Source organism: Bos indicus, chromosome 20 (genome assembly GCF_029378745.1).
Source record: "Bos indicus isolate NIAB-ARS_2022 breed Sahiwal x Tharparkar chromosome 20, NIAB-ARS_B.indTharparkar_mat_pri_1.0, whole genome shotgun sequence".
NCBI classification, from domain to species: domain Eukaryota; kingdom Metazoa; phylum Chordata; class Mammalia; order Artiodactyla; family Bovidae; genus Bos; species Bos indicus.
In genome coordinates this window covers 4309636-4452152 of record NC_091779.1, presented here as the reverse complement: position 1 = coordinate 4452152, position 142517 = coordinate 4309636, and the positions used below count along the sequence as shown (strand labels likewise).

The window sequence follows — 142517 nt, the reverse complement described above, 5'->3', positions numbered from 1 at the left end:
GGCAGCATCCCTGCAAAGTACGGGTTCAATGTTCCACTTTATAAATTAGCAAACTGAATCTCAGGTTGAATTGATCTGTCCAATATCAATCTGCTTAGTGGCGATGCTTTGCCTGGGTTTAAATCCCCGGATGTTTAAATCCACTGTGCCCACATTGCCTTCACGGACAGTATGTCTGTGATGACATGAGGTGATATTGACTGTACTGGACAGGACACATGTGACATTTCTTAGACACCTGGGGTTGGTTGGAGTCACTCTCCTGGGCTGTCAAATAACCAGCTGCCCTGTTCTCCAGACTCCATCAAGAATGCTGGTGGAAGGGTGTTTGTGCACTGCCAGGCGGGCATTTCCCGATCGGCCACCATCTGCCTCGCTTACCTCATGAGGACTAATCGAGTCAAGCTGGATGAGGCCTTTGAGTTTGTGAAGCAGAGGAGAAGCATCATCTCCCCCAACTTCAGCTTCATGGGCCAGCTGCTGCAGTTTGAGTCACAGGTCCTGGCCCCCCACTGCTCGGCAGAGGCGGGGAGCCCCGCCATGGCTGTGCTTGACTGCAGCACCTCCACCACCACCGTCTTCAACTTCCCGGTCTCCATTCCCGTCCACCCCACAAACAGTGCATTGAGCTACCTTCAGAGCCCTATCACGACCTCTCCCAGCTGCTGAAAAGCCACGGGAGGCGATCTTCACAACCCACCGGGATTCCAGGCTCCTGGAAAGTGGACATGCAATAACTCCAGGGAACGGGGCTCGTGAGGGCTGGTCCTTATTTATTTAATTTCACCCAAGTTCCACTGGGTTCCTGAGCAGTTGTAATGATGACTTCACGCCAAGATGTTTGCTGAACTCAGCACATTCTGGGACCAACATACAGTGGGTACATCAAGTCCCTTGGACAGAAAGGGGCAGAAGAGAGAGGACTCAAGTGTGAGAGCCGATTTCTTTGTTCTTGTCCCTGTTTCCTGAAGACACTTTTCATGCTTGACATACCTACCAGTATTACCATTCCCGACAACACGTACACATATGAGAATATACTTTGTTTTATTTATTTTTGTGTAGGCGGTTCACCTTCACAAATGTCAGTGTCTACTCCTAGAAGAACCAAATACCTCAATTTTTGTGTTTGAGTACTGTAATGTCCTGTAAATATATCCTAAGCAGGTTTGTTTTCAGCACTGGAAAGCACCAGTGTTGATTTTGTTTTGTTTTTTTAAGTTGCCAACAGTTGTATGTTTGCTAATTATTTATGACCTGAAATAATATATATCTTCTTCTAAGAAGACATTTTGTTACATAAGGATGACTTTTTTATACAACAGAATAAATTATGGCATTTCTATTGAAATCTCGATGCTTTTCTTGGTCAGCCCCTCTGATTCCTTTCCCGTAACTGAAACAGGGGAAAACAAGGTCCTTCAGAATGTGTTTTGACATCTGATCCCACACTCCTTGGTGGCCCCTCAGTCCCATGAGATGGCTGATTTGCCAGGGTGGTAGACAATGTGATCAACTCTAGAACTAAGCTCTTGGTAATGAATTCAAGTGTCTGCCTATGTTTTTCCCAACATGTCACACAAGGGAACCCAAGTGTACCCAGAGCGAAAGCTAGGAATAAGTGGCCATTTGCTTGGTTGCTTTTTTCATTTAATACCTTCCCCCAGGTTAATCTTAAAAAGCCTCCTTCCCTCCTCTGATCTCTACTAAAGAGATAAAGATAGTTTCCCAGTACATTTGCCACGAGTGTGTTTCTACTGTGTGCAAGGTGGGCTGTGCTTACCTCAGAAAAGATCTGCAAAGGATAGAGACCCAGCGTAGCTAAGTAACACAAGTGGGGGCACTGGGCCCTATGTCTGTTTCCTAATTTTATGGCTTTTTATTTTATCACTTGCTTCTCACGCGCTCTTTTTCTTTTGAAAAGACCTTTAGTTGTGAAAGGAATACTGAGCACAGTAAGCCAATACAATGCAGACAAGTCACCTGGAGCTCCCACCCCAGCCTGACCCTTATTCTTCTGGAGTCCATTCCCTGGGCATCTCCGCACCTGTACCCAGCATTTTTGGTGGCAGCCTCCTTCAGGTCACTTGCTGCCCTGATTTCATAATTTTGTTGAAGAAGATAGACAATTAAATCTGGCTTGCTCTAGGGCAATATTCTGGATTTTCACTATCTTGCCAAGCAGCCCCAAACAGAGAAGGTGTAATTGACTACCAACCGGTAGCCCAGTCTTTAATGTTGAATTAAACAACAGGGAAGCTTCTGGATTGCTGGCCCCTTAGCCTCTGCATTCCTTTGTTTCTGGATAAAGTGCTGTAGGAAGCCAGAAAGCAAACAGCTTACGTTAGTTTTCCAGGGGTTCCCAGGGTAGTGGTCTTGGTCCAGCCCCATTGTTCAAGGCCTTGACCTTTCTCCACTGGTTCACCATGCACCACTTGACTCCCAGGGGCTGAAAGATTCCTGTGTTCCCTGTTCTGAGAACTTACCCTGGGCCGGCAAGTTCATTTCCTTGACTGGGCTTCCGATTACAAGTGTGTTCACGCCTTTCAAAACAAACCATATCCAGTTTTGTTTTGTTTTGTTTTGTTTTGTTTTATCAAACCCTAGACATTTACTGTTGCAAATATCTCCCTTTGTGGAAACGTACCAGGGACTTCAAGTCCACGGCAGATGCCACGGCTGGCATCACTGTGGGCTTGGGCCATCACTTTCTGCTTGGCAGGCATCGGCTGAACCAGAATTAATCTCCAGTGTGATCCACACAGTGGAAAAATACAGTGGCTGCCTAAGGGAGCCGCCAGTGAAAACAATTCACTCACTTACCCCAGTGCAAGCTACTTAACCTCCCTCCAGCCAGGACAGCCAGCATTATAATAACCCCTCCTCTTTGTGTGTTCAATTCCTGGTCTTCAGGCCCTCCAGAAAATGTCACTTTGGGCCTGAGACTGCTTTTCTTAGGAAGGATGAAGTGAAGTGAAGTGAAGCGAAGTTGCTCAGTTCATGTCCGACTCTTTGTGACCATGGACTGTACCCTTCCAGGCCTCTGTCCATGGGATTTTCCAGGCAAGAATACTGGAGTATGTTGCCATTTCCTTCTCCAGGAGATCTTCCCAACCCAGGGATTGAACCAGGGTCTCCCGCATTGTAGGCAGATGTTTTACCGTCTGAGCCACCAGGGAAGTCAAGATAAAAATTACTTAAGATGAGAAGAAAGATGCTTAAGCTATTAAAATGTTGCTCAGCTGGGAGACTGACATAGGGACATCTCATTTAATACTGATAAATGTAATAACAGCTGTCAGTTTTAGAACTGGTGTCCTGTGCTAGCCACTGTACTGCTTTCCATAGGATTGAATTTAACCTTTAAAGCAAAATCCATTTTACAGAGGCGGAAACAGAGGCTCAGAGAGGTGAAGGGACAGCCCTCTGATTGTAGCTCAAGGTCATAGAGCAAATAAATGGCCTTGCAGAGATGGAAACGTGGGTGTGTAAAAAGACTAGGGAAGGAAGCTCCAGTTCAGTCCAAAAGACAGCTCATGGGAGTGAGGAAAAGATGAGTTTTATAGCCAACCAGGCGTCACCATGGTTTTACCCCCATGATATTGAGGTGGAAAAACCATTTATCCTTTTGGGCCTCAGTTTCCTCATCTGTAAAATGAAGATAAAACCTATTGGACTTCACCTGGGAGGGAGAGATAGGCTCTTGAATGCAGAAGTGCCTGGCAGGTTGTGGGCCCTGGGAAAACGTCAGATTCCTTTCCCCTCTCCTGATGACCACTAGCGGTTCTTGGGGCCCAGTTTTCCCACCCAGAAAATGACCAGTTTGCACTGGATCTAATGGGTAAGCTTCCTCCCAGCCCTCTAATTCTAGGACGTAGAATATGCATCAGTGCATACTTTATGCTTTCCTGTGGTTTCCAGGCATCCATTATTCCATTAGGAGACTACCAACCCCAGATGCTTCCACCATATCCTCGCCTTTCTTTGGAATTTTGCAAATCGCAGCTAATTTGCTTTAGACTTGCAGCCTCTGGCCTCGGTTTCCCTCCCTCCCCTGGCTCCTGGCAGATGACATCATGGTGTGTACACCTTTAAGATTATATAAATCTGTGATCACACAGTAGCCTCCGTCCCCATGGAAACACGGAGGAGTTTCCCTTTTGTGAGGAAAGCTGTCATGTCACTTCCTGCTGCTGACAAATCAGTTTAGGAGATTAAAATAAAGGGGGGCGGGGAGGGCGAGAGGTGGCCTCTGAGAACTGCTGGCTCGGTGGTTTCTGGTTGCCATACACAGAGGCAAACAAAGCCGAAGCCGTGTGGGGTGGCCCCGCCCAGCGCCAGCCCCGGCTCAGGTTTCCCACACCTCGCCGGGTGGATCCAGGTCACCCGGGGCTGTTTTTCTCCGCAGGTTGCGTTCTGAGGAGCAGGTGGGAGGGCTGCCCACTTCTGGGGACTTTCCTGGGGCTCTGCAGGGCGAACTTGTTGGAGAAGAGCCTCGGGGTCCACACAAGCCTCTGCTCCCCTTTATGGGCTCAGGAGGTGTCTTCATCTTCCAAACAAAGGGTGTGGCTAGCTCCACCGTGCGCACAGCTGTGCCCGCCAAGGGAAATAGGGTAGAATCACCTTCTTTTTGTGGCTTTTTAGGTTAAGCAGTAGTCCATTCGTTCCTTGTTCGTTCATTCATTTTTTTATTCATTCATTCAACAAATATTTATTGACTCTCTACAAGCCCAGGGATGCTTTAGTGCTAGGTAAAGTTCCTGCTCTCACGTAGCTAACAATGGTGGTGTTGGGGTGTATAAATAATTAGGACATAAGAAGGATGAAGGCTCTGAAGGTGACATATTAAGAGAGGGGATCCTTTAGATTTTGCTGATCAGGGAGGCCTCTCTGATGGGGTGACTGGTGAACCTAAGACCTGAGTGATATAACCTATTTGAGAGGTAAGGTGGGAAGAGGATTCCAAGCCAGGAGGGCAGTAAAGACCTGAGGTTTGAGAGGGATTTTTGTGGACGGTAGATAAAGCATTTGACTTGGAGTCAGCTAGACCTGAGTTCAAGACCTGCTTCTGCCACTTGTTAGTTTTGTGACTTACTTACTGTGGGTAAATTACCAAACTCTTTAAGCCTCAGTTTCCCCATCTGTAATATGGACCAACAACCTCTGACCTTCAAAGGCTTTTTAAGGATTAAATGAAAGGTGGTCACATCTGGGTTCATCAGAGAGGCTTAGGAGAGACTCACTGTCCTCTGGTGACACAGCTAGTTCCCATTCTGGCCCCATTCTGTCACTTGCCCAGAAGCACCCTTCCCCAGGGAAACGGCAGCGCACTCCAGTGGGATTCTGGAGAATCCCATGGACAGAGGAGCCTGGAGGGCTACGGTCTATGGGGTTGTAAAGAATCGGACATGACTTAGCAACTGAACAACAACAACCCTTCCCTAGAGTCTCCTGGTGAAGGAAAACAGGGAGAAGTGAGTTGTCTTGCCCCATGTCTGGGCCCCAGGACTTACTCTAAGGGTTAGGGAGAAGCAGGTACTTATACATGTTTTCTGAATGATGGAGTGAGTGACCATCCCCTAGAAAGTGCTCAGTAGTTTGGTATCCCCCAAATTCTGAGACTTAGTTTCATATGCCTGAACAACAACTAATAGCTGTATGACCTTGGATTACTTCTCCACTCCACTTTCATCTCTCTAAAGGAGTCATGGAAGTATTTGCTTTACATGGTAGTTGTTAATATTAAACGAAATAATGTATATAAAATATTTTGCACGGTACGCAACACACAATAAACAATAAGTGCTAGCCATTTTAACCATAATTATTATCAACACTACCACCCCCACCTCCATGTCAGGAAAAAATTTAAAAAGGAAACAAATTTTAATATTTAGCCCGGGCCTCTCTCCTAACTGCAGACTCCAACAACCTCCTTGACATATCCATTTCTTTGTTAAGGAGACTTCCAAATTTGGCAATTCCAAAAACAAACCTTTGAATTACCCCCAAACCAGCGCCATCTGTGCCCTTCCCATCTTGGTTACTGGCAACTTCATTCTTCCATTAGCTCAGGTCAGAAACTTTGGAGACATCCTTGACTCCTCTCATTTTCTCATAGCATGTGTTTGATTCATCAGTAAATTAAGAAACAGGTCCATTTTTAAACCAAAACAATTTTCAAAATAGACCCGCTTCTCATCACTTCCAAAAACCAGCCCTCTGGTCCAGGTGCCCTCACAAGTTGCCTGCATTGCCACAGTGGCCCCACGGCTGTTCTCCCCTTTTCTGCGCTGCCCCTCTCTGCCTGCCACCAGAGGCTGAAGCTATCCTTCTAGGCTTGCCTATACATAGGACACGTCTCTGACAACAAATTCAGTTTTTGCTTCCCTACAGAACTCGAATTTTCAGTCTTATTTCTTTAACCATTTTGAAGGCATATTCCATCATCTTCTGAGTTTTGTTGTCTTTTGGGAAGTCAGCTTACTAACTTAGTGTTGTCCCTCTGAGGGTAACTGGTCTTTTTTCCTCTGGTTGCTTCAGCTTTCTCTCTCTGTTTACAAGCAGTTCTTGTTACAATGTCTCTATAGTTTTCTTCCTATTTACCTTGCTTATGATGTATAGTTTTTTTCAAATCTGTGGCTTGATGTCTTTCATTAGTCTTGGAAGATTCTGTTACCCTCCACTTTGGTATTTTCACATGTAAACAGCTATTTTAACGTCTGTGACTAATAACTCTATGGGTTCTCTTGTGTTGCCTACTGTTTCTTCTGTATTTGTAAAATCGTGTTTTATTCCCACATATGCCTGGTTATTTTTGATTGTCAGGCTCTGTGTATGAAAAATTTTAGAGATTATTTAAGGCAGTGTTACTTTCTTTTCAAGAGGATTTACTTTGTTGTAGGTGGCTTGGAGGCCTAGGAATCTGAGAAAGAGACAGATGGCTTGAGAGGACCTGAAGCTGGACTTTAGACCCTGTGAGGACTGAAATCTTCTTCTAAAGCTGTATTCTTTAGTAGTTCCAGGGCTTCCCTGGTGGCTCAAATGGTAAAGCATCTGCCTGCAATGCAGGAGACCCAGGTTCAATCCCCGGGTCAGGAAGATCCCCTGGAGAAGGGCATGACAACCCACTCCAATGTTCTTGCCTGGAGAATTCCATGGACCATGGAGCCTGGTGGGCTACAGTTCGTGGGGTCTCAAAGAGTGAGACACGACTGAGTGATGAACACTTTCTTAGTAGTTTCAACTAAAAGTTTGGGGAAGTTCCAAGCCCCCTGAGCCCATATTACTTTTTGGGGTAATATATAAGAAAGCCTAGGAGTGGACCAGATTCCTTCCTGGTATGCCCTCAACTTTAATATTTGTCCCATTATACTCATGAGTCTTTTAAAATCTCTGCTCACATTGTTAGTCTTTCAGCCTTCCACTTCAGAACTGGCAGATAACCCTTTGGGGAAAGGAGACACCCAAATCCTATTCTCGTCCCTCAGGGTTTGCCTCTTGATCCCACAATTCCTCACTGCCCTTTTAGTGCTTGGATGTCTTCAATCTGAAATGCTTAAAAATATTTTGTTCAGCTTTCCTAGTCCTCAGCAAAAGAGGGATGTGGTCTGTCCAGGAAAGGAGTTAGACTTTTAAAACCCCTCCACAGCACCCATCTCCTTCATAATAAAGGGCAAGTCTTTACAAAGGCTACAAGACTTGACATGACTTGTCTGGCTGATACATCTCTGACCACATCTTCTGCTCCTCTTCCCTTTCAATTATTTCTTCAAGACAAGGTGGCCTCGTTGATCTTCCTCACACACGCAAAGTTCACTCTTGCTTCAGGGACTCATTCTCTTCCTTCCACCAAACAGACCTCCCTTGAGATCCCTGCAAGGCTGGCTCCCTCACTTCCTTCAGCTCACTTCTTTAATGGGCCATTTCCTGACCTCCACTCCATTTAAACTTAGCAACCACCCTGCCCCACGGCCACCCCATGTACCTTTTTCTGTTTTGTTTCCCCATGTAGCACTTATTACCACCTAACACTGACTTCTTTGTGTATGGTCTCTCTGCTGGAATGGAAGGCCTTGAGAGCAAGGATCTTGTCTGTCTCGTTCACTGTGGGGTCTTCTGCCCTTACAACAGAGCCTGGCATGTAGTGGGCACTCAGTCAATACACGTGATGAATAAATGAGAGAACTTGGACGGCTCCAGACAATCCCTCTCCTTTCTGGGTGGGTCTTGGGCTCAAGCTAGGGGGAAGTGGTTCTTTTCTGCTCAACCGACTTCTTTCCCTTCCACATGAGGCAATTTCCCTTGGAGAATTTCCAGTAACACAACATTGGTGTGCAACTGATATAAAGCCTATAAAAGCATTTGGTAATCAGGAAATAACGTGAGGGTCCTGGCTCACCCTGGGGCTTCGTTCTCGGGATCAGGGCTGAGACTCTGGCAGGACAGCAATGGGGAGAGCTGCTCAGGGTCTCCATTCTGAGCCCCAACCTCCCACACTTTCCCCCACATTTCCTCCCTCCCATCCAAAGGAGAATTCCCCGCGGTGGGTGCCTCTAATGCGGAGATGGGGCAGTGGGTGATTCATGGGGAAGTCTGTAGCACTGCTTGGGGTGCTTATGACTCACAGCTTCTCATCTAATAAGAGGATTAGATCTCCATACTGAGTCTTCTGGAAATGTCCCTTGTCAAGGTCTCAAGTGACTATTGGGGATTCTCCCCCACAGAGCTCTCAGCAGCACCTTCCCGGCACGCCTCAGTCTGTTCGGCTGTCTGTCTGTTGCTCATTAAGTGCGTATGGAAGGAGGGAAGGCAGGGAGCGGAGGGGAGGAGGGGAGGTGGGGGAGAGGACATCTGACTCTCGCCAGATTATGAGCCACCGAGGGCAGGATCATGCCTTTCTCATTTCTGTGTCCCAACATGAGGCTGGGCTTATAGTTGGGGAAACAAGTGGTTGGGGAAATGAAGGGATATTGGGGGATCTTGAGGGACCTCATTCTAGGATATTGCCAGCCTCCTGCTAGAGCTGCATGCAGTGACAGGCAGGTGGATGTCAGTGCCAGTCAGACTAGGGTTTGGTATTTATTGTGATGACACTGGAGAGTCTAGGGCAGATGGTCCTGGTCGAGATAAGTACCTTAGCCCACAATCCAGGCATGAAAGCTAGAGTTCTGACTGGTACCAGGGCCTCCACTGGACACTGGACGCACAGGAATGGAGAGGACACGGTCCCTGACCTTGGGTTCTCAAACAGCAAGTGGCAGAGACTGATGGGCTGACCCAGGATTTTAGTGTAACGGTCTGAGAGCTGGTGGTGAGGTGTGGAAAGGACAAGAAAGTGGGGAGACGCAGGGAGGAAAGGGTGGAGGGCAGAAGAAGAAGAAAAGGCTTTCTGCAGGGGATGACCCTTGAGCCCTAGAAGTCTAGGGACATGGCACAGAAACGAAGCCTGTCCTCGGGGGTATAAGCAGTGGTCTGAAGCCAATTTATTGTTGTTTAACAGATTTTATAGGAGGAAGAAGGGCCCTAGGACTTGTCGCAGGCCGAAACTGCTTGTTCTAGAAGTGAATTCCCAGGAGCATCACGGGAGTCCCTGCACCTGTTCTGTTCTTACACAAAATGGACCAGAGCCCTGTGCCCCACACAGTGGGCATCTCAAATTGTGGGCACTGTGGGGCCCTAAGTGAGGCCAAGGGCATGGCCCTCAGGGAAGAAAGACTGAAAGGCATTAGCTGGGAGCCTGGCCCCAGCTTCCTCTCCGTATTTTAATTGAATGAATTCGTTAGGCTCTTCTCATCAGGGACCTAAAAACTGCGGCGAGTACAGTATTTCATGAAGATGAGACAATATGATTATGACTGCCTTGCCCCCATGGCCCAGAGTCAGCCCTTTGGGTTCCCATTCACATTGATTTGAATGTGACAGGACACAGCATTCAAGCCCAGTTATTGTACTATGAGCTGCTTCTCTGGTGTCAAGGGCCCTGCAGCCTTGAAGAGTCAAGACCTGGGTTCCACTCAGGCCATTGCTCATCCTGGGTACAACTTTATCTCTGATATCTCTGGCCGGAGCTGCAGCTGCTGCTGCTGCCGCCGCCAAGTCACTTCAGTCGTGTCCGACTCTGCGACCGCATAGACGGCAGCCCCTCAGGCTCCCCCGCCCCTGGGATTCTCCAGGCAAGGACACTGGAGGGGGTTGCCATTTCCTTCTCCAAAGCATGAAAGTGAAAAGTGAAAGTGAAGTTGCTCAGTCGTGTCTGACTCTTCGCAACCCCATGGACTGCAGCCTACCAGGCTCCGTCCATGGGATTGTCCAGGCAAGAGTACTGGAGTGGGGTGCCACTGCCTTCTCCGCTGGCCAGAGCTCGTGTCCAATATAGCCATGATAGCTCAGGGTCAGAAAAGAAAGATAAGGGAACTCTCATTTATTGAGCACCTCCTGTGACTATTGCTTTCCATATGTGATTGATTCAGTGCTCCCATCTAGCCTCTTCATCAGGGTTTATGATTAGTGCCATGTCATAGATCAGATCAGATCAGTCGCTCAGTCATGTCCGACTCTTTGCAACCCCATGAATCGCAGCACACCAGGCCTCCCTGTCCATCACCAACTCCCAGAGTTCACTCAGACTCATAACCATCGAGTCAGTGATGCCATCCAGCCATCTCATCCTCTGTCGTCCCCTTCTCCTCCTGCCCCCAATCCCTCCCAGCATCAGAGTCTTTTCCAATGAGTCAACTCTTCACATGAGGTGGCCAAAGTACTGGAGTTTCAGCTTTAGCATCATTCCTTCCAAAGAAATCCCAGGGCTGATCTCCTTCACAATGGACTGGTTGGATCTCCTTGCAGTCCAAGGGACTCTCAAGAGTCTTCTCCAACACCACACTTCAAAAGCATCAATTCTTCGGCGCTCAGCCTTCTTCACAGTCCAACTCTCACATCCATACATGACCACAGGAAAAACCATAGCCTTGACTAGACGAACCTTTGTTGGCAAAGTAATGTCTCTGCTTTTCAGTATGCTATCTAGGTTGGTCATAACTTTCCTTCCAAGGAGTAAGCGTCTTTTAATTTCATGGCTGCAGTCACCATCTGTAGTGATTTTGGAGCCCAGAAAAATAAAGTCTGACACTGTTTCCACTGTTTCCCCATCTCACAAAGGGTAGTAAAAAGTAGAGGGGCCTGAAAAGGCAGAGGATTCACTGAGAGTCACAAGTTGGGCTGAATTCAGCGTGAGGCCCAAGGCCCAACTTTGGCAGGGCCTTTCCACTGCACCAAGCAAGACAGGGGTGAGTCCTGCCCTCAGTCTGGGTGCCATCACTCAAAGACTGGGGAAGGTGGGAAGTACTGATGAGGCTTTCACACTCCCAGGGCTCCCGGGAAGTGGGTTGATGTATCCTTGTATTCTCAGCATTTTCAGTAAATTAACAGACCATGATTAAACTGATGAGGGCAGAGATGGCTAATGGCCACTAGTATCTGTTCTCCCTTTTTTCTTTAGTAATAGATTTTTACCCAGGTACACATCTTACATTTGCCATCTCTCCTGTAGCCAGGTGCGTCTATTTTAATAAGTCAGGCCTAATGTGTGTGCAACTTCCAGAGAGTATCCTTCAAGATTGTCCTTAAAGACTGCTTTTCTTCCCCTTTTCTTTCTTCTTGTCTGGAATACTGATGTGATGACTGGAGCTGAGGCAGCCAGTTAAAACCATGAAGCATAATGGGAATGATTCGTGCAGAGCATGAATATCTTGCAGAGCAGCAAGATAGGAGTCTGGGTCTCTGAGGACTGTCAGGAGATAATTCTCCATGGAATTTTTATACCTTCTGTGACATGGTTTATACAGAGTCACATCTTTTTGAGAATTTTTAAATGGCAAATAGCCTGAGGGAACGAAGATAGTGTCTTCTTTTGGAACAGAGAACAGATTTGTTCTGAACAGGATAAAGAACAAATGCTGGCTAGATTTTTTAGCAGCCTCCTAGAAGATAATGATTTTCCTAAAGTCAGTGTGTCTCAGCTCTGATACAAACCCATAGCATCCATCTGGGATTACTGCACTGGTCCCATGGAACTTGGGCGGCAAGAGGACCCAACGCAAACAAGAACCTCATGCTGCCCACTGTGCTGTGAGAAATAAACTCCCTTGTCTCTGACCCAGGAGTCCTGTGTCTTCTGTAAGCATCTGTAAAACTTTGGTTGGCTCACTTGTTAGTTTGCAAGTAAGAAAGAATCTCATTGAGCAGAGCAAAATCATTAGCCCTAGTGGGATTTTTTTTTTTCTTTCCTTTTTTCTAATTTCATTGAGATAAATTTTACCTCAATAAATTATATAGATTTGACAAATTATATAGATTTGTCAAAAATCACTACACCATAAGATTTATTAATAAATCTTATGGTGTAGTGATTTTTGACAAATCTATATAATTTTATATATATTTTAATTTTAACAAATGTATACAGAATACCCACTAACACATCCAACATCTAGAGCATATCCATCATCAAAAACTCCCCCATGCCTCTGCCCAATCAATCCCTACCCCAGCCATCTAAGGGTATATCTTTTGTCACCATAAATTAAAATTGTAATCTTAGGGTTTCCTCTAAATGGAATCACACAGTATTCTTTCTGTTGTGTCTGCATTTTTTCAATCAGCATGCTTTTTTTTCTTTTAGCATAGTCCATTTTGTTGTCTGTATCAGTAATTAAAATTTTTTTATTAGATTTTATTTTTTAGAGCAGTTTTAAATTCACAGAAAATTGAGTGGGAAGCACAGAGAGTTCCCATGTACCTTCTTCGCATACAGGCCCCAGACTTCCTGCCTGTCAACATACAGCCCCAGAGTAGGATGTTGTTACAATGATGATACATCGTTACCCAATATCCACAGTTCACATTGGGGATCACTCTTGGCCTTGTACATTCTACAGGTTTGGATAAATATATAATGATGTATCCACCATCACAGTATCTTACAGAGTAGTTTCACTCCCTTAAAAATCCTGTGATCAGGACTTCCCTGTCCGTCCAGTGGTTAAGGCTCCATGCTTCCACGGCAGGGGGCACTCGTTTGATCCCGTCAGGGAACTAAGACTCCCTCATGCTACATGCAACAGCAAAAAAAAAAAAAAAAAATCCTGTGCTTTACCTATTCAGTCCTTCCCCTACCTGGAACCCTCGGAAACCACCAATCCTTTTACTGTCTCTGAGGTTTAATCTCTTCCAGAATGTCACTCCCCCTTCATGGATTACAACCTGGCTATGGTGAAGGGGCTTGCATAACTCAAAGAGCCATGCCCTGCAGGGCCACCCAAGACGGACGGATCATAGTGAAGGGTTCTGACAAAACGTGGTCCACTGAAGAAGAAAATGGCAACCCACTCCAGTATTCTCGCCTGGAGAATCCCTTGAACAGAGGAGCCTCGCAGGCTATGGTCCATAGGGCTGCAAAGAGTCAGACACGACCGAAGCAACTTAGCACACAGCACCAGGAGACGACGGAGGACAGCGGAGTCTGGTGTGTTACAGTCCACGGAGTCCTAGAGTCAGACACAACTCATCGACTGAACAACAATAACAACAACAATGTCATTTATGATTATACAGTATGCAGCTCTTTCAAACTGACTTCTTTCACTTACTAAGACACATTAAAGTTTTCTGCATGTCTTTTCATGGTTTAATAGCTGAATCATATTCCATTGTCTGGTGTATGACCATTTATTTATCCTTTCACCTACTCAAGGACATCTTGGTTGCTTCCAAGTTTTGGCAATTATGAATACATAATTATAGATATAATTCATAAATAACTATTATAAATAATCATGAATAAAGCTGCTCTGGGTTTCATGGACATAAGCATTCAGCTTCTTTAGGTGCGTAACATGGAGAATGACTGCTGGATTGTGTTGAAAGAGCATGTTTAGTTTTCTAAGAAACTGACGAATTGTCTTCCAAAGTGGCTGCACCCATTGCCGTCCCACCAGCAATGAATGAGAGTTCCTGTTGCTTCACATCCTTGCCAGCATTTGGTATTGTTCGTGTTTTGGATTTTGGCCATTTTAATGGGTGTGTAGTGGTATTTTTGTTTTTGTTTTTAATTAACTATGGTTCTTGTACAGTATTACATAAGTTACAGGTGTACAATACAGTGAATCACAATTTTTAGAGGTTAGACTCCATTTTTGGTTATTTAAAAATATCAACTATATTCCCTGTGTTGTACAATATATCCTTGTATCTTATTTTGATATCTTGTTTTAACTTGTGATTCCCTAGAGACATATGTTGGAGAAGGCAATGGCACCCCACTCCAGTATTCTTGCCTGGAAAATCCCATGGACGGAGGAGCCTGGTGGGCTGAAGTCCATGGGGTCGCTAAGAGTCGGATACAACTGAGCGATTTCACTTTCACTTCTCACTTTCCTGCATTGGAGACGGAAATGGCAACCCACTCCAGTGTTCTTGCCTGGAGAATCCCAGGGACGGGGGACCCTGGTGGGCTACCATCTATGGGGTCGCACAGAGTCAGACACGACTGAAGTGACTTAGCAGTGACATATGTTGGGTATCTTTCCATATGCTTATTTGCCATACTTATATCTTCTTTGGTAAGCTGTCTGTTCATATCTTTTGCTCATTAAAAAAAAAAAATCAGGTTGTGGGAGTTCCCTGGTGGTTCAGTGGATAGGATTCTGCATCTCCACTATAAGGGGGCCCAGGTTCTAATCCTGGTCAGGGAACTAAGATCCCACATGTCAGGCAGCACAATAAAAAAAAAGAAAAAAAAAAATCAGGTTGTTTTCTTACCATTGAGTTTTAAGATGTTTGTATGTGTATTTTGGATAACAGCCTTTTATCTCCCAGCCTGTGGCTTGTCTTCTCTTTCTCTGGAATCTGGTGAGGGTTTTTGTGTGTGAGAAAACTCTATTCTATATTCCTGTTGTTCAAACCACTGTTATACTGGACTTTTCTTGCTGCTGCTGCTAAGTTGCTTCAGTCGTGTCCGACTCTGTGTGACCCACCAGGCAGCCCACCAGGCTCCCCCGTCCCTGGGATTCTCCAAGCAAGAACACTGGATTGGGTTGCCATTTCCTTCTCCAATGCATGAAAGTGAAAAGTGAAAGGGAAGTCACTCAGTCGTGTCTGACTCTTAGCGATCCCATGGACTGCAGCCTACCAGGCTCTTCCATCCATGGGATTTTCCAGGCAAGAGTACTGGAAGGTGCCACTGCCTTCCCTGGGACTTTTCTTGCACCTGACCCTGACTGTGACTAACGCCTGAAGTCACACTTCTGCTTAGAACCTTGCAGTGACTTCCAATCATACCCAGAATAAAAGCCCAGATCTTTCCCTGGCTTCCATGGACTCAGTTAGCCTGGTCCCTGGCAGAACAGTTAAAAGAGAGGTCCCTGAAGCCAGTGTTCAAATTCTGTCATCTTGGGGAAGTTATTTACCTTTTTGGTGCCTCAGTTTCTTCATCTGTATAACAGATTAATAATAGGAATACTTCCTCAAGTTGTGGGGCTCAGCGAGTTCCTATGTAACATGGTGTCTGGCACATGACGAGTGCCCCATACGTATTGCTACTGGCAGAACCCCTCTTCCCCACACCACCTCCACTTTCTTTCTGAATCTCCTCTATTCTCTTTCATTTACTTCAATAAACAGATTGTGTTTTCCCACTGCAGAACATTTGTGCCCTTCCCTCTACCTGGAACTCAAACCTGCACACCCAACACACACTCACACCCACACTCACACACCCACACACACTCACCTGCAGTCACACACCCACACAGACTCAAACATGCACACATATCCACACTCAAATACATATGCTCTCACATACTCACACTCACATGCATTCACGAACACTCACACATTCACACACACCACTGCACACTCCCCTTTGTAAGGCTGGTTTCTCCCTTTCTCAGAGAGGTCCTGCCTGAATACCTTCACGCCAGAGGCCCCTCCCTCCACTTCCACACCCCCGCACCTTGCTACCTGACTACAGACCACTCCTGGCAACTCATATCAGGCGGCGAGATGCACCAGGCAGGCCCAGGCCTAGCTTCTGGTCTAGACTGACAGTGTATATTTCTGCTCCTCTGTCTGCACTGTAAGCCCTCGTCATTTGCTGGGCAGGGCCCTTATCAATCTCTTTCACAGTTGCATTCCCAGCCCTAGACCAGGTCTGGAATATAGTAGGTGCTCAAGAAATACTTGGGGAAGTGAATGAATGCACGAGTGGGAAGGACCACAGGTTGTCTGAAACCCCTGTCAGTGGCAGCTGAGGCTGAGTGAGGGGCAAGGACCTGGCCTGGCCAGAGCAGGAACGGGGTGGGGATGCCTGAGTGGAATTCAGCTTCCTTCCTCGGCATTCACTTGGGGCTTGTCAATCCTGGCAGGCCGCTCTCTTTCCTCTGCTTTTCCACAGGACGAGGATGTGGCCTCCACTCCATGGAGGGTTGCTTCCGGAACACATTCCTTCTTCTGCTTCTGCTTTCCTCCCAGAAAGAAGGCAGACAGGCCAGGGTGGGGTTTGGGCAACAGCAGAGACAGCACCCAGAGTGAAAGCCCAACTATTTCCGTGTCTTCCATGGACTCAGTCTGGTCTGCTGAGGTGCTGTGGAGGCCTGGCGTGCTGCGGTCCATGGGGTCGTGAAGAGTCAGACGCGACTGGGCGACTGAACAACAACAAACAACAGGGAGCACGGAGACGTCACTTTGCCGACAAAGGTTCATCTAGCCAAAGTCACGGTTTTTCCAGTAGTCATGTATGGGTGTGAGAGTTGGACCATAAAGAAGGCTGAGTGCTGAAGAATTGATGCTTTTGAATCGTGGTGTTGGAGAAAATTCTTGAGAGTCTCTTGGACAGCAAGGAGAGCAAATCAGTCCATCCTAAAGGAAATCAATCCTGAATGTTCATTGGAAGGACTGTTGCTGAAGCTGAAGCTCCAATACTTTGGCCACCTGATGTGAAGAGCTGACTCACTGGGAAGGACCCTGATGCCAGGAAAGACTGAAGGCAGGAGGAGAAGGTGATGGCAGAGGACAAGATGGTTAGATGGTATCACAGACTCAATGGACATGAGTTTGAGCAAGCCACGGAGATAATGAAGGACAGGGAAGCCTGGTGTGCTGCAGTCCATGAGGTCACAGAGTCGGACACGACACAGCGACTGAACAACACAGGGAGCACAGGCTGTGTCTGCTCCAGCACTCGGGGTTGCCCCAGGAGTACCGCCCCCAGGCCCGGCCCCTCTCCTGGCAGAGCGCCTTTCTGCCCCTCTCCCACCTCACACCAGGACTGTGAGCCTCAGGCTGGGAGACTCGGTGGGGACCTGGAGCCCCCAAAAGTGCCCCCAGCCACCCTCTCTCTGTCGGTCTTGGACTTCACTGATGTGAAGGGAGGGAGGTAGGGGACAGATATGAGATCTTGGGAATCATAGATATTGACTAGCTTGAAAATGCATATTCATCCTTTTTTTTAATTCTTCTTTTTTTTAACCCTGGGTACCAATAGCAAAAAGTGAATTTCTTAGCATTTGCAAGGTGGAGGGGTTGCAGAGGAATCGAGGCAAAGGTATTAAAGATTTGGAAACAGTGCTTTAATTAAGAAGGCAGAGACAACTGAGTAGTTGGAAATAGATACTAGAAACTAGAAAAGAGATACTTGGTGTGTGCGAGCGTGTCACTGCTTTGCAGGTGCTGAACTGCGCATGGGGTAGGTGGTCAGGGAGGGGGCCTGTGTCCTTGCTTGTGTGAGCACCGCGGAGGCCTTTGTGTGACTGTCCAGGTGTCAACTCGGGCAATGTGCCGTCTTGTCGGGATGGAGGGGAAGGACATGCCATGGGGTAGAGGAACGATCATCTCTGGGTGGCAGGCCAGAGTGGTCCTGACCTGACAGCTGGCCTGAGGAAGCTGAGGCGGAGCCAGGCTTTTCTGTGTCCGCTGCCCTTGGTCGGCAGGACTAGCAGAGCTCATGGTCATTTAAGGTGCTGGCTGGGTCAGACAGCTGGCTGGGTGGCAGGCCACCCGGGGCCAAGATGGTGCAAGCCTTCCAGGGGGCCATGGGAGCTATTTTTAGTGGCCTGGGCTGATTCCCAAAGCCTGCTGACTATTTCTGGCATCAGAAGATTGCCCTGAAGGATGTGGAAAATTTTTATGTTGAGAATGTCTGGCTTCCCTTTGGCTATGCAAGGGCAGAGGATGGAGACCAGGACAAAGGGCTTGAGGCCTGAGGGCTTCTGGGAAAATTCACCTGCAGTGAGAGCACGGGATGGCTGTCCTCCACCTTTTGGAGATTAGCATGGACTGTTAAAAACACCAGCATCATGATGGGTGACCATCCCTGCTGGCTTGCCCACAGTATCCTGGTTTTAGCATTGGCCACTGGGACAGTCAGTCGCCTGAGTTCCATTTCAGCCCCATTTAGCTCCAGAAATGAATCAATACGAATAAGAAGGAACCACCTGTGTCATCTTCCAGAATGTTCACCATCATCCTACACAGCAGGTACTGCTATTGTCTTCATTTTACATGGAGAAGGAAATGGCAACCCACTCCAGTATTCTTGCCTGGAGAATCCCATGGACAGAAGAGCCTGGAGGGCTACAGTTCATAGGGTGGCAAAGAGTCGGATACAACTGAAGGCCTGAGCACACCATTTTACAGAGGCACTGAGGGATGAAGCAAACTTGCCCACTGCAGAACAGCGAGCTGAGTTAATGGTGCCAAGATCTAGATTCTGCTATTCTGGGGCCACAGTACCCCAGTTATGCCAGGAAAAAGGATGACTTTGGACTTAAGAAAACCCAGGTTCAGTCACTTCCTAGCCAAACACTCAACCTGGGAAAAAGAGTATCTATTTGGTAAGGCTGTCATGAGGATCGAGGAATGTCATTACAGGAAGCCTGACCTCAGTAGGGGCTCAGGAAGTGACGGCTCCTTTCCCCACTGCTTGTCCCTTTTGAGGTGGCAAGACCTGGTCACATAAATCCACTGTCTCAGTGGTCCCACGGACACCCCTGCTGGCTGCACGGCGGGGCACCTGGGTACCGAAGCCTCCTGCCAGGCCCTCCTCTCTCCTGCTCCCTCCCCAGCAGTGAAGTGGGGAAAACGTGCCCTGTAGGTAAAAAAACACGGCCGCCAGCCCTGAGCCCTGGTTCTGCCCTTTTGACCTGGGCATCCTAGCTGCCTCTGGCCTCCACTTTGTTCAGCTGTTCAATGGGTGACTGAGCCATTGGGGCGGGAAGTTTCAGGGAGATTGCGGGCATCTGGTCCCCGACCCCCAGACTCCCCAGAAGCCCCCTCCCAGGGCAGGTGGGGAGCAGGGCCGCGGCCGCGGGGCGCTGGCACGCCGCTGGAGGTGCGGACGTGCGTGTGGCCGGGCGGGGCAGCAAAGGAATGTGGGGGCCCGAGACGTGCTGTTCCTTCCGCAGGCCTCACGTCAGCGCTGGCAGGAAGGGCCCCACAGGCCACCCCCTCCGGGCTGGGGAAGTGGTTGAACAATAGGGCCTCCCGGAGGGATAGTGCTGGGAGTGTGTGTGTGTGTGTATACACACTGGGGTGTATGTGTACACTGGGGTGTGTGTGTATGTGTGTGTATCCTGAAGGGGGAATGCTGGAAGAACAGGGCCTTGTGTGTATATGTGTGTGTGTGTGTGCACATTGGGTTGTGTGTGTACACCAGGCTGTGTGTGTACCTGTGTGTTTCCCGAAGGGGGAATGCTGGGAGAAAGACCAGGGACCTGTACTGGGTTTCTCTGGAGGTCAGGCCCCTGCTGTACTATCTCACGGAATTCCCACAGCAGGCATGCAGAGGGTCATCCACCGCAAACCGGGTTTGTGCATGGCTAAAGGAAGGCCATGCACAAATGCCTTGCACGTGCACATGGGCTTCCCTGGTGGCTCAGACAGTAAAGAATCTGCCTGCAATGTGGGAGACCTGGGTTCAGTCCCTGGGTTGGGAAGATCCCCTGGAGAAGGAAATGGCAACCCACTCCAGCATTCTTGCCTGGAGAATTCCAAGGACACTACAGTCCATCAGGTCTCAAAGAGTCGGACAGGACTGAGTGACTGACATTTTCACTTTTGAGGGAAGGCCTGTTGGCTTCTGCCATCTTCCAGCAGTGGGGTTTGGGATGGAGGCTGGGTGAGGGGTGGGAAGAGGCCAAAAAACCCTGCTGCATGCCTGGTTCTGCAGTTCATGGAAAGTCAGCCTGAAAGAGAGGGCTGAGCACACAGGCCAGAACAGGTCTGTAGTAGACCAGCACCCCATTTTATAGGTGGGACATCAGAGGTTCGGAGAGATGTGCCTGCCAGCACACATTTACTGTACCAAAAGGGATTTAAGCTGCTGAAGAAAGAGAAAGCATCATGAGTAAGTCTACCTTTTTGTTTAGAGAAATAGAAACTTGCTTTAAGCTTTAAACTTGCTATGCCTGCTTTAAAATGTAGCAAAAATGATCAAATTAGACACTCATCATCGTGTCACCCCGAATGGATGAACTGGCAGCTACGGCTGCTCACAGCACAAAAAGGCAGTGTGACCTCCTGATGCAAAACACGCTGCACCCAGGAAGTAGTCTCGCCCTGAACTCAAACCTGAATTTGATCAAACCCCTAGATCTGAACAATTTACAGGAACTACAGGGGACAGACGGAGAAGGCAGTGGCACCCTACTCCAGTACTCTTGCCTGGAAAATCCCATGGACGGAGCCTGATAGGCTGCAGTCCATGGGGTCTCAAAGAGTCAGACACAACTGAGTGACTTCACTTTCACTTTTCACTTTCATGCATTGGAGAAGGAAACGGCAACCCACTCCCGTGTTCTTGCCTGGAGAATCCCAGGGACGGGGGAGCCTGGTGGGCTGCCGTCTATGGGGTCGCACAGAGTTGGACACGACTGAAGCGACTTAGCAGCAGCAGCAACAGGGGGCAGAGGAACATGATAAGTGGCACCTTGAAGATGCAGTCAGCCAATGTCAGATGTGGGCAGCTCTGTAGATACACAGATGGTTTCTTCTGTAGATAAATTGCAAGGAGAGAGACGGAGGGAGGGAGAGGAATAATAAGCATGAAAGTAGTAATAAATGGAGAGGAAATCAGTAGAGTACAGGAGATTCGGAACCATAGCAACCAATCGCCAGGTGCACATATCATTTGGGATTCCGACCTGAACAAATTATAAAACAAACAAACAAAACCCCCAAACAGATGAAAGCCATTTGAGAAATAAGAAACCTGACTGGAGGCTAGTGATCTGTTTTGAACCAATGACCCTAGATGGGATTGTTGAGATCAAGCAGCTTTGAGATTCCTGACTCAGGGTGAAATGGGAACTGCCCTGGGTCACTGCTTCCCCGCTGGGCACCCCTGGCAGATAGGCACTCACTGGAGTTTGCAGAAGGACGGAGAGAGGAAGGAGTAGGGAGAGATCATTTCCTCTCTCCTGTCCTCGGCACTCAGGGTCATCTTTTTAAAGGGCATGCATCTTGGAGGGAGCCAGGATCTGACCTTTCTGTTCTGTCTGCCCAGAACCCAGAGTTTAAAATTAGACCCTTTGAGCCAGAGGCTACTGTGATCCTGCTCCCTGGGATCTGGTGTAAGCAACAAGCTCCAATTGCTAGGACCTAGAACTCATGCCCAAATTAGGGGTGGCCCTCAATGGTGACATCCCACACCTGGGCGGACAGCCCTGCTGAAATCCAGCAGTGGCCCTCAGTCCTGGATCACAGCAGTAGGCCCTGGGACGTGAGAACAGAAATCCGGTCTCTTCCCCTGATCGTCCTTCCATTTTAAAGATGAGGAAATGGGGTCACTATGAGCTTTGCACAAGGTCGAATAACATTATTATTATTATTAATTCATACATATCAGCCTCAAAACCTTATTTAAAATGGTTTGCTTTCATTTTAAAAGTTCATGTCCATGGCAAAATATTATAAGTATCCACTAATCTGATTAGTAATAAGTGACTTCTTTACACACCTACCCGTAGTCTCCTGATTCCTCATTTCAGGAATTGCATTATCAGTTTCTCAGAGACCATCTGGTTGGCCTTTCTCAGTGGGGGTTCCTTAATGGCTCACAGGATCACTGTGTGTAAGGAATTAGCTTCTTTCCTCTGCGTCCTGAGCGGTACTAGTGATGAACAATCCTAGGGTGAACCGGGGACGTTTCCTCATGTCATTTTCCATGTTCTGTGTCAGATCCGGACCCCCAGCTGAGTCATTAAACATACTGTTCCATACCTTTCTTTTTCCCTTGCTTTATCTCAGAAATGGCATATTGTTAGTAAGCAGAGAGCTGCCTCTTTGCTATGGCTATGTGGCACCCATGGTATGCTACTGCTACTGCTAAGTCGCTTCAGCCGTGTCCGACTCTGTGCGACCCCGTGGACTGCAGCCCACCAGGCTCCCCCGTCCCTGGGATTCTCCAGGCAAGAACACTGGAGTGGGGTGCCATTGCCTTCTCCGACCCATGGTATAGATGCATGTAACTCACTAATCTATCTCTTCTGATGGGCATGGAGTTCATTTCCAGCCTTTTGCCCCTATACGTGAAGGGTTGGTGTATAGTCTCATGCACACATATGAGGGAATCTGTGAGAGAAATTCCCAAAGGAACAAGGCCTTACTGATTTGTTTCAAACTGGTCCTAGTGACTAGTTTGGAACAAAAAGGCTTTATATTCAGTCTGGGAGGAACTCGGCCTGGACGTGCAAACAGTCTGGAAGTTTGAGGAGCAGGGCAAGAATTCCAGATGTCCAAGGAAGGGAAGGAATGGCAGTCCCGTGAAGTGGATATTTCTGTTTCACTGCAGAAGCTCAAAGAGGTTGGGTCATTTGCCCAGGGGCACACGGTGAATAAGTGGCAAAGCTGGGATTTGAACTCAAGTGAGTGAATCCAAAGCCTGTGCCCTTTCTGTTCCACTATCTGATGGGCTGCCCCTGTTTCCAGGACGGCCAGGAGCCCGGCTGGCATGTTGCCCGCCTTGGAGGGCATCACTCACATCACTGTCTGTTTGCTTGGCATCCCTGGCCTTGGGCAGTGCACAGTCTGTGAGACTGGGATGTCCGTGCTCTCTCTACTTTCAACAGCATAACTAAACACAATTGCTGCCTTCAAGAATGTGGGATGGCAAGCCAGCTGATTCATAAATTCTTTCACGTGTTCATTTAGTTATTGGTAGACACTAATGACATCAAAGCTGAGAGGAGAGGCTGTTTTCTACCTTCAGGAGCTCTCAGTCATTGTGATTTAGAAGCACCTCATGATGAAAGAGGAGGAATGGACTGAGCCTGTCAGGCTGAGGATCAGGGAAGCTTTCTTGGAGGAGAAGGAGGCAGTTGACTGGGCCCTGAAGTATGAGTAGGAGTTTGCTAGGTGGGAAAGGAGTAAAGGAGGCATCAAGGGTAGGGGAAGGGGATTTCAGCCAAGGGAACAGTCAGCAGAAGGCCCAGGTTTGAGATAAGCAGGCCGGTCAGGAACTGCAAGTTCTTGGGTACAGGGAGTGTCAGAGGAAGTGGAGAGCAGGTTGGGGGCCCTTGAAGGGGATTAAAACCCACAGACAAATACACATGTTTGTGCAGTGGACAAACAAGGGACCCTGGAGCCCCTGACTTGGCTTTAACTCCTGATCCTCACTGTATGACCTTGGGCAAAGCCCTTCCCGACTCGGCGCCTGGTCTGCTTGTTGAGGGAGCGGAAGGCTTGAGGGAAGGTTCATCAAGGGGGTCCTTGGTTAGGGCTGTGTGCCGAGCCCTCAGCACATGGGTCACTAAGCCATTCCTCTGCACTGTGTATGCATTTCATTTACCGTGACCTTCCCTCCTGGGGTCAGTCCCAGCCAGTCAACCCGGGAACTCCTGGGGTGTGGATTGGGGCATGGTGGGGCAAGAGAAGGATAGGCTTGCTCAGCTGGTCTGGGTACTGGCTGGGCTGGGCTGGGCATGCAGACAGCTAGGAAACTCCTTCTGACCATCCTTGGGATGGTTCAGTAGATACTGTTTGTTTGGCCTATACTGTATGAAACAGTATTCTAAGTACTTCTTACATATGTAGTTCTCATAACAACCTCATGAGGTTGGGTTGTTATTATCCCCACTTCACTGAAGAGGAAACTGAGGCTCAGAGAGGGTAAGTAACCAGCTCAAGACCACAGAGCCAACAAGTAGAGTAGACAGGGCCTGTTGAATGCTTGAGTCTCCAGTCCTAACTTACATGACACTGTTTCTCAAACCAGCATGAGATGATTTGAGCTAGTACTTGGATTAGTTTTTTTTTTTTTTTTTTAATTTTTTTATTTTTTGGATTAGCTTTTTAATTCAATAACCAAGTATTTATTTTAGAGTGTGTTAGAAAAGAAATAACTAGTGTATCAAACTCATATGTTTCTGGTGAACTATTAGTCTTGTAATTTCACTAATCATCGTTAGTCTTAAGACTATATTCACTTGTTCATTTCAAACCATTTAATGGTTGTGTTTTTGTGTTAATTATGTTAATGGGTATTAGAAAGAAAAATGGAAGTCATGCATTAGACTCGTGATTTTTGGAAGTGATATTATTTCCTCTTAAAAAACAAGTAAAAATAGCAATTAATTTAAGGGAAAATTTCAAGTAAAAACAGGAAAGGTATAGGAAAAAAAACTACTGCAGTGATACTAGAATAGGAGTGGGATGGGGCCCTGGTGGCCTCCTGGACACAGTGGACAAAGTCGAGGGCAGAGGGAGCCTGACCCCTAAGGTACTGAAGCCTGGCCCCAGGTTTCCCCTTACCCACCGCCAATGTGAATCCCTCCAATGGCTTCCCGTTGCATTTAAAGACAACAAACTCTTCCCCCAGGTGCAGAAGGCCCTATATAATCCAGCCTGTACCAACCTATTTTCTGCCCTCCCTCACTGGCTGAGAGTTCTGATCGTGGTGGACTCATTGCCATTACTGCCTCAGGGCCTTTGCACGTCCGTCCTTCCAGTGAATATTCTGGGTTGACTTCCTTTAGGACTGACTGGTTTGATCTCTGAGCAATCCAAGGGACTCTCAAGAATCTTCTCTAGCACCACAATTTGAAGGCATCAGTTCTTCGGTGCTCAGCCTTCTTTATGGTCCAACTCTCATATCCGTACATGACTACTGGAAAAACCATAGCTTTGACTATATGGATCTTTGTAGGCAAAGTGATATCTCTGCTTTTTAATACACTGTCTAGGTCTGTCATGGCTTTTCTTCCAAGGAGCAAACGTCTTTTAATTTCATGATTGCTTTCCTCTGCTTAGACTAGCCTTTTTCTGGATCTTCATATACACACTTCTTTATCACGCTTCTTCTCCCCAGAGAAGCGGCTTGCTACCACTCCCCCCACAGCTAGATGTAGTGACTTCTAAGTTCCACCATCACCTCATGCTGGCTTATGAACAGCACTTCTAACACCATCTAGATTTTTTTTCCTTTAAAAAAAAATCACTGTATTTTGTGTCGTTCCATTAGAGCAAGAGTTCTGTCTTGTCATCGATGTGTCCCCAGATTCGTGTCTGGCACATCGTCGGTGCTCAGGAAATACTTGCTGGGCACATACATGTGTGAGTGGTCGCCGAGCGGGCTGGAGAATGGGTTTAATTAAGCTCGTGCTGCCTCATCTGGAAGGCAAGCTTCTCCAGAAACAGCTGAGAGGTTTGAGGTCCTCCAGATGAGCAGTCCAGGCAGCTGAAACCAAAAATACAGATGGGATTAGTCACCCTCAGAGCCTGGTAACGCTGGCCCCAAACTCACTCCTCATCCAAACACATCACAACACTGCAGGCCCCTGCGTCGTCAGGGCTCCAGGTGGCAGCTCTGGCATTTGAGAGCTGGTGGCAGCTGAGCAGTGTGGGCACGGGGGAGGGGGGGCTGGGGAGGGGTGCGGAGCAAACTAGGTCAAGGGCCACGGACTGGGTGCCTGGCCTGGGGACAGAGCAGTGGTGGAAGGCAGAGAGCTTCTGAGCACAGAGCTTGAGAAAAAACGCCTTGAAGAATGAACTCAAAGCTGTTGAAAAAGAAAAATTCCACTCCTAAACTGAAGCAGACCACTTGGCTGTGAAATCCATCCCCACAACACTTTGCCTGCTTGAAAGAGGAAATTCTCTGCTTTCTTTCTTTTTTTGCTTTTATAACAGCTTTATTGAAATATAATTCACATGTATAATTCACCCATTTAAAATATACAATTCAGCGGATTTGGGTATATTCAGAATTTTTCCAGCCTTACCACAATCTCTTTCAGAACATTTTTATCACTCCCCAAAAGAACCCCTTTTCATGGCCCCGTTTCATGGCCAGTGCTAAGAACCATGAATCTGCTTCCCTAGGCAACCACGATTCTACTCTGGTTTCTATAGATTCATCTCTCTGGACACTTACTATAAATGGAATTATATGGGCTCTTCTGTGACTGGCTTCTTCCATGTAGCACGAGTGTTCCCAGGTCCATCCGTGTTATAGGATGTATTAGTGCTTCATTGTTTTCTATATGGCCAAATAATGTTCCATGGTATGGATAAGCCATGTTTACTTTATTCGCTCGTTGGTTTATGGACATCTGGGGTGTTTCCATTTGGGGAGTATAATGAATGGTGCTGATGTGCACATTCAACAAGTTTTACGTAGACATATGTTTTCATTTCCCTTGGGTATCTATCTAGGAGTGGAATCTACTTTCTTCTAAAAGGAAAAAATATCCCCCAAGTCAGCATATGTGTAGGGAGAGTGGATTTAAAATATCGCTTGTAGCTGTGACAGAGCAAGTGAGCTTCATGAGTCTGGGGGATACAACTGTGCCAGGCACATACTAGAAGCTCGTGAACACTTTCGAATGCATGTTTAAAGACGTACTCATTCTGATATCCTCAGGGACAGGGCCCAGGGTGGAAATGCAGCAAAAATGGATCTCTGTCCATCCGTTCATTCCTTTGTTCTTTCAATGAATACAGTAGCGCAGAGCAGTTCATTCAGTGTCACTTGATTTAATCAACTGTTGAGCATCTCTTGCACAATGCTGGAGAAGTCCTTACCCCTGTGTGTGCGGAACTCAGTCGAGATGGGAAAACAGACCAGTCACCCACACTGTGACACAGGAAGGGAAACAGGACACTTTCTGGCCCCTCTCATTTTTGATGTTTCCTTTTTGAGCCAACAGTGCTTCCCTTAAGTTCTTGGGTTGGGGTTCCTCTTGTCCCCAGGGCAGAAGCCGCAGTGGGAAAAGGAGCTGCATCTGGAGGCGGAGCTGGGTCCGCCCTTAAGGATCCATCCCTGGTGCCCTTATACCTTTTGTCTGAAATCAAGGACCTACCTTAACTCGTTTACAGAGTCAGCCTCATCTTGTCTGTTGCCTTTTTCTGACTGCTCACCTGTTTCTGCTGGACTCCTGAGAGGAGCCTAAGCTGCGTGGGCACCCTGGCTTCAGAGCTGTGCAAAGACAGTCCTTGTCTATGGATCTGCAAGACTGATGGGCAGGACACAGGGTCCACAAGCAGCCCAGCGGGACAAGGGGACTTAGATGGGGACACGGGTGTTGGAGCTGCCGCTGGGGATCCTGTCTGAAAACATACAACCTTCTGTGTTTTATTGACTTGTCGGACACATTCTTACATCAGTTCCTGGTACACTTAGAGCTTCTGTGTGTATCTTTTTTTAAAAGGAGATATTGATTTGTTCATTCGTGAGCATTTATTGAGTACCTACTATGTACAAGCCCTCAGAGGGACAGAAAGATAAGTAAAACTGTCCCTTGAATCTTGAATGCCTCAGAGTCCAGCAAGAGATAAAGACAAGTAAACCACAGGGAGCCCTGAGTATGTGCTGTACTGGGAGATATACAGGAGATACAGTATTTTATTCTATCTCACATGTAATTTTCTCATTTAGAATATATTATTGCTACCACATTTATCATATATTATTTTAGTCACATATCTTAAATATATTCTGTTCTCATCTGGTTTATATGTTAATTATTTATATTATCTTTGCTTTAAATGTTATAATTTTGCATCTCTTCTCAAAATATATTTTATAGCTTTTTACTGTATCTCTGGGTTTCATCTTTTTAACAATTTGATCTTTTTAAAAAGATGCTTTCTCCTTGTGATTTTAATGATGATGTATTTTCAATGGAAAAAAATTTAGAAAATATAGAAGAAATAAATACATAAATAAAAATAGCTCAAAAAGGAGGGGATCTTGTATATGTATAGCTGATTCACTTTGCTGTATAGCAGAAACTAGCACAAATTTGTAAAGCCACTATACTCCAATAAAAATTGATTAAAAGAATAGCTCCTAATCTCTTACCATCCAAAGACAGAAATTGTCTCCCCCTACTGTCTTTCCTTCTAGTCTTTCTTCTAGGCAGTATGCAATGTTACATATATTCTTATTAAGACTCATGGTATTTAATTTTAATGATACTGGTAGATGATGCAGATGTCTCAGAGGATGAAGCAACTTTCATTCCCAAAGAAGGTCTTGCTTTTCTTCTTCTCTGGATCGCCAGTCACCCTATCCTGGCTACTAAATTGAGCCGCCCCAGGCATAAGCAGCCAACATGGCAGTTCATGGCAGTGAGGGTTTCTGGAAGGCCTGGGACTAGAGTTCTGAGGCTGTGCTCAAAGCTAGGGAGTCAGCCTGGCTCCAGAGCCCAAGCCCTTGTTTACCCTGGGGTGGGGGTGGAGGTGAGGGGAGAGTGGTTGGGGGAGTGTGTCAGCTCCCCCCCTCCCCCCAACCCGAACAGCAAAGGTTCTAAATAAGGCCCTGGAATCTGCTGTGTCAAGAGACAGCTGGGAATCCGTGTGGCCCTGTGTCCTCTGCACCAGCCCCAGCGGGACATGTGTCGGGCAGGGGGCACTGGGAAGCCAAGAGCCACCACCCAACATTTGGCCATTCTCAGAGAATGGTGCATGACAGACATGGAATACTGAACCCAGGCTTGGAAGTGGAAGTTCCGGTTCTATTTGTTGACTGTTGGTAGCCAGTTTTCACAGAGCTAGAAAAGAAAGAACACCCACTGGCAGTTTGGGGCTGTGGACGGCCTCATAGGACCCTTGTGATGGTGCTAGGAGGTGGGTGTCTCTGCCCCCTTTACAGCGAGGTGGAAGCTGAGGCTGGGAGAGGTAGGGGAGCTGTCTGAGGTTACCCTAAAACAGGCACTGTCGACGCCTATGCTCCCCTGCCCTTAACCCAGGCATTTGGGGCCATGTCTGGGCTCTCTTCTCTCCAGGGGCTGAGCCCTCCACAGGGCGAATTTCCCAGCCTGGGCCCCCACCTCGCTCCCCTCCTCCCTCCGTCCCTGTGCGGGCAGGAAATACAGGCTCCATGTCTCTGCTTCTCAGCAGCCCCTAGCCTCGGCCTTCACATATAAATATTTATCTAGTGAATTAAACACAGAGAGAGGAGCCTGCAGATAAACCCAGACTGGAGAATAATCCTCCACTCAGGTTCTCCTGGAGGTCTCTACGTGCATAGCTGCACAGTGACATGTGTGTGGAGGAGGGGGTGGCGTGGAGTGGGTTGGCGTGGGGAAGTGGTGATAGAAGAGTCAGGTAATGGAGGGCAGTGGCTTCACACCCAGACTCTGGAGCCAGGCTGCCTGCGTCTGAATCCCAGCTGTGTGATCTTGGACAAGCGACCACCCTCTTTGTGCCTATTTCCTCCTCTAAGAAACAGTGCCGTAGCCAATGGTCTGCACCTCCTAATTCATGCAGTGGCACTGGCACCAGAGTCAGCACAGTGCCTAACACATAGTAAAAGCTTTTATTTCAGTTTTGAAAATATTTATTTATGCATTTGGCTGCACCGAGTCTTAGTTGCGGCATGTGAACTCTTAGTTACAGCATGTGGGATCTGGTTCCCCGGCCAGGGATGGAACCCGGGCCCCCGGCACTGGGACCCTGGAGTCTCAGCCACTGGACCACCCAGGAAGTCCCAGTAAAAGCTTTTAGAGTGAAACAAGATATTGGAGAAACTGAGTCAAGATTCTGAAATGAAGTAACTTAACAAGAGAGGCTACTTGCACCAGGAAGCTCCCCAGTGGAGATAACATCTAGAATGTTCTGGAATTCTGCCTGAAACCCACTAGTGGCTCCTCTGCTGTCCTCAGGACCAACGCAGAGCAGGTTTGTTTATTGTTTCCATGGCTCCCAAGGCTCCACGCTGTCTGGAACCCAAACTAACCTCCTGATTTTGCCCCCACAAACACACTCGGCTTGCATCTTCCCCATCCCATTCCCCTCCCCGCAGCAGCGGCTCTGCCTGCAGCCCCAGAGCTGTTTTTGACTTGGCCTCCCCTCTCTCATACCCTGTCCCTCTAACAGGTATTCTGAAACTGTTGCAGGAGGGAGGACCCCTTCCAGGGCCTGAGAGTGTGCGTCATCCGAGGAGATGCATGTGCTGACAAAGCAAGAGACTTCATTGCTTTGAAGGGAAGGGGCCCCTCTGGGTGGGGAGAAGGTGAGAAGACCCAGGAGGCCTGCTCTGCCACGTGGCTCAGTCTCGGGTTCTATGTGACTGGCTTAGCTTCTGAGTTGTCTCTGGCCGATCACTCCAACTCCGGGTCGTTCCCGGTGGCAAGTGCATCATTAAGCCAAGATGGGTCCCAGCAAGGTGGGTCCTGGGAGATTGGTGGGACACATGAAGTGGTGTCTCCTTCTGACCTTTGCCAGCTCCCTCCGGTTGGTGGTACCTTGTTGGTTCTGCGTTCCTTACCAAGACCTCCTGTCTATAGCTCATGCAAGTGGCTGCTATCTGGCCTGGCCAGGGCCGTTCAGGCAGTGTTGTCCCTGAGAAAACCAACCACCTCTCCCGAGGGCCACCAGCACTAGCCCCTCAGGCCTGACCCGTGTCCCGCCTGGATGCAGCAGGAGCCTCCTTCTGCCCGATGTTTGCTTCCACCGTTGACCCACGGGCAGCCAGAAAGCCTTTTAAGGCCCAGCCCCGATGCTGCTGTCTCTGCATTCCGCTCCCTGGAGCTTCTCGGCATGTGGAAGAAAACCCCAGATCCTCCTGCAGCTCAGCAACCCCTGGACCCCAAGGCGCAGCTCTCTGCCTCTGCTCCCGTGCCTCTCACTGTGGAACCACACAGCCTCCTTGCTGTCTCCCTCGCAGCCTGTGGGCTGCCCTTCCCTCCCCTGAGGTGTGTCTTTCTCAGTCTCCTGTGTCCCCTCCAGGTCTCCGCCCAAATACCACTTCCATGGGGCCTCCCCCGACCCCCGGCTTCAGTGCCCCCAACTCTCTCCCACACGTACACCCTTATCTCCTCTTCATCTCTTTGCTGCCTGCATTTTTCTTCAAAGTGCTCATCATCTCTACCTGAAGTTATATTACAGGGTAATTTTATTTATAAAATGTATAAATCAATTTTACAACTCTCTCTCGAGCACACAAAGCCCTGGGAGAGCATGAATGTTTCCTGAGGGAAAGAGGGCAGGGAGAAGGGATGCAGGCAGGCAGGAGGGAGGGAGGAAATAGAGCTTGTCTGATCTGATCCCATCCAGCTGGGAGGACACAGGAAGGAGGGGAGAGGTGAACCCCAGGTGCAAGGATATTTGGGGGCTGGCTGGTCTGGCTCGCAAGGCACTGTGGAATATGAGGCTAGGGAAGATTTTAGGACAGAATTTATGGAGTTTGAAATACCTGGAAAGGGAACCAAGAAACAGAATTCAGTACTGACCCTAAAATGTCTTCCTTTTCACTGGAAGGCAAGTTAACATCTGGAAAGGACAATGAGGATCAAATCGTATAAATCATATTCCAGCCTTGGTTTGAGCTGCTCTCCTGACGGTCCCTCGGCTCAGCAGCTGGGGAGGGTGTGGACGCGGGGTCTGGGGCCAAGGAGGAACTCGGAGCGGCGTCACACCCTCTGGAATGCTGTGGCGGCTATGAACTCGCTCCAGATTTGCACAGTTCCCGTCAGAACATGAAACCAGAGGAAAAACCCCACGAGGTCCAGACCGATCAGCACAGATCTTAGCAACAGCACAACAAGCTGGAGTCAGCCCACTTCCACAGCCGAGGTGCTTTCCGCCAGGCCCAGGGCTTGGGGACTCGCTGCCTCTGTGGGCCGGGGGCCCAGAGGCTCACTCCATGGCCGTGGGAGGTGGGGGTGTTGTGGAGCGGGGCTGGAGCCGGGATCACGAGGGCTCCAGGAAAGGCTTCAGATCCCGGCATTCCCCGTGCGCTCTGGGGTCTGAGGATGGAATGTGATGGGTGACCCCTCACCCCTCGGGCACCCTGGTTCACCCTGCTATTTGAGGGGCTCACCCTGTGCACACCCTTGCCAGAAGTTGGCAAGGGGAGAGGGGACTTCAGAGTTTCAGAAACATCCAGAAGATCCCCGCATTTCTCAGTGAGTCACAGCCTCCTGTCTTCACCATCACAGCTGGATGATGCGGAGCTTGGCCAGCTTCTGGCCCCGTTTCTCAGACCTCCTCCTGCCTTCCATGCTAGTGTGGTTGTATCAGAAAATAGCTCAAGCATTCGGCAAAGTTCAGAAAACCGTATTGCAATCAAGCACCCCCTCACTCCTGTTTAACCCTTAACCATCTGCCTTATTTGCTTCATTTTCTCTCCTAATAAATAAGGTACATAAGGGCTGTGTGAGCATGGCCATGGTAGGCGGTGGTGAGGGGGCCCCAGGCCTGTCTAGGGAGATAAGCAGACCAGCAGATCATCCATCCTGCTGAAGAGAGGGTGCCTAGCCAATTCCTGAAGACAGGATGGCACAGAGTGCTCAGGAAATAGTGGTTTTCCTGATAATATGGCATCTCACCCACCTACGGCCTCTGAGGTGGGCAGTCTGCAAATAGGGCTCAGGGTCACTCAGCCAGGAAGGGGACTGGGGCTGTGAGCCTTGTTGGGAGCTGAGAGAGGACAGCCACTAGTCGCCCAGGGCCATCCCTTCCTGAGGGTGCAGGGTGGAGTCCCTCCAAGAGGGGCTGATGGCAAGAACCTGCCAGAGAACAGGGAAATGAGAGAAGTGCCTGGATTTTCTTGAAGCAGCCATTCGGGGACTTTAAGGCAGGGTCAGGGCTTTCTTCAGGGAAGGGGGTCTCATCAGGAGATGCCCTCTGCAGCAGCGACAGCCCAGCCTTGCTGAACCTGCTCACGGCCTTGATGCCATGGCAAGGAGCTGGGGCAGACTCATTGCAGCTGGGGGTCCACAGGTAGGGTGGGTGAGAGGCTCCGGAGCCCAGGGACACAGCGACGCCCACACCTGTTGGCTTGAGTCATGGATTTGGTGACTGTGACACTCACCGAGGACTGAGCACCCTGTCCTGCCGTCCGAGAGCCCCATCTCTGGCTCCCTCTCAGAGCCGAGGAGTGGGGGAGGTCACTCAGAAGCTCTAAGCTCCCAGGGTGGGGCTCCTGCCCCAGCACGGAATGGCTGTGTGGACTGTGCTGGCCATCTCTGCCCACCGAGTCTCAGGGCTTCGTCATCTTTGAGCTGCAAGGATCAAGCGACCAGTGTGGCAGCCCTTCTTCCAGCAAATACTCAGGCACTCCACACTGCTGTGCTGTTCTAAAGCAGCAGCTCTCAGCACGGGACGCCGTACCGCCAGCAGCACCTGGGAACTGGTTGGAAATGAAAATTCCCAGGCCCCACCCCAGACCTAGGGAATCAGAAGCTTGGGGGTGGGGCCCAGTTGTCTAAGAAGCCCTCTGGTGCCCACGCATGCTTGGGCACCACTCTTTCAGGGCATTGACCTGATTGTGTCACTCTCAAGCTCTACATCTTTCCATGCCTCCCCATGGCCTTCTGGATAAGGCTCAAGGGCTCTAACCAGCATCTGAAGCCCTTCCCTGGTGGCCCTGACTGATGTGAGGTGCCAGACCTGTTTCCCCGGTCAGATGAGAGACTGTGGAGGGGCCATGCCCGTGACTCAGGCCTCCATCTGGTGTGCCCTGCCCCAGCCAGGCTGGCTGACCTCGCAGAGGGCAGGAGAGGACGGTGGCATGTGTTGATCGCGTGCGTGGCTCTGAGTGGTGGTCTGACATTTGGAGGTTGGCTGTCATACGTGAACCCGGCCAGCTGCTGCAGTTTGGAGCCTCAGTGACCTCTTCTATCCAATGAACTTAATAATAAAGTGGCTGCATAGGTTACTGTCAGGATCAAATATGGGCAGAGCGCTCAGTCTAGTGCCTGGAAAAATAGCAAGAGCCTTAGGGTATCAGCGGTTCACAATCCCTTATCCCAAATTGCTGGGGTTAGAGGTTTCAGAACTCTGAGCTTTTCAGATTTAAAAAAGGGAAATATACCTTGTATTTACACAACACATCCAGTGGGAGGGTTCTTCTAGAAACAAACACACTGATGTTTCTACACCAAAATGTATGGATACGCAAAGAAAGTGCAAATAGTGAAGACAGTCTGTAAATAGCCTCCTATCAGTTCAGATCACTCCAAAGCCGTTGGACTTTCCCAGAAGACAATGGCGAACCATGGAAGGATTTAGAGCCGAGAGGTGACACAGGTTGATGCTCTGAAACAGCAGTGCCCACACAAGAGCGAGCCTCAGAATCCCCTAAGCGGCTCGGTGAACGCAGATCCCTGGCTCCCCACACACGGTCACTCTGGCTTCGTGGCTGCCGGTGAGGAAGGCATGGTTACTCTCCCATTTTTACAGAACACTGAGGCCAGGGAGAGGAAATCACTGCCCAGGGCCTCACATGCTGGGCGCAGTGAGAGGTCTGTGGCTGGGAGAAGACGCAGGCTCTGGGACTCAGACTGGCTCTGCCATTTCTTGGTTGTGTCACCTGGGCTCGCTGAGCCCAAGTTCCCCCATCTGCAAGTCAGGATTGGCAGTCCTTCTTTGCGGGGTGGAGGGAGGGCGTGCTGAGACAAAGGGGTGCTGGACTCCTGGTGGGCGCTCAGGAGGAGCAGGTATGCTCTCTGCTGGGATGTCGGGCTGAGCCTCAGAATCCCCCAGGCCCCACCCCTGGCCCATGCCCCGGCGCGCCTGGGCCTGGGCTCCGCAATGAGGAGGAGCCCTTCCAGCCCGTGTTACCCAAATATTGCCAAGACCTGGTGGGGTGTCTCCACAGTGACGGCACCCTGAGTGGGATGGAGGTGAGGAAACCACCCGTGTGCCCGGCTCCCAGGTGCTGTCCCTATGCCTAGGGCACTGCAGGAAGCAGGCTGGCTCACACAGGCTGGCACGGCCAGTGCCATCCCAGTGAAACTACAAGGGCAGCTAGGCCTGGGCGATGAGCCTTCTGGGAAATTCAGCAATTTGGGAAGCCCAAATCTGGGTGCTCCAACGCTAGGAAGTGCTGGTCACTCAGTTGTGTCTGACTCTTTACAACCCTATAGACTATTGGCTCCTCTGTCCAAGGAATTCTCCAGGCAGGAATACTGGAGTGGGTTGCCATTCCCATCTCCAGGGCCAATCCTAGAAGGCATCACATTTCCAACCCAGGCACTGACTATCGATCTCTTTCTTTTGAAAACTCTTTCATCATAAAGTTCACTGTTTGCTGAACACCACAGAGGGTTAGGGAGTGCAGAGTCTCCAAAGCCAGAGGCCAGGATTCAAATTCCAGCCCAGGCCGGGAGCTCAGGAAGGTTACCTCCTCACTGCACCTTCCTTTCCTCATTTTTAAAGGAGTTGGCACGTCCATCCTTCCAGGGGCTCCGATCCAAACTTCAGAGACAGGCTTGACTCTTCTCTCCCCCTCACCCCCACATCTGACCGTCGGGGAATCCGGTTGACTCTACCTTCAGATTTACTTGGAATCCAATCATGTCTCCCTCCCCACCCGCCCTCTGCTCAGAGGCAGCACTGTCCGTCACTTCCCTGCTCTTTCTGCGTCCACACGGGCTCCAGACAGCTTATTTCCAGTGCCCTTCGCATGCCTCCCCGTCTCAATCAGTGGGAAAACTCAAGGTCTCGGTGGCCCACTGGCCCTGCCATATGGCCTCCCCACACCTCGAAGGCTTGTCTCTTGCCACCCTCCCTTCGCTCAGTCTGCAGACACCAAGGAAAGACCTGCTCTGGTGCATTTCCCTGGCTGTTCTCTCCGGCTAGAATGTTCTTTCCCAGATGCGAGCCTGCCTCGCTTTCTGACCTTCCTCCGGTCCCTGCTTAAATGTCATCTGACTCCAACATTTAAAGGACAACCCCCATCTACCTAAGCCTTCGCTTTCTCCCTGCTTGCTTTATTTTCCCACGTGGCTCTAATCACTGTTCAATAACCCTGAATATTACTTTAATATAAGCATGTATGTGCCCAGTTGCTTCAGTTGGGTCTGAGTCTGTGCAACGCTATGGACTGCATGCAGCCTGCTGGGCTCCTCCGTCCATGGGGATTCTCCAGGCACGAATACTGGAGTGGGTTCTTGTGCCCTCCTTCAGTATTTAATTAAACATTCATATATTTAACCACATATTATATATAAAACTGTACATTATGTTATATATAAAAATATTTCTTTATTTGGCTCACCAAGTCTGAGTCGCAGCCTGAGACCTCTGGCCCTCGTTGCGGCACACAGGAGATTTAGTCGCAGCATGCAAACTCTCGGTTTTGGCACGTGGGATCCAGTTCCTTGACCAAGGATTGAATCGGGCCCCCTGCATTGGGAGCATGGAGCTTCAGCCACTGGGCCATCAGGGAGGTCCCATAATCCTATATTTTATTTTAGTTGCCCAGAATGTAGCCTGCAGAGGGCAGGGAATTTTGTGAGATCTGTCCTTTGCTGTGTCCCCAGCACCTAGAACAGCATGGTCCACAATAAAGACATAACTATTTCACCTGATGCAAAGAGCTGACTCACTGGAAAAGACCCTGATGCTGGGAAAGATTGAGGGCAGGAGGAGAAGGGGACGACAGAGGATGAGATGCTGGATGGCATCACCAACTCAATGGACGTGAGTTTGAGTGAACTCCGGGAGTTGGTGATGGACAGGGAGGCCCAGCATGCTGCAGTCCACAGGGTTGCAAAGAGTCAGACACGAGCGAGCGACTGAACAACAAATTCTCTGAATGAATGAATGAGTGACTAGTGCCTACTGTGAGCTTGTTGTGAGGATCAAATGAGTTAGTGCAAAGCACTCAGAACACGCAGAGCTCTTGGGAAGCTCAACATAGGTTTGTTACTGCCATCGGGCTGGGGTGTACAGAGATGTATGGAGCACAGCGATGGGAGAGGCTGGTTCTGCCCCTGCCAGGAGGATGTCCTGAACAAGACTCAGCTCAGGCAGACCCCTGGGGCTGAGAAACGGCCCAGTACCCTGGGATGCTGAGCAGCCAGGTGAGCTGGGCTGGGGTGGAGGATCAGGAAGCACCTGGAATGCCAGGTGAGGGGCTGTGCTCACTCTGGGGGCAGTGGGGACTTCAGGATGGCTCTGCGTGGGTGTGAGGGTTGGGGCGGGGATTGGGGAAAAGGGTTAATGACTCCGAGAATCAGGGCCTGTGCCTTTCGAGGTCTTAGCAGGGAGGGTTACGACCTTGAACTGGAAGCTTTGTTGCAGCAGCAGGGGACTGAGGACCCGTCCTAAAGAAACAGTTTCCCTTCCAGCCCTGCCATGGCTGAGAGGAGCCCTTCTAGTGTGCAGCAGGGCCCCACAGGGAGCCTCCCCATCCTGTGCCGTGCCCAGGGTTGGGGAAGGCAGTTGCCCATCTCTGGCAGTGTCCCAGCAGAATTCCCAGGACAGTGGGGAGAAAGAAAGGGGCAGCCGGACTGTGTGGCCCCCTGATGGGTAAGACGGGCTCAGGTGGCTCCTCGGTGAGGGGCAGTGAGGCGGGCTCTGCAGGCTGGAGGCTTCCGGGGAGGGTCTCTTCATTAACCCTCTAGCACATGCTCAGCGAGCACCCACCGTGGGCCGGGTGCTGGGTGTGCGGAGGGACACAGCCCAGGCAGGGTCCCTGCCCTTCTGGGGCGGACAGTCCAGGGTAGGAGGCAGGAAACTCACCAAGGAGCAAACAATTACAAATATGAGAAGTTCTGTGAACCAAACATGCCTTCCGTGGCAGAGACCGTTGCATCGCGGGGGATCGGGGGAAGGCCTCTCACAGAGGAGGACATTTGAGCCAATATCTGAAGGCTTAGCTGGGGGTCTTCATGCAAACAGTGAGGGGAAGAGCGTGGCGGGCAGAAGCCACAGCGGGAGCCTGGCTCAGAGCCCGCTCCCAGTCTTGAGCTGTTCAGCATGATGCTGGGTTTTCCAGGGCTGGTCGCAATCAGCATTTGGGAAATCCACTTAAAAAACATTGTTTTACTTTAAAATTTATTTGTTTATTTGGCTATGCCGGGTGTTTGCCGCAGCACATGGAATCTTTAGCTGTGGCGTGTGGAGTCTAGTCCCCTGACCAGAGGGCAAGCCTGAGCCCCCTGCACTGGGATGACAGAATCGTAACTGCTGGGCCACCAGGAAGTCCTGGGAACCCACTTTTAAGAGCAAAACTATTCTGGGAATTCCCTGGTGCTCCAGTGCTTAGGAATTGCCATTTTCACTGCTGAGCACCTGGGTTTGAGAAGGTAAGGGAATTTCAGAAAAACACGTATCTCTGTTTCATCGACTATGCTAAAGCCGTTGACTGTGTGGATCATGACAAACTGTGGAAAGCTCTTAAAGAGATGGGAATACCAGACCATCTTACCTGTCTGCTGAGAAACCTGTATGTGGGCCAAGAAGGAAGAGTCAAAACCGTGTATGGAACAACTGACCGGTTCAAGATCAAGAAAGGAGTACAACAGGGCTGTCTGCCGCCACCGTGTTTGTTTAACACATACGCTGAGCACATCATGAGAAATGCTGGGCTGGATGAGCTACAAGCTGGAATCAAGACAGGCAACAACCTCAGGTATGCGGATGATACCACTCTAACGGCAGAAAGCGAAGAGGAACTATAGAACCTCTTGATGAGGTAGGAGCAGAGTGAAAGAGCTGGCTTAAGACTAAGTATTGGAAAAACTAAGATCATGGCATCCGGCCCCATTACTCCATGGCAAATAGAAGAGGAAAAGGTGGAAGTAGTGACAGATATCCTCTTCTTGGGCTCCAAAATCACTGTGGACAGTGACTGCAGCCATGAAATCAGAAAACGATTGTTTCTGGTCAGGAAAGCGATGACAACCCTAGACTGTGTGGAAAGGAGACGTTACTCTTCCAGCAAAGGAAGAGTGGTCTTCCCAGTGGCCACAGACAGTTGAGAGCTGGACCATAAAGAAGATACAACGCCAAAGAGTTGATGCCTTCCGACTGTGGTGCTGGAGAAGACTCCTGAGAGTCCCCTGGACACCCGAGAGATCAAAGCAGTCCATCTTAAGGGAGATCAACCCTGACTATTCACTGGAAGAACTGATGCTGGAGCTGAAACTCCAGTATTTTGGTAATCTGATGTGAATAGATGACTCATTGGAAAAGTCCCTGATGCTGGGAAAGATTGAGGGCAGAAGGAGAAGAGGGCATCAGAGGACGAGATGGCTGGACGGCCTCACGGATGCAATGAACATGAACTTGGGCAGACTCCGGGAGATGGTGAGGGGCAGGGAGGACTGGTGTGCTGCAGTCCATGGGGTCGCAAAGAGTCGGACATGACTGGGTGACTGAAAACAGCAGCAGAGAATTGAAAAGTGAAAGTGTGAGTCGTCCAGTGGTGTCCGACTCTACGCGATCCCGTGGGCTGTGGCCTGCCACGCTTCTCTGTCCATGGGATTTTCCAGGCAAGAGTACTGGAATAGGTTGCCATTTCCTCCTTCAGGGGGTCTTCCCGACCCAGGGATCAGATCTGAGTCTCCCGAATTGTAGGTATATTCTTTACCATCTGAGCCACCAGCGTCAGGGAACTAAGATTTCACAAACCATGCAGCGTAGCCAAGAAAAAAAAAAAGCAAAACTTCCCTAAGGGAAGTCAATATCAGGCTTAATATGATCTCCCCTGCTCTTCAAAAATAAAAATTTTTTAAGATCATCTTTCCCACTCTAGGATAAGAAAAAAGAGTTTGGTAAAGTAAAGATTTGAAAGTAAGAGAAGTGGAGTCAGGACTTTTCCTTTTGGAGGTGGGAACAACCCTAACACAGAACAGAAGGGTGATGAATTAAAGTATTTCATTCTTTCAAGTATTTATTGAGTACTTACTGTATGCCAGGCCTTGTTCTAGAGAATGTATAGCTGTGAACAGGATGAAGTCCCCACCTTCAAGAAGTTTACTGTCTAGCAAGAGAGGCAGTGAACAAGCAAGCAAGTAAAAGTATCATTTCAGAAGTGAAACAGTGCCTGCTATGAAGGAAATAAGGTCCAGGTAGAACAGCTCAGGGGGTTCCCCGGTGGCTCAGATGGTCAACAATCTGCCTGCAATGCAGGAGACCCGGGTTCAATCCCTGAGTGGGGAAGATGCCCTGGAGAAGGGAATGGCAGCCCACTCCAGTATTCTTGCCTGTAGAATTCCATGGACAGAGGAGCCTGACGGGCTACAGTCCATGGACTCCCAAAGAGTCGGACACAACTGAGTGACTAACACTTTCACTTTCGCATTTTAGGACTGGGGTTGGGGTTCAGGAAGGGTCTCCCTCAGAGGGTGCAATTGGAGCTGAATCAAGTCAGGAAGGAAGACTGAGAGGATACGAGGTAAAACACTCCAGACAGAGCGAAGGTCCTGGGGCTGGGGGACTGCTTTAATTGGTTTGAGGAGCAGCGAGCAGGCCAGTGTGGCTGCGGTGATGTGAGGGAGCAGAGTGGGAGGTGGGGTGGTAGGGTAGAGAAGTGCTGAGAGCTGGTTCGGGCAGGGCTGTCAGAGGCCTTGAAATTTGATAATGCCATCTTCAGGCCTCCGGGACTGCCACAGATGGCCCGGAAAGGCTGGATTCAAGTCCATGTTCTCAGACATGGACCACATGAGATACCAGTTCCGTGCAGTGGCTGTGGTCCCACACCCCACCATCCCTTCCTCTTCTTTCTTGTCCAAGGCTCTCTTTCTGGAATGTTCCATTAGTCCAGTTTGAGGAGGCAATGGGGGCTGCAGGAGTGAAGGGCTGTAGCCAGGGAGCTTGCTGTCTTTAGGGGATTGCAGGCTGGAGGCCCGAGGTCCTCCCTTCTCGGGCATGGCTCTTCTTGCCCCGTTCAATATACTGGCTGTATCAGCTTCCTTTCCCTGCTGCCTGCTCCAGATCCCCCCTTGCCTGGCCCCATCAAAAGTCCTGACACTCCACGCTGGGCCCACTGGCAACTCCAGGCCACGTGCTGGTCCCTGCCCAGCCTTGGCTCAGACACCTTCCTGCTTCTCTGTGAGCACCCCGCCTGCCGCCAACCCTCTGTGCTTAGGGTCTGGGCTTCCATGCTCTGCTTCACCTCAGCTGACTCTTGGCTCTGGCCTCCTTAGCTGGGGGCACGCATGCCCAATCTGATGGCCAATCAGTGGATTCCCAGACAGAATATGGTGTTGTGAATTTGCCCAGGTTGACACATGATCACTGTGGCAAGGTCCTCTGTGGGGCAGTGAAGAAGATATCTGCCACCAAGGAGCTCACAGGCAACAGGGACCATGGAGCTCTAACAACTTGGCCAGAGGAGTAAATGCCCCTCCGTCTACACACCCCCGACCCCCCGTGGCTCACCTGGTAAAGAACCGCCTGCCACGGCAGGAGATACAGGAATGTGGGTTCCATCCCTGGCTCAGGAAGATCCCCTGGAGGAGGGCATGGCCACCCACTCCAGCGTTCTTGCCTGGAGAATCCCATGGACAGAGGAGCCAGGCAGGCTACTGTCCAAAGGGTCGCAAAGAGTTGGACATGACTGAGGGATTAAGCACACACACTCTACACTGCCGCCAGCCCCCATGGCCACTTTCTTTTACCAAAGACTGTTGTATCCGGCTCTCCAAGAATTTAGTCGTTCTTTCTCCACTTTCACCATATCCTGAAAGGAGTTCTGGGCAGAGACCAGGAATTCTCTGTGCTCTGGAGAAAATGGCAGAACAGGCCTTTACCCAGTTATATATTTTCAGGAGAAAATTTTATGAACCCAATTTCTTGCATCTCTCCATACTTAGGAAAGTACTAAAATCATTAACTGGGCTATTTATTCCTTGAGACTAGCAGCAACCCTACTGGGAGATTTGCATGATTACATGTACCCCTTCTCCAAAATTGCATACCTGCTCACCTGCCCTCACCTTGGAGCAGTTCCTCGGAACTATCTGAAAGTCGGTCTCCTATGGTCCACAGTGAGTCTCCAGATAAAACTGGAACTCACAGCTCTCACGTTGTTCATTTTTATTTCAGCCAACACTTTGACATGTGGTCTGTTGCTTTAAACATTTTTATTTGGGAAATGTTCAAATCCTCAAAGTGGTAAGAATGCATCAATAAACGCCTCTCGGCCCTTCACCTGGAGCAGCGGTTCTCAGTCGGGGGTGGTTTTGCCTTTCAGGGAACAGGTCTAGAACCACTGTCTGGAGATATTTTTGCTTGTTACTGGCACCCAGTGGGTAAAGGCCAAGGATGCTGCTCAACACTGCTACAATGCTACTACATGTGTAGTATGTTGTGACTGCCCCTCTCAACAAGGTTTTAATCACAAGGAAAAAAAATTTAACTGTGTGAGGTGACGGAGGGTAAGATGGTTGTCAGCTTCCCTAGTGCCCGTATACATGGTAAAGAATCTGCACGCAATGTGGGAGACCAGTTTTGTTCCCTGGGTCTGGAAGATCTCTTGGAGAAAGGAATGGCTATCCACTCCACTATTCTTACCTGAAAAATCCCATGGACTGAGGAGCCTGGTGGGCTGTAGTTCACGGGGTCGCAAGGAGTCAGAGACGACTGAGCGAATGTTTCCGTTTCATACACACACACACACACACACACACACACTCTCATACCAGAGAGACGGAGGGGGTTCCCTCTAGGACAAAGTACTAAATCTCATGGCATTTGGGTGGTTGACCTCTAATCAACCTAGCTATTACATTGCTAATGTCCAGCCAACTCTTACAACCAAATGATGAAATTGCCGTGCATAACTCTTAAAAAAAAAAAGAAGAAAGAATTTTCTGGTTGATGATGTCGATAAGGACAAATTTAAGGGCTTCCCCGGTGGTCCAGCTGTTAAGAATCCACCTGCCAGTGATCCCACATGCCACTGCTACTGACGCCTGCAGCCCCTAGAGCCCACGCTCCACAAGAGAAACCACCGCAGCGAGAAGCAGGCACACAGCAACAAGACCCAGCACAGCCAAAAGTAAACAGATCTTTAAAAAAACGGCTAAGATGAGAGACTCCCCGTCTACAAAATAAGGACAAGGTTGAGAAATCCTGCTCTAAATCAACCAATTCAGGTGCTTTCATCTCTTTTGCTCTATGAATCTATACACCTTCTCCCCCCACCCCTCCTTCCTTGTTTAACCCTTTCAAAGTATGTTGTAGCCGTCATGACTTTTTACCCCTACACGCTTCCTTACCCCCCGCATAATCACAACATTCATTTGACACACACGATGATCTTATATACAGTTTATATTCAGATGTTGCCAATTGTCCCAGCAATACTCCTGATAGCATTTCTTTTTCCCACCTGCAGCCCAGCCCAGGATGAGGTCTGTATTCTGTATCCTGCCTCTTTTCTCTCCTTCAATCGGAAACATTTAGTCCCTCGGTCCTCTGCGCCTTTCATGGCCTTGACATTTCTGCAAATCCAGGGCCGTTACTGAGCAGAGCGTCCTCGTCCTGTGGTGTTGGCCTGTCAGCTGGCTTGCTCAGGACCAGGCCCGGGCCCCGCACCTTGGCAGGGCTTCCCCAGCACTGCTGCCCGGTCCTCCACGTGGTACATCGAAGGCACGTGAGGTCCAATGGTCCCAAAGGAGCTCTGGGCTAAGGTGGGCTCTGCCAGATTTCTCTGCACCAAAGGTCCACTTTTCTCTTGTAGGATTAGCAAGTAATACGGAGGCTGAGCTTTGAGACCGTGTATACACCCTGCCTACCCCGCACAAGCTTCCCCGCACTGATGACTCTTACTTAAATCAGTTTATGGATCCAAATGGTTTTCTAATTCCATCATTCCTTGATGATTCTGCCCTGATGACTCTCCAGCATCCACTGATGACAAAAGAATTAGTTTTTTTTTACTGCAAATGGTTGTCAAATGATGTTACGAACCTGTCATTTCCTCTTCATTCATTAGTTGGCATTCTTCTCCAAGGACGAGCTTCCCTCAAACCCCCTCCCTCTGCCCCCATTTCCTTCCTCCCTCTTTCCTTTCCCTTTTCCTTTCTTTCTTTTTTCTTTATTTTATATTTATCAGGGGGAATTTGTGGGTTCTTTTTTTAATTCAGCATGGTACAATCCATTGCCATCATTATTCAATGCTCGATTGTCCCCTCCAAGTCAATACTTAAATTGTTCCACAGTTGTCAACAGTGATCTCCTGGAGCTGGCTCCTGTGTCCTTTTGATGTATCATTCTTTGGTCACTTCCTTATTTTCTGCCGAAACCTGCTTTTCCAGGCTCATCTTGTATTTTTCTTGTTCCCAAACTTGGGATTGTCCATTTTCCCAGATGGCCCTGGTTCCTTGTATTGGGAATGATATTAAAAACCAAGATCTGGTGGGCTCGTTTTTATTAGAGTGTCATTGATCCCAATCCTCTGAGCAGACAGAGCTGGAAATCAACATTCATTTGCGTTTAAATACATTTACAGGGGATCAAACTAGTCAATCCTAAAGGAAATCAACCCTGAATATTCACTGAAAAGACTGATGCTGAAGCTGAAGCTCCAATACTTTGGTCACCTGATGCGAAGAGCAGACTCATTGGAAAAGACCCTGATGCTGGGAAAGATTGAGGGCAGGGGCAGAAGCGGGAGACAGAGGATAAGATGGTTGGATGGCATCACTGACTCAATGGACATGAGTTTCAGCAAACTCTGGGAGACAGTTAAGGACAGGGAAGCCTGGCGTGCTGCAGTGCATGGGGTTGCAGAGTTGGACATGACTGAGAGAGAGAACAACAACAACAACATTTACAGCATGAGGTCATACTTTCCCCTCAAATTCCAGTTCAACACCACAGGAATTTTCTCCCTCCCATATTTGTATGTCCCTTGCTGAAAACCCTGACTTCCAAAAACATCAGTGTGTTTGCTCATGGGCTCAGTGCTGCAATAACCACAATGCAGTTTCAGACCTGGTGAGCCACAGCCAACCTATTGTATAAAGCTTGGTCTTTCCTTCCACTTCTGTTGCCTTTAGCTCAAGGGCAGCACGGTGCTTTGGCTGTGTTAAGAGGTGTCTTGGATTTGTTCTTTTTTCCTTCTCCGTGGTCTTAAGATACCACAATGATAGATCAATTTGCTATACAGTTAGATTAATTTGATTTTATTTGTTTAATTTTAGAATTTCACCCATTCTTCTGCTTCCTCTCTGGCTCTGTCTCCTACAGTTTCAGACAGTCTTCTGAGCTAAAAATGCCAGAGTGGTGCTGGCGATGCTGCTGGGAGCTCCTTCTGCTCCAGGTTCCCGAAGTACGGGCTGCACCCTACCGGCTCGAGCAGAGACCATTGTCCAGACTTGGCATGAAATAACAGTAGACCACACCACGAGAAACCCGTTTTTTTCCAATTCCCCTTCCATCAGCAGATTATTTCAGAAAGCTTCAGGCTGGTGCTACTGTGGCTTTAATGCCTCTTTAGCGATTGCTGATCTCTATAACAAAGAAAGAGGCTTCAGGCACAGAACCTGAAGAAGGCGATACTGTCTAGACAGAAGACAAGACATCGTTTTATCTGTTTGTTTCTTAGAGCCAGGCTGCCTGGCTTCCGATGGTAACCTTGCTGCTTCCTAGCTGTGACATTGGGTGGGGTTCTGTGCCTCAGTTTCCCCATCTCTGTACCTGAGACATAATGGGGCCTCATCCTAAGGTTGCCCTGGGGCTGAACGAGTTAACGGGAGTTGACAGTGATGTGCCTAGCAGAGTACCTGGCACATGGTAAGCACCAGTTCTATTCATTTTTGTGAAAACTTTTCGTTGATGGGAAGTGATTCTAGCTTCCGTTCAGGATAGTGATGCAGCATTTCCTTTTAAGATTCATTTGATTCAGTGAACCAATTAAAAACAAAGATTAAGGTTAAAAACAATGGTCTGCAGATTTAGCAAAAATCATCAAAGCCCTATGGTATGAGGTGTGGCCCCTTCCCTGCGGGTTTCCTCGCTGCCCAAATTTTTCAATACAATAATGTAGAGGAAAGAACGCCTGGGCTCTTCCTCTCGCCCTTCCTCGCCCTCCTTCCCCGTTCTCCGTCTTGCCCTCCTCCCCTCTCTCTCATCCTTACTCCTGCCCTGCCTTGCTCCTTCCTGTCCTTCCCTCCCTCCTTCCAGCCAGGAGCTGTGCCACGTACAGCAGCTCCAGAGGTAAGTCGTGATGCCCATCCTCTTGCAATTCACAGTCTAGTCGGAGAGGCAGACTAGCAACCAGCTGATTGCTGCTCTAGGATAATTGCACTGACGTCAGAGCTCAGCATAGCATGTGACTGGAGCGGAGAGCAGTGGGCTTGCCTCACCCAGCCTAGGTGTGGGTGGTTGGGTCATAGATGGTGGCTGAAGGCAAAGCTACACCTTAAAGACCATGTAGGAACTATTGGGGTTAAGAAGACCGGGAAGGTGGCCCTGACACAGAGCTTGGCCTATGTAAAGGAGTTCAGCCTTTGAGAGCACGCACTGTTTGTTCAGGAAAACATAAGCACTCAGGGTGGCGGAGTGCGGGGAGCTGAAGCAGGAAGCTGGAGGGGTCTACAGGGGGTCAGGGATGAAAGAGCTAGAAGGTCAAGTCCAAAGCTAGGGTTTCATCCTGTAGCACTGGAGAGCTGAGGAGTTCAGAGAATAGCAGGACACGGTCACAGTGCATTTGGGAAGATTATCTGGGTGCTGGGCCAGCTGGGGGGGGCAGGCCTGGAGACTGCATGTGGGAACGCTCTTAAGCCTGGCCCCACATCTGAGCTACCTGTGCGTCCGGCTCCCACGAAAGAGAGGCCAGGTGCATTCTCAGCAAGGACCAGATCGCCTTCATCTGGCGGTCCTGAACAAGTCACTTCCCCTTCAGGAGCCTCAGTGTCTTCATCTGCATGATGGGCAGAATCTCACCTTCTCAGGGACCACAGTGATGCTCAGTCATGGCACCACAAGCAAGAGTCCTTTGTGCCAGTACAAGACTGTGTCCATGCGTGGGGTGGGTATTTGTGCTCAGTTTCCAAACTCCCATAGTGCCTGAGTCAAAGCCTGACATGCTTCACTGCTGCCAGCCCCGGTACTCCACCCACTCCTGTCCTTTCCAGGAGATGCTCCAGGTCATGTCTTGGGGTTCACGCGTCATAACTCTGTGCACATAAGAGGTTGCCAGCACCCAGTGATGGTCTGCCCCCAGCGCTGACACCTGCTTCTGAATCTAGATCTGAATCCTATCTGGAGGACCGCTTACTTGGCTCCCTGCTGCCATCTATGCTCTGACCTCCTTCCTGGGAGCCAGGGGTACAACACATGCTCAAATAGTTTTTCACCCATCCATTCATCCATTTGTCCACCCATCCATTCATTCATCCATTCATCCACCTTCATTCGGCCTCATCCATCCATCCATCTGTTCATCTCCATTCTGCCTCATCCATCCATCCATTTATCCACCTTCATTCCGCCTCATCCATCCGTTTGTTCATCTTCATTCCGCCTCATCCATCCATCCATTTATCCACCTTCATTCAGCCTCCATCCATTCATCCATTTGTTCATCTTCATTCCACCTCATCCATTCATCCATTTATCCACCTTCATTCTGCCTCATCCATTCATCCATTTGTTCATCTTCATTCCGCCTCATCCATCCATCCATTTATCCACCTTCATTCTGCCTCATCCATTCATCCATTTGTTCATCTTCATTCCGCCTCATCCATCCATCCATTTATCCACCTTCATTCAGCCTCCATCCATTCATCCATTTGTTCATCTCCATTCAGCCTCCATCCATTCATCCATTTATCCACCTTCATTCTGCCTCATCCATCCATCCGTTTGTTCATCTCCATTCCGCCTCATCCATCCATCCATTTATCCACCTTCATTCAGCCTCCATCCATTCATCCATTTGTTCATCTTCATTCGGCCTCATCCATTCATCTGTTTGTTCATCTCCATTCAGCATCATCCATCCATTTGTTCATCTCCATTCTGCCTCATCCATCCATCCATTTATCCACCTTCATTCTGCCTCATCCATCCATCCGTTTGTTCATCTCCATTCCGCCTCATCCATCCATCCATTTATCCACCTTCATTCAGCCTCCATCCATTCATCCATTTGTTCATCTCCATTCAGCCTCCATCCATCCACCCATTTATCCACCTTCATTCTGCCTCATCCATCCGCACACCTTCACGGAGCCTGCTCTCTGAGCCAGGTGCAGTGCTAAGCTTTGAGGAAGGAGGGATGAGTGAGATGGACTCGTGTCTGCTTTCACACATGGTGCATTTGTTCAGGAAAATATGTGTGTCAGGGTGGTGGAGTCCAGAACACAGGGTTTAGGGGGTTGAGAAATGAGGCTGGAGAGGTCTGCGGGATTTAGGGAATAGTCAGATGGGGGAGATGACTGGACAGAGGTGAACTAGAGCATCTTAGACTGTCACAGTGTTACGAAGGAAGGAAACAGGGCCCAGCCATTCAGGGAGAGATGATGGGATGTGCTGGAATACTGGCAGTGGGGGAGAGAGGGGACCTCCTGGTTGTATGGACTGGACAAGCTGATGGGCAGGATCAAAGGATCCTTGAGGAGCGGCAGCCAGGGTACCTGTAGGGTCTGAGGAAGAATGGCCTCTGGGGGCTCTGAGGCTTCAGGGACACAGGGAACCCCCTGCCTCAATGAGGAAGACCCAGGTTCAAGTCTTGGGTCTGCTACTCCCTGACTACGGCCTCAAGGAAATTAAGTCTCCTCTTGGATGCTCAGTTTCACGATCTCTAGGATGGGCATCACAATGGTACTGTCCTCTGGAGTAAGGATGACGACAGACTCAACATCAAGCAGCCCAGCAGGGTGCCTGGTACCCAGAGGTGCTAAATACGCGTTAAATTTGCCCTCCTTTCTCTCTTCCTTCTCACCAGTGGCCCCTGAGGTTTCCAGGAGCCCTGAAGACCCTGCCTTGGCTGTGGCTCCTCCTTCAGTTTCCCCATCTGTAAAGTGGGCTGAGACTGGGCCTGGCACCTGGAGAGTGCTGTCAGTGTCCGAGGCGGTTGTGGTTGCTGCAGCCTTGCAGACCCCCTTGTAGTCTGGCCGAGCCTGGCATTTTGGGCCCCTTGTCTGTTGCTGACCTCACAGTTACCTGTTGCCTCTTCCCCAATACATGACGGACTTGAGTGCTTCAGAGCCTTCCCACAGGTTGTTTGCTCTGGCAGGCTCACCCTCCCCCCAGCTGCCCACTGCCCTCTTACCTCTCTGCTTGGGCGCTGAATCCCATCACTTGGTTTTTTTCTTTTCCTGATACTTGCCAGGATCTGGAAGGATCTTTCTTGTTTCTTCAGTTTATCTGTTTATTTTGTGTCTCTCTGTTAGTTTGGAGGCTCCAGAAGGCACAGGCTTGGTCTGGCTCCCTGCTGCGTTCTCAGCTCATAGTACAGAGCATGTAGTAGGTACATGGTGCATATTTGTTGAGAGAAGGAAGAAAGGAAGGGAAGGAGGAAGGAATAGAAGAGATGAAGGAGAGAAGAGGGCAGTGGAGGCTGGGGAGCCCCAAACCTCCTCTGCTTCTCTCCACCGTCCTTCAGATTTCAGTGATGGTTTTCACCTGAACTTTCTTTCTTCCTTGTTTTTTTTTTTTTTTTCCAAACTATTTTCTTGTGGTATGAACACTTAAGATGACACTTAAGTCAGACCAAGAAAGACAAATAACGTATGATACCACTTATATGTGGAATCTAAAAAAGGATACTAATGAACTTATTTATGAAACAGACATAGACTTGCAAATTTAGAAAGGGGCTGGGGGAGGGGGATGCACTGGGAGTATGGGACTAACACATACAAACGATACACAAAACAGATAATCAGCAAGAACTCACTGTGCAGCACAGGGAGCCTCCTCAATAACCTGTAATAACCTCGAAAGGAAACAGGGGTGAGATGGTTGGATGGCATCACCAACTCAATGGACACGCATCTGAGCAAACTCCAGGAGCCAGTGAAGGGCAGGGAAGCCTGGTGAGCTGCAGTCTGTGGGTCCCAAAGAGTCAGACATCAGTGAGCAACTGAACAACACAATATGGGAAAAGACTGAAAAAATATGTATAAGTAATGCATTTTGCTTATACAAGTAATTCATGGAACAACAGACTGGTTCCAAATAGGAAAAGGAGTACGTCAAGGCTGTATATTGTCACCCTGCTTATTTAACTTCTATGCAGAGTACATCATGAGAAACGCTGGGCTGGAAGAAGCACAAGCTGGAATCAAGATTGCCGGGAGAAATATCAATAACCTCAGATATGCAGATGACACCACCCTTATGGCAGAAAGTGAAGAGGAACTCAAAAGCCTCTTGATGAAAGTGAAAGTGGAGAGTGAAAAAGTTGGCTTAAAGCTCAACATTCAGAAAACGAAGATCATGGCATCCGGTCCCATCACTTCGTGGGAAATAGATGGGGAAACAGTGGAAACAGTGTCAGACTTTACTTTTGGGGCTCCAAAATCACTGCAGATGGTGACTGCAGCCATGAAATTAAAAGACGCTTACTCCTTGGAAGGAAAGTTATGACCAACCTAGACAGCATATTCAAAAGCAGAGACATTACTTTGCCAACAAAGGTCCGTCTAGTCAGGCTATGGTTTTTCCAGTGGTCATGTATGGATGTGAGAGTTGGACTGTGAAGAAAGCTGAGTGCCGAAGAATTGATGCTTTTGAACTGTGGTGTTGGAGAAGACTCTTGAGAGTTCCTTGGACTGCAAGGAGATCCAACCAGTCCATTCTGAAGGAGATCAGCCCTGGGATTTCTTTGGGAGGAATGATGCTAAAGCTGAAACTCCAGTACTTTGGCCACCTCATGCGAAGAGTTGACTCACTGGAAAAGACTCTGATGCTGGGAGGGATTGGGGGTAGGAGGAGAAGGGGACAACAGAGGATGAGATGGCTGGATGGCATCACTGACTCGATGGGTGTGAGTCTCAGTGAACTCTGGGAGTTGGTGATGGACAGGGAGGCCTGGCGTGCTGCAATTCATGGGGTCGCAAAGAGTCAGACATGACTGAGCGACTGAACTGAACTGAAAAGAATACACTGTTAATCAACTATACTCCAATATAGAAAAAAATTTGAAAAAAAAAACAAAACACTTGAGATCTACTGTCCTCAGAGATTTTGAAGTGCACAGTGCACTAAGCAGTGTCAGCTGCACACACAGGCTGTACACAGACCCCTAGAACTCACTCATCCTGAAACGTGGTATGCTGCTGCTACTGCTAAGTCGCTTCAGTCGTGTCCGACTCTGTGCGACCCCATAGACAGCAGCTCATCAGGGTAGATACCTTGATTAGCAACTCTTCTTGCCCTGGTCCTCAGGCCCTGGCACCCACCCTTCTACTCTCTGTTTCTGAGAATCTGACTCCCCTAAGGACCTCACACGAGTGGACTCATGCGGTATTTGTCCTCCTGTGGTTGGCTTATTTCACTTGGCACAGTGTCCTCCAGGTTCATCCAAGGCGTTGCAGATTGCAAGATTTCCTTCTTCCCCAAGGCTGAGTGAGGCCTCACTGTATGTACGCACCACATCTTCTTTCTCCGTTCTTCTGTCCGTGGACACTTAGGTTGCTTCCACACCTTGGCTACTGTGTATAGTGCTACAGTGATCATCAGACTAAACATTTCTGTAAAGCAAAGGACACAATGAACTGAACGAGAAGGCATCCTACAGAATGGGAGAGAATATTTACAAACCACTGATCTGATAAAGGATATATCTGAAAGACATAAGAAACTTCTAGAACTCAAACTACTAATCCAGTTTAAAAATGGGCTAAGGAATTGAACGCACATTTCTCCAAAGAAGACTTACGAATGGCCAACTGGTATAGGAAAAGATGCTCAGTATCACTAAATCATCAGAACCTCACACCTGTCAGGATGGCTATTATTAACAAAACAAAACAAATGCAAAAAGAAAACGCGTGCTGGTGAGAATGAGCAGAAACGGGAACCTCTGTGCATTGTTTGTAGGAATGCAAAATGGTGTAGCTATTGTTGAAAACCGGACTGAGAAACGCTGGGCTGGATGAAGCACAAGCTGGAATCAAGATTGCCGGGAGAAATATCAATAACCTCAGATATGCAGATGATACCACTCTAATGGCAGAAAGCGAAGAAAAACTAAAGAGCCTCTTGATGAAAGTGAAAGAGGAGAGTGAAAAAGCTGTTTAAAATTCAACATTCAAAAAACTAAGATCATGGCATCTGGTCCCATCACTTCATGGCAAATAGATGGGGAAACAGTGGAAACAGTGGCAGACTTTATTTTGGGGGCTCCAAAATCACTGCAGATGGTGACTGCAGCCATGAAATTAAAAGATGCTTGCTCCTTGGAAGAAAAGCCATGACCAACCTAGATAGCATGTTAAAAAGCAGGGACATTACTTTGCCAACAAAGGTCCATCTGATCAAAGTTATGGTTTTTCCAGTAGCCATGTATGGATGTGAGAGATGGACCATAAAGAAAGCTGAGCACTAAAGAACTGATGCTTTTGAACTGGAGAAGACTCTTGAGAGGCCCTTGGACAGTAAGGAGATCCAACAAGTCCATCCTAAAGGAAATCAGTCCTGAATATTCATTGTAAAGACTGCTGCTAAAGCTGAAACTCCAATATTTTGGCCACCTGATGCGAAAAGCTGACTCATTTGAAAAGACCCTGATGCTGGGAAAGATTGGAGGCGGAAAGAGAAGGGGTGACAGGGGATGAGATGGTTGGATGGCATCACCGACTCAATGGACATGAGTTTGAGTAAACTCTGGGAGTTGGTGATGGACAGGGAGGCCTGGCGTGCTGCAGTCCATGGGATTGCAAAGAGTTGGACACGACTGAGCAACTGAACTGAACTGAACTCAACTGTTGAAAACAGTATGGAGAGGCCTTAAGAAATTAAACATAGGGACTTGCTTGGAAGTCCAGACTCCTTGCTTCCGATACAGGGGGCATGGGTTCAGTTTCTGGCGGGAACCAAGATCCCACATGACACAGGCATGGCAAAAGAAAAAAAAGAGAGAAGAAATTAAAAATAGAATTACCACGTGATCCCACCATCCCACTTCTGGGTATATATGCAAAATTGAAACCAAGCTTTCTTTCTAAGTGGTCAGTACTCTCCTTCCCGACCTATCCACTGGCCAGAAGTCCCTGCCCTTCCCCTCTATTCCTACTGCCCCTGGGCCTGGGTGCTTTGCTGGGGTGCTCAGGAATCAACTGCTGATGGTATTACCAGTCCTGAACAGTCAGAGAGCTGTCATTCACCAGGGATTTCAATTAACAAGGAGTCTCTGCCGCCACCTACTGGGCATCTGGGGAAAGGGTTTCACAGACACCCAGCGAGCTCTTCCTGTTGTCTGGACTCTAACGAAAACATACCAAGAGCAGTATCAACAGCTATGATCTTATCAAATGACTACTCTACGTCAGACATTGCACCAGGTACTATCAAAACATCATGTCTTAATATCCAACAATCTTGAAATGAGGCTGGTGTTATGTTGATGTATTTATACAGAAAAAGAAAGAGACTCAGAGAAAGGAAAAACGGTCAGCTAGTAACGGCCAAGTCTGGACTCTCTCCCAGGTTCCCTGGCCCTATGGTGGGGCTGAGCAGTGTCCTGGAGAAAGGCAGAGAGGCCGTGTGAGGGTGGGCAGGCAAGGCAGAAGAACAGAGTGGAGGGCGGTAGAAGGTTCTGGAAACTACTCCTTGTGCCCTTCCCAGGGAAGTTCACTCCTGGTTTCTCATGCTGTCCCAAGACCTTGCTCTGAGGCCTCCTCAGACATCTCCCAGTGCTCCTGGGTGTGCACTCTTTCACTCCCATCACTCGGGGGTGGAGAGCCTGAGCCCTTGTGCTCCAGGGAGCGTGGGGCAGGGGTGAGCCTGCTGCTCAGGGAGACACGGGCGATCACCCGGGGAAGGGTGGGCAGACCTGCACACAGGTTTGGATGGTCCGGGCCACCTCCTCACATTCTGGGGGCCTGCAGGTCTGAATGGGTGGGAGACCCTCTGTGGGGCAGATTGCCCATCGTGCTCTGGGATGATGGCCGTGCCATGGTCAAAGGGGTGTGTTGCTGATGTTGGGGATACACAGTGCTCTTTTTCTGGCTCTGCCACTGTCTAACTCTGTGAGTTTGGGCAGCTTCCTTCACCTCTCTGAGCCTCACTTTGCTGTGGCTTTTGTTTAGTCAGTAAGTCGTGTCTGACTCTATGCAACACCATCGACTATATGTAGCCCCACCAGGCTCCTCTGTCCATGGGATTTCCCGGACAAGAATACTGCAGTGGGTTGACATTTCCTTCTCCAGGGGATCTTCCTGACCTGGGATTGAACCCACATCTCCTGCACTGCAGGCAGGAGACCCCAGTTCAGTTCCTGGTTTGGGAAGTTCCCCTGGAGAAGGGATAGGCTACCCACTCCAGTGTTCTTGGGCTTCCCTGGTGGCTCAGATGGTCTCCCACAGTGCAGGATACCTGGGTTTGATCCCCAGTTTGGGAAGATCCCCTGGAGGAAGGCATGGAGTATTCAGTATTCTTGTCTGGAGAATCCCCATGGACAGAGGAGCCTGGTCATCTACAGTCCATGGAGTCGTAAAGACTCAGACACGACTGCGCGACCAAGCACAACTCGGCTCCTGCGGTGGCAGGCAGGTTCTGTACCACTGAGCCACCAGGGAAGCTTCAGTTTACCCTTTTGTAAAATGGAAGCAATCCCAGTCTCTATCTCTTAGGACTAAATTTGAAATCGATTGAAAACATGTAAATCTCTGAGGGCATGGCAAGTGCTTGATAGATGACATTATGAAGGACCCCCACAGATGGACACATATCAGCCATGCCTCACTGCCTTTGCACGGCTGAGAAGAGGTATATTATGTCTCTGCAGAGCTGGGGAAACTGAGTCACTGGGCCAGGAAGTGCCTGGGTCAGGCTTCAGCCTGAGTCACAGGCCTGATGCTGGGAAAACTCCCTTGCAGCCACCTCCAGAAATGCTTTGGGCCACAGTCTGCTGGCTTCAGGGCCTCCTTTCCTACCCCCACCATCAGCCACGTCAGGCTTCAGCCAGGAGACTTCAGTCTCCAAGTCATGTCCAACTCTCTGCAACCCCATGGACTGCAACATGCCAATCTTCCCTGACCTTCACCATCTCCCAGTTCGCTCAAACTCATGTCCAGTGAGTCCATGATGCCATCCAACCATCTCATCCTCTGTCGCCCTCTTCTTCTCCTGCCCTCAATCTTTCCCAGCATCAAGGTCCTTTCCAATGAGTTGGTTCTTCTCCTCAGGTGGCCAAAGTACTGGAGCTTCAACTTCAGCATCAGTCCTTCCAGGTCAGGCTGGGTCCCCTAATATGTGTCCCAGGAGTGAAGGAGGCTTTGCAATGGACACTTATAGACCTTTATACCTAGGGAAGCTGAGCCTGAGAGGAGGAGGTGATTTCCTTGCACCATGCAGCTGTGTGGGGGTAGGACCCTGACTTGCCTACAGGGGCGTCCATCAGAAAAAAAACCTGCTGTTGTGGCTGGACTCCCTCTGGGCTGGCTCACATCTCCAGTGCAGCCATGGGATCAAAGGCGAAGCTGCAGGAAGCCCTTCCCATCCCGACTTCCCTAGAACTAGGACACGCTTTGACGTCAGCACATCCACATTCCTGCCCTCCAGCCCCAGGGTTGGGGCACTGATTTCCTCCCACCAGCCTTGGCATCACAAACAGGAAGCTGGGTCATGTGGGTGGACCGGGCCAGGGCACAGGGAGGAAAGGGGCGGGAGTCCAATCTAGGCATCGGCTCCCAGCCTGGCACCCAAGGAGGGCCAGGGAGTCCTGTTACACTGTGTCCTCCGGGCCACGCTGTTCCTCAGGCATTCACAAGGGCCTTCAGTGACTTCGTCCTTTTTGGTCTTCACAAACTCCTGCATTCATTGATTATGACTCTTTCCTTGTTCAGATACTAAGTCGTGTTTGATTCATGGTAACCCCATGGTTATGCCAGCCTTCCCTGTCCTTCACCATTTCCCAGAGTTTGCTCAAATTCATGTCCATTGAGTTGGTGATACCATCCAACTATCCCGTCCTCTGTCTTCCCCTTCTCCTCCCACTTTGAGTCTTTCCCAGCATCAGGGTCTTTTCCAATGAGTCAGGTCTTTGCATCAGGTGGCCAAAGTGTTTGAGCTTCAGTTTCAGCATCAGTCTTTCCAGTGAATATTCAGGGTTGACTTCCTTTAGGATTGACTGGTTGGATCTTGAAGTCCAAGGCCCCAGTGAAGCCACTGACATGAGTGAGGGAGGGCTGTGGAGAACACCTTTCAGTTTTACCTCCATCAATAAAGTGGCCTTTCTGAATGAAAACAGAAAAAGTCTTCCCTGGCACCACAATTTAAAAGCATAAAATTTCCAGCACTGAGCCTTCCTTACGGTCCAACTCTCACATCCATACATGACTACTGGAAAAACCATAGCTTTGACTAGACAGACCTTTGTTGGTAAAGTGATGTCTCTGGTTTTTAATATGCTGTCTAGGCTGGTCATAGTTTCTCTTCCAAGGAGCCAGTGTCCTTTAATTTTGTGGCCGCAGTGATTTTGGAATCCAAGAAAATAAAATCTGTCACTGTTTCCACTTTTCCCCCATCTATTTGCCATGAAGTGATGGTGTCAGATGCCATGATCTTAGTTTTTTGAATGTTGAGCTTTAAGCCAACTTTTTCACTCTCTTCTTTCACCTTTATCAAGAGGCTCTTTAGTTTTTCTTCGCTTTCTGCCATCAGAGTGGTTTCATCTACATATCTGAGGTTGTTGATATTTCTCCCAACAATCTTGATTCCAGCTTTTGCTTCATCCAGCCCGGCATCTCACATGATGTACTCTGCATAAAATGACGGTTTTTACTGATGAAGAGTTATGGCCACCCTGGGTTAAGCACTTACTCTGGCCTTGTGCTTTGTCTCTCATTTAATTCTCATAATCCTCTTATTTTCATTTAACAGGTGAGGAAACTAAGGCATTGGCAGGGTGAGTTAAGTGGGTCTGCAGCAGTGGGGAGTGGGCAGAGCAGGCATGTGGACCCTGGGTGTGTGGCCTGGAGCTGGTCCCAGGAGCCCTGGTGGATGCAGCCTCCTCCCCGTCTCAGCCTCTGCCAGCACCACGCTGGCAAATGCAAATTCGATCGTGTGTCTCCTGGGCTAATCCCTTTCATGGCTCCCCTTTACCCCAGGGACAAAAATCCATGCTGTGAGGATGACATGCTGCCCTTTCCTCCTGCTGCCCCGCCGCCCCAGCCAGCTTTGCTGCTTTGAGCGTCCGGAGCCACCCTTGGTATACTGAAACTGCTCTCTCGTTTTCACCACGACCGCAATTTATACAGGAGGAGTCCGCAGATGGAAGAGGAGATGGAGTGTCGGTCATATCACAGCACCAGTGAGGGGCACAGGCCTGGTGGGTCCAAAACTTTCCATGCCAGAGATGCCCAGGCCACAGGACAGAGAAATGACCTGAGGCCTCTTCCCAAGGCAGCTTCCTGGGCCCAAGCTGCAAATGCAGGACAGCGGCATGGTAGTCGTGCCTAGCGATTTCCCTGGGGCATCTGAGCACCTCCTTCCCAGCCCTCCACAGCCCCCAGGGCTGTCGGAGTGGTCCCAGTGGTCACAGAAGCTGTAAGACCTGCTGCGGCGGGGAGGTTTCCAGCTGGTGGGTCCTGCCCCCTCAGGGTTCCTGGCAGCCAGGCGCCGCCTCGACTTCCTGCTCCTCTCTCCTGGGGTCCCAAAGCGGCCCCTCCGCGCTTCCTTCCTCAGGGTCCTTCCCTCCCTTCAAAGGAGGGAACAAAACAAAGTAGATAAACAAAACAGGTTTGTTGCCCACGCCTGAGGCCAGGCTGCAGCAGCCTGGAGGTCTCACCCCAGAGGGCATTCAGACCCCGTGGCCAGGCCCAGCCCCAGTCTCTGGTCGGGAGTTCCAGGTGGGACCTCAAAACATGCATTTTTGCTTGTTTGTTTTTGGCCTTTTTTGTGTGTGTGTCAAGCCGTCTCATTTTCTCCATAATTCCTTCAACTCAAAGTACAAATTCTCCAGATTCCTAAAAGGGGAACTTTAGGCTTATTGTGTGAGCTCCTGGTGGCTCAGACAGTAAAGAGTCTGCCCGCAGTGCGGGAGACCTAGGTTCGATCCCTGTGTCTGGAAGATCCTCTGGAGAAGGAAATGGCAACCCACTCCAGTATTCTTGCCTGGAGAATCCCACGGTCATGGGATCGCAAAGAGTCGGGGGCTTATTGTGTACCTTTAGCCACACCTGATCACTGATTTTATGGAGGAAGAATATTATCCCTATGGCACAAAGGGAAGTCATTGTGGGTCATTCAAGGTTAACCTTAATATAGGACTTTCAGTTCAGTTCAGTCGCTTGGTCGTTTCCGGCTCTTTGCAACCCCATGAATTGCAGCACTCCCAGAGTTTACCCAAACTCATGTCCATCGAGTTGGTGATGCCATCCAGCCATCTCATCCTCTGTTGTCCCCTTCTCCTCCTGCCCCCAATCCCTCCCAGCATCAGAGTCTTTTCCAATGAGTCAACTCTTCGCATGAGGTGGCCAAAGTACTGGAGCTTCAGCTTCAGCATCAGTCCTTCCAATGAACACCCAAGACTGATCTCCTTTAGGATGGACTGGTTGGATCTCCTTACTGTCCAAGGGACTCTCAAGAGTCTTCTCCAACACCACAGTTCAAAAGCATCAATTCTTCGGCACTCAGCTTTCTTCACAGTCCAACTCTCACATCCATACCAGTGGAAAAACTATAGCCTTGACTAGACAGACCTTTGTTGGCAAAGTAATATGTCTGCTTTTGAATATGCTGTCTAGGTTGGTCATAACTTTTCTTCCAAGGAGTAAGCATCTTTTAATTTCATGGCTGCAGTCACCATCTGTAGTGATTTTGGAGCCCCAAAAGTAAAGTCTGACACTGTTTCCACTGTTTCCCCATCTATTTCCCATGAAGTGATGGGACCGGATGCCATGATCTTCGTTTTCTGAATGTTGAGCTTTAAGCCAACCTTTTCACTCTCCTCTTTCACTTTCATCAAGAGGCTTTTGAGTTCCTCTTCACTTTCTGCCATAAGGGTGGTGTCATCTGCATATCTGAGGTTATTGATATTTCTCCCGGCAATCTTGATTCCAGCTTGTGCTTCTTCCAGCTGAGCGTTTCTCAGGCTAGGTTAAAAATCTCATTTGGGAAAGGGGACAGGATCTGAATAGAAATTTTTTTCCAATAAAAGCATACAGATGGCCAATAGGCACACGAAAAGATGTTCAACATCACTAAATAGGAGAAAAGTGGTAATAAAAAGTACAATGAAGTACCACCTCATGACTATCAGAATGGCTGTCATCAAAAAGGCAAGCAACAGTAAGTGCTGGAGAGAATGTGAAGAAAAGGAAACGCTCCTATAAGTTGGTGGGAGTGAAAATTGGTGCAGCCACCATGGAAAACAGTGTGGAGATTCCTCATAAAGCTAAACATAAAACTACCATATGATCCAGCAATCCCACTTCTGGGTGTCCATCTGAAGAGTAGGAAAACCCTGCTTCAAAAAGATACATGCATTCTCACATTCACAGCCACATTATTTCCAATAACCAAATATGAAAATAACCTGAATGCCTGTTGATAGATGAATAGTTCAAGAAGTGTGTGTGTACACAACATAATATTATTTCATCATAAAAAGAGGAAATCTTGCTATTTGGAGTAACGTGGACGGATCTTGTGGGTATTATGCTAAGTGATATGTCAAATGGAGGAACACAAACACAAATACAAATCAAGAGAAACAAAATAAGCAAGCCAAGCCAAACAAAGAGTCCCTCGGACGGCAAGGAGACCAAACCAGTCTCTAAAGGAAATCAGTCCTAAAGGAAATCAATATTCATTGGAAGGACTGATGCTGAAGCTGAAATTCCAATCCTTTGGCCACCTGATGCGAAGAACTGACTCATTTGAAAAGACCCTGATGTTGGGAAAGACTGAAGGCAGGAGGAGAAGGGGAAGACAGAGGATGGGATGGTTGGATAGCATCACTGACTCCATGCACATGAGTCTGAGCAGGCTCCAAGAGTTGGTGACGGATGGGGAGGCCTGGCGTGCTGCAGTCCATGGGGTCACAAAGAGTCGGACATGACTGAACTGAACTGAACTGCACTGCACTGAACTGAACTGAAACCAAACACTAGAGAGAACAGAGCAGTAGTTACCAGAGGGGAAAGGGAAGGGGCTGAGGGCAAAGTGAGTGAATGCTGGAAAGTACATTTTTGGTGACAAGTATGCTATAGTGTATACAGAAGCTGAACTAGGATGTTGTACACGTGAACCTTATATAATCGCGTCAACTACAAATTGGCACTTACCAAGAGCATCACCAATGACTGAATAACAAAGGTATTTGTCATCTGCCTCTATGGAGAATGAACAGCTGTAGCTGTTGACCTTCAGCAGCCCCTGAGGGAGTTCAGGGCGGAGTGAGGCAGTCTGCTCCAGGGAATCTGGTGGGACAGGTCTTTAGATAGTTGGATGTTTTTAGGAATAGATTTTATGACATCCATCCAAAGATAATGGCATCCGGTCCTATCACTTCATGGCAAATAGATGGGGAAACAGTGGAAACAGTGGCAGACTATTTTTTGGGGCTCCAAAATCACTGCAGATGGTGACTGCAGCCATGAAATTAAAAGACGCTTATTCCTTGAAAGAAAAGTTATGACCAACCTAGACAGCATATTGAAAAGCAAAGACATTACTTTGCCAACAAAGGTCTGTCTAGTCAAGGCTAGGTTTTTCCAGCGGTCATGTATGGATATGAGAGTTGGACTATAAAGAAAGCTGCGTGCTGAAGAATTGATGCTTTTGAACTGTGATGTTGGAGAAGACTCTTGAGAGTACCTTGGACTGCAAGGAGATCCAACCAGTCCATTCTAAAGGAAATCAGTCCTGAATGTTCATTGGAAGGACTGATGCTGAAGCTGAAACTCCAATCTTTTGGCCACCTGATGCGAAGAACTGACTCATTTGAAAAGACCCTGATGCTGGGAAAGATTGAAGGCGGGAGGAGAAGGGATGACAGAGGATGAGATGGCTGGATGGCATCACTGACTCAATGGACATGAGTTTGAGTAAACTCCGGGAGTTGGTGATAGACAGGGAGGCCTGGTGTGCTGCAGTCCATAGGGTCGCAAGGAGTCGGACAAGACTGAGCGACTGAACTGAACTGATCCTTGCATCTCCTCATATCTAGAGAAGCACTAAATCCCTTCACAGTGACATCAGATCCTAATGAAAAAACCTTTTGTAAAATGAGTACTTCATGGTATTGAACTCCCCTTTCACCAAAACCGTATGACCTTCCCCCACTGCTGCTTTGGAGCAGTCTCTCAGAGCTGAGGTGCTGCCTCCCGGGCAGCAGTCCTCATTTTGCCCCAAATAAAACTTAACTTGCAACTCTCAAGTTATGCATCTTTTTTAGTTGGCAAATGTTATTAACCAATGTTATCTCAAAAAATAATAATAATTCACCTGGTATCATGCTGTATCTCAGAAGACCTACATGATAGCTATTTGTTGACTTAAAAAATATTCACAGTCTAAAAGTTGAGAGTTATGTTTTATCCAGTGTGAATTTTGAGGACTTCAAGTCCAGAGACAGCATCTCAAGTCACCCTGAGAGAACTGCTCTGGAGGAGGCGAGGGGAGGAGCCGGGTTATATAGAAGTTTTGCAACAAAGGGCAGGTAGTCTGAATATCAAAAGATTAGTGTTGAAGAAAACCAGATATCCCAAGTTAAGGAGTTTAGAGCTTTTCTATGTATGGGAAAATGCAAGAGTCTGGGCTCACTGAAATCATTCTTTTCATATGCACCTCCGCTCCCCTGGGCCAGTATCCTACTGTTCACGTCCTGAGCGCCCCTGGGGAGTGGCTTGCAGTCCTGATGGCTGTCAGAGTCCTGATGGCTGTCGGATATTCTTCTCCCGCCGGAGTGTCCTTGTGGCTCAGAAACTCATTTTGAGGCAAGTGCTCAGTCTTGCCTGCCATTCCTCTGTATGTGGAATTTTCCAGGCAAGAACAGGAGCTCACATTAGAGGGCTGATGACCGTGACATACTTGTTTACTGATTTGGCAGGAAACACTCCATTTTTCACTAGCAATCACTGAGCATATCCCTAAGACAGTTTGGGAAGATGGATAGTCCCGGGGGTGCTGTATGGCTGTGGTCAGAGAGTGTGGATTTCTAACATGTGCTCCGGCCATGCAGCTGGCCATGCGGCATTCTCACTTTGAGAAGAGCTCGTGTACAAGAGGCCCGCTGGAGGGGCGGTCGGCTGGCAGGCAGGGGGTGAGCAGGGGCTCACCACACCTCACCAGGTACAGCTGTGCCTGATTCCTTTTCCATCAAGAACAGGGAACGACGATAGGTACATCTTCGAGTCTGAGTGACACAGGAGAGGAAGGGACCAGAATTGTTCCCAGGTGGTGCAGTGGTAAAGAATCCACCTGCCACTCCAGGAGTCGCTGGAGATGAGCGTTCGGTCCCTGGGTCAGGAAGATCCCCTTGGAGTAGGAAATGGCTACCCACTCCAGTGTTCTTGCTTGGAACGCTTCTTGCCCGGAGGAGCCTGCTGGGCTGCAGTCCATGGGGCCGGGAAGAAAGAGTTGGACAGGACTGAGTATGCACACATTCATTTTTCTTGTCCACTCAGTAGTCCTTTTTCAGGCTGGCCCCTTCCACAGATGTTTCGGGGCAAATACATCTGTTTTCCCCCTTGAGGCTCTTAGGCACTGGTTTCCACAAGGACAGCGAGGACTTTTGCCATCACCCTGAGGTCTGTGAGAGGGAAGTACCAGCTCCGTGGGGCAGGCGCTGCTGATTCTCCAACTCCACTTGACAGATTGGGACACCGGGGCTGAACGCCCACTGCTCACACCGCGGGGAAGCGGCAGAGAAGGGAGTCAAGCCGGGTCTGAGATTCCTGCTGCCCCGAGTGCTTCTGCGGGAGGCCACCGTTCTCCCCGCGGGGACCGGAGGCCGCTGGGCGGTTTCTCGGGGGGACGGCGCCCTCTAGTGGTCCGCGTGCAAAAGCGAGACAGCCTGGCATCCCCTCTCGGCCAGCCTTCTTTTCTTTCTTCTTCCCTGCCTACCACAGACATTTTCCGAGCGCCTACTGCGTGCTCGCCGGGACACGCTAGGACTAACAGAGACACGGTGGCTGCTTTGGCCGCAGTTACAGTCCATCTGGGAGAACAGAAGTTACATACCCACGCGGATGCATTCGGTTGGCCAAAGAGGTCGTCTGGGTTTTTACACGGAATAGTGTTGGAAACGTCCAACCAACTTTTGGCTAACTCAGTTTGGGCTTCCCTTGTGGCTCAGCTGGTAAAGAATCCACCTGCAATGCAGGAGACCTGGATTGGGAAGATCCCCTGGAGAAGGGAAAGGCTACCCACTCCAATATTCTGGCCTGGAGAATTCCGTGGACTTTATAGTCCATGGGGTCGCCGAGAGTCGGACAGGACTGAGTGGCTTTCACTTTCATAGAAATACAGCTTGTGTTAAAAATTCATGGAGGAACCATTCCAGGAATGCGAACCTGTGCCTGAGGCGCTGGCCTGTGGCTGAGTCAGCCAAGGCCTATCTGGGATGAGAGGTTTGTTGTTCAGTCACGAAGTTGTTTCGGACTCTCTGGGACCCCATGGACTGCAGCACGCCAGGCTTCCCTGACCTTCACTATCTCCTAGAGCTTGCTCAAACTCATGTCTGTTGAACTGGTGATGTCATCCAACCATCTCATCCTCTTCTCCTCCTGCCCTCAAATATTTTCCAGCATCAGGGTCTTTCCCAGTGAGTGGGTTCTTCGCATCAGATGGCCAAAGTATTGAGAGGCTTGACTAGGAGTTAAGTGGGAGAAGGGGGCGGAGGGGGAGTGAGCATCAGTGGGGAGATTTGGGCAGAAGACACAACACCTGTGAAGGCTCTGAGCTGGGGATGCCTGGGGAGCCACGGGCTGGAGGAGTCCAGCCAAGCCGGACAGCTGGGAGGAGAGCTGGGACAGCGGGGGGGAATCTCAAAGAGCTTTCTGAGCCCCAGCCAGCAGGTCTCTTGGGTGCTAGGTACATTAGCATGGTGTCAAGACTAAAGGTGTGTGGGCTGTGGCTCCAAGTTGCCCGAGTCTGAATCCTCTCTCTGCTTTTGCCAGCCGGGTGGCCTTTGGCAGGTTGCTGACGCTCTCTGTGCTGCCGTCTCCTCCCTTGAATGATTGGGATGAGCACGCAGCCCTTGCAGGGCTCCTGGGAAGGGCAGGAGCATCTGTGCAGGGGACACACCTGGAGCAGTGCGGGGCCCCTGAGTGCTGGCCAATACTGTCGGATTTGTCATTGTCACGGGAGGATTCTGGGGTGGCATGGCAGGATCAGAAGCTCAGTGAGGGGGACTCCAGCCTCTGATGAAGATGGCTTGTAGGGGGTGGAAGCAGGGAGACGAGGGAGGGGGAGCTGTTGCAGCCCTCCCGAGGGGGGATGATGGCCACGTGAGCTGGGAAGCTCTGGGGGAGGACTGCCACTGCTGCTGCTAAGTCACTTCAGTCGTGTCCGACTCTGTGCGACCCCATAGATGGCAGCCCACCAGGCTCCCCCGTCCCCGGGATTCTCCAGGCGAGAACACTGGAGTGGGGTGCCATTTCCTTCTCCAGTGCAGGGAAATGAAGAGTGAAAGTGAAGTTGCTTAGTTGTGACCGACTCTTGGCGACCCCATGGACTGCAGCCCACCAGGCTCCTCCGTCCATGGGATTTTCCGGGCAGGAGTACTGGAGTGGGGTGCCATCGCCTTCTCCGGGGCGGGGGTGGGGAGGACTAGACAAGACAAGCCGCCAGGGTACTTAGGAAGTGAGGTCAACCCCGCTTGGTTGACGGATTGGAGATGGGTGTGCAGGGTGTCAACTTGAAAACAGAAACAGCCTAAAAGTTGTGAGTTGTTTTACTCAGGGGGAATTTTTAGGACTGCAAGCCTGGGAGACATCATCTCAGGCGACCCTGAGGAACTGTTCCGAGAAGGTGTGGGGAGGAGTCGGGTTACTTAGGAGCTTCTCAACAAGAGCAGGTAGTCTGAACGTCAGATTATTTGTTAATTCAAGTTACGGAATTTAGTGTTTTTCTGTGTATGGGAGGATGCAAGCGTCTGGGCTCACTGAAATCATTCCTTTCATATGCATTTCAGCTATCTGGGGCCAGTATCCTGTGTTTTTCGCATCCTGAGTTCCTCTGGACTCCCTGTAGGGTGTGGCTGCAGCCTGACTGATTACAGGGCTTCTCCTTCCTGACTGCCCTGGAGGACTGGAATCGCTGATGACTCTGACATTCTTGTTTATTGATCTGGCAGGAAATATTCCAATTCTCAAGGGTGAAAGAGAAAGGGTCCAACATGATTCCCATGATCTGGGACTTCACAACTGGCTAGAATAGGAGATGAGGCCCAGGGAGTTGCTGTTTGATTGATTGATAGATTGAGTCATGGGGAGGGTGCTGGACTATCCAGGATCAGATTGTGGTTCCTGAGCGTGGACCGGAGGAGCTGGCCAGGAGATGGTGTCTGCAGGGTCCAGAGCTCGGAGAGTGGCCCGGGCTAGAAAAGGTTTCAGGATCACCCTCAGAAGGGACCTTATTAAAGCTGGGGTGAGGATGTGGGGTGGGGTGCCCACACAGGAACAGATGGAAAGGGCCCTGGGGCTAGAGTCTCTGGATCTGTCAGCCCCTGGCCCGGAAAGTTGTATCTGTCTGCTGGACTCAAGCGCTCCTCCCTCCATGGTACCGCTTGGCCTCAGTCCACTATGGGCTTTCCCCCTGTTTCTTTTAGATGCTGCTCCCCTGACGCCCCTGCCATCACATGGTCATCCCAGTAACGTTTGCTTCCTCCCCTGGCCCTCCGGTTCCAGGCCCTTCCTCTGTGTGCCCTGCTCAGCTGACACCCCTGGCAACTCTACATGCTTTTCATCCTTCCAGCCCCCAACCCCTTTCCCCGCAGAGGCCTCTTCCCTGAGGTCTCTCAAATGGGAGTGTTTGTTTTTTTAATTTATTTTTGGCTACACTGGTCTCTGTTGTTGTGCGTGGGCTTTCTCTAGTTGCAGCGAGCGGGGGCTACACCCTCGTTGTGGAGCTCAGGCTGCTCACCGCGGGGCCGTCTCTTGTTGTGGAGCTTGGGTTCTAAGCACATGAGCTCAGGAGTTTCAGGCTTAGTTGTCCAGAGCAGGTGGAATCTTCCTGGACCAGGGATTGAAGGCCTGTCCCCTGCATTGGCAGGCAGCGTCTTAACCCTGGGCCAACAGGGAAGTCCAATGGGAGTGGTTTGATTTTGTAAATCTCACGGATCCTGGGGTAAGTCAGCGGAGTGGATGTCTTCCTTGTTTCCTCGAGCCTCTTCAAGGCCTTCTACTTCCTTGCAAAACGCCTGGCTTGTTTGAGGTCTCGGTGTTCAGCCGCCTCCCCCTGTCCCTTTGCTCGTCTACGTCCTTGGCATCAGCGTCCTGGACCAACCTTCCATCCCACCCCTTCTCTGAAACTTCGTGGAGAGCTTCACACCCTAGCGTCTTCCTGCTCACCTGGAGCCTCGCCGTCTGCTGGCCACCGGGCCGGTCCATCGCCTTGGCTGTTCCTCCTCCTCCCTGTGTCCCTGGATTTGACATTTCTCTCAGTTCTGTCAACTTTTACCTTATGTATCACGTCATTAAGAACGTGAAGGCCTGGAACTATTAAGCTTCCTAATAGACTGAACCTTTAATCATTATGAAACCACTCTCTCTCTCGTAATCTTTGTGTTAAGGTCTACTTTTGGGGGATATTAGTACATCTACACTTCTGACTCTTGTTTGCACGATGCTTCTCTTTCCATATTTTTATTTTCCACATTTCTTAACCTTACTTTTTTTTTTTAGTTAGTGTTTTTTTTTTTTGATGGGGACCATTTTAAAGCCTTTACTGAATTTCTTATGGTATTGCCTCTCTTTTTTTTTATGTTTTGATTTTTTGGCTGCAAAGCACGTGGGCTCTCAGCTCCTCAACCAGAGATCAAACTGGCACCCCCTGCATTGGAAGGCAAAGTCTTAACCACTGGACTGCCTGGGAAGTCTCATCTTAGCCTTACATTTAAATTGTTGAAAAAAATTTTTTTTCCTATCTAATATTCTTTGTGTTGATTGTATAACTTGAGCTGAGTTTATGTCTGCCGCAGTAGTGTGTGGCTTTCATTTTTTCCACCTATTCTATGTTTCTTCTTTTTGTTTGTTTTGCCTTTGTTTTCTAGGGCAGCCATGACTAAGTGCCACAGACTGAATGGCTTAAAACAATAGAGATCTATTCTCTCAGAGTTCAGGAAGCCTTCTGAAAAAGCAGGGTGTCAACAGCATCATTGTTTCCTGCAGGAGGTGCTAAAGGAGGCCCCCTCCCCCATGCCTCTCTCCTAGCTTCCGGTAATGGCCAGCAAGGCTTCGCACCGCTTGACTTGTAAACGTCCTTCCAGTCTGCCTTCGTACTCATCTGGTGTTTTTCTGGGTCTCCGTGTCTTTATGTTGTTGTTGTGCAGCCGCTAAGCTGTGTCTGACTCTTTGTGACCCCGTGGACTGCAGCACGCCCGGCTCCTCTGTCCTTCCCACCTCCTGGGGTTTGCTCAGATTCCTGTCCAGTGAACTGGCTGGTGATGCTATCTAACCATCTCATCCTCTGCTGCTCCCTTCGTCTTTTGCTTTCAATCATTTCCAGCATCAAGGTCTTTTCCAGTTTCTTGGTTCTTTGCATCAGGTGGCCCAAGCATTGGAGCTTCAGCTTCAACAGCAGTCCTTCCAATGAATTTTAAGGGTTGATTTCCTTTAGGACTGACTGGTTTGCTACGTGGTCATCTTCTTATAAAGACACCAGTCTTATTGGATTAAGGGCCCATTCTACTCCAGTCTGTCTTACCTACTAATTGCATCAGCAAAGACTGTTTTCAAACAAAGTCAAACTCTGAGCCACTGAGAGTTAGACTCAACATATTATTTTTGGAGGGCATAATAATCTTCTCTTGAATTAAATATTTTTGGGGAGGGGGCTGATGCAGGGTGTAGCATGTTGGATCTCAGTTCACCAACCAAGGATCGAACCTGTACCCCCTGCATCGGAAGAGGATAATCTTAACCACTGGACCACCAGGGAAGTCCCCTGAATTAAATACTTCTTATTACTCCATTGTGTGTCTGATAATCTCTTAGTAATATTTTATTACTATGTTTTTGGTGATTATCATAATGATTGCAATATGTATCATACTTAATCAAGTCTAATATTAATTAGTGTTTTTGCCACCTTGGACAATGCAAAGACTTTGGAGCTCTGTAACTGCATTTTCTGTCATGCTTTGTATGCTATTGTTGTCAGAGATATCTTAACTCTACATATATTAAAAATTCCATGAAACATCATTCTTGTTGTATATAACCTATCTTTATTTACATAAAGCCTATAATTACCTTTTCCATGTGTTTTTTTCTTCCTCTGATACTTCTGTCTGAACTTATCTTCTTTCTGCCTGAAGAAATTCCTTTAATAATTCCTTCACTTGCCTGGCTGCCCAGTGGTTAAAACTCTGTGTTTCCACTGCAGGGGGCATGGGTTCAATCCTTGGTCAGGTAACTAAGATCCTGCATGCTGCAAAGCATGGCCAAAAAAGGGGGGAAATCCTTTACTGGGGGTCTACTGGTGAAAATTAGTAGTTTGGTCTCCTCTCCAAAGTGTTGTCTTCATTTTGGAAGGTAATAACCATAGCGTGTCAAATCCCAAGCTGCAGCTTTTTAAAAACAGTTCACCTCTCTTAAGACATTTCATTGTCTTCTATTTCTATCATGACTCTTGAGAAGTTAGCTGTCAACTGAATACTCTTTTGACACAAACATATCTTTCTTCCCTCTCGTTACTTATAAGAGGCCCTCTTTGATTTTCAGTCATTTTTCTGTGACTTGCCTCATTGAGTTTGTATTTGTTTTGCTTGGAGGTTCTTGGCATTTCTTGAAACTTTGGCTTGAGGTCTTTCATAATGCCTGTAAAGTTTCAGCTACTATTTCTCTGAAAATTGCTTCCACTAACCCCAGGTATTCAATATGAATGTGACTGAATTTGGAGGGAGGGCCTTTAAAGAAGACATTAAGGGAAAACACAATCAGTAAATGAAGATTCTGTCTTATAGGAGCTCCCAGGAAGTTTCCAAGACAACTACTGTGCATAGGCAAGAATGAAGCCGGCACATAGCAGCTGCTCGGCAAACGGTTATTGGACAAGTGATTGAAGGCAGCAAAGAAGTAGGGGGGATGTGAAAAATCACTCTGAAGGGCAAAGTTACGGATTTCCCTGGTGGTCCAGTGGTTAAGAATCTGCCTTCCAATGCAGGGGACACAGGTTCAATCCCTGGTCAGGGAACTAGGATCCCACATGCCATGGGGAAGCAACGCCTGTGCGCCACAGCTACTGAGCCCACGTGCCCCAACTTGAGAAGCCACATGCTATACCGCAAGATCCCTCATGCTGCAACTAAGACCCAATGCATCCAAAAACAAAGAAGAAAAGAGAAGAAAGGTAAAGTCAGATTTGTACTTCAACAGTTAAAGCAAAATAAATTCTAGATGATTCAATTATCTAAATGTTGTTGTTGCTAAGTTGCGTCAGTCGTGTCTGACTCTGTGTGACACCATAGACGGCAGCCCACCAGGCTCCCCCGTCCCTGGGATTCTCCAGGTAAGAACACTGGAGTGGGTTGCCATTTCCTTCTACAATGCGTGAAAGTGAAAAGTGAAAGCGAAGTCACTCAGTCGTGTCCAACTCTTCGTGACCCCATGGACTGCAGCCCACCAGGCTCCTCCGTCCATGTGATTTTCCAGGCAAGAGTACTGGAGTGGGGTGCCATTGCCTTACAGTATAAATGTACTAGAAGATAATGTACTAGGTGATATTTACATAATTTTTGAGTTGGAAAGCTAAAGCTTCATACCAAAGGCAAAAAACATAAAGGAAAAGATTGATAGCTTTGACTACATCAATTAGATTTTTTCTTCTATTAAAAACCACCAAAAAGGTTTTTAATTCAAAGTCAAATAATCAAGGAGAAGCGTTTTCAACATATACAACCAGCAAAGGACTGTTATTTTACTAGCATTCTTACCTAACCAATAACACTTTGCCAAAAAATCCCCAAAGGATAAGGAAAAGCAATTCATGATAAGAGTGCCCATACTCAAATAATAAAATGTGTGTGCTTGCCAATAAAGAAATAACAGCATATTGCAACAGTAGTGAAATGCCATATATTTAAAGATCTAATTAATCAAAGATGAAAAATACTCAGAGTTACTGAGGTTACGAGGAAGTGTATATTCCCATAGGGCTGCTGAAGTTGTAAACTGTTTCAGTCTTTTCAGAAAGCATTTTGGCAGCACAGATCCAATGACTTAGATCTTTACATACTTTTTGACCGAACAATTCCTCTTCAAGGAACTTATCCTGTGGAAGCGGTTGTGAGATGAGTGAAAGGCTTCAAGGACCTACATGACAGTGCTGTTAATAATGGAAAAATTGCATAAAATCAAAATGCTCATTTACAGGGAGTGATGAATAAGTCATCTAATCAATGGAATCAAGAGAAAGACTTGATGATAAAGACATTCAGTAGTGATTTTGACAATGCGAACACAGGGCATGGGAGCCTGAGGAGCAGTTGCCGTAGAAACCACCGCTCATTGGGGTCATAGGAGTTGAGCAGGGTGAGACATCCCCTCCAACCCAGACCCTCAGGAGGACCCCTCCCACCTCAGCCATCCCAGACCTTCCCTCAGCCCTGTCCCGCCCTGTTCAGCCCCTCAGCTGACCCGACCCTGTCCATCTGCCCTCTTCCCCGTCCCGCCTCCTCCCTTCCTCCCCACCCCATACAGTAAGCAAACCAACCCTCTCTCCCGTTTACACACACCTACACACATCCACACTCACAGGCCTTCCCATACACGCACCTTCACCCCACACTCACCACCCACACATTCACACACACACACACACTTTCACTGCACCCCCCCACACACACTCACACTGAATACATCCACACTCACCCTCTCACACCCATACGTGTTCACTTTCACATTCATCCAGACTCCACACCCCTCCCCCCACACAAATATACAGCCATGCTCACATATACACCCTCATCCATGAACATTCATTCACACACATTCACCCCCTGATGCTCACACAAGCATCTGTGCTCACACACACACTCACACCCAACACCATCCACCCTCGACACATTCACATGCATGCTTACCACCCACGATCACTCACTCACATTCACTGACACAAGCAGACACGTAAGCTCACGCACTCCCCGCACCCTGCCCCATCTCCTGTTCTCTCTGAGGTCCGGGAGCCTGCCTCTGCACCCAGCTGGCTGGCAGCTGCTCTGAGCTGTCCCTTCCCTCCTGCCTGCCGGGACGAGGTACCCTCTAGCACCTCAGGTGGAACATGTTTCCACCGCACGCCAGTGCTGCCCAGGAGCCCGGGGGTGGATTCATATACTCCTGACTCCTCCTCCTCCATGGAGACTCTGCCACCTGACCCTGTCATCCTCTCCTGCCTCAGGGTTGCCTTCGCCAGTCCCCTGGACGCCCCTAATTCACAATGACTGAGGTCACTTGAAGGGACTCTGATGCTCATGGGAGTGGGTGACCCTTCCAGACCCCAGGCTCTGCATGCTCACCCCTCCAAGTCCGGTGAACTTCCCATCCCTGCACCTCAGCCACCTACCCCACTGCAGCCCTGGACTCTGGTTTCAGAAACCGCGGCTCCATTGATCCCTCAGGTCCAAATGCCCAGCTCCCGGACACCAGCTTACGCACCCAAGAACCCCTGTCAGTTCTCACTTTCACCCTCCCCATTGCTCCTTCCTCCTCCCCCAGCTTAGATTTCAGGGCCCATCATTAACTCACTTAGAAACGCCCCCCTCCTCTCCAGCTTGCTTGCCTGGCAAAACCCTGACCCTGATGAACCCAACACTTGGCTTCTGCAGACCCATCCCTGAGCAGTGGATCGGTCCCAATGCCCAGCTCACTGAGGCCACTTTCAGTTCAGCTTTATGATCCAAGCAGTCAGGAGGTCCTTCCCTGCTACACCACCGTGGTTCTGTAGAAGTTTCCGTCTCCATCCCAAAAGCGCAGTTTTCCTGGGTCTCTTTCCTCAAAGCCCTGACATCTCCCACACGCTCAGCTGGTGACCTCAGCTCGTTTCGCAGAGTAACAGGTGTCTCTTGGGGCAGACCTCACACTGCCCCCATCACACCTCCCACCCCCTTGCATCTGACCCACAGCAGCAAAAGTTCTCCCCACCATCCCAACCACACCTTTTGGGTTCTAAATCCCCTCCATCTTTTTCAGGAGACTTACTTGGCTTTTTCTTTCATCAGCACCACAGATGCCTTCTTTAACTGGTCCCCACCAGCATGCAGCCATGCCAGGGCAGGGATCCACAAACCCCAGCTCCAGGGCCAAGCTTGGTCTGCTAACTGCACTTGCAAATAAGGTTTTATTGGCATAGTCAGACCTATCTGTTCGGTACATCAATGGCTGCTCCTGCACTAGAGCAGCCGAGTTTAAAAGTTGTGACAGAGACCTGATGGCCTGTAATGCTGAAAAATTCTACTATCTGGCCCTTCATGGATCCAAGTTGCCTACCTCTGTGCTACAGCACTGGCTCCTGGCTGTGTTTTGGTGTGACAATTACACACGAGGGGGCTTTTGGAAATGAAAGGGGTGGTTTTTGTTGTCACCTTGAGGGGCTCTACTGGTCCGTACTGGGAGGAGCCAAGGACATTAACATTTGGCAGTGCACAGACTAGTCCTGGGTCACAAAAAACTCTCAACTGCCAATCTCTCCTATGATTAAAACAAATCAATCCATCCCACAGTCAACAGTTCAGACACCGTACGTGCCCAGCTACTCCATTTCTCTACTCACCTTTACGACCAAACTTGCAGAAAGATTGGTTGCATGGTTTCATCTTCCCTTCCCCGGTCACTTTCCACGACACTGTCATCAGACGTCTGTGTCCACCATTCCATAGAAATCGTTCTTCCCGAGTTCCTTAGGCCCATCCCCACCCTTCCCTGTTCTCACCATCAGAAACTTCTAGTAGCATTGTGGCAGTTCATGTTTCTCCTTGAGAAGTTCCGCTCAGCTCAGGACACCACACCAGCCTGGTTCTCCACTGGCTGCTGCTCTCAGATCTTGGGGATCCCCAAGTGTGGTGCTGAGCTCCCTCTTTCTCTCCAGCTGAGCCCATACAATCTCATGATTTTAAGCACCTTCTGTTTATATTTCAAATCTAGACTGTTGCCCCAGCTCTGGCTGGATTCATACATCCATCTGCCTGGGCCACACCTCCTCTTGAATGTGTCACAGACAGCTCATAATGTATACATCTCAAACATAAAGCGTAGGCTCCCTGCTAAAACTTGCCCTCTCAGCCCACATTTACCAGCACCACCATCAATACAACTGTTCCAGTTGGAAACTTAGGAATCATTCTTGATTCCCTCCTTCTATCTATCCTGATAGATTTCCCCAATCTATCAGCACATTCTGTTATCTCTGCCCCTAAAACACACCCTCCCCCTGTCCATTTGTGTCTGCTGGCCCCAAGTCCCCTGAGTGCAGACCACCTGCCTCCCCTGGACCCCTGAGGGAGCCCCTCACCTCTGTCTGCCTGGCTCTTCCTCAGATCAGGTCACTGTCAAGAGCCCTCTTCCCAGACTGACTGAACACCTACCATGAGCCAGGTGCCAGGGGAACAAAGTGAATGAGACAGAGTATCTCTGCTTCCCTCACCTTCAATAGGGTGAGGGAGAGACAGTGAACGGACGAAACGTGATAAATGCTATGGAAATACACAAAAATCCACATAGCGTGGTCATGAGGGGTATTCAGAGTAAATGATGTTCAGGCTGAAACTTTGACTTGGCAAAGCCTTGTAGGCCGCCTCTAAGGGGCTTTGGGCTTTCTAGGAGACTCTTGAAGGATTTTAAGCAGAGGAATTATATAATCTGGTTTATGTTTTAAGAAAAATCCCTCCAACTGCTGTGTGGACAGTGAATCTTGTGGGGCGAGGTTAGAGGAGGTGGAAGGCACTCGTGGGCCAGGCCGTGTGCACGGCTCTCAGCCGCAGCATGGAGATCAGCCAGCTGGATCCACGCAGATGGGGTGGGGTAGGGTGGGGTAGGGTGGGGTCAGGTGGGTGGCTCCCCTGGGGAAGGCTGAGGCTGTTTCCAACATAAACGGAAAGAAGCCTGGCCAGGGAAATAGGGTCAGAGCTGCCCACGTCGAGGACCAAGGGAAGTGCATCAGAGGCAGCATTCTGCAGATGCAGAGCCTGAGAAAGTAAAGGGCCTTCCGCAGCTGGGATATATGGGGGCTCAAGAAAGCTGGGAAAGACTGAGGGCAGGAGAAGGGGGCGACAGGGGGTGAGATGGTTGCACGGCATCACCGACTCAGTGGACGTGAATCTGAGCAAGCTCCAGGAGATGGTGAAGGACAGGGAAGCCTGGTGTGCTGCAGTCCATGGGGTCGAAAAGAGTCAGACACGACTGAGCGACTGAGCAACAGCAAGAAAACTTGATTGAATGGAAAGCTAACGCAGACCTAAAACATGAAGGGCTGTGCAGACCAGGAAAGAGAATCTTCCTTCTCTTCTGCTGATTTGGGAGGAGAGTGAGGGAAGGGGCGAGAGCTCTCTGCGGTGGTTCCTCAAGGATGTCTTGCCTACAGAGCTGTGGCCCACCTGGCCCAGCCTGAGAAAACTGCTGTGAGATCAAGACCAGAGTCCAATAAACAGAAAAAGCAGTGTCAACGCAGTGTGATTCCTCCACTTGTATCTCCCAGGCACCATCAAAAGGACTAACTTCCTGCCTTCCTCTCCCATCCATAGTGCTCCCGCCCTGTCTCCCAAATTCCACCGTCCTCCCTGCATGCCTCTGGTGCTTACCTGACTCTGCCTTTCTGTGGAGAATCTTCCCAGAAAGGAGGCAGGGGAAAAGTGGGACCCATTGAGCGGGTAGGAGGCAAGAAAGTTTCAGAAAGCATTCCCAGAGGAGCCACGGTGCCCCAGGCATGGCCTGACCTCCCCCAGGCCGGCCTTCCTCTCCCGCCAAGCAGTCTTTTGTTAGAGTGAAGAAGCGTCTGTGGGGCGTCTATCAGGAGCTGGGCGCTGTTCTGAGCATCCTGGGGAAAAGATGAACTAGAGGGGCTTCCCTGGTGGTCCAGTGGTTAAGAATACACCTGCCAACTCAGGGGACACAGGTTCTATCCCTGGTCTGGGAGGATCCCACGTACCAGGGAGCAGCTAAACCCGTGAGCCACAACTACTGAGCCTGTGCGCCTGGAGCCCGTGCTCTGCCGCGAGAGAAGCCGCTGCAGTGAGAAGCCTGCTTGCCACAACTGGGAAAAGAGTTACCCCCGCTCGCACAGCTAGAGAGAGCCCACCCGCAGCCATGGAGAGTCAGTGCAGTCAAAAATACACAAATTAAATGCTTAAAGAAATGAACTAGATATTTCCCCTGCCCTTGAGAAGCTAAGGGTTTACTGAAGGTGATGGAGAAGTAAGCAAATTACCGCAGATCAACCCAATCCGGTGGTGTGGGAGTAAGGGGTGGGATCTGCCTGGAAAGGGTTTCTGAAGGAGAGCAGATGGAAACTGTGAGGTTTGAATGGAGAGCAGGTGAGTAGGCGTGATCCAGGCAAACCGTGTGTGTGTGTGTGAGAGAGAGACAGAGTGTATGTGTGTGTGTGTGAGACAGAAAGAGTGTGTGTGTGTTTGTGTGTGTGTATGGGTGTGAGAGAGTGTGTGTGTGTGTGTTTGTGTGAGTATCTGCACTTGGTATGTGGGTGGGGGAACATTCCAGACAGACCGAGAAGCATGTGGACAATGGGAATGACTCTCACTGCATTAACCCAGGCATGCATGAACTTCATTTTTATTTCGAGACCCCATTCCGCTGGGGTTCTCTCTCTTCCCGCAGGGTCATGGCCAGGCTCCAGGGGTTTGTGCCATGCCAAGATGTTGCTGGGGAGTAGGCGTGGGACACAGAGCTGATTCTCAACTCCAGCTGCCCTTATGGCAGCAGAAGAGTCCTAGGCCATCTGTGTGCACTGCTTCCTTGCACCCTGGCTGCTCCCTGCCCTGTGGGAGGGAGGAGAGAGAGACCCCAGGTACGGGAGGGAAGTGCGGGGCTCAGGGAGACTCAGGTAACATTTAACAAGTAGGAGCCCTCTGCATTTGTAAGGCAGTGTGCTCTGGCTAGTGTGTAGCAAAGTGGAAGCTGGTGGGGGTGGAGGAACAAGGGGAGGTGGACCCCACACATCCTCTGTCCTTCATCCATGAAGAAGGGGGTAGCCAGGACTCGACAGTTGTCACTGCTCTCTCCAGAGGACGTGGGTGGGCTTTTCGAGGCATCTGGGGTCTCACAACCTCACTCTAACCAAATCATGCAATAGGAGGTCTTCTAGGTTCTTTGGGGGCTCTCATGTATCTATCCTGTCATCGGAGAAACTGAGGGTAACAGGTGCCGATGAGTCGTCCACCTCTCACCCCCAACCCAGGGCACCACGTCTTCCCTGGCAGACAAGTAGGGAATGATACACAGCCCTGGAGAAGGAGACTCCTGCTTCTGATTTAATTGAACTTACCTTCTTAGCATTAGCTGGGCAATTTGCAATTTAACAAGGAAACCACAACTCTGGGGAGAGGCTTAACAAGTGAATTAGAGCTTAAGTGTTTGCTGTTCTATGTGAAGTAGAAAACAAAAGTGAAGGGAAAATAAAAGGGACTATTCCAAAAGCTATCCTCAAAAGTGGAGTATATCACCCTCTCCTAACTGGTTCCTATGTGATAAATTTTTGATGGTGTTGTTTGTTTTTTGGCCATACCACATGGCTTGCGGGAGTCTCTGACCAGGAACTGAACCTGGGGCACAGCAGTGAAAGCACCAAATCCTAACCAGTAGACCACCGGGGAGCCCTGGTTTTGTTTGTTTGTTACTGGCCCGATGAGCCACCAAGGCTGGAAGGAAGCTGCCTCGGGGCCTCTGCACGGACGTTTCTTCTGCCTGGAAACCCTCCCTCTTCTGTACCTGGAAACCACCTGTCCCCCTTCAAGATGCTCCTCAAGAGTTCCCTCCTCCTGGAAGCCTCGCCTACCGTCTCAGCCGTGATGAGCGCGCCCACATTCTCCTGGGCTTACCCCAGCTGTGGCGCGGGCCGCTCTTGCACCGTCTGCCTCCGTGTCTGCCCCTGCCCTCTGACGGTGAGGCTGGTGTGGACAGGGCCTGTGTGTATAGATGCATCAGCCTGCTCACAGGGCCGCACTTTGCCCGCTCTCTCCTCCTGCCAGTTCTCTTCGTAGGCCTTTCTTGCCTTAAATAACTGTAATAGTAGTTTTCTTGTTCTAATGGTGATGTATATTCCTGATAGAACTTTTTTTTTTACATGCAGAGAAGCAAAAGAAAATCAAACCACTCAGGGCACCACCATCATCTCTCCATCAAGTTAATCGCTGTTCACATTTTGGCATACTTCTTCCAGCTTTTTTTCTGGAAGGGTTTACTGAAGGTGATGGAGAAGTAAGCAAATTACCGCAGATCAACCCAACCCGGTGGTGTGGGAGTAAGGGGTGGGATCTGCCAGGAAAGGGTTTCTGAAGGAGATTTTATTGTTGTTTATTTTAATGTTTATTTTAATGTTGTCAATTTGTTTATAGGATCTGTATTTTCCCCTTTTAATAGCTCATCAATATTCTTCTCCTGTTAAATGTGCTTCAATGAGGTGGACTCGAAGGAATTGAGCTGTGATGCCGGGTAGAGGAGCTCTGAGCGGAAGTTGGGAGGGTGTGGCCCTGGGGGGTCAGGACTGCCGTGTGCAGAGGGGGTCACGGCCGCACCCCGTCCAGCCTCACCTGTGGGTTTCCACTCCACACCTGGCCATCAGTACCATCCACTGCTTCCACGACGCAGGCTACTCGTGCTGGGATTTCTCCACTTCCACCCAAAAGATGGTTGCGTTTACTGGCTCATAGCTTGTCACAAACCTACATCAGACTTCCTGACTGGTTTATCTCACTTAGCATAAGGGCTCGAGGGTTTTTCTTGTCTTCCTTGTCTTCCTTTAATGTGCCTGACACAGGGCTGCATGTGGGTTAAGCAGAGCCAATCAGACCGGTGGCCCGAGGTGGGGACCAGAGCTGGGAGCCGTGTCCCACCCTCCCAGCACCGCGGGGTCTGGGGAGGACCCCGCCCTGGCCCCAGCCTGAGTCCCCTGCCACTGTGTCCGCCACCTCAGTTCCAGCCCGACCCGACTCAGATGGAACCTCAGCACACCGTTACCCTAACATGCCTCTCCGTAAGCTCACGCAGATCCACCTTGCCATTTGCAGAAGCCTGGATTCCCGGGTCACCTGGGGACATCCGAACACTGCTGGTGATGCGGTGGGAGGCAGTAGAGCCCACCCAGCACGTGGACCTTGACTTTGATTTCTGCCACCTTGTGCCAAAGCCACTAGAGGGCAACAGTGCTCCATCTTCTAGAAAGAAACCTCTGCTCCCTCTCAAGGAGGAGCCAAGAAAGCCCCCTTCTCTGGAGCCTGGGACTTCCAGGTCACTGCCTAATGGTGGGAATGGGGAAAGGTGATCCCAGGAGAGGGCGCCCCCACCCAGCATCACAAGGCTACCCTCCAAGGGCTAATCCCTGGCCCTTGGCCCACCCTTCTGTCTGTCCCTCCTGGAGCCCTGTCTTCAGTCTGTCCAGGAGCCTCCGGGTAGGGGAGTCGTGGGAACCTCTTGGAGGAAGAGAGGCTGGTTGGAGCAGAAGGAAAATGTCTCTGGGGACCTTTGCCCCGCCTTGGACAGCTCCTTAAACAGCTGCCCGCAGCCTCTGTGCTCACACCACTCTATTGCTGACCCCACTTGCTCGGTCTGATCCTCTCTGCTTGCCAACTGCTGTCCATCCTCCATGGCCCAGCTCTTGGGCAACCTCCCCAGGGAAGCCTCCCCCAGCACTGGCACCTCTGGGAACAAGCCTGGGAGCAGGGAGTAGGGCCGACAGCAAGGCTGGGCTGGAAGAGATGGCCCTGCAGGTGGCTCCAGACAGCCTTGGGACCACCTGTTGGGGGACAGAGGCTTGAGGGAGACCTGGATTGTTCAGAATTATAGAGAAGATTCCTTTTCTTCTGGAGGTGGGGATGACCCTAGCAAAGGCAGCAGCAAATCTGAGGGTAGATGGGGACCACCAGAGCATCTCCCCGGCACCTCCCTGCATTCCTGCCCTGTGGTGGCATTGGGCATCCTCCCCCGGAACCCGTCTCCATGGCTCCACGGTGGGGCAAGTCCCCCTTAGGGGATGCCAAAGGGGATGCAGGCCAGTGCCAATTTGAGGATGGCCCTGGGGGCGGGCAGCTCCCTGCTCAGCTCAGTCAGTGGGGGAGGCCTGGCCCTTCCCACGCCCTTCCTGGAATGCAGGGTTGCTCCGGGGAATTGAACGAAAGTGTGACTTTCCCTCTGGAGTCTGAGGTCAGTCAGCCTCCCAGGCCTGGGCCAGCATTCTTGACAGGGAGCCAAAACAAGCCAGGGGCGAGGGGCTGGGGCCAGCTCAGAGGCCTGGGAGCCCCCGCCACCTGATCGCCCCTCACTTTTATTCCTTGTGGGTAGGAGGTGGGCTACTGCCAGAAATTCCACGCTGCGGGAGGGAGATGTTGAAACCAACATTCTGCTGTTTGGGAGCCCTGGGCTGGTCACCTGCAGAGGCTTCCAGCGGTGTCCTGAGCGCACTCCTTGAGGGAGTACAGGCCCAGAGGGAGGTCCAAGGGACTTCAGGGGGCAGAGGTGGATCCCTGCCAGGCTGCGACAGGGAGAGGGGAGTGGCGTGGTGGCCTACAGTCCCGGTAGAAACAGTGACCACCACACTGAGTGCCGCCGACGTGCCAGCCACTTCCTGACACAGAGCGTCCTGATCATCCACGGGGGCTGACACCCTTCCCTCAAGGATGCAGAGGCTCAGAGAGGGCCTGTGACTTGCCCCACAGCAGAGGCAGGACAGGACCTTCAGGCCTGTCTGTCTCCCAAGCCTGCGTTCTCATCCCCTGACCCCCACCCCATGCTAGACTTCATCACACTGGATCCACCTGCTGGGAACTGAGAAGCCAGGGTGTAGCCCCCTCAAAGGGCTTCCCTGGTGACTCAGACGGTAAAGACTCTGCCTGCATCGCAGGAGACCCGGCTTTGATCCCTGGGTCGGGAAGATCCCCAGGAGAAGGGAATGGCTACCCACTCCAGTATTCTTGCCTGGGAAATTCCATGGACAGAGGAGCCTGGCAGGCTACAGTCCATGGGGGTCACAAAGAGTCAGATAGGACTGAGCGACTAACGCTTTCACACCAGCTTGTTCAGGACCTGGGGAGTGAGTGCTTCTACAGCCCCACCTAGAGGCAGTGACGCGAGGCGCAGAGAAGGCGCCTCCCACTCTCATCCACACAGACTCCACATGAACGGCGCCCCCCTGGAGGCATCTTGGGGAGACCAAAGTACCCCAGCTTGTTGTTCTGAGTGCGGCCATGACCTCTGGCCTGTCTGGCTGACTCCTGAGTAGTTCCCCCAGACTCCTCAAAGGATGGCTGAAGTCTTTCCCTAGAATGGGAGACAGGCAAGAGGGGAGTCTGAGGCTCTGAATTCAGAGAGAAAGGTTTAGACCTGGGCAGGTCATAGCCAGGAGGGGCAGGGGCTGAGGAAGTGGGACCAGCCTGCTCAGAGCACTCTGTTGCAGCTGCCCCAGGGGCTTCTGGAAGCTTCTCCTGGGTGCATTTAACAGCCAAGATTGGGGCTTGGTTCCCATAGCTGGATGCCTGGAAAGTTCATGTTTTCCACATCTCTGTGTGGGAGCCAAGATCAGCTTCCAAGAGCCAGAAGACGAGCCTGAAGGGAGAGGCAAAGATTTTCTGTCCCTGGAATTGGACTAGTGGACATTATGTAAGCTAAGGGCCCAGCCTGACACAGCTTTTCTCTCTCCTTCCCCTTCTAGATGCTGAGTCTGGTTCTCTCCTCTCTGCTTCTCTTCCGTCCCCTCCTCTCTCACTTTTCCTTCTCTCTCTTCTCTTTCCCCTTCTTCTCTTCCTCTGCACCCACCTCCCCTCCCCACACATAATTTACTCACAGACAAGCTGTGATGCCATGGAAGGAGCCAGACTTGATTCCTATCCTGGGCTCCACAGCTCAGAAGTTGTGTGATTCAGGCAGGGCAGTGTACTCTCTGAGCCTCTCTTTCCTTGTCTGTAAAATGGGACCATAATACTTCCCTGAATGGCTGTTTGTAGGGTCAATGAAAACACAGGTGCATAGGTTTCAGGCCCACTTGCCCTTGAAAAATCACTAAATTTAGATTCTGGGAAATCATTACTAAAAGAAAGTGAAGAAATTCTTTTGTTTTTGAGAGGCCATAGACCGTGGGGAAAAGTTACTTAAGCTCTCTGAGTCCTGGTTTTCTCTCCATTTGTTTTAGTGTTATAGTTGTTAAGTCATGTCCAACTCTTTCGCGACCTCATGGACTGTAGCCCACCAGGCTCCTCTGTCCTTGGAATTTCCCAGGAATATTGGAGTGGGTTCCATTTCCTTCTCCAGGGGATCTTCCCAATGCAGGGATTGAACCGCTGTCTCCTGTACTGGGGGGCAGGTTCTTTACCACTAGCACCACCGGAAGCCCCACCACATAGTAAGTAGTCATTAAGTGATTTGCTATTATCGTTGATTGTTGTCATGCAGGAACCCAGGGAACGAGGAACGAGGAAAAGAGAAATCTCCATGTATATACTGTGGCAAAATTCCTCTGAGGCCAGCTGCGTCAGGGATGCTCGGGGTCAGGGCGTGGGCTTTGTCTGCTGAAGCATTAGACAAGAATATGATGTGACTGGGTGTGTGGTTCAGCTTGAACTTCCAGGAAAAAGAAGGATGCTTAGTGCAATTATCACCAAATGGTCCAGAGCCTTTGTGATTGGATTTGATCCAGGAGCCTCAGAACTGCACTGGTCTGGAATGTGTCTGGTTTTGGGCTTCCTTCCCTTTCCAGATTGGTTGATTCTTGAGGGAAAAGGCCATGTCATACCTAGTTTTGTATCAGGTGTGGGTATGTGACAGAGATTGGTTCAGGGGATTAAGCTTTTCACCGAAGTGGTCAATGGAAATACAGACAGCCCTGAAAATTTTCCTGAAACTTTTTGAAAGAGCACTAAGCTGGCATGATATAAGCTAGGAGCTACTGGAGGATTTCTTTGTTAACACAAAGGGAGAGCCTGCCTGAGCATGATGTCAGCCAAGAGGACAGCAGAACAGAGAGACAGGGGCAGATTTCCAATAACACCATGTGAACACCCGGATCCAGCCGCTCCTGAAGCTAGAACGACTTGTTTAGTTGTGTGAGTTGTTTCTTAGGTTAGGTTTTTTTCTGGAGATGGGTTTCAGTCTCTTATAACCAAAGAACCAAGATAAATATAGTCTCCCCCCGCTCCAGTTTCCTTAAAAAAAAAATCTTGATTATTAGATGGCATCCGTGAAAATATCTCCTGGCCCAGTACAAGTGGCTGATATCATGAAAAGGAGACATAGGAGGAGAGAAAGATGCCCATGTTCTGGGCAGACTCTGTCGTCGAGACCTAAGGGATGGGTGCACACTGTACCTCTGACAGATTTGGCCTTTACTCTGGAGCAGGCATTTGTTGTTGTCGCCAAGTTGTGTCCAGCTCTTTGCGACCTCAGGGACTGCAGCCTGCCAGTCTCCTCTACCCTCTGTGGGAGCAGGCATACCTGGGGCCTAATACTACTTATACCTTGGAGGGGGTCTGGTTTCCCCCCTGCCAGTTAAAGAGACAAATATGTTTGTGAAGGTTCATTGAGAGAATGTGTGCAAATCATGATTTCTTCTGTTTAATAAATCCTGGTTCATTTCTCTTTCACCCCTAAAATTCAATGTCACCAAGCTGGGCTGTTCTAACAAATCAGGAGGAATATGCCTGGGCAGTGTCTCACTTCCCCCTTTGCCCCATGCCTGATAGCACTGCAAAGTTCCACCCCAGAAATCTGGGCCCTAAAGCCTGTCCTGGAGGAAGCCCAACCAAACTGGTCAGCCTGGCCTGGCCTCACCTAGAAACTTACAGGTCCTTATCTCTAACCTGACTAAATTTGGATCTCAAATGCAGACAATCAGCCTGGGAATTTCTGATGAACTGCAGCAAGGGCCAGTTGTTCCTGTTGGTTTTTGCTGAGTAGAGAGGTAATTTTTCCTCATAAGAAGTTTAAAAGTAATAATTGGTTATTAAAGAAAAGTTGGAAAACATAATGGGAAAAAAGTTACCAATAAGGCCGTCACCCAGATACATCCCCACGGGCATTTTGCTTCTTTTCTTTTGATCATTCCAATGCTTGGTCAGATTTTGAGGCTATTGGTCGTTAATTTTTTAAAACATCCATGAGATCAGAGTGTAGGTGCAACTTTGTTTTTTGTTTGTTTTCGCTTTGTCTTTTGAATTTTTATTGAGGTGTAGTTGATGTACAATGTTGTATTAGTTTCAAGTATAAAGCAAAGTGAGTCAGTTATACATACACATGTATCCAGTCTTTTTTTAAAAATTCTTTTCCCATGTACGCCATTACAGAGCATTGAGTAGAGTTCGCTGTGCTACACGGGAGGTTATTATTTGTTACCTATTCTGCACATAGTAGTGTTTATATGGGGCTTTCCAGGTAGCTCAGCTGGTAAAGAACCTGCCTGCAATGCAGGAGACCCCAGTTCGATTCCTGGGTTGGGAAGATCTGCTGGAGAAAGGCACGGCAACCCATTCCAGTATTCTTGCCTGGAGAATCCCCACGAACAGAGGAGCCTGGCAGGCTACAGTCCATGGGGTTGCAGAGTCAGACATGACTGAGTGACTAAGCACAGCACATCACAGTGTGTATATGCCAGCCCCGATCTCCCAATTTATCCCACCCTCCTCTCCTTATCCCCTGGTAATCATAAGCTTGTTTTCTACATGCATGACTCTACTTCTGTTTTGTAAATAAGTTCATTTGCACCCCCCTCCTTTTTTAGATTCCACATATGAGCAATATCACATGGTATTTGTCTTTCTGTGTCTGACTTACTGTCACTCGATATGTTAATCTCTAGGTCTGTCCATGTTGTTGCAAATGGCTTATTTCATTGTTTCTAATGGCTGAGTAATATCCCATTGTATATATGTACCACATCTTTATCCATTCCTCTGTTAACGGACATTTAGGTTGCTTCCATGTCCTGGCTATTGTAAATAGTGCTGCAATTGGGATGCAGGCGTGCTTTTGCATCATGGCTTTCTCTGGGTATATGCCCAGGATTGGGATTGCAGGGTCATAACTTCCGTACTCTTCTCCATAGTGGCTGTACCAATTTACATTCCTACCAACAGTGTAGGAGGATTCCTTTTTCTCTACACCATCTCCAGCATTTATTGTTTGGAGATCTTTTGATGATGGCCATTTTGACCAGTGTGAGGTGATATCTCACTGTAGTTTTGATTAGCATTTCTCTAATAATTAATGATGCTGAGCATCTTTTCATGTGCTTTTGGGCCATCTGTATGTCTTCTTTGGAGAAATGTCTATTTAGATATTCCCCCATTTTTTGTTGGGTTGTTTTTCTATGTGCAGTTTTATATCTTGATTTCCCCAGTATATTTTAATATAAACATGTTCCTGTGTTATAAACTGTTTGCTGAGTTCCAGATGCTGTGCCTAGCACATCACTTGAATGAGCTCAGTAATACTCACATTCATTCTAAAACCAGGAACTCTTATTATTCTTGCTTTGCAGGTGAGGAAACTGAGACACAAAAAGGTTAAGCGTCTGGCCCAATGTCGTGGTGAGGACCTGGCTGTCCGGCTTCACAGTCCACATTATTACCTGGGGATGTATCTGTATCATGTTTTATTCAACATTCTTTAAACATCTGTTGTTCCTCCCTGCCCAGTTTTCCTTCTTCATTGCTCCAATTTTCCCCACCCCCAACTCTTAATTTAACAGGTGTGGCTATGGGGTGGAGGTGAGTGCATGTCTGACCAGTTAGAGCCCTGGATCTCCCTGGCTTCCATGATTGGCTAAGGAAGGGACACATGATGCACTTTGGTCCACTCGGGGATTTCCTCAAAGGCAGGGTGTAGCCTGGACCTGCTGTCGGCTGTCTCGTGGAGCTTCCTGGGAACGGGGGACAGAAGAGAGCAGAGGTAAAAGGGGAAAGGCCACATCCTGTCGCAGCTTTTCAGATTCCAGGTCAAAAGGCACCCAAAGTGAGTTCTTGGGTTTTGATATGGGAAGTCTCAGTTACCTGAGCCTTTTAATCTCCCCAAAGCCAGTTCCAGCTGGGTTTCTTTTTTTTTTTTTTAAGAATAGTAAAAGATGTTTATCAGTTTTCACAATCAACAGTCAGACAAAAAGTAAAAGATAACTACAATTGCAAGCCATAATGGAAACATGATTAACCTAACAATATAAATTACAATCTGGGGGGTTAAGGAGACTGATGTGGTAAGTGGAAGTGCATACATGAACACGTTCTCATCCACCCAGCCAGTCCAGTCTATGTCTTCTGGTTGATGCACTTAATCCATTTACATTTAAGGTAATTATTGATATGTATGATCCTATTACCATTTTCCTAATTGTTTTGCGTTTATTTTTTGTAGGTTTTTTCCTTCTCTTGCATTTCCTGCCTAGAGTGGTTCCTTTAGCATTTGTTGTGAAACTGGTTTAGTGGTGCTGAATTCTCCTAACTTTTGCTTATCTGTAAAGATTTTGATTTTTCTGTCAAATCTGAACAAGATTTTTGCTGAGTAGAGTATTCTTGGTTGTAGGTTCTTCCCTTTTATCACTTTAAATATATCATGCCATTCCTTTCTGGCTTTTAGAGTTTCTGTTGAGAAATCAGCTGATAATCTTATAGGAGTTCCCTTGTATGTTATCTGTTGTTTTTCCCTTGTTGCTTTTGATACTTTATTTTTGTCTTTAATTTTTGTTAGTTTGATTAGTATGTGTCTTAGTGTGTTCTTCCTTAGTTTATCCTGCCTGGGACTCTGCACTTTCAGGACTTGGTTGACTATTTCCTTTCCCAAGTTGCTGCTAAGTCGCTTCAGTCGTGTCCGACTCTGTGCGACCCCATAGACGGCAGCTAACCAGGCTCCCCCGTCCTTGGGATTTTTCAGGCAAGAGTACTGGAGTGGGGTGCCACTGCCTTCTCCGTTTCCCACGTTAGGGAAGTTTTCAGCTACCATCTCTTCAAATATTTTCTCAGGTCCTTTCTCTCTTCTTCTGAGACCTCTATAATGCAAATGTTTGTGTTTAATGTTGTCCCAGAGGTCTCTTAGGCTGTCTTCATTTCTTTTCATTCTTTTCTCCCTATTCTGTTCTGCTGCAGTGATTTCCACCGTCCTGTCTGCCAAGTCATTTATTCATGCTTCTGCCTCAGTTTTTCTGCTCTGGATTCCTTCTGGTGTATTATCCATCTCTGGTTGTTCTTTAGTTCTTGCATCTTCTCCATTCTTTTTCCAAGATCCTGGATCATCTTCACTATCATTATTCTGAATTGTTTTTCTGGAAGGTTGCTTATCTCCACTTCATTTAGTTGTTTTTCTGGGGTTTTATCTTCTCTCTTCCTCTGGGGACACAATCCTCTTCGTTTTCATTTTGATTAACTTTCTGTGATATAGTTTTCATTCTGGCAGCTACAGGATTGTGGTTCTTCTTGCTCGTTCTGTCTGCCCTCTGGTGGATGAGGCTTGTGTAAGCTTCTTGATGGGAGAGACTAACGATGGGAAGAACTGGGTCTTGCTCTGGTGGACAGGGCAGGCCTCAGTTAAACTGTAACACAATTGTCTGTTGATGAGTGGAGCTCTGCTCCCTCCCTGTTAGTTGTTTGGTGTGAGGCAACCCAGCCCTGGAGTCTATAGGCTCTATGGTAGGGTTAATGGTGACCTCCAAGAGGGCTCATGCCAAGGGGCACCTCCCGGGACTGCTGCTGCCAGTGTCCCAGTCCCCACAGCGAGCCACCGCCACTGTCAACCCATGCCTCCACAGGAGAGCCTCCGACGTTAGCAGGTGGGTCTGGCTCAGTGTCTTATGGGGTCACTGCTCCTTTCCCCTGGGTCCTGGTGTGCACAAGACTTAGTGTCAAGACTGGAGTCTGTGCAAGTCCTATGGTCAAGTCCCACTGGCCTGCAAAGTCAGGTTCCCTGGGGATTCCTATTACCTTTGCTGGATCCCCAAGCTGGGAAGCCTGCTGTGGGGCTCAGAACCTTCACCACACTGGAAGGACTTCTTTGGTAGAACTGTCCTCCATTTTGCGGTTGCCCACTTAGTGGAATTTGATTTTATTATGATTGTGTCCCTCCTACTGTCTTACTGCGGCTTTTCCTTTGTCTTTGGATGTAGGGGTACGTTTTTTTGGTGGGTCCCAGCATCCTCCTGTCAATTGTCCAACAGCTAGCTGTGATTTTGGTGCTCTCATAGGAAGAGGTGAGTGCATGTCCTTCTACTCCACCGTCTTGAACCAGTCTTCATGCCAGCTGGGTTTCTGTCACTTGCATCCAAGATCTCTGACAAGAACAGTTGGTTCACCGTATTTGCAGGCTCTGCATCTGTGAATTCAACCAGCCTCAGATGGAAAGTGTTTGAAACAAAAGTTTCAGAAATTTCCAAAAAGCAGAACTTGAATTTGTTGCACGGGCAGCATTTAAATAGCATATGCGTTGTGTTAGGTATTGTAAGTACTCCAGAGATGATTTAAAGTATACAGAGGGTGTGTATAAGTCAAATGCAAATACTAATCTATTCTATATAAGTGATCTGGGCATCTGTGGCTATCCCAAGGTGGGGTGGTGGTGGTCCTGGAGCCAATCCTGTGAGCAAAGAATGATGAGGGACAACTATAAACCCTAGTTGTTGGTCATTAGGGTTGTTTCTAGTTTTTCATTATTATAAATAATGCTGTAATGACCATCCTTAAATATGGAGCTTATCCTCAATAAGAATTAATTCCTGAGGATATTTTCTTAGGAGTTCCTAAGCAAAAGGTTTGAATATGCTCAGGGTTCTATAGACATTTTGCAAATTATTTTCTCAAGGCGGGCAATGATTTGTATCCCTCACCTCCACTTCCCGACAATGTAGGTAACTGTGATTTTTAAAAACAGTCCTGAAGAGACTTTGTTTTTTAACAAGCCAAAGTTGTATTTGTTTTTTTTTTTAAACAGGAAAATTATGTTAATATAAAACAAATAAAAACAGACAAATCGAAACACACAACACACAAAAGCACAACACGCAGGACCAGCGCAAACCCTTCCCAACCCACTGCCCTCAGGCTTAGAAACCTTTATTATAGACCCCCAAAGATTAGTCTGTGTTGGAGAGGTCACAGTATCGAATCAGAAAAATAAGAGAAACACATTTTTTAAAAGGTCTGTACACAGGTAGTGGAGGGGTGGAGTGGGGAACATACACTTCTTCACGCCAACATCAAACACACGAGGCAGAAGCTTCAGTGATCGCCACAGATCTCTGGAACACCACCATGTATGCTAGTCCCTGGCCCACTTTTTAAAGTTGCTCTTAAAGAGGGTTAAAAGTGCACAGACACTTTCATAAGGCACGGACAGATTGTTGTACAAGTCATTGCGTTAGAAAGACGGTGAGACAATTAGACACGGAGAGAGGCCCCGTGTTCCTGAGCCAGAGCCTCTCTGCCAGAGCCAGGGCAGAGACCAGACTGAACGGCGGAAGGAGACTGCCTCTCATTTGCCAACTCTGTACACGCCTATTCTGGAAATGACTGCGGGTTCCCTGGCCACTTGGGGATTGATCTCCAGCCACCAGTCCCAAGGCCTGAAAGAAGCAGGTAGCCCTCTCCCCACGTCTCCCTCCCTGGCAAGGCCTGAGGGCAATCATTAGTTGGTGGGGCCCTGAATGGTTCTGCCAAAGGCCATTTCAGCAGAAGTTTGCTGCCTATAAGGTGCCCGGCATTCCTAATGCAGAGAAGGATTTTTGAAGTGTGCAGGGGTCTCTGGGTCTGGAAAGCAGTTGTGTACTGACCAAGATAGACCCCCGAGGCAACAGAAGGGCCAAGAGAGCCCTCGAACTCTGCCCCAAATGTCTCATGATGTCCTTCCTCTGATGTCAGAGCTGGGCTCCTGTCCCTCGATTGGTCCTCCTTGTACTCCACAGGCAGTAGATGCTCAGCACATGTTCACTGAATGACTGTGTGCACGTGTACGTGATGTTTTACCAAATCCTTGAACACTCATAACCGGATCTCTGGACTACTCAGGAAACCTTTAATGAGTACCTACTATGTGCCATCACAGGACCCAGCACTGGACGGGCCAAATACACGTCTACAAATCTGTCCACCTCCTGCTCTGCGCCACGAGCTGCCCGCAGGCTTGTCTTTTGACCCAGTTCCCGTCCCTGTGTCCAGAACACAGGCCACGCTGACCAGGAGTTGTAGATGGCTGAAGAAGTCTTGCTACACTTCGGGAAGCAGTGCCCCAGGTAGCTAAATCCCAGAAGACTCCCAGGCTGAGAGCGGGCTAGACAAAGGTGTTTGTCTTGACTTGGAAACAGCCAGATTTCTCTGGTGGCACCAGATCACAACAAAGGGGGCATCTTCTGGTCTCCCCTCCCCACCCCCAGGGGGCCCTGCTTAAGAGGGTGGTGGTCACAGGGCCCAGGAAGGTGAACAGGACAAGGCTCTCCCCCGGGCTGCCCCAGATGGGTGCCCACATATAATAGGAAGAGGCCAGGAGAAGGTGGCAGTGGGCAGATGAGCCTGAAAGAAAGGACAGGAGTCTTCCCAGGCTTTGGGTGGCAAAGAGGCGTCAGTCTGGGGCTGGAACCCTCACACAGGGGCATGTGCCCGGCTCTCTCCAGGGGCTGCCCAGGTAAGCTTCAAGGAAGAAAACTCAAGCGATTTCTTGAGCTTTCTGGACCCGGGGAGAGGCAGTGGAGAGCGTGGGGTTCGGCACCAGGCACCACTGGGCTTGAAGCCCAGTCCTGCCACCTCCTGCTTCACTTCGTGGACCTCAGTTTTCTCACCTGCCAAATGGGGTAATAGCAGATTCCACTGATTGTAAAGAACACAGCTTTTCTACATAACATGTCTGAATAAAATGAGTTGTATAGCTGTGGCACCTTACAGTTAAAATTGGCAGTGTTTTTCCCTTAGTGGCACACAGAATGGTGTATTTTATAATCGGTGGTGTCTTCAATATAGTACAAAGACCTGCCTCGCAGGGTGACGTGGGGACGCACCTCTGCAGCGCCGTGCAGGGCACACAGGGCTGCCAAATAAAGGAGCATGGTTCCTGTCCCTTTACTCCTGCCCCTTCTCCAGACAGAACCTAGAGGGCAGTGTGGGCAGCTTCTCTGCAGTGCTGAATAAATCAGTTTAGAGGAAATGTCTAAACTGGAAATGTCTGGTTTTGAACAGATAAACACCCCTTTAATTCCTCTTGGAAATCGGGATGCTACTAATAGCGGCTGCAGAGCGAATTACACAGGCCACGAGCTCCCTCCTTCCCAGGTGACAAGTCGCCAGGCACACGTCCTGGTCTGCCCTGGGTCCAGGCCCCAGGTCCCTGGATTCCTGGCCGTGGCTGCACTGAGCCCGGCTGGAACCTGAGGTGACAGGAGAGAGGCGCTGGCTGCAGAGACTTCCGGGGCTGTGACTGTGCCTCAGTCCAGCCAGGGGAGCTGCTGCCTGGAGACCACCAGCCTGGGGGGGTGATGAGCTCTCTCTCCTGGGGCCTGTGTGTGGCTTTGCCCACACCCAACATGAGGGGGAAAAGAATTCAGCTGGCTGCTGAGCACTGCCTAGGTTTGCAGACTCTTAATCTGGCAAATGGTGAGGTGTCAGTTGCTCCCCTGAAGGTTCTGTTGTGAAATTAAAATCTGGATGTAGTTCCCAAGTTCACAAGGGAAAAAAAAAAAAAACCAATCAGGGATTCCTGCAGGGGCAAGAGGAGGGTTTCTGAAGCTGAGAGCAGGTCAGAATACCAGGTGAAGAAGCAGATAGTCCAAGACCCGGAGCACCACAAGGGCATGGACTGACTGGCCTTAGGAGACTTGATCTACAGAAGGGGCCTCCAGACACCCAGCAAAATGTGTCGTATGAATGCATAAACTCTGAACGTCCTCCTTTGCTTGTCCTCCTCAATAGATGAACAGATTAGGAACTGGACTAAAAATACCTGTTCTTCACAAGGTGTCCTGGGCTTTGTAGAATGTTGTGCTGTCCTCCCAAGAGCTCCGGAGTGGGCAGGTACTAGCTTTCTTCTTAGACAGATCGGGAAGTGAGAAACAGAGAGGCTCGGGGCCCTCCCTAAAGATACAGCACAAGACAGGGAAGGTGGGGCCCAGAGCTGGGGCCCAGATGGGAACTGCAGGCTGGCCAACTCGTCAACCCAGGCGTGGTCTGGGAGTCTGCAGAGACGGGCCTGGGCAGGGGTGAGTGGGTAAGGGAGGGGAAGCAGGGCCAGGGGCCTAGAAAATGCCCAGCAAATTGCCCTGGGGAGGGGGAGAGTCACAAGGTCAGCATTTTCAGAGTGTCTCAGTTCCTAGCTAACATCCTAATAATCAGTTAACATCTCAGCAATCAGCAGAGGAAGATGAGCTGAGAATCAGAACAAAGATGGTGGCAAAGCTGCACTTCCTCCCTCTACTTGGCAGCAGGTCACCTTGGTGATGCTCACAGCTGTTGGCGAGTGCCAGGCCTAGCATTTCAGCAGGAAATGTGGAGAGCTGAGGAGTGGCCCTTTCCAACCCCAGGGGGCTCACTGGCGTCTAGGATTCTTTCCCGCCCCCAGGAAAAGGGGACCTGCTGTTTTATTTTCCTGCAGATGGTGAGGGTGGTACAGACTGAAAGCATTTGTGGGTGGAGTCAAGGGGTGTAGCACTTACTATTAGGTGGTCTGGGGGTGGAGGGGTGACAAGGCTTTAGAGGGGACACCACCCAGAGCTCTGGCCCCAGCACTCCTCAAAACTGCTCTCTGAGACTGAGAGACTGAGTTAGATACTAAAAAAGCAAATTGTTCTTTTAGGTTCTCCACCCACCTTCCCCCCGCCCCCCGCAAGGAGTTGCCACTTTGGAGCTGTAAACAATGAGCTATTTTTTCCTCGCCTTAGAAAATCTGAGTGTCCCTTTCCTATACCATCCGTGGGAGTTCTGTTTAGGTGCGGGTTCCGTATATTCAAAACCAGCTGACGTCATAGCCCCAGAAAGTGAACAGCTTCTTGTCCCACTGCCGTCTGGGCTCCAGATTGCACATTCCTTAGTGTTAAATAACCTCCCAGAGCCAGGATCCCTGGATAAATACCAATGGGTTTCTCTCAGTCATTCTCAGCCCGCCCCGTCTCGCACTCACACTCAACCAACCCCAGCAGAAGGCATTGCGCACGGGACAGTTTCCCAGCTGAGACCACCGGGGGACGGCCTTTTGGGGGCACAGCACTTTCAGGCCAGAAGCAACCCTCACTTGAACTCAGGCCCCCGGGGGCCTCATCTCCATGACTGTCACGCCATGCCCACCACTGCAGGGTGGCGGACGAGATGGCAGTGCCCTTGGGCTCCCTGGTGGCCATGGTGGTTGCCTGGCCCAGGGGGTGGGCTTCAGAAAGCTGACCTTGCTCTGGTCAAGGCCCGTGGGCGGGCCAGGCTACGGCCTGTAGGTCTTAATGACGTCCTTGATGGGCCGCCGGCAGATGGGGCAGCAGGCCCGGGCCTGCCTCTTGAGCCGCAGGCCACAGCCGTGGCACAGACACATGTGTCCGCATGTGTAGATGACCGTGTCCACCTCGCCGTCGAAGCACACGGTGCACTCGCTGCTCTTGCTGCCCACCAGCTCCGGCGGGGAGGACACGGGCGACACTGGTGGGCTCAGCGGGGAGCTGGGTGCCGTCACTGCAGAGAGGGAGAACAGGCAGACCTCAATTCACGGTCCCGGGTGGGCTCTGCTGGGCAACCCCACGAGGGCAGAGCTTCTGTGCCAGAAGCCATGGGGGGCAACTCTGGGAGACACGGCGTTCAGTTTTCCTCTGGGTTTTGCCCCTTTTCCTATGCTCCTCCCCCCAAGCAGCGAGCACTGTTATCGCCCTTTGGAATGCCACGTCCAGATGTTTCTCCTCCCTCCAGGAAAGGGTGCAGGGGCTGGGGCAAGGGCAGGAAGGGCTGGCACAGCCACCAGTGCAGCCCATCTCCCTGCACCCCAGAGGGTCCACACGTCCTTACCCAGGGATGACTCAGATGCCGAGGAGGACTGGTTCACACTGAAGGCCATGTCGGAGTCGCTGTCGTCCTGGGAGCCGCTGAGGGACCCTGATGGGGATGTGGTCGCAGGGCTGGACTGCAGGGTTCCTGAGACCACAGAGAATCCATCAGGGACATGGGAGGTGGGCTCTGCTCTGCTAGCCCCTGGCTCTTTACTGCTTTGCACCTTCACTACCTCATGGATCTAATGGAGAACAAGAGCTACTGCATAGGATTCTGCTGAGAATTGATGTCATCGTACAAGTGGGGTAGACATCTGGTCTGTGTCTGCCTGACCTCCATTCCTGTTTCAGAAACACCACTGGAATTTTGTTAGAGGTCCTACTTCACCCTCATGCACATGATCCAGGCCAAGCCAATAAGAAAGAACTTCTACTCTTGGTCTCAATGGTGGTTCAAGGAAAGTGGAAGTGAAAGTCGCTCAGTCATGTCCGAATCTTTGTGACCCCATGGACTATAGCCTGCCAGGCCTCTCTGTCCATGGAATTCTCCAGGCCAGAATACTGGAGTGAGTTGCCGTTCCCTTCTCTAGGGAATCTTCCCAACCCAGGGATTGAACCAGGCCTCCCGCATTACATGTGGATTCTTTACCATCTGAGCCACCAGGAAAGCCCAGGAATACTGGAGTGGGTAGCCTATCCCTTTTCCAGATCTTCCTGACCTGGGAACTGAACCAGGGTCTCCAGCATTGCAGGTGGATTCTTTACAGTGAAGGGCGCATAACTCAAGCGAGGCCTGCAAGCCCAAATTCTGTGATTTTCACTAGCACCACTAGGAAAGAAGGGACCCATTCCATCGAGAGAAAAGCCTGGTGCTGTAGGGTGTGCCTGAGAGGGAAGGCAACATAGAGGAAAGTAGAGCTTTGAGATGGAAAGAGAAGTAGAATCCTGATGACATACTCTCAGCACCTAGATCCAGCTGTCCCTGAATCCATCCAATACACTACCAGACTTCTAAGGTATGTGGGTACTCCCCAAATTCCTTTTGCTTATGGCACCGTGAGTGGGGTTTTGTTACTTGCAACTACAAGACTCCTGACTAGTGTTCAACGTGGATGGGTTTTCTTCCCTGAACTGTTGGTTCAGGAAATGATAGTTACTTCTGACATGAAGAGACACCCCGTTCTGTGCCCTACTAGAGGACTGATGGACAGATTACAGCACCAGAGCTGCTGTCAGATAGGGATCAGGAGGGCAAGTCTCTGGCCTCTAAATGCTGTTCTATCTTCTCCTCCTGACCACTCAAAGGCTCATTCTGGTTCGCCTAGGGGAGCTGGGGAGAGGGAGAAGGACTCTAGGCTTAGTTCTTGCAAAGCCCCAGTGGGAACTCAGGCAACTTATTTCAGGCTGAAATGATGACTGTATTTGATGGTCCCTTAAACAAACCCCAAACCAACCAAATGACAACCACTGCCACCCTGTTCCTCTGTCCTCGGTTAAACAGCAAGTCACTGTCATTACTAATGCTACTTACTAAACACGCTGCATGTGGCAGTTACCTGCTAAAAGCATTATATGCACCTGATCATTTCATCCTCACAAACGCACGATGCAGGTCATCGCTCCCTTTCTACACTGAAGGCATCTTCGTGGATAATGATACTGGTTTTACAGGGTTATCAGGAGGATCAAACTGAATGATGTGACATATGAAGCGTTCATTATTTCTGTCATTGTTTGGACTTTCTAAAACTTGAAAACAGAGCTATGCTCTCTGGAAGCCTTCCCTGATCACCAGCCCGGCTCCACCAAGCTGGAGCAAGGAGAAGCCCCTCTGCTGTAGCGAACATCACACCGTGCAAATCTCCATTTGGGTGCCAGAGAGGATGTGAGGAGGTCCAAGGTCTGTATCCAGTCCTCTGCCCTGCCCATCTTGGGAGCTCACAGATTGGCCCATAGCTGGAGACGGGGTGCACTCCGTGTTTATGTGCGGCATGAATGAATGCAAAAATCAATCTGAAAACGTGGTGGGTCCAGCCTGCACCCTATTTTCTGTGGATGATGTTATTCTCATTTTCCTCTTTTAAATGCAGCTGTATTTTCTTTATCTCTGGCACGTAACATACTCTATATAATGTGAAAATATGCATATAATAAAGCATAATAATGGGGGGAAAAATTGCCAGGTCCTAACACCAGCGGGTTACTTGGGTTGGTATGGACAGGGTGTGGTCCAGGGATGAGCATCCCCGGGGCCCTGGTTAAAATGCATCTTCTGGGGACCCACCCCTACTGAATCGGAAACTCTAAGTGGAGGACAGACGGTTCTGCTGCGCGCTCAAGTCTGGGGGACTGCTGGCTGGGCTTCAGCGGCTGCGGGAGCGGCTACCTATCCAGAGGCGCCGGGTTTCCGGGGGCGAGCCCCGCGCACGCGCAGTCGGGGGACTCACCGAGGAGGCGCAGCTGGCCGGCGGCGCCGCCGCGCACGGCGAAGAAAGCCCAGAGCGCCTGCGTGGTGTCGACGCACAGCAGGCGGCCGCGCGGGCGCCCGTTGACGCCCAGGAGCACGTCGCCGCCGGGCCGTAGCGTGAAGCTGAGCGCGTCCCCGCCGCTCGGCACGGGTCCGGCGCGCGCCACCACCCAGTACTCCTTGCGGTCGATGAGCGCGTCGGGGTCTGCGGGCAGCTCGGCAGGCCGGAGCCCTCCCGGGTCGCACGACGTGATGCCGAAGGCCAGCGCGCCGGGCGCCGCCAGCCCCGGGCGGCCCACTTCCACGAAGAGGCTCTCCCCGGGCCGCAGTGGGCGCTCGGAGAAGACGAGGGTGCGGCCGCCGTCGGGGCGCGGCGCGCAGGCCACCTTGCGGTCGAGCGACAGGCTCACGTCGGGCCCGCGCGTCGCGTGGAAGCGCAGGTCGGCCTCGAGCAGCGCCGGCGACGACGAGGGCCGCTGGCGCTCGCGGGGCCCGCACGGGATGGCTGCGGCCGCGTGGTCGGCGGGGGCCGGGCCTGGGGCGCGGCCCAGCGCCAGGTGGCCCAGCTTGGCCACCACCTGGTTGTTCTCGAGCTCGTTGTTGTCGAAGTTGGCCGCGTCGTGGCTGCTGGGCGGCAGGCAGGCGCTGAAGCGGGCCTGGCCGAGGCGCGCGGGCGTCAGCGTGTCGGCGAACCCGCTTTCTGCGCGAGGAGGGCAGAAGAAGGGCGGTGAGCGCGACCCCGCAGAGCAGGCCCGCGCCCCACCCCGCCCGGCCCGCCAGTTTCCTTTCCTGATTCCTTCCTGAGCTTATTTAAGATCTCCCGGTGCGTAGAACTGAATTAAGCATCGCCCCGAGAGCACACTGGCATAATCGTATCTTTGGGGTGGTCCAACCAGGCCCTTCATCCCTTTTTCCTTCTCTTACTCGCACCCCTCCATCCTTTCCTCTCCCTCCTTTCTCTCTTCTACTTTGCCCCTTCTTCTTCCTTCCTCCCCCCGCCCCACCCCCCCGATTTTGAAGATTTAAAGGGCGTTTAAAAATCATTACTGTCTCCCCAGCGAGTACAGAAGCTCCAAGGGAAGGAGCAAACCCTTGAGTTTGTGGCCTTACTCTGACAGGGCGTTACTTTACGCTCCTTTTCACAGATTCACATTTAGTCTTCATGCTATCTCTGAGGTGTGTACCGTTACCACCCACCATTCATTCACCAAAGAAGGGAGCTGAGGCACAGGGGCTAGGGAACATGACCAAGGTCGCCCCGCAACTAGGTGACAAAGTCAGGACTGGACCCCGGGGCTGTCGGGTTCCATGCTGCCTCTGAAAGGCCTGTCCTCCTCACTGATGTGTCTGCAGCAGGGAGCACGGTACCTGGGTGCTGTTCGAACTTTTAATGTGTAAGGTTTCTGCAAGAAAGGGACTCATAGAACAGGACACCAAGGGGGAGTTTTTTAAAAGTCACAGTCATGAAAATATTTTTTGAGTAACTTAGTAATATGAAAAAATGTCTTGATCTATAGTGTTTGTTATTCAGGTAATACAGGTCTTCATGCTTTGGTAGATTACTTGTTGATCATCTCCCCACCTACACCGTGAGTCCGTGGAGGGCGGCGTCTGTGACAGTCTGTTTACCACCAAGTCTCAGGGCTTAGCAGAGTGCTTGGCAGATAGCGTTCATTATTATGTAGTATATTAGATGAGTAAGTGAATGAGGTCTCTAGAAGAGTCTGACTGCCGGTCAGTAAGAGATATCAGGGAAAGAAAGAATTATTTTGAAATTGTTTTTGTGATAAAAATATTCTTGTTAACAAGTAAATGAAACAAGAAAAAGTGTTTTCTCAAACTTTTAAAACTGGACCACTCCAGCTAAGATTTTCTTAGCATTCTGTCATTTATATCATGGGAAAAAATATTTCTTTCTCTTTAGTTTTTCAAATATTAAATCATAACAGTAAACATGATTTTCAAAAAGCACGCCCGAACCCCTGGTGAGAGCCTCATACGTTATTCCCTACCCCGACTCCCTCCATCACCAACTCAGTGGCCATGAGTTAGAGCAAACTCTGGGAGATGGTAAAGGACAGGAAAGCCCGGTGTGCTGCAGTCCACGGGGTCACAAGGAGTCAGACATGACTGAGGGACTGAACAACTCCCTCCATGTACAGGGCAGGCCATCCAAGTTCTGATGCTGGTTCACAGACCTGTCTGGTTGGCCTACTGGTGTTCTACCTTGGTTTTGTTTTTCAAACTTTTTGAAAAAAATAAATGCATACAATTGATTATAGAAAACATACCTAATCATTGGTTCTTACCCAGATTTCACAGTTATCATTCATGACCAATCTTGTTTCATTGATGCCCCCATCATTCTCCCTCCTGTTATTATTTTGAAGCAAATCCTAGACATGCCATTTTATCTTTACAAATTTCAGCATGTCTGTGTCAAATTTAAAGACTTCTTGTCAATATTATGTGTGAGAATATGCTTTTTTCCAAGTTTGTCTGAATGAAGATCCAAATAAAATCCACTCATTGTCATTGGTCTCTTTTAAGCTATGGATGTCTCTTCTTTTTCCCCCTTCTGTTGGTTTGTTAAACAAATCAACACTTGGTCTTTAAAAAAAAAATTTTTTTTTTTTTTAAATTAGTGGCCAAGACTTGTGATTCAGGATATTTCACTTTAAACTGGATTTGCAGCCTCTTTTGGAAAATCAGTTCTGGTAACGCCAGGGTCTGGATCCCAGCACGTCACCAGTGGGTGAAAGCTTGCTCCCTTTCCCCACGACCCTGAGCTGGCCCCTTTGCCCATCTCGGCTACTTGGTTGGGTTCTGTGGACGTTTGAGTTTGTCTTGTGTTAGAGGATGCTTCCCCGTAACATGAAGGAAGAAGAACGATTTCCGTTTGGTCCTTAGAAGAAGTGTATATGTGTGTGTGTGTCTCTATCTGTCTATACTACTATATGTGCAGAGGATATCAAGGTCTAGAAAACATAAAATGTTAATGGTTATTACTTCTCAGGTAAGGTTATGAGGGTGGGTAAGGTTATGAGGAATTGTCTTCAGATTTTTCTGTATTTTTCAACTTTTCTGCAGTAAACATGGATACTACAAAGTTTTATCAAAACCCCTGATATTTTTAAAAATCAAGTTTTCAATTAATATTTAACAATGTGGGAAAATGCCTTGATACTGAACAACAAAGAATACTAAACTGTATGATTTGGTTCTAATTATGTGGGAAATGTGTGCATGGGATGCACAGGAAGGAACGAAATACATAGAGATTTGACGGTGATTGTCTCTGGGTAGAAATTTGCTTCTTAAGAGTTTTCAGATTTTCTCATTTTTCTTTAATGAACAGATATTGATTTTCTGGGGCTTCCCTAGGAGCTGGTGGTAAAAAAAAAATCCACCTGTTAATGTAGGAGACATGGGTTCCATCCCTGGGTTGGGGAGATCCCCTGGAGAAGGAATTGGCAACCCATTCCAGTATTCTTGCCTGGGGAATCCCATGGACAGAGGATTGCAACTGTGGGCTACAGTTGCAAAAAAGTCAGACATGACTTAGCGACTCAACAAAACAACTGATTATGTAATCAGAAAAAAAAAAAAAAAAGAGTAGACTAACATAAGCACTTTTTTTTTTTTGAAGAAGCATTTAAGACAAGTGGATGTTTCCAGGAGCCTCTTGGTGTAATGCATTTTCCCAGGGTTCCCTGCCTACCACAGTCATCCTGTGAGGCCATGCCCAGAGCTCTTCTTCCTCGCCCCTAAGAGCTCCACGGAAGAGCCCGTTCTTCAGCAGAGCACCCTAATCAAGATCATGGCCTGGAGATGGCTACACTGAGGTTCAAGTCTTGGCTTCAGCCCTTCCTGACTGCGTAACTGTAGGTTAGTCACTTCAGCTCTTGGAATCTCAACTTTCTCAGCTTAAAATGGAATAATGGTGATACCTGGCCTCCACACTCCTACCCATGGTGTTACATAGGTTAAATTAGATGCTTTTATAGAGTCTAGCACAGCATGGCACAGAGTAAGTGCTCAAAAGATGTTAATTATCATTATTCCTTCAACATTTATTAACAAAATGTATAGAGTGCTTGCCATGTGCCAAGCAGTGTGCTGGACCCTGGGCAAAGAGAACAAGCGGGCACAGAGCTCCCATTCCAGTGGGAGGGACAGACGGTGATGAAGCATCTGACAGAAAACTAACTCTTCTTCCAAACTGTGATGAGTGCCGCCATACAGGTGAGAGCTGCCATCTCACGACGCTGGAAACATGGGAACATGCCAGTAGGGGACTTCGGAGACTCCGAGAGGCGAGGTGAGTTACTCCAGGTCCCGCAGCCAGGCAGTGACAGAACTGGTATTCTCTGAGTGTATCGAAGGTCAGAAGTGGGGCCTGAGAATGGGTCAGAACAGCCCTCTTGGAGCCAAGACACAAAGGCTGCGGGAATGGTGGCTGGGGGTGGAGCGTGAGCATTCCAGAAGAAAGAACAGCATGTGTGAAGTCGGAAGCAGTGCAAGCTTGGTCTGCTTTCCAGGCTAGTATTAGAGTGTGTGATAGCACTTCACCTCGGACCTGGCCCCCAGTAGTCCCTCAGAAAGGCTGGGTCTCCTTGCTTTATATAGGGCGCTCTGTCCCCATCAGGCATTGTCCCTGAGTGAGACAGGCCCAGGATGGCAGAGTGCTGGTTTACGCCTGACACTTGAGAATCTACCTATCAAAGATTCTCTGGAGAAATCAGACAGGTGGCTACAGGCAGAAATCCAGCCACATCAAGAGACCACCTCGGAAGCTTATCAAAACTGCCTGGCTCTAACCTGTGACTCGACTCCAAACACGCTCTCTGGACCTGGTGAAAGTACATACAGCCATTTACTTAAGCATCAGTCAGAAGCAACTCCATGTGTTCATTATCCTTAGCAATCCTTACCACTATCCCATGCAATCACATTTCACGGTGGGAGGACACTGAGGCTTTGTGAGGTAGAGTGTAACTGAAGGTCACCTAGCCAGGGTTGACAGAAATGGGATTCCATCTCAGGCTGTGACTCGTAAGCCAGGCTCCTTATGACTAGCAATACTGCCCCCCAGATGTAGCTATCTTTGTTGTTCTTTGAGCTGCCCAGCGCGGGAACTCAGTCCCAGGCCAGGTGGAGCTGTTGTCCCCAAGGGACCTGATTTCCCTGAGGAAGCGTCCAACAGGCATCCCTTTCCTCCACGATCACCCACCAAGCACCGCCACACAGCAGCAGTCCCAGGTGGGGCACGTGGAGGCTGGATTAGCTGGGATGGTGCCCTGACTTCCCAGTCTCTCTAGGCCACCTCCAGGCCTGCTGCTGGTCTGCGATGGAGTTCAGTTCCTCCCCTTCTGCCTGGCTTTCTCAGATCAACCATGTCTGGGCCTGGCAGTAAAGCAGAATTTATGCCACGAAAGAAACTATCTTTGTGTGAAGATGAAAATGAGGACTGAAGAACCGGAGACAAGGGCCCACCCCTCAGTCACTTCAGTGTCTCAGAAGGGCTGCTTTGGGATGTGTCCTGGAGGCAGACGTGACAGAACAGTCTGACAGAAGGGGTGCTGGATGAGAAATCAAGCATGACTCTTGAAGTTTGGACCGATGCACCAAGTGGGTGGTGCCATCCACTGTGACGGCTGTCTGAATGTGTTCTGTGTGGGAAGCCTCTTCAGACGCTAGGAGGAGATGTGAGTAGGCAGGGCAAGTCTGGAGTTCACGTGTGGCATTAGGGCTGGGAATATGGATTTGGGAGCCAGCAGCTTAGACATGGGATTCAAGGGCCAGATCATCTGGAGAAAGGAGGGGAGATGATAAAAAATACTTTGCCGACAAAGGTCCGTCTAGTCAAGGCTATGGTTTTTCCAGTAGTCATGTATGGATGTGAGAGTTGGACTATAAAGAAAGCTAAGTGCCAAAGAATTGATGCTTTTGAACTGTGGTGTTGGAGAAGACTCTTGAGAGTCCCTTGGACTGCAAGGAGATCCAACCAGTCTATCCTAAAGGAAATCAGTCCTGGATGTTCATTGGAAGGAGTGATATTGAAGCTGAAACTCCAATACTTTGGCCACCTGATGTGAAGAGCTGACTAATTGGAAAAGACCCTGATGCTGGGAAAGACTGAAGGCGGGAGGAGAAGGGGATGACAGAGTATGAGAAGATTGGATGGCATCACCAACTCAATGGACATGAGTTTGAGCAAGCTCTGGCAGTTGGTGATGGACAGGGAGGCCTCGCATGCTCAGTCCATGGGGTTGCAAAGAGTCGGACATGACTGAGCAACTGAGCTGAACTGAAATAGAAATCGCCTTGCCTCAGTTGTTAAATTGGAGAAGGAAATGGCAACCCACTCCAGTGTTCTTGCCTGGAGAATCCTAGGGACGGGGGAGCCTGGTAGGCTGCCATCTGTGGGGTCACACAGAGTCGGACACGACTGAAGCGACTTAGCAGTTGTTAAATTGTACGGTTGTTTATGCACTTTTCTCCATGCATATTTAAGTAAGATGACGCTTTAATAGTGAGAAGGAAAGAGAATGAAGAGGGCCTAGGACAGAATCCTGGGGCTTTTAGCATGTGGAGCCAGGCAGGGAGGAGCCAGCAAGTGGGCCACGGAGGAGAGGCCCAGGAGGTGGGAGAGGTCACCTGGGGCAGGAGCGAGGCCTGGTGAGAGAATGGGGACGACCGCTCTGGGCTTGGCAGCACAAGGCCGAAGCCCACTGAGCAGCGGGGACGGCTCCGCTGCAGCCAGATTTTGGTACATGAGGGAGACGTTTCATAAAATGGGAGTGAGAAGGGTTTCTGGTGGTCCACGAGCACTGGCTGCCCACGTGTTACTGTGGCGGCTGGGAACACCTCTCCTGCCTCGCCACCCTGCTTCTGGCCCCAGGCCTCCAGAGCTCCTGGTTCTCCTTCCACCTCCTGGGCCTCTCCTCCGTGGCCCACTTGCTGGCTCCTCCCTGCCTGGCTATGGCACTTGGGGCAGGATCGAGGCCTGGTGAGAGAATGGGGACGACCGCTCTGGGCTTGGCAGCACCTGAGGGTGCCACAGCCAGGAGAAGACGAAGTTGAAGGGCTAACGCTGACCGAGATAGGGGCGTGGGGTGAGTCAGGCCAGATCGGTCACTGATGACTACGTGGGTAACTGGTAGAGATCAAGTGTTGAACCTCCTCAGGATCCATCCATTGCTGCACATACGACAAAGCCTGGGAATATAAGCAGCTGTTTTTGGTTTAACTTCAAGAGAAAGCCTTGTTGGCAGAACCTAAAAATTACCGGCTGGTACCTGCCCCACTGTTTGAATGGACGATACACCAGGCTACGGACCCACCATTTCTTGTGTCCTTCAGCTCCTAAGCAGATTCAGTTTTCCCCACAACTGCAGTCCTGTGTCAGTGCAGAAACAGCAGAAACTGTCTGGAAGCACTGCGATACGCAGCATAGAACAAACATGGTCGAAGAGGGTTTTGAGCTTATCTCTTCCCCAGTTCTTAAATTGCTAGCTATACTTTCTATTGTTTGAATAGTAATTATGAGAAATCAGAGGGTGGTGTAAAGGTGATAATGTTTCATTTCCTTTGGGGTCTACTCATACTGTTTTGTACAATGTTAAAGTTGCTTTCTATTTGTGTCTTTTTAATTTCACATTCAACATTTTTTTTTTAATTAAATTTCACTGGGCTGAGCTGAAGCAGGGATCGGGAGGGGGTGGTATAGACAACACCTTTAAGAAAGTTTCGCTCTGAAGGAGAGCGGAGAAATGGTAGTAGCCAGTGGAAGAGATTGTCAAGGGCATTTTCTTTAAAGATGGGAGCTACCTGTGTGTGCTCATGGGGATGGTTCTGCGGAGAGGGAGCGGGAGGCTGGAGAAAGGGACAAATGACCAGAGAGTGTCCCTGAACAGGCAGAGGGGGCAGGAGCAGAGCTCCTTCCACCATGGGCACGGGAGGGCAGGCAGCAGGCAGGGTGCTGGGGACTGAGACGGAGTGAGGATGTCGGGCACTGAGCCTGCGCTTTTCTGCATGCCGCCTAGCTGCCGACCAAAGGCGGGCTGGACAGGTCAACAGACAGACCTCGGCTGGTCCCTGGCAGTGCCGGCTGTGGCCTCAGCTTCCCCTTGCAGTGTGGGGAGCCCCACCCCCGCCTCCCAGGCCTGTGGGGAGGACGGATGGCAGAGCTGTGGAAAGAGTACCCATGTGCCTTGCGCTGCACCCAGCACACAGTGGGCCTGCAGGGCCCCTAGTAGGACATAACCACAGAGCGGTGATCCCACTCCTGAAGGGGAAAGAAGCCTTCAGGCCAGCCTGCCAGGCGGAGGCCTGACTGGGGGGGCGGGGCTGGCGCTGGGCTGGGCTGTTTGTAAAGGAAACAGTAACTACCGAAGCGCATTGCTCTGAGCCGGTCCCCATCAGGCTCCGGATGAAGCCAGCGGCAGCCACTACTGCCAGCCTGATGCTGGTGCTCACAGGTCCCACGCCAAGGCACCTCTCTGCGTCCCGGGCCACACCCTATCACCCCCCACAGCCACTGGTGAGGTGGCAGGTCCCTACCCCTCTCTGGGCCTCAGTTTCCTCATCTGCAGCATGGAGTGATGCACTCAGACCAGCAGGTCATGATTTAGATCGACAAGTTTGTCTTTATCACATAATTTGTTCATAACCCTAATGAACAGATACTGACTCTGGAACCACCAACCATTAGGTGACCTTGGCCAAGTTATCCATCCATGCTGGGTGTGCGGATGGGGACAAAACGGTTTCCTGTCTCATGGGGTTCTTGTGAGGACTGGAGGTCATCACCAGGTAAAGCCCTCAGAATGGTGCCTGGGCTGAGTAGGTCCAGTAAGTTAACAGAAGGGCTCAAGGCTTTGGGGTCAGTGAATGACTCCCATATAAAGCCTTTGGAGAGCTGCTGTTACTGGCTTCTGGCATCCAGTCCCTGCTGCTTCTGGTCTCAGCACCAGCTTTTCTTTAGAGGGAACTTCTCCCCGCCCCGTTCCACTCAGTACCTTGAGCAGGGAGCCTTAACTTGGCCAGTCCCTCTAGCTCATCCCTCTGGCCATGGAGATCAGTGAGGCCAGATATTGAGATTGCAGCAGCTTTCCTGCTAGACTTGTTAAGTTCACGAGACATGGAACTGGAGATACTGGTGGCCTTGCCCCCACCCCAAAGGGAAAGCCTGCTGGAGGATGACACAAAGACAGGAAAGTAGAGGCAGGCCGATGTTCTGGGTGCTATTCCTCGGGCCCCTGCATTGAGCCAGGCTAACAAGCAGTTGCTTCCTGGAATTTGCAGTCCATGAGACATTAATTTCCTTTATTTTTGCTTGAGTGAGATTGAACCAGTTTCATCTCTTGAAAGCAAAGGTTTCTGAAGCACAGTTTGTGATGCTGTGGCCTTGGGCTGGTGTCCCATATTCATTCTGACCAGCATTCTGCCACTGGGCAGCGGCCCTGACGTGGACCACTCCCGAGCTGCCCACAAGAGGGACAGGGCTGCCTCAGGACAGCATGAGGCCTCCACTCCAGAGCTCGGGGAAAGGGCTTCTTCAGAGAAAAAGGGGCCAGGAGAAGGGGGACAGGTGTGCATGACTTGGCTGAACCTTCCTCTCCTGGGTCCCAGAACTGCTCGACTCAGCAGAAAGTAATTTGCTCTTTTTCTTTGGTCCAGAGGAGCATCCAGGGAAATCACAGGCTCTCAGGATGGACCACTCCGGACCCCACTAAGCCCATCCTGATCAGTGCCCCAGAGAATGTAACCCCAGCAGCCACAGGGCAGCCCTGGGGAAGAATGTATCCAGTAATGCTGTCTGCATGGGGGCAACCCAGGTATCCGTCAGTTAGGAAACACGGAACCAGACAGACAGACACTGATAAATCTTAAAATGGGGCAAGTGAAAAAAGGGAAACAGAGTAAGATCTTTAGCATGATACCATCCACCTATGCATGCCAAACATACAAAATAGCTCTATGTATTTTTTAAAAATACATGCTCAAGGACTTATGCCAAACATCAAGAGTGGTGCTTATCTGGGCAGGGGAAAGCGTGAGTGGGAGTCGGGATTGGAGATGAAGCAGAAAAGTCAGAACAAGAGAAGGAGCTTGTGTGATGCTGCCATGCCCTGAATTAGAGGTCTGAGGAACTCAACTCGGTACCAGAAAGGGAGGAGGAACAGGAGCTCGTGCAGAGAGGATCATTGTGATCACAGTCCTAGCTGCACCTGGGGATCACCCCAGGAGCCTTAAGAAACCTGGATGCCCGGAGCCAACCCCTAGGTTCTGATCTAATTGGCCTGGGTGCAGCCTGGGAAGTGGAGTTTTGAGAGCCACAATCCCCCCACCCCCCCACAGGTGATCTCAATGTGCAGCCAAGGCTGAGACCCACCAAACTAAAGGGAGATGCACCTAGCCTCTAATCCTGGTTCTGTCACTCTCAAACCAAGATACTTCCCTTCTCCAAGCCTAAGTTATTTCCTCCACCAGGGGATCTTCCTGACCGAGGGATCGAACCCATGTCTCCTGTGTCTCCTGCATTGCAGGTGTATTCTGTACCCACTGAGCCATCAAGGAAGTCTTTCTAACATAAATCCACAGTGATGAGGGAACAGACGCTATGATTTCAGTACTTTTAGACCATGAAATTATTGTACTTTATGTCCAGCGTCTCCTAGTTTACAGTCTATGGGAACCTGAATAGAATTTGTATCCTACTGTTGTGTGAAAAATGTATAAATCCTAATTATGTTGAATTGGTTCATGGTGCTTTTCAGGTCTACTATACCCTTCTACTTTTCTGTATATTCATTCTGTTAATTTTTGAGAGCTTGATACTGAAACTCCAACAAAAAACCTTAATTTATCTACTTAAAAAATAATTTTAATATATAGTGGAACCATAAAAATAAATAAAAAGGGGCTAAGTCACCCTGTCTTGAGGAAAGACTGAACGTCACAAGAGGGGGTACCCCAGGGTCTGGCCTCAGAGAGGCGGTGCTCTCTGCTGCACTTGGAGCCCCGTGCAGGAGGCCGGGCTGAAAGCACAATTCCAGCATGTGAAAGGAGCAGGCAAGGACTACGAATCCCTTTTTATTCCTGAGACTGAATTTTGGCTCAAGATCCAGGGTGAATACAGTGCACCCCCATTCCATCAGATGAGGGCTGCCAGATAAAGTATAGGAAGCAAAGTTACATTTGAATTTCAGATAAACAACAAATTATTCTCTACCGAGTTTTCTGTAATAAGCTATATGGGGAAAGAATCTGAAAAAGGATGGATATATGTATAACTGAATCACTTTGCTGTACACTTGTAAATCAACTATACTCCAATACAAAATAAAAATTAAAAAACCAAATTCTAAGTATGCCCCAAATATTACATGGGATATACTTCAGGAAATTATTCATCATTTTTCTGAAATTCAAGTGTAACTGGGCATCCTAAACCTGACAGCCTTACCCAGAGGCTGCTGTAGCTTGTTGGCATTGAGGCTCTATCCAGTGGGACCCGAGAGGTGAGGGAGGGACAGATGGACGGTCCTACACTTGAGTCGTGTCTGACTCTTTGTGACCCCACAGACACATGGACCCCGCCACGGACCACACGGACCCCGCCAGGCTCCTCTGACTATGGGATTGCCCCTGAAAGAAGACTGAAGTGGGTTGCCCCTTCCCTCACCATGGGATCTCTGGGCCTGGGGTTTGAACCTGTGTCTCCTGCACTGCAGGCAGATTCTTCACTACTAGCGCTGCCTGAGGTGGGGATGAGGGGTCCTTATTCTGGAGTCTCACAGCTAAGACTCTAGAGGAACTGTGTTAACCTTCTTGTTCCTTGTGAGAAAAAGGAGGCCAGAGCCTCCTATTTATCCAGGCAGTACAGTGGACACCACCCTCAGAAGCCCAGTTCTTCCAGGAATTGGGAGGGTGGGACCCCACTTATGGTGGGATTTCTGTGGTTCTCATGCTGTGCTGGCAACAGCAGAGTACCTACTGCCCAGACTCAAACCATACAGAATCATGACTACTTTACTTCCTTATTTTTATTATAACTTTTTTTTTTCTGATTTAAATCATTGTTGATAACTTGGGAGAGGAAAAAAAAAAAAAAAACCACCCATAACCCCTTCACCCTGATATAACCAATGTCAATTTGCTCTTTCCCTGGGAAGGAAACATTTATTGAGCCTCGATCACATGTCAGTAAGTTCTCCATTATCTCATATAACCTTCAGAAAGGAAAGTAACTTTATTGCCCTTTCTTCTTGTACAAGCAATATCAGCCCTTTCCATACGTATTAAAAAGATAACTCAGAGAGGTATAAAGAAGGAAGTGAGATTCACCTATGCTCCCTTCCCCTGTGGATGGCATTCTTTCTGATCTCATCTTCCCTTCCGTGTGTCATTGTGAACATTGTCCCACGACACCAGTGCTGGGTGCTCCGCATCAGCCGCCCATCACGGGCACTACTGGCAGATTAGAAAACGGAGACTCCCATCTGCCCCCTGACGCTGGTGCTCCACAGGCCCTCTCCTTTCCTCCCAGGGGCGTGGGGTGCTGGAGAGGCTCGGTAAAGGCAGGGAGGTGAGAGTCCATGACTCCTCACAGGTCTGTTCAGTTCATTAAGTCATCAGTAGAGGCTGCTTCCAATTTGTATTTTTTTTTAAAAACCCTAATCCACTTGTGCTGATTATGGAGTGGCTATGATTTCTCGGCTGGTACCGAGACTTGGGCTGTCTGAAGGAGCAGGTGAATGAGGCCCGATTGTTTCCCCGCTCCACAGGAATAAAGAGCTTCAAAAAAGAGTGGTCTAGAGCGGGGTCTAGACAGGGGGTCTAGAGGAGGTTTTTAGAAACCTGCATTTCCTGCGGGTAAAAAACCAGAACCTTCCATGGAAAAGAGCATGGGGGAACATGGTTAAAATGCCCGAGTAAGGCCCCAGCTTGGAGGATGGGTAGCTATTTATACTTTGGTCTGCCTAAGCCTGGATTTCAGACATGTGCCTCAGCGCCCGTGCAGACGGGCAGAGATTCTCATTTCTTAGCTATTACTTCTTAAGCGCCTTCCATGTGCCAGGCATCATGCGGTGTCCCCTTCATACACCATCTCATGTCCCCTGCCAACACTCCCTTGAGGTAGGTACTATCATGAACTCATTTTACAGATGAAGAGACTGAGGCACAGAGAGGTTTGGTCACCTGGCCAAGGCCACACAGCTGGCAAGTGGAGAGCCAGGTGTGGAGCAGAGATCCACGGGACTCCCACCCCTCTGCTCCTAGCTGCTCGGTTCTGCCGCCTTTCTTCTTCTGGGGAGTTGGGGGCCCGAATGCATGCATCTCCCCTCCCTGCCCAGTGGTGGTGTGGGCAGTGGCGGGGGCAGCAAGGAGCCCAGGGCCAGGGTTTTCCCTCAAGATGCAGGGCTGAAAGACCAGAAGCCGCCCAGACATTCAGATATACAAACCGTACTCCATCCAAATCAAGGCATGCTCCTGGGCAATGAAAAAGGAACACATTTCTGATACAGTAACAATGTGGATGAATCTCAAAGATCTTGTGCTGAGATTAAGGGGCCAGTCACTAATGCATATACTGCATGGTTCCATTTATGTGACGTTCAAGTAGTGGTGCAATAGTCTATGGTGAAAAATCGGAACAGTGGCTGCCCTGGTGGGGAGGGGGCTGCCTTAAAGGGGCAGGCAGCAACTTGGCTTATGGTGTACAGTGTATAATTCCATCAAAACTCAAACTTTAGATCTGTGCATTCATTGCAGGTAAATACATACAGGGCTGTGTCCCCTGAGAAACCTGCTCTCCTTTTTCTCCCCCAGAAGTGGAGGCTGGGCTGCTTACGTGCAACCCGAGTTCAAGAGCTAATGCCACAAAGAGAAAGCAGGCCAAGAGCTGGGGGGAGGATGGGAGTGGCAGCTTAATGGGTATGGATTTCTCTTTGCAGTGAAGAAAATGTTTTGAAACTAAACAGAGGTGATGGTTGTCAAAACTGTATGATGAATGCCACAAAACTGGACACTTTACTTTTGTGTTAAGGGAATTTTACCTCAATTTTTAAAAAACTTTGAAAACAGAGAGAAATAGGGTCTTAAGAGCAACAGACTTGTATCCCGTGAGTTCTCACCACCAGGACTTCAGCATTAGTCACTCCTCCTTTGTTGGAGCCAGGGCCACACTTACCTGCCTGCATCCCCAGTGGACCCTGAGCCCCTTAACCATGGACCTTGATATGATACCTACTGTCCACTGCCTGGGCAGTGTAGGGACTAGAAGATTAGGTCGTGGGTTTGATTGCTGAGTGAGGAAGTGGATTGTGAGAGAATGAATGAGCAAATGCATAAACAGATATGTGAATGAGTGAATATATGAATGAGTGAGCAAAAGAATAAATGCTTGCATGAATGAATGAATGAGCAAGTGAACAAGGGAGTGAAGGAACACACCCTGGAACGGATGAAAGAATGAGTGAGCGAGTGAGGACACAACTGAGTGAAGGAGCAAGTGGAGGGGCCTGGACCGGACAGTGGACTCTGGGCCACACCCGTGTGGATTCCCACCCAGGTTTTGCAAGGCAAATCGTTTAATCACTCCGGGCCTCAGTCTTCTCATCGGTAAAACGGGGATGGTGGGTTGTTGCCAAAGATAAATGAATGGAAATGTGTAAACTGCTTAGAAGACGCCTGGCAAAGGGAGCCCTGGGTATTCCTGAATGTTAAAGAAACACACCCTCATGCGCACCTGGTCCCGGCGGGGCCACCCTATCTCCCATCCAGTGGGGACCACGACCTACCGAGGAGCTGCACCTCATCGGTGATGCCGTAGACGTCGATGAGCGCCCAGAGCGGGCCGCCCACCGCCACGCCGCAGTGGAAGAGCACGGGCTCGCCGTCGTTGACGCTGTAGAAGACGCGGCCGTGGCGGTCCGCCCAGTAGGCCAGCACCGTGTCGCGCAGCGCCAGGTTCTCTGGCAGCGCCTTGGCCCAGTAGCCAGGCCGCGTGACCAGGTCGGGACAGGCGTACTTGGGGATGTCCTGGGCACTCATGAGCGACGGGTCGTGTGCCGTGAAGCCAAAGCGCAGCGCCCCGCTCCAGCCCGGGCGCACGGCCACCAGGCGCAGCCGCACCTGCTCGTACAGCCGGATGGGCCGCTGCGTGAACGTGACCCCGTTGCAGAAGCTGTTGCGCCGCGTGGCTCGGCGCGAGTGGCCGTCTAGCCGCACGTTCTTGCCCTTGGCCTGCGCGTGGAAACGCGGCGCTTCGCCCAGCACCGGGCGCCGCTCCGGGCCGGGGCCGCAGCAAGGCCGGGTGGCCAGGAGGCGCGCCGGCGGGCTGGACTCTGCGGGAAGAGACAAACAGGAGGGTTAGGCCCCCTGGCGACACTGTGGCCCCGATTTGTCTTTAATCATGTTGTTTTTAAATTCCATCTTAATTTGACCTGTAATTGCAAGTTTCAGTCACTCCAAACTGCTCAAGACTGCTACAGCAAACTCACTCTGCCCACTTCACAGATGAGCAAGAGCAAGGGTTAGTGTGTCTGGGTCCGTCCAGTGAAGCACTGTTCAGAGCCGTTTCACTCGCAGACAGGCCAAACCAGTGAGCTTGTCACGACAGCCAGCATGGGGCCAACTGACTTTTCTGTCCCCATCAAAACCCTCCACATCTAGAAAGAGTGTGAAAGTCGCTCAGTCGTGCTGGACTCTTTGGGACCCCATGGACTATACAGTCCATGGAATTCGCCAGGCCAGAATATGGAGTGGGTAACTGTTCCCTTCTCCAGGGAATTTTCCCAACCCAGGGATTGAACCCAGGTCTCCCATATTGCAGGTGGATTCTTTACCAGCTGAGCCACTAGGGAAGCCACTTCTAGAGGCTTCCTCCAAAAGCCACTTCTGGACTGCAAAGTCCCTCTCAAGGCTACAGCAGCCTTGGATTCTTGAGGAGTAGTGGAAGGTGTTTGGCTGCTTTTCTCTGTGTAATTTTTATTAAAAAGGCAACTTGGGGGCCCTCTTGGGATCCCCAGTACAGCCTGGAATCTCAATTCTCTGGCACTTTCTGGCGTGCGACACACAGCAGACCCAATCACTTCTCTAGCGTGTTTCCTTGCCAGTAAAATGGGAACATCAGCTTAACTCACACAGCTGCTAAAAGATCATGTGGGTGAGTTCCTTGAAGACTGCCTGGCACAGAGCATGTGTTTAATAGGCAACTAATAACACGAGTATAATACTGAGTTCCAAAGGACACCCGAGCCAGAATTCTGACTTCTCCTCCCCTTTACCCACAGAAGAGGAAGGCATTCTTTATAAGCAAGGCTGGCTTTTCTAGAACATACACCTTTCATAATTCATTTCTATGGGGATTGTGCCCTGAAGGCCCTGGAGAAACTTGGGACAGTCTCCTTACAAAGGATCTGGTCGCTGGCCACAAACTGGGGTGACCCGGTCTGGAGGTGGGGGCATCGTCCTTCCCAGCTTTCCTCCTCCGTCACGGGGGCAGCTCCTGGGAGGCTCCGGTAGCCTGGGAGGTAGCCAAGTGGGTGATTACTGCACAAGTCTCTAGTGCTTGCTCACAATAGCAGCTGAGAACAATTTTCAAGGCAAAGGCTCACAACTCACAGCAGCCCCTGGCACACAACGGTCTACAGAATGGCGACCATGGGGAATGAGAGCCCACTGCAGGATCATTCTTCCCACACCAGCCCTGGGGCTCACTGTGCCCGGGGGGCATCGTGGGGTTCCACTAACACTGAGGTTCTGGGGAGTGAGGACAGGAGAAAACGAAGAGGGACAGGCAGTGAGAATGCAGGCACATCACGGCCCCCAGGCCTGGGGGGACGGAGGCCCCGGTCACTGAGGCAAGGGTTCCTGCTGGAGGTCCTGCCGCAGACGCAAGCCACCGACCCACGGAAGACAAATAACAAGCAGGAAAGCCAAGAGGAAATAAGGAAAAGTAACCCTGAGGCTTCAGTCATTCATCCACTCAGCAGGTGTTTAGCAAGCACCCGGAAAGTGCCAGGTGCCATGTTGGGCACTGGTAATGCAGCTGTCACCAAGACTGATACGGTTCCCACTTGGATGGCGCTGTCGTTCCAGTGGGCAAAGTAAGACAATAAACAAATCATACCTGATGGGATGCAGTCAAAGGAGGGGGAAGAAAGCAGTGCTATGCCAGACAGGAGTTTTCAGGGAGGGCCTCTCTGATAAGTGACTTTTTTTTCCTACTTTTTTGGTCATACCTTGCAGTGTGTGGGATCCCAGTTTCCTGACCTGGGGTGGGACCCGCGCCCCTGCAATGGAAGTGTGGAGTTTTAACCACTGGATCACCATGGAAGTCCTTCTGATGAGTGACTTTTGAGCAGACCCAAAGGTGAAGGTATTTGGGGGAAGAGCATTCCAGGCAGGGGTAACACCAAGTCAAGGCCCTGAGGTGGGAATGTGCTCGTGTGGGTGGAATGGTGTCAGTGGGTTTGGTGTGGAAGGAAGTGACTAGAGCTGGAAATTCCAGCAGAGCAGGAATGGTGGGGGGTGGGGGATGGGCTGGGAAAGAGACCCTCTGGTTGTGGTCTGTTTTTTCTTTCACCATTTCACTCTGAGTGAGATGGGACATTACTGGAGATTTAGAGCAATGGCACCCCACTCCAGTGCTCTTGCCTGGAAAATCCCATGGACGGAGGAGCCTGGTGGGCTGCAGTCCATCGGGTTGCTAGGAGTCCGACTCGACTGAGCAACTTCACTTTCACTTTTCACTTTCATGCATTGGAGAAGGAAATGGCAACCCACTCCAGTGTTCTTGCCAGGAGAATCCCAGCGATGGGGGAGCCTGGTGGGCTGATGTCTATGGGGTTGCACAGGGTCGGACACGACTGAAGTGACTTAGCAGCAGCCGCAGAGCAAAGAAATGGTAGGAAAGTTCAGGCCACAGGGTGGAGAGTAGACTGTTGGTGGGGGGCGGGAGGGCGGGGTGGAGTCTGGGCAAGGAAGCTAGGGGCTAGGACAAGGCTGCAGGATTCCTCCAGGGTGGAGATCATGGTGCCTCAAATGTGGGGTGGGGAGCTGTGAGTAAAGGTGGTGAGAAGGGGTCTGATTCTGGATATGTTTTGAAGGTAGTAGAGATTTGGAGGTTTTAGTTTTTCATGAGAGAAATAAAAAACATTCAACACATAGTCGGCCCTCTGTGTTTTCCAGCTCTGTATCACTGAAGTCAACCAACCACGGATTGAAAATATTCAGGGGAAACAGATTCCAGAAAATTCCCAAAATCAAAACTTGAATTTGCTGTGAACCGGAAACTACTTACATAGCATTTGCATTGTATTTACAACTATTTACATAGCATTTACATTGTATTAGTATTATAAGTAATCTAGAGATGATTTAAAGTTATAAGGAAGGATGCGTGTAGGTTATATGCAAATACTACACCATTTTATATAAGTGACTTGGGCATCAGAGTTGGGTTATCTGTGGGGGGTCCTGGAACTAATCCTCCTGCCCCCAGGATACTGAGGAATGATTGTATTTGCTCTGGATGTTTAAGCTGTATACAATAAATACAGCTTAAATTATAGTTTAAAAGTATACAAAATTTTTAAAAAGGCGTCTTGGTTCTATGACAGATACTGGAAGTGGCAAGGAAAGGATGGGCGTTACCAGGTGTGGACCCTGGAAAGCAGGGGCTTGTCTATTTCATCTGTGATTCCAGTGCCCAGCAAAGGCCTGGCACACATCAGGTACTTGATAAATGCCAGCTGCTGCCTTTATTATAGTTAGAGCAGACTTTGGAGAGCATCTCCTTGAATAAGTCCATTTTGCAGATTGAAAAAAATGGGTCCACAGAGGGAGAAGGAACCCGCCCAATCTCAAGGTCACTAAGGGCCCGGGCAGGAACCCCTTCCTGGGTTCTTCTGGCCGACTACCCCTGACACAGGGAGGCAGAATGTCAGCGGTCACTCCTACCCAAGGAGGGTAAGGAGAGCCCTGGGCGGGGTGCTGGCCACGCACCACCTCCCACAGGCCCTGGGCCATCGTGAAAGAGGTCCAGGTTCTGCAGTGCCCATGGCAGGGCAGCTCTGTGGGCACATGCTGCCCCTCCCTCCTCCTCCACAGGGAGGAGAGATCTAGCATCTCTCCAACTAGTGGGTTGATCTCACCCCAACTCAGAAACTGGGGTGTGCCTCAAGCCTGGCCAATCAGATCACTATAAACTTTTCAGGTAGGGGAGCCTTCTTTTGCTTATAATCCAGGTTGAGCTAGGTTTTTGATACTTGCAAACAAAACTGTTCTGACTGACAGTTACCATGCATTCAATAACCTTGTATAGAATACCAGCTTTGGCCTGGCTACTTACCATGCATTTCCTCATTTAATCTTTATAACCCTTTGAGGTAAGGACGACCATTAACCCCATTATGCAGATGAAGACATGGAGTTTCAGAGAGGTTGAGTTATTTGCCTAAAGTCACACAGCGGGCTTAGCTAAAGGCAGAGCTGTGACTGAAGCCACATTTGTGTGACCTCCATCGGCCTTTTGAGCTATTTTACCATGTTCTCTCTGCCCTTTAGGAATCAACACAGGATGGACAGAATGAGCTGTAGATCCCTGATGTAGAGAGGGAAGCAAGAAGCCACCTATTGATTCCTTGTACCCCTAGGTGGGTCTGCTAAGCATTGGACAGGTATATGAGGGCAGCAGGGAAGATGCTCACTCCATTATTCATGCATCCATCCACCCACCTATCCATCCATGTGTCCATGCGTCCATCCATCCATCCAGTCATCTTCCATCTACCTATCCATCCATCCTTCCATACATCCATCGTTCATCTTCCTATCCATCCATCTAACCATCCTCCCATCCATCTATCCAACCATCCATCAGTGCATTCATCTATCCATTCATTCATCCATCTGCCCATCATCCATCCATCATCCACCCATCTATCCATCTTTTCTGAGGATATATCTGCTGAAGTGAAGCACTGAGGGAGCAGAGGTGAGGGCACAATCCTGCCCTTGTGGAGATCTGAGTCTTTCCGTGGAAGAGAAGACATACAGGTGAATAGACATGAACATTAGGGACGAATAATAACAATAGAGACCACATTAGGCATTGGGACCGGGGAGCTATCAGGCCCAGAGGAGATCCCAGATTTAGCCAGGGGCTGGGGGGCAGGGGGTGATGCCCGCAGAGCCAGGTGTTAAGGGAGGAGATGAAATACTCCAGGCGGTAGGGGCAGAGGTTGGGCAAGCTAGACCTGGAAGGAAGGTTTAGTCCTATGGAAGGTGTGGCAGAAAGCATCTGAGGTTAGGCAGCCACTGCTTTGCAGGGGTGAGGGCCGAGGGGTGAGGGTGCGGTCAACGTCATGGAGACCAGATGGGAGGGCCCTGAATGCCTGCCAGGGAGGCTCAGAGTACACAGCATGGGCAGAGGGAGCCACAGGCTTCCAGCAGAGCAGGCCAGCACTGTCTGTTAGGGAAGGTCCCTGAGGCGCAAGGAGGGTGCACACAGGGCCAGGCTGTGGGCCATCTGCAGAACCACAGGGATGAAAGCAAGGGCCCGCTGGACAGCAACACCCGTGGGACAAAAATCAAGCAGCTGGGAGAAATACTGCCCAGTGTGAACCGTCAGGAGAGGCTGCCCAGGACGGTAGAGCCTGCGTTCTCCATGCCCACTGCGGCCTTGTGCCAGCCACCTGACTCTGGATGGCAGCGTCCTCCAGTGTCCAAGAGACCGGACTCTCTCCAAGGTCCCCGCGGCTGGCAGACTCTCCAGGAAACATTAAACAGGACCGCAGATCAAAAGCACCAAAGACCACAGGCCACCCTTATTTGATGATTTTTATCTCAGCTCCCATCATTGTTTTTCTGACCTTATCTCTTCATCAGAGTTTCTTAAGGAAACTGGCTTGGGGACCCTGAGTAGATGTCCCTTCAGAGTGGCCTGGTGATTTCGGTGGATGCTGGAGTCAGGAGAAATGCTCCTTTGTTACTATAAGGGGAAGTTTCCTGCTAAACCAGCTATATGTTAGGATAAAAGGCAGCCAAGAAACCAGGGAAGTTTACGTATTTGTTTAATTTTGATTATAAGATCCAGCTTCCTTCAGGGAATGAGGGATAAACACTATTTTTCCCCCCTCCTCTGAGGCCAGAGTCCTGATGGGAGATAAAGAAAACCAGAGTGGAAAAGTCTATAAGAGGAAGTGTTATTTACTCAAACTGAAACTGCTTAAATTAAAGGAACAACATGGAGCTGCCTTTAAATTGTACACCCGCGTCAGCTTAGGGGAAGCAGCTTCTCCACGAAACAGAAAACTGCAGCGTGGACCCCAGGGGGCCCGTCCGGGGATGTCAACAGAAAACCTGAACTTTATTAAGTTACAGCAGTAAACACTACAGCCATCCTAGAGAAAGTTTGGGAAGAAGGAGAAAAATTCCCATCTCCCCACACTCTCACCTTAACTCATAATACATTTTGCATCGTCCCTGACTGGCCCTCATCCACAGAAGCACCACTGGCTCTGCTCTCACTATGCGCCACGTCTGGAGCCGCATGTTTCTGCTATCATGGTGGTGGTGGTGGTTTAGTCGCTAAGTCGTATCCTACTCTTTGTGACCCCATGAAAGGTAGCCTGTCAGGCTCCTCTGACTACGGGATTTTCCAGGCAAGAATACTGGAGTGGGTTTCCACTTCTTTCTCCAGGGGATCTTTCAGACCCAGGGATCGGACCCACGTCTCCTGCATTGGCTGGTGGATTCTTCACCACTGAGCCACCTGGGAAACCTTTTGATAACCTGGTGATGGTGGTTTAGTTGCTAAGTCGTGTCCGACTCTTGCGACCCCATGGACTGTAGCCCGCCAGGCTCCTCTGTCCATGGGATTCTCCAGGCAAAAATACTGGAGTGGGTTGCCATTCCCTTCTCCAGGGGATCTTCCTGATCCAGGGATGGAATCTGGGTCTCCTGCATTGCAGGAAAATCCTTTACCAGCTGAGCTATAAAGGAAGCCTTTTGATAACATGGTTGTAGTTAATTCTCAAAACAAATCTTCACCTACAGGATTCTCATCTGCATTTTCCAGGAGAAAACACTTCCTGCAGATCTAAGGAGCAGCATTGAGATGTGAACCCAGCTCGGTCTGACCCCAAACCAGTGCTCTTTCCTCTTGCCTGACTTTCTTCCATTTGTAGTGTGGAAGTACTAAGCATGAAGTAGTACTGAGTACTCTTTCTAATTTCCTTGCAATCAGAGAACACAGTTAATTCTGCTTCCTGCCTTTTCTAACTCAACATTACATAAAAAGCATTTTCCGCACATGGCTCCCAAGCATTCACTGTTCTGTTTCATGGCTGCAGAATATTCCACTGAGAGCCAAAAGGCCCCCCACTGTTCCCCTCCTGGGGATCACTTCAGCTGTTTCCCCAAATGGCTGGGTCTGTGAGCACCGAGTTTCCTGGCTGCTGGTACCAGGACCAGATTCAGATGGACCCCTTCTTACTGGTGAGAAAACCTTCTGCCAGAAAGGGGCCACAGCCCATGCCAGGGACCAGACCTTTCCCCCCAAACAAGGCCGAGTCCCAGCTGGCCTCATGGGGGTGCTGCCTCTGGCCGGTGAGCCCCCTTGCCCTCTGGCCAGGAACTGGGTCCTGGGACTCCAAGAACAAGGCAGGGGGAGGAGACTTCTCTGCAATGGGAACCAAGAGGAGATCTCTGCCTCAGTCCCTTCCTATGGGTAGGAGGGAGGGCACCGTCCTGGCCCACCCCTCAGAATTAACCAAAGGCTGCTCCAGCCTGCCAAGAACAGAGGGGCAGGGCTTTCCAATATCTAGTCACAGAAGCAATGCCCCAACTCAAAAGTGTAGGAGCAGAGGTCTTCCCTGGCGGTCTAGTGGTTGAGACTCTGCATTTCACAGCAAGGCTCGCAGCTTCGATGCCCAGTTGGGGGAAGTTCTGCACACCGTGGGGTATGGCCAATAAAAAAAAAAAAAAAATTGTATGAGCAGAGATGTGGGGGCTAGAGGATGAGTGGCTGTGGCAGTTAAGGAGAAAGGGGCTCTGTTTGAGAAAAACAAGTGTTGGCACTGCCAACCTTGGGCTAGCTGTTCCAGAAGGCAGGGGGACAGCAGAGCTGTTCCCTGAGCCGGTCCTTCAGGGGTGGCTCTGCAGTTTACTCGCGTGTGCTTTAGAACAGCCTTCATGGGCTCTGGATTTGAGCCCTTCTTGGCTGCTCACTAGCCTGAGGGGCCTTTGGGCAAGTCACCACCTGTTGATGGTGTGTGAACACAGACCCCCCCCCCCACTCCCCGCCCCCCCCCGCCCCCCCCACCCCGCCCAGCCCCGCAGGCTGCAGGGACGGGCGGTGAAAACACAGAAAGCGCCCAGCGGGAGTCCCAGCACACCACAGACGAGCACTGAACATTCACCCCCTCCCTTATGGGCAACATCGGGGTCCAACCCTTGGGCAAGCCCCTCACGCCATCTCTCCCACACTTTTATTGCCTAGATCTCAATTTGAGAAGTGGTTAAAAAGAGCACAGGCTTAGAGTCAGACAAGGGTTCAAATTCTGATTTTTGCCATTTTGCAGCTGTGTGATCTTGAGGTACATGCTTAACTTCTCCGCGCCCCCCACCCAGACCTAGAAAACTGGTAAGAGTCACCTCCACCCTGCATGATTGCTGTGAGGACAGATGAGGCCAGCTAGTCAGACATGGCATGTGGCACATAGTAGCTGTTCAGTTAACCCTGGCTTCCTCCCTTTAGCTGCCTTTTGTTGTTCCTTTATGGAGAAAAGGTTTACTCCTGGGTCAGAGATGGCTGTCTGTGGGTCTGGAGAATACATCCTGCAATGTTTCTCCCTTGGAGGGCTGGAAACCTTGGCCAGGAAAGGCCTCTTGAAAACCCCAGGGTCAGTTTCCCTGTGTCCAAGGACAGAAGCCTATTTTTAAGCCACCCCAGCAGCATCCCAAACGCGCACTGTACCACCCTCTGAATGATGGCGCTCATTGCCCCAACCCAGCCTTTCCTTTGATCTAAAAAGAGTCCAAGGAGATGGCATTTACCGCCAGGAGGATGGCAGGAAGCACAGCTCTGGCTTCTCTGGATGCCGAGCTGACGGCCTCCAGCGTGCTGGCATTCAGCAGATGGCATTCTGGCTGAGACTTTCAGCAGATTCCACTCCACTGGTAAAGGGAATTGCCAACCCTGAGGACAGTCTATCCTGCCCCCTCCCTCTCCCTAGAGGATGTAACTAGCCTTTTACTGAGCCCTGGGTACACACCCGCATGGCCCTCTGTGTGTAGAGCTGACAGTCTTACAACCCTTCAGGGGGAGACTGCACTGCCTTCACTTTCCAGATGAGGAGGCCAAGGCAGCAGAGCCGGGCAGTGGCAGGAGGGGCCCTTCCCCACCCCCGCCCCTCTCCAAGATGGCCGGGGCCTTGCTAAGGGTGATGAACGCTGTGCCAGCCTCTCTCCCCGGAACACACCCACACGCCACTCACACAATTTGATGGACAATGTCTGGGGCTTCCCGAACCCACACACATCTGACCTCAGACTGTGGACCTTCAGTAAGAAGTCTCTGGTTCAGTGGCAATGGGAGGAAGCAGCACGGTGCACGTGTGTGTGTGTGTGTGTGTGCGCGCGCACACATGTGTGCACACACTCTAAAGAGAAAAGGCAAGGCCGGTATTGGCAGGCTTTCTGTCACCCAAAGCAGGGCAGGGATGTCGGTCTCCTTCGAAACACCTTTTCTATTGGTGGGTTTGAAAGTGGGTTAGAAAGAAAACAACCACGCCTCCCTCACCTCTGCCAAAAAGAGCAGTGACATGCACCCAGGAGACAGATGCCAGCCTAATGGGACTTTGTTCTCTGTTTCCAAGGCCTGGTCAGCAGCACTCGGGATGGAAAGGGGCCAGCCCACGCTGGAAACCACCACCCGGCTCCTCCCCGCTCCTATTCTTGGCAAACAGAGTCCGGTCAGTGCAGTGCAGCGGCCTGACACTCCTGTCGACAGCTGCGAGGAGGCCTGGCAGCGGGGCTGGAGGTCACGCGGCACTGCTCGTTGGGAGAAAAGGCTGCTCCTTCCAGGTCTAAGCGGCAGCCCTCTTGGCTCAAGTGGGCTCTGATGCACTGAGTTCCCAGGGGGTGAAGTCATCCCCACCCCCCACCCCCAAGTCTGGTCAGCAGAGTTGGGATTCCCAAGCTGGCTCTGACCCTCTTCTGGGCCCCTCGGTTGAGGTCTCTTCTTGATAAAGGGGCCCGGGAAACTCCAACTTCAGAAGCGCCGGCTCGCAGGGTCAGGGCCCCCTGCTGTGGAGGATGGTGGGGGGATGCACCCTCATTCTTTCTCGAGGACATCACTTCCTCCTGCATCTGACATTTACAAAGCATCTGCTCCAGGCCGGGGCTGCGCTGGCTGCAGGCGCTGACGACTCACACGCAGAGCCGAGACCAGTGCGGGGTGGACACAGACACCATGATTTCATGTGGGGGTCAGCACCGAGGGCTGCAGCCAAGCTTCTCAGGGGGCCACTCTGGGGGGTGACAAACAGTGGGGAACTGTGTTTCAGGCTGAGGGAACAGTACAGAAAAAGGCCTGGAGGAGAGAACAAGCTGAGTGCCCTTGGGGAAGGGCAGGGAACAGAGTGTAGAAGGCAGAGGGGAGGGTGGAGAGGGAGTCAAGGGCTCTATCACAAAGGGCCTTAAAGGCTGAGCAGAGGAGGTTAAGGTCCTCAAGAAGCCTGGGGGCCTCTGAAGGGCTGGAATCGAGGAAGGAATCCCCAAGGATCCATCTCTCTGAAGAATGAGATTCAAGTCCTGGGTCTTCCCATAGAAACTGTCTTTTCCTCTCTTCCCTGCCTATCAGAAAGACCTGGCAGGGCGGGAATGGGAAAACCAGGCCAGGTTTCAAACACTGCTTCCAACGGCTGGCACAGTCCTGCCCTCGGCACCTGCTTCTCCTCCAGGCAGCTTCTGGCAGCCGCCTGCTGATAAGCCAGCTGATTGGCCAGCAGGCTCCTTGTCTTTGCCCTGAGGGCAGCCACTCCCCCAGCCTGGGTGGGGCCCAGAAGCCTGACAGTTCACTCCTAGCCTCAGCCCTAGGGGAGCCTGCAGGGACCCGGTCCCAACTTTGAAACAACAGATCCACTGGCCCTACTTTTCAGGATCAAATGCAGCTGGAAACTCTCCTAGAACTTCACTGCTCTGGCTTCTGGAGCTGAGGAAATGCTCTTCATAAGCATCAGGGGTGGGTAGTGTTTGCTGGCCCTGAGGGGTGGGAGCCTACCCCTGCAGCTCTCCCAGTGTATACCAAGGGTGAACCATGCTGCCCATTCATTTATGGCCTCACCCTGCCAGGTGGCTTCCTCAAGAGGAAACTGAAGCCCAGAGAGGCAGACATCCGGGCCAGAGGCCACCCAGACTGTGAGGGCAGTGCCTGTCTTTGAATCTGGTCCTGTCTGACCCTGGAAGTTTCATCCTTCCTGTTTTATGCCTCATTCCTCCCCAAGGTTTCTCACTTATCCCCTGAACTGCAAGGAAAAAAAAAAATGGCTATGTATAAGAGACAAAGGTGGAGTAAGGCCTGGCTTGGTCTCGGGGGGTAGGGGGGCGTAGGCAGGGGTGGTGTTGCTTGTCATCAATCAGCCTGTTTTGAGCAACTCAAAGGTCAGGGGATGGCAGAACTTGGGATGAAAAATCAGCAGCATCTAAAAAAAGAAAGCAGATTATAGCAGGGGGTGGAGCCCCAGTGCCTAATGGCCCCAAGGTCAGAAAAGGGGATTGGAGGTGGGCATGATCAGAGAGGGACACTCCCAGGGGCCACGTAGAGCCCGGGGCTGGTCCTCTGCCCACCAGATGTCCTATGACCCTCCTGAGAGCACTGAAGGAGGTGACTGCTACCAGACCTACTGCCGCTGAGGAAGGAAGGCTCAAAGAGGCTGGGAGAGCGGCCCCAGGCCACTGGGCCAGGAAGTGGTACAGTCAGTGTCAGAACACACGCCAGCCGGGCGCCCACGGCTAGGAAGAAGACGCTCTGGGTGCTTCGGGCAAAGGGTAGACGTTATCCCTACAGGGAAGGAGCAGCACAGTGCGTGGGTCCTCAGCTAAGGTCGAGTCCTTCCCTGCCATGTTTGGCTCTGAGGCCCGCAGAGAAGCACCTCAAGGGCACCCCTCCCACTCTCCTCCCTTCTCCAAAGATGCAGGTTTCTCTTTCTTCTGCCCCAGACCCGGCAGGCTGGCCTTTCTGCAAATACCCGAGGGCTCCAAGTTGGTGAGTGTAGGCTGAGGATGCCTGAAGGAGTCTGCATGGCTTTCTGCCCTCTGACCTGAGGGGTAAAGGGCAAATGTTGGAAATACACACTCCGGAGTCCTGATAAGAATCTCCATTTCATACATCCTCAGCACTGACGATCCTAGAGTTGCTGGCTCCCTGGGGCCTCTCTACATCCCTATGACCCTTTTTCTCAGATGAGAACATAGGTCCAGATGGGGAGGGGTTGGCCCAGGGTCATGGTGCAGGCAGACAGCTGGGTCAGGATTTGACTCAGATTTGAATCCAAAGCCATGCCCGCTCTTGACACTATGTGGCATCGCCTCCCTAGCCAGCCAGGGAGTACTTTTGGACTCGTCACAGGGCCTTGAGAGTGTGACCCCACACTATTGGGTCCTACTGCTCCTCTCTGCTTCACCAGCTTCAGGAGCACAGATTCCTTGCCTTCAGTGAATTTGAAGTCCACTTATGGAGTCCCCATCTTATATCGGCTCAGACTTCTCATGGAGTCTCCTATTTATTCCTCATCAAACTCCCATGAGGGAGGCACCATCATTCTCCCCACCCTAAAGATGGGAAAGCAAGGTTCAGAGACGGGGAGTGACTTGCCAGGGTCACACAGCTTAGACATAGAACTGAGATTTGAACATAAGACTGCCTCCAAAACCAGTGCTCTTTCTACCCCCTCTCTTAGGGATTCCAGCCGAAGACCCCATCTGCAATCTCTCTGTGACCCTTTGTAAGGCTCTGGGCCTCAGTGTTCTGATCTGTCAGATGGGAGGTGGGACGTGGTGATTCCAAGCATTCTCTAGTCCTGGGAACAGAGTCCCTGAGAGACCTGTCTGCAGGGATGAAGGTCCACACCATCCCCAGAGACAGGGAAATTCTGCTGTTCCATGCTCTGCCCTTGAAGCACCCAGAGTCTTAAGGGGAAGGGAATGTCTTTTGGGGGTAAGGATCTGCCCCTGTGGGGTGGAAAGTTACCAAGCAAACCGGGCTTGGAGACCCAGGGCACGCGGGTGCCCACCCATCTCATAAATCCATCATCCTTGGGGAAAAGGAAAGAAAATGTGTGTCTGCGGGACATAATTATGATATAAACAACGCGTAATGTTGAGGACATAAACAGAACACACATGTTAATGGCTGTGGGCATTCTGCCAACTGCCAGTGCTGCCCCGACTCTCCCACCCCACCCATACCCCCGAATGGCTTACTCATTAAAGAACTTTCTCCCCTCTGTCCAGCATGAGACGAGAGGCTGCCCTGAGCCCCAGTAAAAAGGAGAATGAAAGGGAAGGGATGAGAGTGAGCTGGGACTGACATCCAAGAATGGCTGCTACTCAGAAGTACCTGCTGCTAAGTGTGGGAAAGTGCTGAGGCCTGGAGGTCACGGGGAAGGTACAGACCCAGAAGGGGGAAGGTTGCTCCATCTTTCTGTGCCCCAGCTTCCTGATCTATAAAATGGGCCTAAAACCTCTCAATATGCAGAACTGGCAGGGGGATCATATAAGCGAGAGATTATGAAGGGCCCTCCATGTGTTCAGCAGATGAGCACTGGGGAGCACTTCCTATAAGACCCCAGGGTCAAAAGGCACCTTCGCGGACAATTTATCCCAGACCCGTCTGCTGCTCCAGTTGTGTCTGCCACGTCCATGTCAAGCCCCAGTCGGGCCTGACGCCAGTGCTGCTCCAGCAAAGGACAATTCCCACCCTGCCCTACTGCCAGACAGCCTCCACAGTTAGAAAGTTCTTCCTTTGACTGAGCTGGGATCTCACTGATGTCCACACATGTCTGGTCGTGTCTGTGCTTGGTCCGTAGTGCCCTTCCCTATCAGTCTGCTCCCCTGCCTCATGCATCTGAGACATGTAGGATGTGAGACAGACAACTACAGAAGTTGAAGAGCAACTAAAAAGAAAACTGCCAGACAAATACAAATGTTCACAGTTTCAACACTCCGAAGGCTTCCAGGGCAGATGTGAAATGCCCCCACCTGACCCCCTGTCCCGACCCGGCAGTCATCCATCCAGCATCAACACCCCTTCCTTCTCATCGGAATCGCACTGGACTACGTGTGCTGTGCGCCCTTAGGCAAGTCACTTTCCCTCTCTGTTCTCCCAACAGTTATATGGGGCTAAAAGCAGTAGCTGTCTCACAGGGCTTGTCCTGAGGGCTCGATGCAGGTGCCTGCTGAGAATAGTGTCTGGCACAGACTGGCTGAGTGATACGAGCTGGTGGTTATTATTCTTCTTTTGTGTCTGTCTCCCTTGGGAGTGCCGGGCTCAGCAGGGAGCAGGGGCTGGCTTGCTTAGTGACTACACAATCATACCAGGTGCCCCCCTGAGCATTCACTATCTGTCAGACACTTTGCAGGCCTGAGACGTAACATCATTATCTCCTCTCTGCAGAAAAGGGAATCGAAGCAAAGAGAGGTCAAAGCGTTTGTCTGGAGAATAAGACTCAGACCCAGGGATGGGGGCACCCAGCCCATGCTGCCACCAGCTCTGCCAATGATGACAGCACAGCATGGGGACAGGATTCTCCTGGCCTGCAGGAGAGCCCGGGTGCGGGGTGACGAAGTGCCCTTGCTCGGGCCACGTGCCCTTGCTGAGGGACTGGCAGGGGCTGCCTGTGGCTCTGAGCCCCGTCAGTGGGAAGGATGCGGGTGGCAGTGGGGCTGGGGGTGACCAAGCACAGGCCAGCTTTTATCAGGCAGATGGGGCAGGAGGAAGGGGTGCAGAGCTCCAGTTCACCCCGTCTCCTCCAGAGCAAGATTCCCAGAGGCCACCTCCACCTTAGGAGTTAGAGTCTCCAGGCCGGGGGTGAGGCGGGTGGGGCTGGGGGCTGGGCCTTTCTATAGGCAGTTTCACTCTGGCTGCTGGGCACAGAGGTGCTTCACCTCCCCAGGACAGAGAAAGTAAAAAAGTGTGCCTGCGGGAAGGACAGCCTGTGGGGAGGGGGGTTCAGGAGCCCAGGATGAGGACAAGAGGCCCCGGGGGCAGTGTCCCAGTGACGGGGAAGGGGCTTTGGGGTCAGGCAGGCTTGGGATCAAATTCTGCTCTGCTACTTCCTTGTCTCCTAGGCCGGGGCAGTTCTCAGGATCCTTCTGAGCTCAGTGTCCTCATCTGTGAAGTGGGAGCCAACGTCTGGAAGACGTGTCCTGATGGTTTAAAGGGGATGAAACAGAGAAAGGGCCCGGCACGGGGCAGGCGTGCTGCAGTGCTGACCACTTGGCTACACCCCCCAGGTGGGTGCTCACAGCCTACAGCACGTTGGCCCCCTTCCTCTTCCCTCTCTGCTTTAAGCTCCTGCCACACACCTGGCCTCTGGGCTTCTATTTTCAGCCCTCATAGAGCACCACCAAGTACAGAGAGCCCTTTGGTCCAAAAGAGGAGAGAGCTGACTCTTTCTGTCCACGGAGAAGATTAAACAGCCTGTTCTGAGCAGCCTTTGTGGCCCAGCCCAGCAGACACAGAGCTTCATCCCAGTGGGCAGTGTGGCATCTGAGAAGCTGAGTCTCCTGACTGCAGGCCAGAAACCCCTCTTCCTCTGACCTGATCTTCTCCCACCACTCTGACTTCATATTGCCACCCCCACTTGCACTGGGACCCCCAGAACTCTGCATCTCCCCCTCTACATGCCCTGTTCTCCCTCTCCTTGGGCCTTTGCACATCTAATCCTCTGCCTTGAGCAGCCTTTCCCATTCCGTTGTGGCTAACTTTTCTGCTTTCTGGTCTCAGCTGGACAGCACCTCCTCCAGGAAGCCTTCCCTGCTTCTCCTCCCAGCCCCTGCGTTCCCCTCCCCGACTCATCATAACTGCCCTGTCCTTGCAGCCCCTGCGTTCCCCTCCCCGACTCATCATAACTGCCTTGTCCTTGCTCGTCTCTCCCACTAGACCTGGCGGTCTGGGGGGCCAATGCAAACTGCAAAATGCAACCTGCCATGCAGATTCTTCTCATCAGAAATGAGATGTTTTGGACAGGGCTCAAGGAACCTGGGGGAGCTGCTGTCCGTGTTATGAAAGGGAGGCCTCCCAACCCAGCCCTTTGACTCAAGCCTTGTGGTCACCTGGGGCAGGGTTGTCAAGGCAGGAAGTGACGGGCACTTGTCAGTCACCCCCCTCTAGGGACCCCAGGAACGGGCATGAGGGCTCTCCTTTCCATGGAGGCAACAATAACCACGACAGTGGCCGCCCTGGGCGTTATGCTAAAGCCTCTGCCTGCTCTATGCTGTTTAACACTCACCCCGCCCACTGTGAGGGAGCTGTGCACCCCCACTTCAACTGAGGAAACTGAGGCACAGAGGGGAGTCCTTGCCCACCATCACTGCCCTAGGAAATGGTCACGCTGAGATGGACCCAGGCAGTCTGACGACGAGGTGCGTCTAGACCAGGACACCAGGCCTCCCACTGCTGCCAGCCACTGACCATGCTCATCACAGCCCTTAACCGCTGCCACCCCAGAGAGAAACGCATTTGTACTGTAAGATGCAACATACACACGCACACCGGAAGCAAAAATTTCGGAGAAAAGAATACTTCCCACCTGAATACACTTGATATTTTACTTTTTATCCTAGTCTAGGTAACTAAAGGGCTTCCCTGGTGGCTCAGCGGTAATGAATCTGCCAGCAACTGCAGGAGACCCTGGGTTTGATCCCTGGGTTGGGAAGATCCCCTGGAGAAGGAAGTGGCAACCCACCCCAGTATTCTTGCCTGGAGGATCCCATGGACGGAGGAGCCTGGTGGGCTGCAGTCCGTGGGTCGCAAAGAGTGGGACACACTGAGCGACCAACACTGTCGCTTTCATGTCGTTAAAGGCTTTTTAAAAGCTGGGCTCACACGATCCACAGTAGACCACCTGATCTGGTGGCCAGGCCTTGTTTAGGTGTCAGCCCCTCCCTCTCTGAGGCACAGGGTGACGGCACCTCCTGCTCTGCAGTGATATAACCAACCACCTGACTGTTTTACTAGAGCATTCCATCCTTCTTCCACCAGCGGCCAGTTCCCAGGGGAGGGGAGCTGCCAGCGGCTGTCCATTCATTCATTCCAGGGCTAGTACACAAGATGTGCCCAACAGATAAAGGAACGAAGATGCACACTCGGGAAAATGCAGAGCAGAGCGCACCCCAGGGTCATCCCAGCCTGGGTGCATAGCACTTAAGCAGAGATCAGGGTGGGGCAACTGAGAGATCAGATTTAGGGCAACTGAGCCACAGAAGACCCTGAAGGCAGACAGAAAAAGAAGACATTTGAGTTGGGGAAGGCAGACATGCAGTGGGATTTTCCTTCAGATGTCGCCTCCTCCAGGAAGCCTTACTTACCCCCATTACCCCCAGGGCTCCCTCCTTTCCTGCCAGGGGAGACAGAGAGGAAAGGAAAAGAAGTGGGATCAGAAAGAGGGTAAAAACAGAGGGAGGCCTTAGTTCCTTTTGGCTCCAGATTCTCCATGGCAACTTCTCCACGTTTCCTATGCATTAGACAGACTGTCCTTCTTTCTCAATTCCACGGATGAGTAAGACTGCTGCTCCACTCTACCCTGCCCCGCCCCCAGCATCCTCCCAGGCCATCACCAAGGAGCCTTGACTGGTCAGGGTCCCTAACCATGTGCTGACAGCCTGGCAGGTTTCAGGGCTGTCGGAGGAATCACTGTCACTTCGAGAGGCTCAGGCTCAGGCTCAGGCCTCAGATGGAGGGCTACAAAAGTGATTCTTCAGGACCTGTGGGAGGGAGGCAGATGGGGCCAGACAAGGCAGGCAGGCCCAACCGAACTTCGTACTGTGACTGGGTAAGGGAGGGAGAGAGGTGCAGAGAGAGAGGGACGGCACTGGCTGGGTGATCCGTGCAGCCGCCGGGATGGGAGAAAGGCCGCTGTCCTCCTGGAGCTAAGACCGTCCAGGTCTAGGGAGAAAAGTGGCTGCTGGGTCCTTGGAGCATTGGCCCCCTTTGCCAGAGGGCCGAAGACCCAGGAGGCCTAACACCCACACGGCTCTGGATCCACCAAATAGAGAGAGAGGCCGGGCAGGGAGGGCCCCAGAGCGGCCCTGGGGCAGCAGGTGCTTCTGGTCTGGACGCAGCATCTGCAGATTGACTGTCCGGGTTAGGAAGACTGGCTCTCCCCCTTATACTGGTATGCCTTTATCCTTTATGTCTCCAATCCTCCATCTGCTTCCCTGTAAGATGGGGATAAATATAGTCCCTCTAAAGGGCATTAGGAGGATCTGAAATAGGTGATGTGGGTAAAGCCCCTGACTCAGGGCACAGAGCAGGTTGAGCATGCTTCCCATACTCCGGAGCTTCGGGACACCGCTCACTGATGTAACACTAGAGAGGGCTGTTGACTTGGTCGAGCATGGACTGGCTTAATGATTAAACCCAACCAGCAGTTTGAATTCAGCCTCTTCTCCAACCAGAACTACCAGTGAGTCCTAGAGTGAGCCCCAGGGGTGCACGGAGGGAAGGGACTGAAATGGGCTGGTGGGAGAAGGGGGAGAGTGCCTCCCTCCCTCCCTCCCTCCCTCCCTGTGGAATTCTGCTCTCCCCTCCCCCGCCCTGTGTACACTTCTTATTTTTTTTCCCTTGCAAAACCCAGATTAAGGCTAACGGAGTGCAGGAAAAAAAAAAAGGCCATGTGGTGGTATTAGAAGAGAGGCCTGGGTCTGCTGAGCCCAGCTTTGCCACTGCCTAACTGTGTGAGTTGGGGCAGGTGTTGCAACCTCTCTGGGCCTCAGTCTCCTCATCTGTGAAGTGGAAGAGAATGACAACTTATTTTGCAGGACTGAACTGAAACTAGAAAGGGAATGGGTAAGCACACAGGAAGAGCATAGCAAACCTGAGTTCCCATGCTGACCCTTAATGCTTGTTTATAGGGCACTGCAAGGGACCGTAACGGTGCTGCCCCTCAGTCGATCACAAAAGACATTCCTTTTGGGGGGGCATTTCCTTATCACATGCAATAGCACAGCAGGTGTACTCTGGGGCACTCAATAAATGGTATCTGAACCATCAGCTGGGAGGCTACTGCATGTCATGGGAAGACTGCAGGACTTTGGAGCTAAATAAACCTGGATTTCAATCCTGGTTCTGCCAATTGGATAAGCCATGTGAAGGGGAATGAGTCATTTTACCTCTCTGAGCCTTGGTTTCCTTATCTGTAAGATGGAGATGATAATGCCCACTTTACAGGGCTGTTGCGAGAACTCAGTTCATTCATTCATTCAACAAATATTTACTGAACATCTATTATGTCCTACCCACTGCTGCAGATGCTGAATATATGGCAGTGAACAAAATAGGCAAAATCCTCCTGGGGGAGACAGACGATAAACAGCTAACTACACAGCCCATGTAGCACGTGGTGATCCACGCTAAGGAAAAACCCAAAGCAGGGGAGGGAGTGGGGAGTGCTGGGGGCAGGGGCAATGACAAGAGCTGCCTGGAGCAGACACCATGTGGAGGTCTGGGGGAAGAATGTTCCAGGCAGAGGGAACGGCAAGTGCAGGAGCTTTAAGGAGAAGTGTGCTTGGCATGTAAATAAAGCCACATATGCAGGAAGCCTGGCATGGAATCCAGGTGCTCAGCAAATGCCAGCTCTCTATTTCAAGTCCCATAGAAGGAACACCACGCATGTGTCCTTTCCCTGAGAATGAAAGCGCAAGGATTTCTATAGGGCAATGCTGAGCCAAGGGCTCTTTCCGCCTAAGATGCAGGCAACATGTGAGCTCCACCACCAGCTTTGGGGCCCCACTGAGCCCGGCTCTGCGCTGGGCAACCAGGGATATAAGATAATCAAGATGTGGTCTCTGTCCTCAGGTAGCCCCAAGGAGAGTCATGGAGGTGGGTGATGACAAAGCAAAGTGGTCCGATGAACATGCAGAGACAAGAAGGTATTGGGGTGGCAGAGTAACAGATGGGATTGGGCGTGGGTGGTCAGGGAAGGCTTCCTGGAGGAGGTGACGACTGAGCTGGGTTTTGAAAGATAGACTAGACAGTGAAAGGATATTCTGGGTGTGGAGAGCGTCAGGTACTGAGCACAGAGGTGTAGAAAACGGCCCCGCGTGTGTGAGAAACTAAGTACAGGCAGGTCAGAAAACAACACATGGTTCTTCGTGTTCTTGGCACCTGCAGCCTGATGTGGCGCAGGAATTCCAGTTTTAAACGCAGTGCAGGCTTCAGTCCCAGTGGAGTCTGAATTTTTCACGCTTAGCTACTGCTGTGAGTAACCAACCTTAACCCCAGGTTCCCAGCCCCGGGGTGACCCAGTCCAGAGAGAGAGGGCTGAGTGGGATGGAGACTTCATAAATATCCAGCTATATTTAGCCTGCCTGGCAGGCGTCTGTCCCTTCATCTACCCCAAAGCCGACCCACAGGTGGCAGAATGGCTTTTTTTTACTAGAAGAGCATAAATGATTCTTAATTAAGAAATCTCACAAAGGGGGCTCGTATCTTTGTGGCTGGGAGGACATCTGCTGTTCTATTTGCCAACATCCCCGGACACCTCCAGACTGGGTGGGTGGGTTCTCTCCATCCCCATTAGGGCCATAGCCCTGGCCATAGGGGGCGTGGCCACACTCGGGTAAGAAGACCTGGATTCGAATCCCACCTCTGTCACTGACTAGCTGGAGACCCTCTGCTGGCAACTTCACCTCCCAGAGAATTGGTGAATTCTGTGTGCATTGGCCTGAAAGCTACCCAGGGGCTTATAAGCAGAAGGAGAGGCTCCTCTTCTATAAGCCAGCTTTGGGAATGCAGGACTCAGCACCATGCATTTCAGTCCCTCCCAGAGGAAGAAACAATTATTTTTTATATATAATTATTTTTGGGTATAGCTCTAGAGCAGAGATGGGGTGATACCTTCCTTTCCTCCTAAAACCTCACATATGTGACCCTCACCTTCTGCCCAGGATGCTACAAATGCCCAGCCTTAAGGCAGAATAAAGACTTATTCTAAAGATTCGGGGGCGGGGAGAAGGGTAGGCAGACAGACACAGATCCCAATCTCAACGCGGCCCCCCCAACACCAGCAACATGACCTTGGGTGTGTCATTTCCCCTCCACAGAGCCTCAATTTCTTCAATATAAAACTGGGATACACATCTTTACCGCGAAGCTTCTTTGCATGCTGGGCACTGAGCCTCCAAGCCTCTGAGCAGCGCTGATTTATTCCTACAGTTACCTGGTATTTTCTAGCAAAGCCTTCTCTAGCCCACGCCCACCTCTTCCCAGCTCTGAATCCCCCTACTGTGGCCCTGAAAATTCTGGGGTTGTATTAATTAGAGGGCGATGCGCTCAGCGGCGGCGACTGCGAGGGGTCTAGAGAGCCCCCAGCTGAGCGGACACCAGAGGGGGGCGCAGCCGGGGTGCGCGTGGGAACGTGGCCAAACCAAGCAGCATGTGCCGCGGGGGCGCTGAGCGGCTGGTAACTGAGGTACGCCTGCGAGCACCCCCCGCCCCCGACTCTCAGCCGTTGCAGTCCCGGCACAACCGGCAGCTTCTGACCGTCGGAAGCTCTGAGAAGCCTGGCTTCATTCACGCCCCGGGCTCCTTCATCAGCGCCCCCGGGCTGGAACAAAGGCAAAGCGGGGCGCGCAGCATCGCCCCAACGGCCCCTTCGCGCATCTAACCAAAGCCGGGAGAAGGAGCACGGGGGTCCCCAAGGTAACCAGGACGCGGTACCCGCCCTCCCGGAGCGCAAAGCCCAGCCGCTCCGCGCGCGCTAAGCCGGGAGTCGGGAGGCACTGGAGACTCTAGCCCACTGCGCCCGCCGAGAGCGCTAAGGGGAGTGGGGGTGGGGTGGCTCTCCGGAAGTCACCCAGAGGGTCCCCCGAGGAGAGGAGAACCCCAGCGCCTGCCTCTCGGGCAGGGCTTCCCGGCGTACCTGGAAGGGTCCTGTGCACCGTGTTGCCCATCGCTGCGTCGGGGCGCGGCGTTGGCGGTGGCGCCGGCGCCCTCGGGACGCAGGGAGGCTAATTACGTGCTGGGCCGGGGACCCGGGCCGGGGTCTGGCTCCGGGGCATCGCGGCTGCACCGGCGAGCCGGCGGGCTGCGGCTGGGGCGGGTGCTGAGAGGGAAGCGGCGGCAGCAGGAGGAGGCGGAGCCACAGGCCCGGGCCCGCCGGCTCCGCCCCCGCCTCCCGCCGCCTCCAACCACGCCGGGAGGGGCGGGACCGCGGCCGCCGCATCTTTTGAAAGTTTGCTCCGGGAGGCGGGAGGGGAACCGCCGAGCATCCCGCTCTCGCCGCTCCCGCGCCCGGGTCAGGAAGGCGCGCTGGGCAGTTGGGTGCCCTTGAGGGTGTCAGGCTCGTCAGCCAGCTGGCCTTTCAGTCATTAATTCCAACGTTTTGAGAAAGCTTAATGTATGCCAGGCTCTGGGCCACAGGGGGCCAGCCCCTCGCCCGCAGAGCTTCTGTGCGGGGGTGGGGGCGTGGGAAGGGTCTGGAACGAAAACACCCAGCACAAGGTCACCTTGGACAGTGTAAAAAGCTTAAAAACAGTCCAACCGGGGTGACGGGTAGGGGTGGGACCTTGCACTCACAAGTGGGAAAAACCTAGGCCGGGTCCAAAGATTGGGAGGAGGGAACCTATAAATCATTGATTAAAATATGTATTGAGCACATCCTAGGTGCCATGCGCTGTGCTGGGCACTGCAGATACAGACAATGCATGCTAGTGGTGAAGACAGCAATAACAAACAATTAGGATCAGATAATACAACGATCAAAGCCAGGACGGAGATAAAACAGGACTGAGGGGGTGACTGTGGGGCTTAGGGAGAACCTGGGAGCAAGGCCAGCTCCATCTGAGGAGCAGCAAAGAACCAGCACGGGAAGAGCTGGGGCTGCGTCCCCGGCAGAGAGAGTGACAGGCGTTCCCCATTCATTCATTCACCCCACCTCCCCAGTAGGGGAACCCAGATCACACTCAGCAGGGCATGAAGCCTGCTAGCCCCTGGCCTCACAGGACAGGGCTCCATTTTTCAGATAAAAACATTGAGGCTTGGGAGGTGAAATGACTTGCCCAAGAAAAGCTAATTTCAACCCAGGTTTTTTCCGACTCTATTTTCCATGCTCTTGTTTCCCTTGTGACTTTATGAAATATGTTATCACCCCCACTTCTCAGACAGGCAGATTGAGCCTCAGAGAGTGGAGAACAGGTGCCTCAAATTTCCGAGTAAAGCTGACTGGAGCTGTGTGAATGAAAGGTGGGTATCTGGGAGAGACACCTCCCTTGCACCAAGTTCAGTTTCTCTGGTGCCTTCTGCCTGGAGTGCCTGGTCCATCCCAAAGAGTTTTTGTTCTTCAAGGTCAGCTGAAAGCCTCCACCTCTGGGAAGACGTCTCTATTCCCCACCACCCCTGATTTATCACACATGCTTGAACATAAGGTTGTCTGGTGTCTGAGCTACTGATTTCTCATATTATGGGTGCTCTGTTAGTCATTTCTTTAAAAAAAAAAAAAAGAAACATGAGGTCCTGTTTGGGAAAGGTACATTAGTTTCATATATCCTCAATCCATGTGAGTTTGGGATGCATACAGAGGTCAGTATTATTATAAAAGGAGTCTAGAAAAGTTTCCTCATATAAAACAGTGCAATGCAAACAGTATTTTGTGACTACAAGTGTCCCAAAGGGAAGGTCACAAAGGGAGGGTGTTGTCAACAGGCCTTTTAAAGGTCACTTTCAGAGCGCTCAAATAAGTGGCAGTGCTGTGCAAATAAAAAATGCACGCCTGCAAATGAAGCCCCAACTGTCCAAATGCTCTGCAGATGATACCTGCAGAGGGAGCAGTGTCCCGTGGTCACCTGACACGTGGATCCAAAAGAGCCGTGTTTAACATCTTGGTCCCTGTGGTTAAGGTGTGCTCTGGAAAACCAGGAAGTCTTCCCCCTGCCCTTCCAGCAGGTGATGGTGACTCTGGTGTCAAAGCCATGTGCAAAGAATGTGAACCCAAGTAGTTTCTTGAAATTTAGACTAAAGCATTCTTTCCAAATTAATATTTTATATAAAGATGATTTAAAATATTTATCTCTCAGTAAGGTCTTCCCTGGTGGTTCAGTGGCAAAGAATTTGCCTGCCAGACAGGAGACACGGGTTTGATCCCTGGGTCAGGAAGATCCCCTGGAAGAGGAAATGGCAACCATTCCAATATTCTTGCCTGGAGAATCCCATGGACAGAGGAGCCTGGTGAGCTACAGTCCATGGGGTCGCAAAGAGTCAGACACGACTGAGCGACTAAACAACAGTCTCTCAGTAAGGAAATAAATATTACAAATAGACTTCTGACTATCTCACCCCCATCCTTAAAGTTTACATTGTTCACCTTTACTGTGCATCTTTTATTGGGAGAATAGAGATTGCCTTAACCTTTACTTGGGTTACCAAATAGTCGAGCATATACAATAGTTGCTCACTCCTCTGAGGTCCCTCTGCACTTTGTCTTTTCTGTTAATTACATCTTCAGGGGAAGTGGTTGTACCTGTTACCCTTCCACCCTCTCTAGTGGCAGATGAGAAGCGTCCTGTGGGCAGGACCCGGGACATATTCACTTATGAATCCCCAGTGCCCACAGTAAGAGTAGCATACACATTTGAACAAACTGACTGCAGAGAGGCATTGCTGTGAAGTGGGAGGGGAAAGGAAAGAAAGATGGAAGAAGGGAGGGAGGAAGGGATGGAAGAAGGAAGGGTAGAAAAGAGTTGTGAAGGAATGAATTTGGTTGATAGTAGCCCTGGACTGGGGTGTGATCAATAGTGATATGTGCGGGGAGAAACAAAATAGGGATGCATCAACAGAGGTATAGTCCATAGAACGAAGGAGGAGCTTGCTGTTCCAGTGCATGATTAGACCTTTCTGGGAGAAGTTGCTTTGGTTACAGGCACCACACTTGAGAAGGAAGACAAAGCTGCTTCACTAAGGTGGGTCAGGTGGCTTTGGGGGAGAGGGAGATCCCAGTCACCCAGGAGATGTGTAAACAGAAGCAGGGGATGCGGAGCATCCTTGGGCTAGGACAGCAGCCTCTAGTCATAACCTCTCCTGGCTTTGACTTTCACACAGCCCCCTCCCCCTTAGCCATATCCAGAATAGAAGAGACAATACTGCCCTCCTTCGGCACCAGGACCCATGCTTGGATTGCAGGGGCCCCTGGGTGGGGCTGCTTCTCTTGATTGTGCAGTGCTGGCACAGCCTCCCACGGCAGTGGGTAGAGGGAGGGCCTTGGCTGTGCTCCCTGGCATTGCTTCTTCTGGGCATGCCCTCGCAGATCCTGCCCCAGGCATAGCAGGCAGTCAGGTGCACCGAGCTGGTGAGAGTTTTGTCCAGTGTAGACTCCTGGATAAAAGACCCCTTCTTTCAGGGAACCCAAGGGCCTTTGCATAGGCTCCTCCTTGCAGCTCAAGAACACGCAAACCACAAAGCTTGGTTTTCAAATTGTTGCAGGAAACCTCTACTTTTCAGCAAACCCTGATCATCAAACCCTCGATTTCCAAATCCAGTGGTCTTCACCCACAAAAGCAATATCTTTTTCAGCTCCTGGTTACTAAGTGCCAGCCACGCAGCGGGTATCAGGCTGGACCCTCTGAGTGCTCCTCCTCACAGCCTAGCATTAACGTAATTCCTGTCTGACAGGAGAGGAAAGTGAAGCGCAGTGTGAGGAAGGAACTTCCGAGTTCACCCTGCCAGGAGGAGCAGAACCTCGAGGCTTCTAGCTCTCTGCTTACGCAGAGGAGGAAACTGGCCTCGGAACAACAAAGTCACCCGTCCAGGGTGGCACAGCGGTGAGCAGAGGGGCCATGTGTCTTGAGTTCTAGCTCCTATACCTTCATCCACACCTTGCTGCCCTCAAAGAGTGAATCATGTTTGTGAGCCACTGAATCTGGCCACAGTTTATGCAGCAGCCAAGACCAAAAGGGGAAGAAGCCCTGGCATGTGGCTTTTTCTTGTCCTGTTCTCTTGAGTACTTGGTGCCAGCATCATTTCCAAAGGGTAGCTCATCGCTGATACACAGGAGGAATGAATGGACAGACCCTTCCTCCAGAGTCTCCCTGAAGACACAGCGACAGCATTCAGATGGATGAGTCCCATATTGGCCATCTGAAAAGGCCACGCACTGACATTTTCCTGAAATTCAATGAAGGAGCTCTGCCACAGACTGGGGTCATACATGTCCTGGACTCAGCTTTCTCATAACATACAGACGGAGCTTAGATGCTCTGAGACACACGGTCATGATGGCCATGGAATGGAAGCCTGAGGCAGGGGCTGAATTTGAATCAATTTATGATCCCAGTAACCTGCATTCACTGTGTAATTACAATGCTAATCACAATGCAGTAATAGCTAATAACATTTATTGAGTGTGGTATGCTGTTTCAAGTCCTTTAGATGCTTTAAGCTCACAATGACCCTAGGAAGTAGTGTTACTAGTGTGCCCATTTTATGGATGGAGAAACCAAATCCTAGAGACTGTAGGTAGCTTGCTGTAGCCACGCAGGCAGAGAACAATCTGACTGATCATGTTAGGTTCTGATTTATTTAATCCTCACAATAACCCTATGAGTGAGAAAAGGAGTTAAAGGTTAAGGAGCTGTTTTGTATTTTTGCCGTTTAAAATCTTCCTCTCCTCCAAGCAGGGTTAGGGGCCCTTATCATACCTATTCTATAAGGTATGCTGAGAGGCTCAGAGAGGTGCAGAAACTTGTCCAAACCACACAGCCAAGACAGGAGGACCTGGACAGGAGCCCAGCCTGCTCTGATCTCAGAGTCTGTGTGTTTCTCCTGCTGACCCCCCAGGTGGCTGAGAGCTTGCAAAGAGCCCGGCCCGGAGTAACCTGAGGGCTGGCCTGTGCTGACCCACCCCCGGGCCCAGTGCACAGCTTGTCCCAGCCTGTGAGAGCCCACTCTCTGCTGCTACCCTCCCAGAGCTGTAGAGACCCACCAGGAGGGACCTGGATTTTTAAAGAAAAGTTGGAATAATGAATGTGGAAAGGGCCAAACCCTAGCTACGCTACTTACTTACTTCCCTTGAACCTTGCTGGCTGTGCATCTCTGTACAGTTACTTTACCTCTCTGAACATCGGTTGCCTCATCTGTAAAATGCGGATGATAATTAATAATGCCTACCTGATAGCTGCTGTAAACTTCTAATGAGATTATGATTGCAAAGTGTGTGGCACAGAATACGTGCTCAAGTGCTGAATGAATGCATGGGTTGATGAATCAATAAGTAAACCCCAGGGATGGGGGTTGGATCTCATCCGGAGAGGTTGAGGTGCTGGCTGGGGGCTCAGGCCCTGGGTTCACAGCCTGACTTCCCTCCTGCCTAGCTGTGTGGCTTTGAGAGTGTTACTCAGCTTCTCTGTGCCTTACTCCCCTCATGGATAAAACGGGCTAGTAAAAGGACTAGCCTCATTGCATTGTTTTGAGGATTAAATGAGGTAATACATGTCAAGTGCTCAGAACAGTGCCTGGCACATGGCAAATATGCAATGAAACTCAGTCACTGTAGAGAATTTCGGGGAGAATGGCTCCATGTACATGTATGACTGAGTCCCTTTGCTGTTCACCTGAGACTATCACATGGGGACATGACGGGGTCCAGTGGAGGAAGCCTTGGACACTGTGGTGTCTCCTCTCTTGCTGGAGCTCCTCAGAGCTGGGTCAGAGCTGCCAGTTTTGTGGCTCCTGAGCAGGAGATTGGAGGGCTTGTGCCAACCTGGGGACCCATGGTGCCACTTCAGACCATGTGAGGTGTGGGTTATGCCTGGCAGGCCTGAGACCAGTGGCTTCCTGCCACCCTCAGGCCCTGCCCTGGTCAGAGCATCAAGGGGATCACAGAGACTCTGGGGCCTTGTGGGCTGCAGCAGGCAGCTGAGTGGGGACCCCGGGTTGGCAGGGATCTGGGGCAGACTGGGGTCCAGGGCAGCTGGGGTGTGCGTGTCTCCGTGTGCAAGGTCCTGTTGTGCAAGGGCCAGGCACCGTGGATGTGTTCCAGTGCGCTCTGGGCTGCGGGGGCAAGCAAGGTCTTCCTCCGGCTCTGACGGGGGACGCTGCAGGGAGAAAAAGTCCCGCTCTGGGTCCCTGGCTGGGTGCATACCAGCCCGCTACTGCCCAGCCGAGGGTCTTGGAGTGTGTCACATGCCAACTCTGAGCCTCAAGTTCCTTATCTGTAGAATGGGGACAGTAGTTCCTAGCACGAGAATGAAATGAGAAGCAGCCTGGGAAGAGGTTGGCTCAGAGTGGATGCTTAGTTCAGACAAGCTGAGGCTAGAATTACTGCGAGTTTGAAGTAAGATCCAGTGAGGAGCACACTTTTGCTCCAAACCACAATCTATAGTATAAAGCGCGATTGGGCTGCATTTCTTTCCAGGAGCCCAGTGACGCTGGTAACGGCCAGGGAACAGAGGCAGATCTTGGTGGGGCAAGTTGGGGGGTGGGGAATGGGAGGGTGAGACCACAACAGCACAGCAGGAACCCCGAGGCCAGGTTGGAGTGTTCAAAACTCCCTCATTGTCCTTGCTTGGCTGTGTGATATCTGGCAAGCGACTTCCTTTACTAAGCCTCAGATATTTTTCCTCTGAAAAGGGAGGCGGGCCAGGGTCTGTTGCTGCTGTTGTTCAGTCACTAAGTCATGTACAACTCTTTGCGACCCCATAGGCTGCAGTATGCCAGGCTCCTCTGCCCTTCACTATTTCCCAGAGTTTCCTCAAATTCATGCCCATTGAGTCAATGATGCTATCCAACCATCTCATCCTCTGGCACCCTCTTCTCCTTTTTCCTTCAACCTTTCCCAGCATCAGGGTCTTTTCCAGTGAGTTGACTCTTCGCATCAGGTGGCCAAAGTATTGGAGCTTCAGCATCAGTCCTTCCAATTGGCAAGAGCATGTGAGGTCAGCATTCCTTCTGTGGCTCCAGAACCTGGTGTGGAGACTGGTTCAGAGCAGTCTCCTCATCTCTGGCAGCTATTGTAACCATCTCAGGAGGAGAAAGGCTGGGGCCTCAGCCTGCTCTCCAGGCTGACGGACTAGACTCCTTATTTATTTAGGGATCCAAGAAGCCACCCCAACCCATACTGGAGGCTCCTCCCCATGGTCTGGTTCACACTCAGAAGTTTCTTCCTCATCGTCTGCCCAGCTTGAAAGGAGGTGTCTGGGCTGCTGGCTGGAGAAGCTCAGACACTGATTGGGACTTGGAAAGCCCAAATCAGCTTGAGGCTTAAGCGCTTACCCACCCAGACCTCAGACGGGCCGCAGCGTCCTCATCTGTAAAATGGCCATGAAAAATCAGTTTCTGGGTTTTGGGGGATCGGATGAGTGGGGCTGTGACCCTCAGGCCATGGGTATTGCAGCCTTGCAGTCGGATGCACAGGGCCAGGTTGGAGTCTAGGATTTGGTCCCACAGACCTGGGTTCAAGTCGCGATTCACTTTCTTACTTGCCCTGGTGTCTCAGAGTGATGGGGACTCAATGACAAGCCAAACTCTTGGGGAACAAGGACACTCTGTAAACAAGGGACATTAATGCTCTCAGAGAAATAGATACAGGAAGGTAAGTATAGTCTTCTCTCTCCCACTCTGCCCCCCACCAATTTCTGGTTCCTGCTTGCTCTGTCCCTACTGGTCCCGTAACTGGGGGAAATCTCCAGAGGACTCTTTAAAACTCCGTCCCACAGGCGTTGTTGGGGCGGTGTCGCCCCCTAGCTGGCTGGGGAGAGTCAGTCAGTGCAGGCAGGATGGGAGGAGCTGGGACTGAGCCAGCAGGGGGCGAGGGGGGCATCGGGAGGAGGCCCCAGAGCTGGTGCGACGAATGGGCTGCAGAAGCCCAGCACCGGGGAGCAGGTTCCAGCTCATCGAGACATTTCCCTCATGGCCTCTTTGCCCGTTTCCCTGATGAAGAAGCTGAAGCTAGGAGAAGGCAAGGATGTGCCTGTGTCACACAGCTGCAGCGGACTCACGCCTGTCGTGGGGCATGTGACTCACCTCTCACCTGCAGAAGGAAGAGGCTCCTCAGGCCAAGAGGAAGGAGACCAGGAGAGGAGGTGTGGGTGTCTCAAAGAGCCCACTTTATCTCCCATCCTCCCGGAGTGGTTAACAGTGGGAGCCCAGGAGGCAGAGGGCTGCAGTTCGAATCCCAGCTTGGGCACTCACTGCCTGTGACCTTGTCTAGCCACGCAACCTCATTGTGCCTCAGGTTCTGTATCTATGTGTGCGCGCTAAGTTGCTTCAGTTGTGTCTGACTCTTTGCGACCCCATGGACTGTAGCCAGTCAGGCTCCTCTGTCCATGGGACTCTCCAGGCAAGAATATTGGAGTGGATTGCCATGCCCTCCTCCAGAGGATCTTCCTGACCCAGGGATCAAAACTGTGGTTCTTACATCTTGTGCATTGGCAGGTGGGTTGTTTATCACTAGCGCCGCCTGGGAAGCCCCTGTATCTATGAAATGAGACAAATGATAGAAGCTCCTTGAGAGGGTTGTGAGGAGAGAAGGAGCTGACGGACCTGAAGCATTTACATGGGCGTCAGGAAATAACTCTTAAGAAACACGTGACCCACAGACAGCCATGGTTACAGGTTCTAACTTCTGCTTTGATAGGCCTCATAAGCTTCTTTTTTAAAATGTACTTTATTTATTTATTTTCGTTGTGCGGGTCTTAATTGCGGCCCACGGGTTTTTGGCTGCAGCATGAGAACTCTTAGGTGCAGCACGTGGAATCTAGTTCCCCCACCAGGACTCAAACGTGGACCCCCCGCATTGGGAACATGGAGTCTTAGCCACTAGACCACCAGGCAAGCCCTGCCTCATAAGCTTCTGTTTGCAATTTTTTGGTCTGAAATCCACGTCTAAGTGTCTTTCTTGAGGACGTAATGCCAAATGGATGGGGACTAAGCTAAGAAATGCCAAGAGATCTTCAGTACACACCAGTGTGAATTCACTAACACCTCCTACCACAGGTAATGGTTAGTAAACAGGTGTCACTCTCAGAACCTTACAGAGCTCCTGGCCATGATGTTTCCAAAGAGTTTGGAGTCAAAGGAGAGAAAACTTATGTTTTAGTGTCAAATGAGAAAGGCTGAACACAGAACTATTAACTCAGAATGATGACAAGTTTATAAAAGCAAAATAAG

The 142517-nt window shown here is 50.4% G+C and overlaps 2 protein-coding genes across 3 annotated transcripts in view; one reads left to right on the top strand and one right to left on the bottom strand.

Moving 5' to 3' along the window:
• The window catches only part of DUSP1 (dual specificity phosphatase 1), a 3101-nt gene extending 1750 nt beyond the window's left edge, over nucleotides 1–1351 (top strand). The window contains exon 4 of the mRNA XM_070774525.1: nucleotides 299–1351. Coding sequence (XP_070630626.1) covers nucleotides 299–669 — 371 coding nt within the window. The 3' untranslated portion in view covers nucleotides 670–1351. The remainder of the gene's footprint in view (nucleotides 1–298) is intronic.
• Nucleotides 1352–88974: 87623 nt separating this feature from the next.
• Nucleotides 88975–133484, bottom strand: NEURL1B (neuralized E3 ubiquitin protein ligase 1B). 2 transcript variants are annotated; one of them, XM_019982934.2, is made up of 5 exons: nucleotides 133282–133484; nucleotides 110929–111474; nucleotides 96099–96818; nucleotides 93671–93796; nucleotides 88975–93343 (listed from the first exon to the last, which is right to left on the bottom strand). In XM_019982934.2, exons 1-5 carry the CDS (start codon nucleotides 133310–133312, stop codon nucleotides 93099–93101), a joined length of 1668 nt encoding a protein of 555 aa, XP_019838493.2. In that variant the 5' UTR covers nucleotides 133313–133484; the 3' UTR covers nucleotides 88975–93098. The 2 variants fall into 2 exon arrangements, with proteins under 2 accessions (XP_019838493.2, XP_019838494.1); XM_019982935.2 differs by lacking the exon at nucleotides 96099–96818 and having other exon boundaries at nucleotides 133282–133482.
• Nucleotides 133485–142517: the final 9033 nt, after the last annotated feature.

Excerpts from the sequence above, each read along its gene's own strand:
- NEURL1B (XM_019982934.2), bottom strand. The coding sequence starts at position 133,312 with ATGGGCAACACGGTGCACAGGACCCTTCCAG. Across the intron at positions 96,819-110,928 it reads CGATGAGGTGCAGCTCCTCG|AAAGCGGGTTCGCCGACACG; the intron begins GTAGGTCGTGGT and ends CTCCTCGCGCAG. Across the intron at positions 93,344-93,670 it reads GGCATCTGAGTCATCCCTGG|TGACGGCACCCAGCTCCCCG; the intron begins GTAAGGACGTGT and ends CCCTCTCTGCAG.